Source organism: Nannobrachium achirus (assembly GCF_963921795.1).
Source record: "Nannobrachium achirus genome assembly, chromosome: 6".
Taxonomy (NCBI): domain Eukaryota; kingdom Metazoa; phylum Chordata; class Actinopteri; order Myctophiformes; family Myctophidae; genus Nannobrachium; species Nannobrachium achirus.
This window is the reverse complement of record NC_137815.1, coordinates 64848470-64992648: the sequence shown is the minus strand read 5'-3', so window position 1 is coordinate 64992648 and position 144179 is coordinate 64848470. Positions and strand designations below refer to the sequence as shown.

General features: G+C 42.1%; 2 protein-coding genes across 2 annotated transcripts; one reads left to right on the top strand and one right to left on the bottom strand.

Annotated features, from left to right (window-relative positions):
* Positions 1–37267: 37267 nt before the first annotated feature.
* On the top strand, positions 37268–66028 carry tgm2b (transglutaminase 2b). Its single transcript, XM_080729008.1, has 13 exons — positions 37268–37405; positions 41857–42036; positions 45896–46114; positions 47838–47956; positions 49504–49632; positions 50241–50418; positions 51183–51318; positions 53752–53861; positions 54300–54542; positions 56845–57120; positions 58499–58659; positions 61640–61776; positions 65781–66028. Exons 1-13 carry the CDS (start codon positions 37396–37398, stop codon positions 65929–65931), a joined length of 2049 nt encoding a protein of 682 aa, XP_080585134.1. The 5' UTR covers positions 37268–37395; the 3' UTR covers positions 65932–66028.
* Positions 66029–74884: 8856 nt separating this feature from the next.
* Positions 74885–132353, bottom strand: vstm2lb (V-set and transmembrane domain containing 2 like b; the record flags this gene model as incomplete). The annotated part of the gene is made up of 4 exons (XM_080728443.1): positions 74885–75211; positions 76877–76921; positions 80638–80807; positions 132236–132353. 4 exons carry the CDS (start codon positions 132351–132353, stop codon positions 74885–74887), a joined length of 660 nt encoding a protein of 219 aa, XP_080584569.1.
* Between the last annotated feature and the right edge of the window lie 11826 nt (positions 132354–144179).

Genomic DNA, 144179 nt, shown 5'->3' with positions numbered 1-144179 from the left:
ACACGTTTCTATGTCAGTGGTTCTCAAACTCTTTCATGTCAAGGACCCTTAGAATTATATGTATTTGGCCGTAGACCCCCATCTCAAAATATTTAGTTCCAGGGACCCCCCAGAAGCAAAAATTTGAGTTACAAATGTTTGCTTTTAAAAAAGATATATTCAAAAATAGCAGATCTACAAGCTCGCAGCACGGCACAGAGCTTGTATATCTGCTCAATAGTTAAATAATTCTAGGCCTAAATGGGTTAATTGTTCTAATCTAAACACAGGCCATATTTCATTTCTCAATCTTACTTTTGATTCCAGTCACAGCTCCACGTTTTGAATTGCAGTCATCAAATGTCATTATCAAGAATATTATTAGCCTAATAATTCTTCTCATCCCAAACACTGATATACTTTGTTTTTCATCGCACAATTGCAACGACAATTGTAATATTTGCACAATGTCCTTGATAAGATAGATAGATAGATTATTATCCCAAGGGGAAATCAGTCGCCCAGAGGCAGCACAGCAGTAGGATATTTACAGAGTTACAGAGAAGTATGAAAAGAATAAAAAATCGAACCTCTGTTCGAAGTGGAGCTGTGTGTGTGTGTGTGTGTGTGTGTGTGTGTGTGTGTGTGTGTGTGTGTGTGTGTGTGTGTGTGTGTGCAACAGCGCCCCTCCCTTAACATGTGTGGTCAGAAAAGGTTACTGCAGGCTACATACAGACAGACACGGACGGAGACAGACCCACACACACGGCCACGTATAGGGAGCTTGTGTTCCACACAGCTCCAAAAAGAACAGAGTACAGTAAAGAGCAAGGTACAACATTGAAAAGGAACAAAGAATATATACATAAAGTGTAAAAAAAAACTGTCAATGCTCAACATGAAACAGCCAACTTGAACAAAAGAAAACAATCCTTAAGCACAACTATCAATACAGTGCCCAAACAAAAGTGTTCATAATAGTCAATGCTAGTCCAGTGCTACAATCTCACCGCCATGTCAAACACAAGCAAAATACTCAATACTACTAAAGCCCCTATCATAGTAGGCAGCACCGCAGTGATAAGCTATATCCACCGCGGTGTAGTCTTTTTAAGTCATAAAACTACAACATTACGGCATTACTCGCGGTGAAGAGCTATCCACCGCGAACCCCGACACATCTCTCTGTTTTTACTTTCAGACAGATCAGCCCATCACCCCGTTCACTGATTGGTCGATCTAGACCAGTCAGTCACAGTGATAGGACTTCACCGTGACTGACTATGATGGCCTCCACTTTTTTTCCTCACTTTTAGATGGAGAGCTTTACACCTAAAATTTGCGGTGATAGGCTCTTCACCGCAGAGTCTGATAAGGGCTTAGATCAGACAACACAGGGATGCTGACAGAACCCTCGCTAAAAACTCCAGGGCAAAAATCCACTCGTCCGAGACAGTTTGCCCTCCTGGCCCCCAAGTTGTGGAATAAACTCCCTGTCGCACTTAGAACAACGGACTCACTCGCTAGCTTTCGCCGTGGACTGAAGACTCACCTTTTCAGACTCCACCTAAACCCTTAGCACTACAGAAAAAAATCAATGACCACACATGAAGCTAGTTAGCATTTTTTTTTTTTTTTTTACGTTTTTAGAACTTTGATTATATTGTGTTTTTTCTAGATAGATATCCATTTGCATTTGTTATATTGTTGATGATGTACTGACTATTATTATCTTGTTTATTATTGTGATGTTATCTGCTTATTGTAAGTCGCTTTGGATTAAAAGCGTCTGCTAAATGCCTAAACTGTAAACTGTAAACTGTAAAATTAACACAACCTAATAGTGCAGAGCCAAACAAAAGAAAAGTGTCCATAACATACAATGCTAGTCAGTGGTACTAAGTTTCTCACCGTCATGTCAAACACAAGCAAAATACTCAATACTACAGTACTAACACAACCTAATAGTGCTGAGCCAAGCAAAAAAAAATTGTCCAATGGTCAGTGCAAGAAAAACAAACAAAAAAAGAAAAACAAGAAAAGGTGACGCAGCAAGACACACTTGAGCACCCTCCCCTGGAAAGGTCCTTAGAGGTCAGAGTCAGTACAACTATAGTTCCAGTTAAATAAGGTGTAAACGACGTCATGAATCAAGCAGTAATGTGGTTCAGTTCTAAATGAAAACCGCGATAACGCAGAACAGCTGAGAAAGACGTGTTCCTGCAAGCTTTATTGCCTTCTCAGGAATGAGGAGTAATTTCCCTTCCCAACAGCCTTAACTATTCTTTAGAAATACCAAACATGGAAATTGGATGCAGCTGTATGGTCTACTGTGTAGGTCATATTTTTGTACATGGCATAATTTATACTGTAAACAAAAACAGTAGTACTGTACATGCTTCACTGCTGGATACACCAGCAACATGTCATAACTCACATTATGCCTATTATTAAGAAAAGAAAAAAAGAAAAGAACAAACACACTCTTCAGTTACAAAATAAATGTTTTATTTTACAAACAATGGGGAAAAAACTTCTTATTTTCCTGTGTAGCAATAATGGGCTTCCACAAAATATTTTTTATAATAAACTGCATCTGCACAGGATGACGCATTACTGTAATTAAAAAATGGCATCCACTGAGGTAATGTTAGGTCTGTTAACCTGTATTTCTTGGGCCACTGGTGGAAACAAACAATACATGTCGGCAAAGGAAACAGCTGTTCTGTAGTGTCTGTTCAAGCACACAACAACCAGCACAGTAACTGATGCACCAGTGGTTTTCAAACAGTGGTCCTTGAGGGGATTCCAGGTGGTCCCCAGCTAAATCATGGAGTTGGTACCCAAAAACAAATGGACCTTTATTAGATCTTTAACTCTTGAGAGCGTAAAATGAAACCAAATGGACTATTACGGGTCCATTTGGTTTCATTTCACGCTCTCATCTTGAGAGTCTCAAGAGTTAAATGATTGTTAAACACCTGCAATTACTTAATTTACAAGACGTCGACACAATTAGAGAATGTTGAAATATTTGTTATTTTGGTGTTTGCCTGTTATCTCTCCTGGGACCAAAATCAATACAGCATGGAATTGTGGAAAAAATCTTATCCGACGATAACAACAAAATATTCAATGTTTTGGGTCTGAGAGGCTAAATCTCATCGACTCGTGGCCCATGGCGTAAAGGGATATTTCACTTTCAAAAAAACTTTTGGTCATTTTATCATCTAATCAGGCTTTTATAAACACCTTGAACAGTTTTTAATAATGATAGATTAATTAAAAACATTTTTTTTTCTTTCATACTACCCTCCTAATATGTGATCAGGAATGAGCAACACGGCATGCTCACATATTAGGAGGGTAGTATGAGTCACCAGAAAAAATAATGGGTGTTTTTAATTAATCTATCATAAAATGAATGAATAAATAATAGACCTTGATGCGAAAAGGGTTGAAAACCACTGCAGTAACTGATACACCAATGGCATTATGAACATTGTCTAATCTTTTCTATGTATTTCCACTACTCCTAGAGGGAGAGCTTTGCCTTGTACTCTCTGTACAGCAAGAACAAACCCCAGTCTGACCGTCTGCTGATCAATCATGGACAGAGCTTCTTTAAGGTAAGCTGCAACCTTCAACCCTTCCGCTGGTACGTCCTTCCACTGTACCGCCTAATCCTTCATGAAACATGCATGTTGCTTTGCCATGAAATAGAACAGGGGTCTTCAAGGGGGTCCTCAGAGTTACTACAAATCTTCCAATCCTTTTTAAGATTAGTTTTTTGGGCTTTTTATGCCTTTATTTGACAGGATAGTAGACTGACAGGAAATGGGGAGAAAGATGGGGAATGACATGTGGCAAAGGTCGTCCGGACCGGGAATCGAACCGGCAACGCCAGCAGGCATCATAGACTAGTATGTGGTATGCGCCTTGACCACTAGGCCAGTGGGCGCCCCCTTCCAATCCTTTTTATATTAACAACTTGAAACCTAGTGTCCATATTCTGACAACTGTAGCCAAAAATAGCAGATCTACAAGCTCACAACGCCTCGCGCTGTAGATCGGCTATTTTCGGCAAAAAGAGGTTTGGTGTAGAGGGGGAAAAGAGCAGACTAAGACCTAAGTAAAAGGTCAAAGAGTAAAAGGTCAAATTTATGATGGCTCAAGTTGTTAAATATCTGAAAACCAATTGACATGAATCCAAAATACACTGATGATTGTGCTGTCAAACGATGAAACTATATGGAATCTATGAAAAGGTTGTGGGGGTCCCTGCTTCATCTCTCTCTCTCTCAACTAAGGGGTCCTTGGCCTGAAAACGTTGAAGACCCCTGAAATAGAAGAAAGAGACAAAAATGGAACAACGCAACAATAGAGCTGTCATGCCTAATTCACATTCTCTAGTGTGATGGCGTCCTTGCTGACAAATTGATTTTCAATCTTTGTTAGCCTGAAAATCAGTTCCTGTCAGCTGGAGTGATGGAGCATTCATTAAGCTCAAGAGCCTTAAATGATCTTCACTTTTTGTTTCATTTTCTGATCCTTTAGTTAAACCTCACTTGTTAAACCTGTCCAGAGATCTGTCAATTAATCTTTTTTACCTCCTTTTTGACCGTTTTGACCTGCAGCACATAGTTGAAATACTTGACCTCTATATTGTCGCTGTCGAGCAGAAACCTCGTATCTCCAAGTTTCAAATTTGTACATTTTTTGCAAAGCAAAGCCCTGCTTCATCATACAAGGCCGTAGCACAAAGTAGTGAAAACAAGCACACAACGCCTCGCACCGCGAGGCCTTGTGTGCTTGTAGATCTGCTGTTTTCATTAGTTTAATTCATTTTAAAAATGATAAATACAAAACAAACGGTTTTGGACATACAGGTACAAGGTTTCCACCCGACAACGACGATATGCAGTACTTAGTTGACTGGAGTCCCCCAGGGCTCTATACTAGGCCCCCTGATTGATTGATTGATTGATTGATTGATTGATTGATTGATTGATTGAATGATTGATTGATTGATTGAATACTTTATTAGCAGTAAGCACAAAAGTATAGTTCAATACAAGTTCTGCTAAAAGGATTTAAATCCAAGAAACCACTATGGCTTGTTTCCATTTTGTAAATAGTTTTGTATTCAATTCATTGAAACATTAAATGGCAGACAAATGAAACAATACTATGCAAAACATCATATACAGTAATAGTCAGAAATCAGAAATAGTGTCACCGAAGATGCTCTACTGTACCATCTCACAGCGTGTCATGTTGTGACGTGTTGTGAACTTGTAGATCTTTTCCCAGCCGGATGCTAGGGCTCATGTGGCTTAAACGTAATCTGTACTCATCCACACCATTTGGGTTTTCAACAACCGCACTAAAACCTAACTCTGCCTCCCGCAGCAGAAGCAGTCACAGCTGGGGGATAAAATGGACCTGTGGTCGTACTTGCTTAAACCAGTCCAGCGGATCGGTAAGTACAGCCTGCTGCTCCAGGACATGTTGAAGGAATGGGGTCCTGGGCAGACCCAGGAGATGGCTGAGGTCCAGGCAGCTCTGGAAGTCATCAACTTCCAACTCCGACACAGCAACAATCTACTGGCAATGGACGACATCCACAACTGTGATGTAAGGGCCTGGACACTAATTATGTATCAAATATTTTTTTAATGCCAAGCCAGATTTGTAGAAGAATGTGAAAGGCGGCAAGGGGGCAAAGATAATCATGTACTGTACTGTAGCAGAATTGAATTATGGACACTGGGGCAGCAATGGGAAAATAAACTGCAGCTTGGTTATGGACTGGAAGAATGTTAACTTTTAGATGATGATATATTACATTACTGTGTAGGTACGTAATGGCTGCCTGGTGTGTAGGTGGTATTAACCCATTTAGGCCTAACCTATTATAGTTAGGCCTAAATCAGAATTTAGCCTACAAAAACAAATATGTTGCAACATACTGTACATGTACTGTAAGCCCCTCCCATACACTAAAATGTGTACCCGGCCTGAATAAGCGATATTATCGTTTATTACCCGGCCTGTTTGGATTCTTGATTCTGATTGGTCGAGCGCTGAAATCAGAGGTCTGATATCCCACGATAACATCCCTTCGGTTTGATAACTCCCTCGGCTGGCGCCTCGGGAGTTATCAAGCCGTCGGTCTGTTATCTAGCGTCATTCACCGCGGAGCCATTCATTATCCCTTACTTATTGTGATAAAAAAACACTCACGATAATCGTATCATGGAGATTAAATGTATCGTGAAATCGTCCTCCGTCATGCACTGGGATCAATTCACCTTTTATTTGCTGAGCTGCATATCCGGTACCATTTAAACCCTCTATAGGTAAAACGTACTTATAATATACGTACTTGATACAGTATTTTTTTCACTCTCTACCAAATCTCTTTGCCAAAAAAATAGCCGATCTACAAGCTCATGCGTTGTGAGCTTGTAGATCGGCTATTTTTGGGCAAATGCTCCACCCCAGGATAATGGATGTTGGGGATAGTTTTGATTATCGCGATAATACCGTATATCGCGATTTCTTTGGTCACAATAATCCTGATATGACATGTTCATATTGTCCCATCCCTGGTTATAGGATGTGTTCTCTGTAGGAGTGTAACAATATAGTAACTGTATCGAAATATCGTTTTTAACTTAAAAAATCGAAGTATATCGAAATGAAAAGAGCTAAAATCGAATCGTATCGTTTTATTTTGTATCGTATCGAATCGGCAGTGCAAATAATCGATTGTATCGATACTACCTATTTGTGCATTGTATTTAGCATTTTTAAGAAGAAAAAAATGAAAAGGAGGGGTTTAATTACTTTTCCTTTCCATATTGCTACACTGGTCTATCGATAAATGTGTGTAATCTCTGGGTTCATGTCTTTTGTCAAGGTGCAGGTTTGTCAAAGTCCATGTATTTGGCAGATAATCACTGTGTTTACTTATTTATATCCATAATAATACTAGTTTCCCTTAAAAACCTGCACTATCCACACCTTTCACACAAATTTAATTTCTTTGCTAAATAGTTACTATATCGATTTTAAATAATTAAATCGAATCGTATCGTATCGCCATGAATGAACCAATATCGTCCATGTATCGTATCGTCAACCATGTATCGTGATATGTATCGAATCGCTATTAAAATGTATCGTTACACCCCTAGTTCTCTGTCCCATAGGTGGACCTGAAGGAGCAGGGACAGCTGATTCGCCAGGAGGAGTTCCAGGTGTCATTCAGGAAGAAGAACAGTTTCCGGCACATATTCCTCTTCCAGGAACTCATCCTCTTCAGCAAGACCAAAAAGACGGACGTAGGGAATGAAACGTACATCTACAAACAGTCCTTCAAGGTATGATTGATTGATTATTTTATTAGTCACAATGAGTAACAAGTACAGTAGTCACTTTTAGAATGCAGCACGCCGGCACAGGTATAGTTAGACCATCCTGCCCAACACGAACATCCCGATAAGGCCTTTTACAGTCTTGTTTACATTGGAAGTCCTTGTCACTCAATTTACATACATGGCAACAGTAACAAAGCAATATTTGTTGCATTTAATGCAAAATTAATAAAACACTGTACTCGTCGTTGTCGAGTGGAAACCTTGTATGTCCAAAACTATTTGATTTGTATTTATCATTTTAAAAATGATTTATACTAGTGAAAACAGTCGATCTACAAGCACATAACACCTCGCACTGCGAGGCGTTGTGTGCTTGTAGATCTGCTGTTTTCACTACTTTTGTGCGACAGCCTTGTGTGATGAAGCAGGGCTTTGCTTTATAAAAAATCACACCCGTGTGAAGTGGAGCTGTGTGTGTGTGTGTGTGTGTGTGTGTGTGTGTGTGTGTGTGTGTGTGTGTGTGTGTGTGTGTGTGTGTGGATCATGTGTACCGATTTTTGTGACATTTGAAGAAAATATGTAGGAAAAGGAGCAAAAAGTGTGTTTTGGAGAAAATTCAAGATGGCGGAAAATCTATCATGGCGCAAATGGGCGTGGCCTATATGGGGAGATGCGTCATGACCCAAGGAATCCAGGGAAAAAACATTTTTAATTTTCCGACCTACGGTTCAAGAGTTACAGGCCAAAACGTAAAGTGGGGTGTTATGGCGCCACCATGCGGCCAAATGACACAATTATTTTTTATTTAATCCTTGAAATCATTATGAACCTCCTCTCCAAGTCTTGAAACTCTAGCCCCTATGGTTTGCGAGAGACAAATAATTGAATGTGAGTTTTTGCGATTCCCATTATAAGTCAATGGGGAAAATTAATTCACTAATAAATTAATATCAATTAAACTATAGAACCTTTCTCTTAGAAAAGTAATAGCCCACGATTCCCGAGTAAGCCGGTCGATTTGACATATGGCGCGAGTGTGTGGTGGCAAAACTGTGGGACTAGTGGCGTGCCGAAGTTTAGGAAGTTCAGGCTACATACACACACACAGACAGACAGACAGACAGACCCACACGGCCACGTATAGGGAGCCTGTGCTTCACACAGCTCCAAAAAACATACACATTTGAAACTTGGAGATATGAGGTTTCTGCCCGACAGTGATGATAATTATGTTCAGCGCAGGGGAAAAGAGGGGGGGGGGTGTTAGGTAAGGGGGGAGGGGGAGTCTCACTTCTCGCCTGTCTTATGGGAGAAAGTGATGACTACCTTCGCCTCTGGCCTCCTGAAAGGTGAATTTTCAGGGCAGCCTTGAAGGGGCCCAGCGAGCTACATGTCTTATGGGAAACAGTCAAGGAATTCCATTCACATGTATGCACATGTATCTACCTGTTTAGTTGTTTCTGTAATTTGAATGATGGAAATGTAGGATTAGCCATTGGACTCCCCATGTGACATCAAATGTCATTCGTAGCATTCTTAAGTAGGCACCATCCAGGGCCTTTTTCCCACTCTACTGTGAGTTTCCTTTGATATCCGTTTGAGTTCTACTGTACTGTTCCATCTCCCACCTCATCCGTAAAATGCGTAATTAATGCAGCTCACTTCAAGGGAAAGGCGTGCTCACCTACTTGAGGTAGTCTTGAATAAACTGGGTTTCGATTCTTGACAATATACTTAAAAGGAAGAAACAGCCCCACTCTCTGAAGAAGTTTAGGAGTCTGTTTAATATAATGATGAAGATCTGCAGCAACCACTGACACATATGTGCTCCATAGAGTTTCTTATTTTTATTTGACTGCCCACCAAGCCTGGAATTTCATCATTTTAGGGGCAAGGCCACTTGGCCTTTGGTGTTGTCTATTTTTTGAGGGCACAAAGGCTAAATGCCAGGTCAGGAGTCAATTGAAACAATTTGTTGAATTTAAGGGTTAGGGATGATAACCTAATCTGCAGTGAAATAGATAAATGATGGTATTTACAAAATGATCCATGCACAGCCCTGCACCAATCAAAGTCACTGGATTGGTTTAAAAATGGGGTCTCGGGGAGTTAAGATTTCAGAATCTCAACAAAAGACACTGGTGTCTACATGACAAGAAGAAAGAGACAGAGGAGAAAGTGGTAGTCAGCTGGGGCATTGAGGCCACTGTGGCCTCAGGTCATGCCATTGGTTTGAGGGGCACAAGGCCTAACTGAGGGGCAACGACGGCCATGGCCTTCATGGCCTCCATGAAATTCCTGCCCTGCTACCCACCATGATTGAAGATGATTCATTCTATAAACTCTCCATGAATTGTCTTTTAGACATCAGACGTAGGGATGACCCACAACAGTGGCGACAGCGGCCTGTGTTTCGAGATCTGGTTCCGTAGGAGGACGAGCCAAGACACGTACGTTCTCCAAGCTGCCAGTCGCCAGGCGAAGGAGGCCTGGACCAAAGACCTGGAACGGATCCTCATGGAACAGGCTGTGCGTAAAAGAGGTATGTACAAGAGTGCACTCTCTCGCTTTCTCTCTTTTTCTCTGTCTGTCTTTCTCTCTCTCTCTCTCTCTCTCTCTCTCTCTCTCTTACACAGTTTACACATATCGTCACTGTCGGGCAGAAACCTCGTATCTCCAAGTTTCAAATTTGCATGTTTTTTCGTAAGGTAAGGCCCTGGTTCATCATACAAGACTGTCGCACAAGACTAGTGAAAATAGCAGATCCACAAGCACACAACGCCTTGCGGTGCGAGGCGTTGTGTGCACTAGTTTTAAATCATTTTTAGAATGATAAACACAACATGAACGGTTTTGGACATAGAAGGTTTCTACCCGACAACAACGACATGACTGTTTAATTCTTGTATTTCACATTGTATTTCAGGTACATTTGACATTGCTTGCATGAGACTGTCTTAAAGTTTATTTGATAAATGCAGTACAAATTCAGTATATTTGTGAGGCAAAAAACTGTCAGAAGGAAGGGCTGCTTTAATGAATTGAAACGTGATCTACTAAAGTTTTCCGTTTTCATGATTACAGTAATATTAACGTCAAGGTCATATGTATTGTCCCAAACTGGGACAATTGTGCTACAGTGGATCTCTAAAAGACACAGTAAACATAGTTTTTGTAGACATAAAACAGATGATAGTGTCCACAGCAGCAAGCAACAACAACCACCCTCCCTCCCACCCCAATCGTAGACAGTAGACCACAGCAATATTCCACCATAAGAAAAGAGTGCTCACTCTGTACTTGTACAGTAACTGTTATTTGTTGCAACCGTCAGGTCACAGTTACTATCAAAACCTCCACCGTCTGTCTGTCTGTCTGTCTGTCTGTCTGTCTGTCTGTCTGTCTGTCTGTCTGTCTGTCACATGTCACACGTTTGCCCTTCTCATATCTCTGCCACCGTTGCCCCTATTCATGCCAAACTTTGCACACACACTCCTTGGCTGCCAAACCACAACCTCCACCCCTCATTTCTCACATGGCCCTCTTCTAGTGCCACCATGTGGCAGATTCTTGCAAAACACATTTTTGGACACTGCTCCTACAGATTCTGCCCTAAAATCACGCTAAGCGGTACACAGTATCTCTAAAGTCATGTCATCAACCTGGCGATTCATTTTAGAATATCTTATGCTAGTGCACTAGTGCAGCACCTTGGAACACATGCCTCTATTGGATCACATGCCTCTAAGGAGCAGTGTGAGATCTATTGGATGAGCGGTTCTCAAGATTTTCCAAGAACAGATGTTTAGACATGCTATTCTGCCATATTTTCTATGCACACGTGCATGCAACTTATAAGCAACTTTGAGTATTTAAAAGCGGTATACTGTATAAATTGCTTGTATTATTATTATTATTATTATAACTCATACATAACCAATTTTCATCCAGAGGTGCGCATGCAGGAGAGAGTATTCCTGGGTATTGGAAATAACCCCTTCATGGACATCCAGCCAAGCGATGCAGCTATTGTACTCAGGGGAAGAGGTAAGGTGTCATTTAAATGTTTTATTTTATTTAGCCCCATCAAAACTTGTTTTACAAGAGAGACCTGGCCAATATGGGAAGCAGTAAACATAATTACAGTTACAAGTGAAATGGAAAAATACCCATTCACTGTTCATTAAATCAATTATCAATTGAGTCTCTCAATTGAGTACACTTTACAGTAATTTTAAATGAATCAAAACAAGACTTTGGGAGACTGCCAGAGTCAGACGCATACCCCATACTGTATAGGCTCTAAAGTGTGTCGCGGATTCCAACCACCTTCGCTGTGTGTCACTCCCCGTCTCTCTCTCCCTGTATCCTGTCAATCGCCACTGGTACTATCAATAAAGTGTTGTGATGTTCTTAAAGGCACAGCGCACTCACATACTGTAGTATGACACTTCCCACATAATTTTGGCGTTGTAATAGATTTTCCGCACAAAAAATATTTTTTTCGTCGGGAGAAATACCAAGGTCATGACCTCGGTGTCCTCAAGGGTAGTTACGGCCATGGCGTCAGCGGGGGGACCTGGCGGATATGTAGCTCCACCTGGAGTACTGGAGGAGGATGACCTGGACCATGACAGTGGGAGTCAGAATTTACTGAGTAAGTGGGCTGGCAATAAGATTCACACATGCCCTGGGATGATTAGTTGGACATGAACCACACCTGGAACGGTTCAAGTGGTTAAATATCTGAAAACACAAATTGACATGATTCCAATATACACTGATGATTGTGCTGTCAAATGATGAAACTATATGGAAACAGTTTGTGGGGGTCCCTGCTTCTCTCTCAACTAAGAGGTCCCTGGCCTGAAAACATTGAAGACCCCAGTTGTAGTGTTCATATTTATTTTTAATGTTTTAATCCTTTTTAATGAATGAAGTCCTTTTTTTTCATTCATTCATTCATTCATTCTTTCATTCATTTATTAATCTCCTTTATGCCAGTGGACAGCTCAGAGTCTTCTGGAGAGAGCGTCAGTGGTGTGAGCAGTTCAGGCCACAGTTACCACTGTGTCATCCCAGGAGACACCGAGGACACCTCCTCCGTCTGCTCCTCCCCCAGCACCATAAAGGAGGCAGTGCTGCCACTCCAAACCGAGGCCACACCACCACCAGACACCCACAAACCGCCAAACACCCCCACCCAGAAGACCCCGGAGAAAACACCATCTCCAGTCGCACCCAAGCCCAAATCCAAATCCCCATACAAGGCTGAGGGTGTGGGCAAGGTGTGGGACGATAATTATGAATCATTCAAATTATCAATATCGTCGTTGTCGGGTGAAAACATTATGTCCAAAACCATTTGTTTTGCATTTTCCACTTAATGATTTAAACTAGTGAAAACAGCCGATCTACAAGCAACGACGCCTCACACGTGTGTGTGTTGTGTGCTTGTAGATCTGCTGTTATCGCTACTTTTGTGCGCCGGCCTTGAACGATGAAGCAGGGCTTTACTTTGCGAAAGAACATACACATTTGAAACTTGGAGATACGAGGTTTCCACCCGACAACAACAATATTTTCCTTATCTTACCACACTCATGATTCATTGCTTATGTTTTTTTTTTTTTGCATGTTACCAGTTACCAGTGGCCATTCTCAGACGATTCGGAGAAGATGTGTGACGCACATGTGTGAGTCCGGCCTTAGACATTATGTAAAATACTGCGTTTGTCACAGAGGTTGTCATAATGTGTGCAGTTTGTGCTCTCATGAAGAAATTACAGCATGGCTAAAATATAGTAAAGCTATCCTTTAAATATCAATACTGATATACATTTTTAAATGGTCCACTCTTCTACAGGCATGGAGACAACAACCCACGAAGAGTGAAGAGAAAGTCTCGTTTGTTACTGTGTGTGCAAGGGATTATTCAAACCTACTGTACTGTCATTGGTGTAATCTGTAACGTATACTGACTGCCACTGTAAGTAATAGTTACTTTCTAATATTTTTTAAACCAGTGGTGCCCAAATCTTTTCATATCAAGGACCCCAGATCACATATTTGTCCATAGTCGCAGACCCCCATCTGAACATAATGTGGTGCCAGGGACCTCCACACAGATTTATGTTGTTAAAAAAAATATAAAAAAAAATGTTTTCCCTCAATATTCTTTAAATAGCAAATATACAAGCTCACAATGTGTCGCAATGTGACACATTTTGAGCTTGCTGATCTGCTATTGTCAAATGTAAATGTAAAGTGGTATAGCCTACTGTAGTTGCTTCTGTTCTTTGGCAAAATCTGGCAACAGACAATTCCATGTCACTTCCTTACTTGGGACAATAAGTATCCAAAGAAGGAGAAGTCGCTGGAAGTCACGCCCACACCACGGTCCATGCGCCATGACACTTTGGGTGGCGGAAGTTGCAACGGAAGCTCGATGAATAACATTGCGTCTAAGAGCTTCGGCTGGGACAGCTCATGAACAAAAAATAATTCTGAACGATAGAGACCTTTGTTGTATAGTCGCTCCAGGAATATAAAAGAAGACATATCACAGGTATTTTTACAATCACTTGCTTTTCGATGTGCACGGTACATAATGTTATTGAGGCAGCTAAACAGCGGCGGCGGCCGTTTCTGTCTCGGAGCTATCGCGAGATTTGGATTCCAGACAGGGAATGGTGGAGAGTCTCGCGATACTATCTCGTTCAGAAACGTAAATTGTGCTCTTTAAATGCCTCTATAATGTTATACAGTGTACTCACCGAAAAGCAACAGAGCACAAAACAATGTGTGACATGTTTTCTTTTATATTCCTGAGCTGAGTGTTTTATAAAGGTCTCTATCGTTCAGAATTATTTTTTGTTCATGAGCTGTCCCAGCCGAAGCTCATAGACGCAATGTTATTCACCGAACCTCCGGTGCCACTTCCGCCACCCAAAGTGTCATGGTGGATGGCCATGGAGCCTAAAATGACTTCAGTGTCCCTTCCTTCTGTGATCTTCCTTGACTTGGGAGGAAGTGAAAAGATGTTTATGAAGCAGCACACAAAGAAAAATGCTCCAGCGCCCTCTGTAAAAGGAAAATGGCAGCCTCCATAGAATGGCCAGGAATTTGGTGAATAGCGCTGCTGCTACTCAAAGATTTGCCAATTCAGATCATGACAAGTGACAAGCCAGTGGGCCAATTACATGAGTTATATTTTGTCATTGTCAGGTGGAAACCTTGTATGTCCAAAACCGTTTGTTTTGTATTTATCATTTAAAAAAATATTTAAACTAGTGAAAACAGCCGATCTACAAGCACACAACGCCTCGCGGTGCGAGGCGTTGTGTGCGCGAGGCGTTGTGTGCTTGTAGATCTGCTGTTTTCACTACTTTTGTGCAACGGCCTTGTATGATGAAGAAGGGCTTTGCTTAGCGGAGAAAACATTTTTACAAATTTGAAACTCGGAGATACGAGGTTTCTGCCCGACAGTGACGATTTACTTTGTTGGCCGCCCAGCCCCCAAAATGGAACGAAGTCCGACATTTTATTAAACATTTTTTCCTAATGGCCGGCCTGGACCGGCCGGGAATGAACCGGCCGTTCGGGAGTTGTCCCGCTTTTCCCAATGCCCAGCACGTCCCTGCTGTAAGCCATTACCACTTTAATCTTACCACTAAAACAGTTAGGTCAGGAAAGATTTTGAAATGTACTGTATTTTGAATATGCACAAACAGCAATGTTGATGCTGTAGTATAAAGCAATCTAGTTTAACCACTTTAACCCGAGTGTCTCAATTCTGGGCACACCATTATAGACGCATGCATGCACGCACGCACGCACGCACGCACGCACGCACGCACGCACGCACACACACACACACACACACACACACACACACACACACACACACACACACACACACACACACACCATCCATCTTCAACCGCTTATCCGGACACACAATAATTTTGAAATGATTTGGAAAATGTTTTTTTGTTATTCCCAAACATCAAACAGCTTATGCAAAGCATCATAGGCACGGTTTAAAATAAGACATTGAAATAGTCTGTGAGCTCATAACCCAATGCTAAAGCCTTAAATTCTTACAGTAGTTGCGCATCGGTGTTTTGCACCGAAGATACTAGCCGTGCCGAGCTTGTAGATCAGCTATTTTCAGTGTGAGACACAATATGCATCTCTGTATAGACTGTGTACTGTATGTAAATGAAAAATCCTGGTCAAATCAAATCAATCTGTAGACTACGTAAGTCTCCGCGTCAGTGCCATATCAGTGAGTAGCTAACCTGCCGACGCTCATAGTTGAAAGAACGACTCGTCGAAAGAGCGAGATTTCCCCGGTCTGTTTATGTTATTGAGCGGAGCGGTCTGTTATCAAGAAATAACAGACCGCTGATTTCAGCGATTGACCAATCAGAATCAAGCATTCAACCAAGCCGTGTAATAAATGATTTTATTGACACCCTACTATAGATCCCGTCCCATATGTTGTTTTTGCTGAGATCTATAAATTATTTTTGGTTTCAATGAGGTTTTCATGACATATCCCATAGAATACCTGCACTGTGGTAAATGCTGTACAATAACCAATAGCTAACTACTACGTACATGGTTTTACTTTTCCTAGTAAAACATTTTACATTTGACTCTAATCATTAACATTATTAATGCATACATTATATGAAATATTATGTTTCTGTTGTAAAGATTTTCACCTTTCTGCAGTTGTGTGGTTTAATGTTTGGAATATGGAATACTTGCATTGATAACTGTGATTCTATTCCCCCCTCCATGACACTCTGTAGATATAGGCTACATACGGTATCTCTGAACACCATAGGAGCAGATATACTGTAGTAGCACACACCACCGATATTTATGATTCATTATTTATCCAGATTGGAATGTCAATTCATATGGAAATAATGAATTCACCTAAATTATGATGCCAGTTTGGTAAACAGACCAATTGATCTATTATTTTGTGGATTCTGGAAAAACAAAGTAGTTCTACTTGCCTTAATTGTTGTTAAACAACGAAATAATACTAAATCGAAAGGTTGTAAAATCCTCCCTCAGTTTTATCTTTACAACAGTCTAACAAAGCCTTTTAATGATGTTTGGGCATTTGTATGGTAGACATTTACAATGATGTAAATGTGAATTTTCAATTATGTAAATATTTTAAACATGTTCTTTTGCATGTTCCGTTTACAAACATGACCTTGTTCTACCTCAGTCATCGTGAAGTTTGTGTGAAAATGTAAACAAAATATTATTTCCATAAAATGACCATTTCCATAGTTGCCTTTGTAGAATCATTGTTGATATCTCCAATGATTTTGTTTTATAAAAAGTGCTTATAACTACGTTACAGTGTTATGTTTTTACTCTCTTCTCAAAACATATGATTTAACTTTGAGGACTTTATTGTCTGGAAGTGAACTAAGTCAGATTTGTACTTGATTGCATGACAGGGATAATATTAATATATACAGTAATAATATTTTCATGTTTTTCAGTTTTAAATCGGATATTTTAGTTAATTGCGACCATCAGGTCGCAGTTACTACCAAAACCTCCACCGGCTGTCTGTCAGTCTGTCCGTCAGTCTGTCAGTCTGTCCGTCACGTCACACTTTTCCCCAACTCATATCTGTCCCATATACTGTAGCGCCACCATCAGGCCCATTTTTTCAAACACATTTTTGGACACTGCTCCTACAGATCTTGCCCTAAAATCACGCAAATCGGTACACAGTATGTCTACACTCATGTCATCAACATGGATCTGTCCCATATAGCGCCACCATCAGGCTGATTTTTTCAAAAACATTTTTGGACACTGCTCCGACAGATTTTGCCCTAAAATCACGAAAATCGGTACACAGTATGTCTACACTCATGTCATCAACATGGATCTGTCCCATATAGCGCCACCATCTGGCCGACTTTTTCAAACACATTTTTGGACACTACTCCTACACATTTTGCGCTAAAATCACATCATCCTGATTAGGGAGTCTTACTGGTACATTTGAGGATAAATTAGGCTCAGAGTTGTAGACCTATATCTGAAATAGCCTTGCTTGGCTGAAGAAAAAAAAGTAAGAGAGGCTACATTTTCTGCTCTACGTGTTACGACAGACGTATGGCTTTGGTTACCATTCTTTTTGAACCACTAAATTCTCTTCCTACTCCGCCGGCTCTCGAGCCAAGCTTCTTGTTTGTGATTAACTGTCTGCCCAGATATATTATATATATATATATATATTGATATAATAGCCGCACACTGAGGTTTTACTGTCTTTTCATAGACATATAATTGGGTCTTGTAATATTAGTAGATGTGACTGTCTGGACAAAAACTTTAACGGTTGTAATTTTATTGATGTGTCAGTCATTATGTGAAACTAATCGTGCATTGAATGTGGGGAGATTAGCCTGAAGCAGGCTATAGGTCTACTATAAGCAATTTAGGAGAGCACATATTATATACCACTCATTTAATCCAGCAGTTGTTAACTACTTTTGTCAGTAGACATCTATGCCTTGCATAATTATTTGCATAAGACTGAAAAGTGGAAGCTAATACACAGGGGAATGGCATTGACATGTCCAAATTGTCATGTCATCCAATTCCATTTGTCTTGTCACAAATCACTCAAGTTCAAAATCCAAGACATGTTTCCCATGCAAAGGTTGTGGAATAGTTTATGGCTAGTAGCTACGAGAGGCTATACTCACCCTGCAACACACACTATTACCACACGTAATATGTGTATATGTTGTAACACAGCCACACTATTTAAACACACTCCTGTGTTGTTACATCTATAGGCAAATGGCTGAAAAACTGATCCAGGCCCAGGGAGGTGTGAGAAATACAGTATAGGCGGCTATTTATTTTGCCTTTCATTGGAGACAGGTGTATTTGCCTCTCCCGGCAATGCTTACCTGTATGCTGCCTATCCTAACATTAAAGAGTTGTCTAGGGTGAAACCCAGAATGGTCCCATTGGTCAGAAGGTCAACTTAGCTCAAAGATAATGTCGGACCTGAGTGGAGTCATCATCATCCTATATAGAACAGGTGTGCTCAAAACCTGGTAGATAACCTGGTAGATAGAAGAAAAAAAAAAACTTAAAATCTTCGTTTTGACAACATACGTATGTTGTCTTTTGTGAGTTTTCGAAGACATTCGGAAAAAGATATTGAGTTTCGACAACAGACCATTAGTATGTTGTCTTTTTGGGGTTTTCGAAGACGCTCGTAAAAATGAAATAAAAAAAAGAAGTTAGCCTAATGTGTGCTTCCCTTCCTCCACAAAGCTGATTCAAATCACTTAACAAAGTAATCACCATGCAGAGATTCAGGTGCCACAAGCTCACAACAGCAACCAGTCAGAATGAAACTAGCCTGGGATCGCTTCCAATTTCCAGTCGGTAGCGGATGACGTCCTAAGTGTACGTCATTTTGTATTTGTATTCAATTTGTATTCAAAACGGAACGGAACTACCAACCGGAATCAGTTTTAACACAGTTTTGTGCATGCGCTAAGTGGGTTAAAACTGATTCCGGTTAGTAGTTCTGGCCAAAGTGTAGTCCGTTTTGAATACAAAATTACGTAAGATGTCATCCGGTCTAGACCGGATCAACCAACCTGTTTAGTAAACGAATACCAGACTGGTGAGGCGAGGTTAGAATGAAACAGTTAAGAGAACAGGAAGTGAATAGCCTACATTTCACTTTGGCAAAAAGAAACGTCTGTAGCCAAAAATATCCATCTTCAAATATCTTTGTTATAAACACCACTTAAACCCTTATGGGGCCGCTATGGCTCAGGAGGTAGAGCAGGTCGTCCAATAATTTGTGGGTCAGCGGTTTGAATCCCAGCTTCTCCTGACCACGTGGAAGTGTCCTTGGGCAAGACACTGAACCCCACGTAGCCTCCAATGAGTCCATCGGTGTCACCTTTGCCACCATTGGTGTGAGAATGTGGTGAGTGAGAATGCTGGTGTCGACTGTTCACTGCTTCACTTCCCTAAAATGCAATTGATAATTATTGCGACGTAGGTCGCAGTTAACTATGAAAACCGTATCACCTCACATCAGATCACAAAGGCTGTGCAGGTAGACCACATGACATGCCCCTAAAAAATTATATATATAATTAAAATATAAACAACATATTTATGAACCAAAAAAATCACAAACCACAGAATCTTCCCCATGGCAATGATCACATAAACCTGCAGTGGTCCAAGGACCACTGGTGGTCCGCGGAGGTATTGCAAGTTGTTCCTGGTCATGCATTCAGCAATGTTCTGGATGAGATGTCAGGAAGAATTCACAGAGCTTACAGTAAAAGTAAAATGTATTTGACCTTTTGTAACTATGTATCACTGTGACAGTAGTACTTTCATGCTGGCATACCTGAAGGATATGTACAGGACAAGGTTCGAGCCAAAGAATTACATGAAAAATTAGACTCCACTATAGTCAAGAAGAGACAGACATGGACCTCCCGATATCATGCCATGAGAAACGGTTCACTCAATGCAGTGTTGTTTTTGACAACACATTTTGATTTAGTTTTAGTCATAGTCTTTTTAATGAAATGTAATTTAGTTTTAGTCATAATTTAGTCACCTGAAAAGTTTTAGTTTTAGTCTAATTTTAGTTGACTATATGTCATAAGATTTTATGCGACTAAATCTACAGTTGATTTAGTCAACTGAAATGTATTTTGGCAGGCCTTGATGGCATCATAATGATTTTCAGCACGCAACACCAGAGAGCAACCAAACATAAAAAGTCCCTCCCTAACGTTTTAGTCTAGTTTTTATTTTGTTGACGAAATTGTCAATATATTTAGTCTTAGTTTTAGTCATCACAGCTTATTTTTTATTTCGTTTCTATTTAGTTTTCGCCAGTGAAAAAAACTCAGTCGACAAACATTTTTCGTCATAGTTTTAGTCAACAAAATCAACACTGACTCAATGGCACCCACTAAGCAATTTGGGGGTTAAAACACGTTCAAATGACGTCTTCGCCGTAACCGGGCGTCTAGCTAGATCCGGTCTGTGACGAGTTTAAATTTTAAAGTTTTTTCACCGGCTAGTATAGACTAGACATTGTATCACCGTCATTTAAACGCCTTTAGCGGCCCCTAGCGGCCGCCGAAAGTAGTGAAAATGTAGTGAAAATGATGGCAGCCAGCAGGGTTTAAAATCACTATTCCTTGGTTCTGAGAGCCGTATGCTACCTGAACCACCGCAGCTGATTGTATTTGTAATGGATTCTTGCACTGTTATTATTTGACACAGGGAGTCGACGGGGTTCGAACTCGGGACCTTCTGACAATGAGACCTGCGCGTTACCGCTGGACCACGGCAACACGTTGTACAGTAACTTACATGTGTCCAGCAGCTATTAGTAGTTGACATATCGCCTCCCGCTGTTCGTTTAACGTCGGTGCATTTTGTTTGACAACACAAACTAACTTTATATTGATGGATAGCTATAAAACGATTTTATTTAATCATTATGCTGGGGGTGGGGATGTGGCTGCAGTCTTGTGTGTTTGTCTGTTGGTGTCCGAATTAATTATGTAACTCAGAGAAGTAATAGTATGCTGTCATGAGCATGCAGTACCACGGCATTATGCCATTATTTATTACACTTTTAGAATTTTTCAAAGGTATTGCCAGCACGCGTCTTTTAGATGCCTAAAAGATGTGCAATGCTCAGTGGATGCAATTAAACTACAACTATTAAGGTAGAACCGGGATGAGATACTGTTAGCATCTGATAATGAACAACTTGATAAAAATGTATTTAAAAAAAAGATGGTCTAACACACAACGGTGATGTATCGTTAAATGGAAGCGTTCAGATGACGGCTACAACTAAACTAGACTATATAGTGAAATTGGCTCTTAAAATTACTTTAGTCCAATATTTGAAAACCAGGTGTGGATATTAAAGCTGTTTTTTTAATCAACAAGTATGGAATAATGGATTAAATGTAATCAGCTACAATCGGTCTATAGGGACTGTCGGTTATGACATCACCGCAAGATTCGGGGCTTAACTCCGCCCACTTTGGCGGCCATTGCCATTGCTAGGTCTTGGATGCATCAAGATCAGTCTGTACTAGTTCTACTTGTTGAGCAAGCAACCATACTTTTACTTCAATTGCTCTAGGCTTTGATTGCATTTCAATAAAACCATATTTGATCAACATAACGATCACACACATTTTACTGTTTATAGGGAATGTTATATTATTATAAACCGATCTTTATTTCCAAAGCAACGGATGAATATGGCTGTTCTGATCTGCTTGTGCTCTTTCTGCACTCTTTTCGTGCACTCATGCATGGACAGCCGAAGTCGTGATTTTAGCGTGATATCTTTTTATTGGGAGACAATAATGAGCACCAGCAAATGAAAGCAGACATTGCAGTGAATATGGACACGTTTACATTTATTTTTTTTGATGAAAATTGACCGAGTAATGGCCGGGTCAAATTGCAAGTGGTCTTGGCAGTGGCCCAATAACTGGCTGTATGCACGCTATGTGGTGTAAAGTAATTAAGTATATTTACTTAAGTACTGTACTTAAGTACACTTTTGAGTTATATGTACTTTGCCAATATTTTTACTTCTTCTCCACTACATCTCTGATCCAAATATTGTAACATTTTAGGCCTACTGTTTATAGGGAATGTTATAAACCGATCTTTATTTCCAAAGCAATGGATGAATGTGAAGGCTGTTCTGATCTGCTTGTGCTTTTTCTTCACTCATGCATGGACAGCCGAAGTCGCGATTTTAGCGTGATATATTTTTATTGGGAGACAATAATGAGCACCAGCAAATGAAAGCAGACATTCCAGTGAATATGGAGACGTTTAAATAAATAAAAAATTATGAAAATTGACCGAGTAATGGCCGAGTCAAATTGCAAGTGGTCTTGGCAGTGGCCCAATAACTGGCTGTAGGCACGTTATGTGGTGTAAAGTAATTAAGTATATTTACTTAAGTACTGTACTTAAGTAGGCCTACATTTTTGAGTTATATGTACTTTGCCAATATTTTTACTTGTTCTCCACTACATCTCTGATCCAAATATTGTAGGCCTGCTTTTACTCCACTGCATTTATTTCAAAACTTTAGTTAGTAATGCTAGGCCTACTATACTTTTGATTATTATTACAAAACATCATTAACCCCTTCAGCATATAGGTCTACATATATTTTGACCATTTGAAAATAGCGGATCTACAAGCTTACAATGTTAGATCCATGCTATTTTCAAAAGATGTTTTGATAACTTGAAAGGGACATTCTGCACAATGAGTAGGCCTACTTTTACTGTTGGTACTTTAAGTACATTTTGATACCATTACCAATACTTTTATACTTTTACTCATGTACATTTTGAATAGGCCTACTGGACTTCGACTTGTAATAGAGTACACTTGCATTGACCAATCCATCTTATCTACAACCAGCGAACTGTCAATGCTGTTCTCCGGTCATCGCTTCCTTTTATCCAAGAGTCTCACAAGAAAGATAGCAACGAACATGGCGGGCGGAAGTGGCCAATTTTTGCAAGGCCACGCCCAGTCCTCACCCCCTATAGACAGACTGACGATAGACGGTTCAAATGAGGGCTAACCATAACCATTGGGCTAAATGACGGCTAGTGTTTACTGGGCATGCTGACCTCAGATGACGCGTCAATGTACAGTAGTTGACAGCAGTATTGAAAGTAGAAGGTCAAGAACTTCCACACAAAAGAGAGGAGAAAAGGAAGTGTACCGGATTGCCTTAGGAAATGATTATGTGCCAATGAAATAGGGTGTTTCTGCACACTCATACCTGAAAGAAACATTATATCAGTTACTTACTCCAATCACTCAAAAAGAAAGAAAAAAAAAAAAGCTTTCCTCACTAGCTTTTCAGTCATTATAAGAACAAGTGTCCATGAAACAACCTGTGTTTATTGTCATACCTCCAGACAAGGTCCCCCATTGGGATAACCAGCGCCATCTGGCGCTGCAACAGAGTAAAACTCATAAGCTCCCGTACGAGAAATATCATTTGTCGGTAGGGCTGTCAATCACAAACGAGGGCACCGCCCCCGAGTGTATATAAGCCCTGCGGGCTATCATAACTTCCTCTTCCGCACCTCTGCTTACCTGCAACTAGTGTCGCGAACTCAGCCATATAAGTATAATTTTCTTTAAAGTTTAGCCTAAGCGTTGACTAGGAAAGTCGGCCACTGGCCTTTAGAGATTATTCTCCTGTACGTTTCTAATTCTATTCTTCCTAACAGTTCGGTCTTTTTCTTCACTTTCGCTTTGAGTCTTTACTTCTTCTCTGTACGTTCTGCCACGTGTCTCCCTGCCTTAGCTTAGTTTCGCTTAGCTTCGGTTAGTTCACGATGGCAGCTCGTCGACCTACAGTTAGCAGCCTGCTAGCTAGGGTACCGAAGAAGTGCGGCCTTCCCAGCTGCAAAGGCCTCATCGCCAATGAAGATACACATCCGTTCTGCATTGTCTGCATGGGGGTAGGACACGCCTTGGCCTCTCTGTCCCCTCCGGCCCCGGCCACGGGGGTGAACTGTGCTGAATGCCTCCAGTACGATGTTCCAGCCCTCGAGGCACGATGCGAGATCGCTGCTAGTCGTCGGTGACATTCCTCTCTCCTTCTCCGTCCCCCAGCTACGGGCTATGCGGCCACCTAGCCCCGTCTCCTGGCATGCTAGCGACGGAGACGAACCGGAGCTAGAGGACTACGACATGGAGGAGTTGGACACGGAGGGTGAGTACTCGGAGGAGGACGAGTCCTCTTTCCCCTCCGGACAGGGCGGAGGCGCGGCCAGGGTGGTTCCTCATGCCGAGGCTTCCATCTCCGCCGCGTCCTCCCAAGCCCCTTCTGCCTCTCTCCCCCCTTCCATGCCGGCTGGGGCGAGAGGGGCAGCGGCGCAAGACCCAGACTCCATCCCCATGGACGAGCTCTCGGTGCTGGAACGCGCCGCCATCCGTTGTGGCCTGGAGCTGCCACTCGGAGATGCGCCACTCGGACCACGGGCTAGGATTCCTCTCCTGGGCCAGGATTTGGAGTCCTCTCCCCCGCGTCGGATGGAAAAGCTACCACTAGTCCCAGGCTTTGCAGAGGCCCTGCATTCAACCTGGACTACACACAAGGACCCCCCCAAGCTCCCCTTCCTGGTCGATTACCGCGACTCAGAGAAGGCGGGAATCCCCTTGTGCCCTCCCATGGACAAGCTGATGGCCCAGTCCCTGGTAGGGAGCCTCAAGCCCAACCATGAGCGGACCGGTCCTGGAGGCCGGCCTCCCCTCAATCTGGCCGTGGGTAAGAAGCCTCCTGGGTTTGCCATAGCCTTTGATGACAAGCAGTCTTCAAGGGTGAGGAACTCTTACAGATCGTCCGCGCTGGCAGCCAGGACGATGAACGCCACCCAGCTGCTGCTTTCCTCCACCAGGCGCCTCCTCAGCGAGATGCGGGAGGTGCCTGACGTGTTGGTGGAGGAAATGGACAAGTCGCTGCGCATGCTGATGGACTTGAATGTCCACGCGATCGAGTGGCTTGGACATGGCATGGATTATTGCATCCAGGCGGAACGTGCCAGGTGGCTAGACAAGGTACAGTGTCCTGGCAGTTCCGGAGAGGAGACCGGGAAGGTCCTGCAAGACCTCCCCGGCCACCCTACCTCCCTCATGGGCGGTGGACTGGAGCTTCTCCGCCAGGAGGTGGCGGATAAGAAGATCACTCTGGAGCTCCTGGGAGCCACGACGGACCCCCAGGTACCCAGAAAGGAAAAGAGACAGGGACGGAGCAAGGCCCCTGGTCAGGCTGACAGGGGGCGCTCTTCCTCCAAGCAGGGGAAACAGAACAATCCCCCTAGGACCCCCTCTTCTTCCTCCGCGGGACCCCCTCGCACTGCAGCGGGGGCTCAGGCCCGCTCTCAATCCCGCCACCCTCCCAGGCACGGGATACCGGCCAGCTCCCACAAAGCCCGTGGGAAGCCGCCGCGAAAGTGACACTGGACTCTGGCGGGGTCCCCCTGAAATTTCAGGGGACCCCCCCTTGCAAGCGCAGACGTTTGGACAATACAAACTATGTTTCTCATGCCAAGAAATCAATGTTTATTCCTCCTCTGTGCTCTCCTCCAGTGCCTGTAATAAAAAGTGTGTTGATGAAACAATGCCTGTTTATTTCAAACCCACCTGCTTTACTACAGACGACCCCATTTTGCATGAATTTAACCAGTGTAGAGAAGTCCAGGCTGGAATTTCTTTCCACTCAGAAAATATCGCTTCCTCCAGTCATGCAGACAGGTTACAAGCAGAATATTTCTCTTTGCAAAATGTTCCCAGACAGCTAATTCCTATTCACAGTGGTATAGTCTCTCTAGTGTGCAATACCCCTCTGTCTCCACCGAGCGGCACTGTTATGCCGACTCTAGTTCAGGACAGGAGTTTGGTCTTAGCGTCAGGGAAGAAGCCAACACATATCACCCAGGGTCGGCCTCGTCTTCCCGCAAGGAAGCATATAAAGGCCTTAGCACAGGTTATAAACGTAAATACAATTCCCCGAGCCGGGGATTATGTTACTTATGCGATGAACCCTGTCCCCCGGGCTCCACGTTGTGTGTCGCATGTATTATTAACAAGCGAGGCTTCTTGGAGGTCACGTGTTCGTCCCCCACCGGATACGGAAATAAGCGTACCGGAAACGGAAACGCTCTTTCCGCCGGTGACTCCGCGCCTTCCGGCCCGGCGTCTAGCGGATACGGATACGTGCCCGGATATGGAACCTTTCCCTCCCGGCCCAGTAGTTCCGCTCAGGCGGTACAACCCCAAGGCTTCTCCGTTGCTCAGCAACACGTTAGCACAGTGTGCAGAGCAATGGAAACGTTGCAATCCGAATCACTGGGTGTTTCGGACGGTGACGCGGGGTTACAGACTACAGTTCGCGAAAAAACCCTCCCTATCCAGCAAGGTTATTTATACTCGAGCCCGCGGCTTGAAGGCCGATGCCTTGAGGGAGGAGATAAGCTCACTATTGCGCAAGGGCGCTATAGTGGAGTTATCACGCGACCAGAGCCGTTTAGGCTTCTGGAGCCGTTATTTTCTGGTTCAGAAAAAAGGAGGGGGGCTGCGTCCGATTATGGACTTACGTGCTCTGAACAAGCACTTGAAAAAGTTCAAATTCAGGATGTTGACGTCAGAGTCACTGATGAAATCAGTGAGACAGGGGGATTTCCACTGTTCAGTGGACCTGAAGGACGCTTATCAGCACATCCTCATTTATCCCCCACACAGGAAGTTCCTGCGGTTCGCCTTCGAGGGGCGCCTGTACGAGTACACGGTCCTCCCTTTCGGTCTTTCTCTGAGCCCTCGGGTTTTCGTGAAAGTGACCGAGGCAGCCATTGCTCCACTGAGGCATGAGGGAGTCAGGCTGGCGAACTACATAGACGATTGGATGATTTCCGCCGCCTCCTGCTCAGAAGCGGCGCGCCATACCAATCTGGTGTTGTCACACCTGAAGGCCTTGGGTTTCAACGTCAACTTTGGCAAAAGTATGTTGTTACCCTCCCAGCAGATTTCCTTTATAGGAATATCTCTGGACTCGGCCACCATGTCCGCTCGCCTCTCCCCGGAGAGGGTGGACAGGTTTCTGGCTTGTCTGGGCTCCTTCCGACTGAACCAGGTGGTCAGGTACAAGGAGTGCATGAAGTTGACTGGGCTGATGGCTTCAGCAGTGCAACTTCTGCGTCTGGGCAGGTTTCATATGAGACCTTTCCAGCGGTGGTCACTGGCGCTCAGGATTCCTTCCCTGCAAGGTACAGGAAGGTGACAGTCAGCCAGGTCTGCATGGACGCTCTGGTCCCATGGAGGGACCAGGCGTTGTTGACAAGTGGGGTCTCCATGGGCGAAGTGGTGTCACGCAAGGTGATCACCACAGACGCCAGCCGCTCGGGGTGGGGCGCCACCCACGAGGGGCGCTCAGCCAGGGGTCTTTGGACCCAGACCATGTTGGAGTACCACATCAACTATCTGGAATTAATGGCGATCTACTTGGCGCTCAAGCATTTCGAACCATTTCTCCGGGGTTGCCATGTCCTGGTCAGGACGGACAACACGGCGGCCCTGTATTATCTCAACAAACAGGGCGGCCTCTCCTCGCGGACGCTGGATCAGCTGGCGCGCGAGATGACCCTCTGGTGCTTGCCTCGGTTGAGGTCCATCAGAGCCTCCCATGTCCCGGGCCTTCAGAACGGCGGCGCCGATCTGTTGTCCAGGGGGGAGCCTCGTTACGAGGATTGGTCTCTCCACCCTGCGGTGGTGAGGCAGATTTTCTCCAGGTTCGGTCGACCGCGAGTCGATCTCTTTGCCTCCCAGGAGAACGCGAAGTGCCCCCCTTTACTTTTCAGTGAGGGGACCTTCTCCTCTGGGGATGGACGCGTTTGCTTACGAATGGCCACAAGGTCTTCTCTACGCGTTTCCACCCCTGGAACTGATTCTTCCCACTCTGGAGAGGATCAGATGTTCCAACCAGGAGGTTCTTCTGGTGACACCATCCAGGGGAGTGTGGAGGTCTCTGATCACCCCACTGCTCTCTCAACCCCCTTGGCGGCTTCCCTTGCTCAGGGATCTGCTGCGCCAGGCAGGGGACGAGATCTTCCATCCAGACCCACGGGGCCTAGACCTGTGGGTTTGGCCCGTGAGAGGGAGAACCTGCTTGCAGCAGGCTTCTCACCGATGGTTGTAGCCACTATTCAGAGTGCTAGAGCCCCCTCTACTAGGGCTGTGTATGATGGAAGATGGAATGCCTTTTTGGACTGGTGTGAGCTACAGGAGCCACCTGTGGTGGCTCATATAGCTTCGGCCCAGAAGGTGTTAGATTTCCTGCAGGACCGCCTGGACCTTGGTCTGGCGTTCTCTACACTGAGGGGTTATTTAGCGGCTATTGATGCCTGCCACCTGGGGGTGGCAGGCAAAGGCCTTTCTAAAATCCCTGAGGTGGTCCAGTTCATGCATGGTGTGGACCATTTGAGACCTGTGACCAGAGCCTTGTTTCCTGTTTGGGATCTACAAGTGGTTCTTGAGGGCCTTTGCAAGGCACCCTTTGAACCGATTGGGAGGACCTCTTTGAAACATTTAAGTTTCAAAACAGCTCTTTTGCTTGCCTTGTCTACGGCTAAGCGTGTGAGCGACCTTCATGCGCTCTCTGTGAGCCCTGATTGTATGAGGTTTCTCAATAATGACTCCAAGGTTCTTCTTAAACCTCATTTGAGTTTTATTCCTAAGAACCGAGTGGTCCCGAAGGAACCTGTTGTTTTGACGGCTTTCCATCCTCCTCCGTTTGCATCAGAGGAGGATAGGCGTCTTCATTGTCTTTGTCCAGTTAGGGCCCTGAAGGCCTACTGTGATAGGACGGTGGACAGCAGGTCTACTTCTCAGCTTTTCGTGGTCATGAATGCCCGTCAACGAAAAGCGGTGTCCAAACCCACTCTGTCGAGATGGCTTGTGGATGCTATTAGGTTGGTTTACACCCGGTCTGGGTCTGAAGTGCCGGAAGCACTTAAGGCCCACAGTACTAGGGGTGTGTCTACCTCTTGGGCTTTGTCCAAAGGTGTCTCCATTGAGGAGATTTGTGCAGCGGCGAATTGGTCTTCGCCGTCTACCTTTGCGACCTACTATCACCTGGACGTTGCGCCTTCTGCTATGGCGCATACGGTTCTGGGTGCTGCTGCCCTTCCTACTATGTAGTGGGGCGGCTCTCTCCCCTTCCTGAGATAGCATGTTGCTGTCTCTAGGATACGTGGGGGGACCCTGAGTTTTTCCCTTATATTATTGCAATTTTATAAGGTGGACCTGTGTCTGCCCTTAGTGCATAAGGCAGGCCTCGGTCTGTCAGGGTCTTTTTCTGTCTGAACACGCCCAGGCCCTGTGGGTCTGGGTCGGATCAGTCCTGAAAGGGGTCACGTCGGTTGACAGGACCTCCTTTCCGGGTGTGGTCGGTGTGCACGACAGTCTTGTCGGTTCATGACTTCTCGGGGAGTATATGAGTCCCAATGGGGGACCTTGTCTGGAGGTATGACAATAAACGTATAGGTTCCGAACGGAACCATGTTTATTTAATACCGGAGGACAAGGTCCCCCAGAATAAAGCCCCTCGGTTCGCTAGTTGCGGGCGCAGAGGTGCGGCTTTAGAGGACGTTATGATAGCCCGCAGGGCTTATATACACTCGGGGGCGGTGCCCTCGTTTGTGATTGACAGCCCTACCGACAAATGATATTTCTCGTACGGGAGCTTATGAGTTTTACTCTGTTGCAGCGCCAGATGGCGCTGGTTATCCCAATGGGGGACCTTGTCCTCCGGTATTAAATAAACATGGTTCCGTTCGGAACCTATACGTTTTTGTTCTTATAACTATAATCATCAAGCTCAGCGCAGAGTCTGAAATCAGGCTAAGAGGGTTTTCAGTAGGCTACTCGCAACACTTTTAAAAACGCAGCATAAGAAGGAAATGTTAACGTTTCTCAGACATATTTGGGTGTGAAGTGTGGTTTACATAGGATATTATGCAAGTAACCTACAACAGCTGTAGGTTCTTTTGACAGTCTCTTTAACAGATTAAACTATCAAAAATGATTAGGGCTTATCTGTGGATCACTATTCATTTTCATATTTCATGATTTTTATTCAGCCACGGCCAAGAGGTGTCCCTGATTTTCATCTCCAGGAGTTCCGGCATGAACTTCAAGCCACTTTCACCCCTGGTTTTGGGGGAAGTATTTTTCATTGTGCATTTTCTTTTGCTCTAAGTCTAAATTGATCCCATGCCAAAGCGAAAGTTGATCCCATGCCAAATCCTCTCTCCCTTTTATGCCCATATATGGAGATCCCTGATGTCATCATGAGCTTTTGGTGATAAGAAATGACGTAATGTTGTAGTTTTCTGACTTTAAAAGACTACACCGCGCTGATAGCTTATATCACCACAGAGCGTACTATGATGATTGCGACCGTAGGTCGCTACTTACTGTAGAAACCACCACAAAGTGTAACTCCGTCAGTCCGTCTGTCTGTCACACCTCACACGTCACACTCTTGCCCTGCTCATATCTCCGCAACCGTTGCCCCGATCCATGCCAAATTTTGCACACACACTCCTTACCTGCCAAACTTACCTGTCCCTGGGGGACCCCCAGATGTAAAAAATGACCAAATGTGCTAAACTGACCAAATGACCACCCCAACGGGGCTGCTCACGGGGAATTCCCGGGGACCACCCACTCCTGGTGCTCCAGAATGGATGCAAAAGTGGTGGCGCCCCCAGTGGAGGACCCCCTACACTGCAGCTCACATAAAATGCCGTAACTCCGGCTAGGAGCGACCGGGACAGCCGGGGCCGGTACCTATTCGTCCGTCAAGGCAACGCGGAGACCCCACCCCTCATTTCTCACATGCCCCTCTTCTAGCGCCACCATGAGGCCGATTCTTGCAAAACACATTTTTGGACACTGCTCCTACAATTTTTGCCCTAAAATCACGCAAATCGGTACACAGTATGTCTACACTCATCCCATCAACATGAATCTCTCCCATATAGCGCCACCTCCAGGCCGATTTTTAAAAACACATTTTTGGACACTGCTCCTACAGATTTTGCCCTAAAAACACGACAATCACTACACAGTATGTCTACACTCATGTCATCAACATGGATCAGGAAGATTTTGGCAAAACACATTTTTGCCCTATTTGTGGAGATAAGTGACCTACGGTCGCTTATCTCCCGATTAGGGAGTCTTACTGGTACCCTCTTTATTGGTGTAGTACTGACGTTTGCGGCACAAATGTAGCCTCGGCCGGGAGGCGAACCCGGAACCTATGTGGCCGATGGCACAAACGTTACCACTCGACCAAGGAGCCAGGCTCGGCGCACACAAGCATTATGCAGAGCTCAGGCAATCGCTTGACCAACAGGTCGGGTTGGCCAATCAGGGACTTATACCGGCTAAGTGGCACAAACGTGACGTGACACACCGCCAGTCTATGAAGCCCAAGGTTTAGGTTGGCCATGGGAAGGCAGAGGAATACAATCCCCCCCTGAACCCACAGAGAAACGGTGTGTCATCTGCAGAATCGGTGTGTCCTCCTCAGAACCATGGCAGATGCAGATATTTGTGGGTTTTCGGTTCTCAGAAAACCGTAGCTCCGATCGAATTGTCAGTTGTCAGGGCACACATGGGTCATATGGGACACCGACACCAAGTTTGAGGCTGTTCTATCGGATGCCACCCGCGTTGCGCCCGGGACAGAGTCAGACAGACACACAGAGGTTCTGTGAATTAATTGCGACCGTCAGGTCGCTGTTACTGTCAAAACCTCCACCGGCTGTCAGTCACTCAGTCTGTCCGTCACACGTACGTCACACGTTTGCCCTACTCATATCTCATATCTCATATGCACACTCCTTGGCTGCCAAACCACAACCTCCACCCCTCATTTCTCACATGGCCCTCTTCTAGCGCCACCATGAGGCCCATTCTTGCAAAACACATTTTTGGACACTGCTCCTACAGATTTTGCCCTAAAATATCGCAAAGCAGTACACAGCAGGGCAGGAATTTCATGGAGGCCATGAAGGCCATGGCCGTCATTGCCCTTCAATTCGGCCTTGTGCCCCTCAAACCAATGGCATAACCTGAGGTCACAGTGGCCTTAATGCCCCAGCTGACTGTATCACTTTCACCTCTTTCTCTTTCTTGTCGACAGTAGACACCTGTGTCTCTTTCTTGTCATGTAGACATAAGTGTCTACAAGAGTCAAGCTCACAACACGTCACTTGGAGATCGTCTATTCTCACTACTTCTTCAACATGTTTTCTAATTTATGGAATTTCTTAAAATCTTCCTTGATTCTAAATTAAATTACAGAAATAATAATTAAAAACAAAAAGTAGGAAACCAAAAAATTAAAGGACCCATAAAAATGTGTCCACGATACACAAATGGGTCCCGACCTATTGTTTGGGAAACAGGGGGCAGTCAGAAGTCAAGAAATTCCACAGAAAAGGGAGTGTGGCTTGGGTGAAGACATCTGGAAATGTGCCCATTTTAATTGGTTAGTCAGTGTATTCCACAGAAGAGGGAGTGTAGTGTAGGTAGTAGAGTCACACAGTGTTTCCCAACCTTTTTTTCTGTCAAGGCACACTTTTCATAGCCAAAGGCACAGTGGTTGAGAAACCGTGGTATGTTCCACAGAAAAGGGAGTGTAGTGTAGGTAGTATAGTGTATATTCCACAGAAAAGGGAGTGTGGCCCGGTTAGTCCAACTCCAAAACCATCCGAACCGTCCAAAAACATCTCTCTCTCTATTTCTTTTTAAAGAAGAAAGAAAAGAAGAACTTGCCTACAGCAAAACACAGCCCTGAGTGTGTGGGGCCCTATAGGCAGCCTCCTAACCTGTAGGCCCGGCCCTACACCACCTACAGGCCAATATTTGGGGAAAAATATTGAGAAATAGAGACACATCTGAAGGTTGAAAAATAGATGGTCAGCAAGGCAGAAGCATTACTGATTTTTTGGTTTTTGTTCAGCAAGGCAAAAGCATTACGGATTTTTGTAGTATGTTTTTTTAGACAATTGAACAATTGCTGGACACAGAGATAGCAGAAATACGAACAGACAGACAGACACACGTGTCTGGAACGCATTCTGACTAAGGTATGAGATGAGATTCTGAAATCAATCAATCTTTGATTGGTGCAGGGCTGAGCATGGATCAGATGACCATCATTTATCTATTTCACTGCAGATTAGGTTATCATCCATAACCCTTAAATTCAACAAATTCTTTCAATGGACTAAAATCTTGTTTTATTTGATGGCCGTCCAGTCCTGGCATTTGGCCTTTTTGCCCTCAAAAAATGGACAACACCAAAGGCCAAGTGGCCTTGCCCCTAAAATGACGAAATTTCAGGCCTGGTACACAGTATCTCTAAAGTCAATGTCATCAACATGGATCTGTCCCATTTCCCATATTCCCTCCTGATTGGCTACCATTGCCTTCTAAAGTTTGTGTATGCGACCTGACAGTCGCTTATCTCCCGATTAGGGAGTCTTACTGGTAGAAAGAAGCTGTGTAAGCTACGTAACCGGTAGCTTTGTTAGAATAATGAGGGCACATATTGCATTAAATAATCCCTCATTAATTTGTCATGCCTCTTTGTCACTCTTCTGACATCACAATGACATCTCCATATATGGGGCTATATCCTATATCCTTCTGCTGAGCTGGCAGGCATGCTATTGATGACATCAGGGTTCTCCATATATGGGTCTATATCCTATATCCTTCTATTGCTGAATGATATTGATGACATCAGTGATCTCCATATATCAGGCTATATCTCCACCTATGGGGCTATATCCTATAGTCTGCACGTGCCCTTAGGGCGTCTTACTGGTATAGAAGCAACACATTAAGTGCATGTATCAGTTTCTTTGGATTTAAGTGATATTACATTTGCTCATAGCTATTTCTCAATTTATTACAAAACGGTGACACGTACCGGTATCACTCGGTCAGTGATATCGTCAGAAATGAATTCAGCACATAAAGATCATATAGAAACAACATATTAAGTGCTTTTCCTCAAAAATGCCTACTATGCCATTTTCTTTTTTGCTTAATTGGGACCAGTCAGTCTACGTCACAAGTTAGTTCTTGAGAAGAATTACACAATAAGCCCTTTTGCAAATCCCGCCCCATTCTGCCCTGTTACTATGATAGGACATTTGACCCTGGGCAGATTGTTTTTATAGTGGCAGTGAATGGGATTTTTTTTCCCTTCATAGCCTCATTACAGCTATATAAAGTACCAAAGGAAAAACATCTAGGTGATATTAATAAAAAGGGAAGACAAAGGTACAGTAGTTACATTGCAAAACAGGGGGTTTACCCGAAAATATATGTTTTAATTTGTTTAATCCCAGTGGGACAGAATCCTCTTTGCAGATTCTTTTATAGTGGTAGTGGATGGGATTTTTTTTCCCTTCATAGCCTCATTACAGCTATATAAAGTACCACAAAAAACACATCTACGTGATATTAATAAAAAGGGAAGAAAAAGGTACAGTAATTACATAGCAAAACAGTAGTTTTCCCCCCGAAAATAAATGTTTTAATTAGTTTAATCCTCTGGATCAGAAAGAGAATAGACCGCGCATTGCATCCTGGGTAGGAAGAGGACAGAACTATAATCCTAACCTCACATAATAGGCTGGCTTTTCGTAATTCTGCCCATTTAAAATACTAGAAGTCGGGCGGCCCAGCGTCTAGTCGGCGACCTGGCCAACTCGGAACAATGTAAATAGGGAATGAATGCCCCGCCCTTTAATGCAAACCCCATTATACCTGTTTTCATAGGACCCGTTTTGACCATTTGTCTGCCTGTGTCCATTTATGCCCATATATGGAGATATCTGTATCTGTCTGTCTGTCGGTGTCCATTTTATGTCCATATATGGAGATCACTGCAGTTATAGTTCTGGGTCCATTTTATGCTTCGGGCGGCCCAGCGTCTAGTCGGCGACCTGGCCAACTCGGAACAATGTAAATAGGGAATGAATGCCCCGCCCTTTAATGCAAACCCCATTATACCTGTTTTCATAGAACCCGTTTTGACCATTTGTCTGCCTGTGTCCATTTATGCCCATATATGGAGATATCTGTATCTGTCTGTCTGTCGGTGTCCTTTTTATGTCCATATATGGAGATCACTGCAGTTATAGTTCTGGGTCCATTTTATGCCCATATATGCCCATATATGGAGATATCTGTCTATCTGCGTCCATTTTATGCCCATATATGGAGATCTCTGTATCTGTCTGTCTGTGTCCCTTTTATGCCCGTATATGGAGATCTTTGTGATTCTGCATCCATTGTATGCCCATATATGCCATATATGGAGATATCTGTTTATCTGCGTCCATTTTATGCCCATATATGAGATTTCTGTCGCTTTTTCAAACAGATGGTCAAAACGGGTCCTATGACAACAGGTATAATGGGGTTTGCATTAAAGGGGGAACCGGCACTGTGTCTGCAACACAGTCGGTGGCACAGACAGATACAGAGATCTCCATAATGGGAATAAAGGGACACAGACAAACAGATGGAGGAGGAGACAAACTTAATGCAAACCCCATTATACCTGTTGTCATAGGACCCGTTTTGACCATCTGTTTGCCTGTGTCCATTTATGCCCATATATGGAGATATCTGTATCTGTCTGTCTGCGTCCACTTTATGCCCATATATGGAGATCTTTGACCATCTGTTTGCCTGTGTCCATTTATGCCCATATATGGAGATATCTGTATTTGTCTGTCTGCATCCATTTTATGCCCATATATGGAGATCTATGCAGACACAGTGCCAGTTCCGGAAAATCCTGATGTCAGACATCAGAATCCGAACCTTTCGTGCTGGTTCCAGAAAATCGTGTATCGGGTCGGGTCGAGGCCGAGCACTGCACTACCTGCTGCGGTGGGGAACGCACGTGCCGAATTTGAAATAGGGAATGAATGCCCCACCCTTTAATGCAAACCCCATGAATGCCCCACCCTTTAATGCAAACCCCACTATACCTGTCATAGGACCCGTTTTGACCATCTGTTTGTCTTTGTCCACTTATGCCCATATATGAAGATCTCTGCACACACAGTACCGGTTGCAGAAAACTCTGATGTCAGACTTTATGCCCATATCTGGAGAACGCGCGTGCCGGTGGGAAGAAGGGTTCTCGAGATACGCGGATTACATACATACATACACATTCACAGAGATTTTGTGTTGACTCATGTGGCGTACGTGATGTCAGAGCCTTTTATGAAGTGATGTCACAATGACTCAGCGCTTGCGCCGATTTCCTCCGGAACAGCCTGATGTCAACAATCAGCTCCGCATAAGGAGATTCCGAACGTTTCGCGCCGGTTTCGGAAAACCGCGAGTCGGGTCGAGTCGAGGCCCGGCACTGCACTCCGCGCGGCGGCGGGGAACGCGCGTGCCGAATCTGAAGCCGGTGGGACGAACGGTTCTCGAGATACGCGGATTACAAACAAACAAACAGACAGAGATTTGTCGCATTTATAGATAGATATGTACCCAATCGTGACTCTTAGACCATTGATATGGTCCATGTGAACTAGTTTGTTGAAGCTTATTCATTATGATGAGCGAGATCACGGCCGAGATCGCGGCCGTACCGGGCGATCGCCGTGTCGCGCACTGCGGACAGTTTTGAAAGCCACATTTAACTCCACTGCACAAACTCCACCCCCGATAGCAAAAAGTGAATGTTTTTTTCTGGTTGGCCAGTCAGGGAGTCTCAGGGACCAATCAGAAGGCTGACAAACGGTCTATTGGGAGTCTGTCACTTTCGTTCTGACATGCCCTCTGTTAATTATTGCAAAATTACTCAATTAACTCAACAGAGGTGTGTGTGTGTGTGTGTGTGTGTGTGTGTGTGTGTGTGTGTGTGTGTGTGTGCGTGTGCGCGCGCGCGCGTGCATGCGTGCGTGCGTGTGTTCTTGGGTCAGTGCTGGAGGGGGAGGAGACTTCTTCCTGGCATCAACTTCCAGAGTCATGCCACCCTTAATCTAGTTCCTAGAATTTTTTCGCCACCAAGCGGTATGATGACCCCTCTCGGATATCTGGAAGTTAGAAGCCCCCGCGTGCGTGTCTGTGCGTGTAGCCTACTTGTGTGTGAGGATGTTAGTCAGATAGTCGACACGCCCACCACCACTCATGTAGCCGCGCACTGTCGACTATAATATGACCCAAACGGACGTAATAACGGCACAGCGAAGTCCACTGCCTTCTGAGTTACTGACAAGAACTCCAATTCAACACCAATTTATTCTCCTACTACTAATCAACGAACGCACGTCAGATCATGACTCAAGGTAAGATATGCATAGGCTATTTTATTCCTTGAAATATACAGGATATAGTTGTTTTTATTTTTAGGCTAGACACAGACTAAAAAAGTCATAGGTCTGTTGTAAATGCTTGATTGTCCCAATTGTGTCAATTAAGTAGGATATCTGCACTTGAACTGTGTAGGCTAAAAGACAAGAAAAGAACAAAATAATGTAGATGAAAATGAGGCTTATTGATATAAAACTTTTATTTATTTATGTATTTATTATTCTTATTATGTTCCCTGCATTTAAAGGAATTGTTGAGTTGTTGAGTTGGAAATAGCCTATAAACACTTAGGTAAAGTGTTGAGCTACATCTGCATTTAGCCTAATTTTAAGCATATAAACAGTTCACAGTAGGCTGTTAGGTCACATATTTGCAGCAAAGTGTGAAAGGACAGGGCGGAATAAACAAATAGGTCTACTGCAAATACACAAAAATAAATGTAACATTTGGTGTTAATCGTTAGAAAGTAGCCTAGGTAATTATGACTGGCTACCTGCGTTGTTCACTATATGGCTACTTTTAAAATTCTGCAGAACTCCTCCAAAACCCCACTATATTGTAGATCTGCACACCAGTGTTGAATTCCAAAAATGTTTCCCCTTTATGTTTTATGAAGAGTTGATTGTTGCACGAGACCTTGGTCTTTTTATAGCATTTGACAGCTGGAGGTGCCTGCATGCATTATAGTGGCCTTGACATATTTAAACTTTAACCCAAATTAACCTGAAGACTGTCCCTCCCTGCCCATGTAGGAAATTGCTAATCAGAAGCACTTCAGTTGAGGTTTATTCAAGACAAGACAATATCTTTAGTAATGAAGCTGTCCAGAAAATGTCTAATTTTAAATGTTTCTATTATGTTTAACCTATAGTATAGTAGCCAAGCCTATAGCCATATGTTGTGGGATGACATGCAAACATGCTTTCCTTGGAAGACTGCTGCATCTGACTTCTTTACAGTCAACAGGACGTGAATCAGTGTCATCTGTTTACCACATGCTTTATGCTTAAAGATCTGTGAATGCACCAGTATGTAGTTCTGAACTCAGCATGGAAGGAAAAACAAAATACCTCATTTTAAACTGAGAGTTGGTGTTTATGACTAGTACAGCATCATTCATTCACAGCTAGCATAGAAACAGTAGAGTTGTTGTGTTAGGCTACTTTCTCGTGGGTAGGGTTATTACTTATTTTTAGAGGATTTAATTTGTGTTTGCTGTACCTGTGACTGTCCACTGCACTCCTGCTAAACTTTATTTAGTCTCATGCAAGGCTTAGCGGTTCTTACCCTGAGGCAGTCCATCTATGGTGTTGGGCAAGCTTGGTAGACTGGAAGAAAAGCATGAGTGGAGATGCCAGGGGGTTGTGAAAAGGGCACATTTAAGGATGGACGGGTAGACTCACTGAAGAAGCTATGTCATGTTGTAGAATTTACGCACACGTGTTATTCATATACTGGAAGCAGGGGCGTCACAAGGGGGGGAAAGTAGCACATCTACAAGCTCACAGCATGGCGCAGAGTGCCACTCTGCGAGCTTGTAGATCTGCTATTTTTGAAAAGTCGTGAAAATGTGTGCAAATCTTTGAATATGTATTTTTTAAGTGGACATTTGTAACTAAAATGTTGCTTCTGGGGGGTGCCTGGAACTACAGATTTTTAGATGGGGGTAGCAGATAGCAGATCTACAAGCTCGCAGCGAGGCACTCGGTTCCACGCTGTGAGCTTGTATACAGTAGGCCTATCTGCTATTTTTCAATAGTTAAAGCACAAAATAATGCGTTCCCATTCTAAATGGGTTAAACCCCCTCCCCCTATGAAGAACATTCATGGAGGGCCCGCAGTGAATCCTTGTACCCAGGGCCCAGGATTTGGTGCGACACCCCTGACTGGAAGCAATGGATTTATACCACACACCTTTTCAATAAAAGTGGCTTTTAGACCATACTAAGCTGCTAGGTGGTTCAGTACGATATTATTTTGTTGCTGGATGACAGCACACAGATTACTTGGCAACAACATATAGCATGCATTGTTTGGCTTTGGTTATTTAAAAGTGTTGTTTCATCCACTTGTCACATCTGTTATCAACAGACCTCTGCATTTTTTAAGCCGTTGATCACTTGACTTTACTGAGCCCCGCATGCTGCTTTTAAATGTTAGGTTAAAACCCCTCATCAGCTCTACAGTATATTGAAACAGATTGGAATGCTGCCTCCCCGCGTACCCTAGAGAGATGAGCCAATGGTTCACTCGCCCAGAAGTACAGTTAAAAAACACTGTCTCTTGCTGGCAATGGACAAAACAAATGCTGTATTCCCTAGATCCAACGATGAGGTAGGAGCTTTGTCCAGATGGTGCCTCATCAGGCATAGTGTACAGTACATGTGCTTTTGGGTTGCTATAGTGCTCATATCTCATTATTCTTTTAAAGAACCTAAAGCAAAAAAATATATAAACACTCTTGAAATTAGAAATGGAAAAGCAACAGTTAGCTTGACTAGGCTTTTAGTTGCCCTTAAAAAACAGACTGTTGCACGTGCAGAGAATGTTAGAGAGGCAGGGGCTGAAATTTCTAAAAGGGCCTTTTGGTGGAAATATAGAAAGCTTGGAGCTCGGCTATTTTCGGTGCTTGATACCACACTGAACTAAGCAGAGCCACAGAGAGGGCAATTCTTTCAACATAAGATGCTGCATTCAAGTTCAGGAGAGTTTGGACAAGGCAATTCTCTTGAATGCCGCCTTCGGGTATGGCATGGAAAGAGAGCATTTGCACGTCTTTCACCATAGTGAAAACTGCATTCATGGTCTGGAAAGGGCACTTTTTTACAGACGGGTAAAAGGGCAGGGGCTCAAGCCACCTTTGATGTCTATGTGTGCACGTGCCTGTACTGTAGCATGTTCACCTCAAGCGTTACATTGCCCGCATGTTTGCAATTAAAACCAAGGCCAAGGCCAGTAAAAGATCTGAGCCATTCAGTTATCTAGGAATGTCCAGGAAATGTCTCTGTTGGTGTTTTTGACTTGTTTATTCACACTTAAACCTGACATAACCACCTCACTCTCTTTTTCATGGCTTTATGAACACTCTTATTAATGCTGAGGCTTAATTCACACAGAGTGGTTGTCTAGAAACCTGTTTCAAGAAAGCAGGGTGATGAAATTACCACTCCTACAGTAAACAGGAAGGAATAGGGTGGGCTTCTCTTACTCACACACAGGGGCGTCACAGGGGGAGGGGGGAGTGGGACTGAGTTACTAGGGCCCGATGTGGAGGGGCCTGGAATTATTTTATACTTTAGCTATTGAAAAATAGCAGATTTACAAGCTCACAGCACTCAGTGCCGCGCTGTGAGCTTGTAGATCAGCTATTTTTTAAAAGTCATGAAAATGTGTGCTAATCTTTGAATAGCCTATACAGTATGTATTTTTAAGCGAACATTTGTTACTCAAATTTTACTTCTGGAGATTAAACATGTCATTTTGGGGGTCCTTCACATGAAAAAGTTTGAGCACCACTGACATATATACATAGGTTTTTCAAAAAACCTTACAAAGATTTGAAATATTCAAAGATTTTCAAGATTTTTCAAAAATAGCAGATCTACAAGCTCGCAGCGCGGCACTCGGTGCCGTGCTGTGAGCTTGTATATCTGATCTGCTATTTTTCAATAGTTAAAGCACAGGGGCCCCAGTGAATCCTTCTACCCAGCGCCCAGAATTTTGTGCAACACCCATGCTCACACAAATGAGACCATGGAGACTAAAAGGGATCTGAATTCTCAACTCATGTAGGGTGTGACTATATGGTCAAGTCATTCACACTGTTTGGATGTGTCTCTTCATGTCAAATAGCTTCTGTAACCATGTTTCCCCATCAGTGTGAGTTAAATTGACACAAGCGAGCCCAGGTTTGGCGGATTTGTAATGGCTTTGAAGTTCACAAAACATGAACATTTTATGCAGGATTGGATGGCTTCTGCTCCACCCAGGGACTGGCAAAGTCATTTTTAGAAATGAATGTCAATGAAATCCCTGTCTTTAACTTTCTGTCAGAGAGTACACAGTATTGGGGCCAAATGTAGACACTGGCGACCACAATGTTGAGGCTCATTCATGTCATACATTGAGCAACAGGAAAAGTTTAGCTCTGTTGAAATTGTGTTACACTGAAATGCAATGTACTGACCTCTGACACAGCTATAGAACATACGGATCACCATGCATTACGGTACAAACGTACCATTCCAATATTTGACACCACTTTCACGAAGAGATTCTTAACAGCAACCGAAAATTTAAATATAATATGTACGGTAGGATGATCAGAATTAAATAATAATAATATTAGACTTTGTGTAATATAACGTTTTGAATATGTATTCTTAGTTATTATTCCTCATCTTCCTGCTTCTGTTCCTCTCCTCAGCATTGGATGTTTCTCACTGGGACCTGCAGTGTGAGTTCAACAACACAGACCATCGCACCGATCTCAACGGAGTGGATCGTCTGATCGTGAGGAGAGGCCAGCCGTTCTCAGTCAGCCTGTTCCTCCGCTCAGGAGCCTTTCAACCAGGAGACAGTTCTCTTCACTGCACTGTGGAAACAGGTATTAGCAGTGCAACCCTAAATGCCGTTGAGTTCGGGCAGAAACCTCCTATCTCCATATTCTGTAACTTTTTGTGTTTATTCGTAATTTAAAGGAGTCGTTCAGACCAAAACACATATAGGGTTAAATCTGTCTTTTATCATACCCCTTTATACCTGCTTTAGTCGATTTTTTTCATTGCTGCCCCTGTTGCTAGATTTCGGCTGCCCCTGTTGCTAGATTTTGCGGGCCCTCTCATAACTAGACTTTATTCTAGTGCGGTTATTTCTTTAACTTCAAAGTTAGTATTTTTTTATTGGATTGTGTTTACACAATGTCCTGAGACCAACCAAACCGCTGTTTTGACCTCACAGGCACCCTTGTCAACTTGTCAAATGGCTTCTGCTCTGCACCAGAGCAGGGAGAGGAGAGCCTAGAAAGGGAGGGGATCTTCTCGTCTGTTTGACAAGTAAGGGTGCCTGTGAGGTCAAAACAGCGGCTTGGTTGGTCTCAGGACGTTGTGTAAACACAATCCAATAAAAAAATACTAACTTTGAAGCTAAAGAAATAACCGCACTAGAATAAAGTCTATCTACTCTGTTAGTTATGAGAGGGCCCGCAAAATCTAGCAACAGGGGCAGCCGAAATCTAGCAACAGGTGCAGCTATGAAAAAAATCGACTAAAGCAGGTATGAAGGGTTATGATAAAAGGCAGATTTAACCCTATATGTGTTTTGGTCTGAACGACTCCTTTAATGCCCTACTTGATCATACTACTACATTGTCACACAAAAATACAGATCTGCAAGCCCCAAACGATTCATGAAGCAACACGTTTTGAGCTTGTCGAGCTGCTACATGTCTGTTTTTAAATCTGAAACTTGGACATAATGGTTTCCACCGGACAAACACACCAGACACACACATGCACACACAATAATAATATAGAATATCGTCGTTGTCGGGTGAAAACCTTGTATGTCCTTGTATGTATTGCTTTGCATATCATTTTAAAAATGATTTAAACTAGTGAAAACAGCCGATCTAAAAGCACACGTTGTGTGCTTGTAGATCTGCTGTTTTTACTACTTTTGTGCGACGGCCTTGTATGATGAAGCAGGGCTTTGCTTTGCGAAAAAACGTACACATTTGAAACTTGGAGATACAAGGTTTACACCCGACAAGGACGATATATAGGTGTTACCATAATGAAATAAGCAACAATCCTCCGGCATACAGAAATGTATGCCAGTGTGGTCCAGAAATGTGAGGAAATCATTGCATAAATGTTCCTTGTCATTAAGGAAACCAGTGACGCTATGGAAAGGCCTTATTTTGTCTTGTAGTACACATGGTGGGTCATGTTTATTTTTCCTCTGGACTCATTGTGATTTTAAAGCTGATAGGGGACATTTCTGTCAGGTTCTAGCTTTGTTTATAGCAGTAGTTCACCCCCAAAATGACTTTTTTCTATTGATTAGTCACGCCATGGAGACTTGAGTACAATGATATTTTTTTGTATTCGTCGCTAAGACAAAAAAAGAATGATTATAGTAATTTTACCCCCATTGATTCTGGATGGGGACCCAAATGCATGGGCCTGGATGGGGACCCAAATAAGCCCCTGGATGGGGATCCAAATGCATTTAGGTTAGAATCAATGTGGGTAAATTTAGGGGCAAGTGTAAAGTAAATGTACCCCCATTGATTCTCACATTTATCAATGGGGGTAAATTTACTATAATACGTTTTTTGTCTTAGGAATGCGGCAAATACAAAAGAAAAAATATTATTGAACTCTAGTCTCCATGGCGTGACTAATGAATAGGGGTAATGAATAGAAAAAAAGTGGGGGTAATGAATAGAAAAAAAGTCATTTTGGGGGTGAAAAAAGTCATTTTGGGGGTGAAAAAAGTCATTTTGGGGGTGAACTCCTTTAAAACAGCACTATGTAACTTTCTTCTTTTGCGCAAATGCAGAATTATTTAACATTAAGCGAACAGAGCCGGCCTGCTTAATGCTTGAGGGATAAATTGAATCTTGCCCATCAGGTCAATATTTGTGTCAGATCCTGTGTCGGCAGAAGGACAGAATGCATTCTCCAGCAGTGGCAGCTGCCGTGTCGGAGAATGCACTCGCTGTCCCTGTGCCTAGGTGAGACATGACCTTTGACACCATCTAAAATGTCTCAATAGAAGAGCAGGGAGCAAAAATACAACCACCACAGTTGTTGCGACCAAAGGTTTGATTTACACCCTACCTTCAACGAAAACGTTAATATTAAGTCCATATATGTATATGGATATATATTAATAAAGGATAAAATAAATAAAATGTCTATATACAGTATGGGCATGGGAATGCCCATATTTGGTAATGCCCATATACCTGTATGGGCATGTTTTGACATAACATTGTTGACTATCATGCAGGGGTCTCCATATATACTGTAGGTAACTGGTCCGATATACATCCCTGGCCAGAAGGCCAAGAATTGGCGTGACCTCGCCCTTTAGGGCAAGGTCACATGTTGCCCTGAGGCGTCTTGAATTATGAATTATTTTGTATTAACATACTCTACCATACAGATTGGACAAAGTTTAAATGTATTCATAAAAAGAAACATAGTGAGTTCTTTTGAGGTTATGTCTAGGTTTGTTATCTATTAATGTTCCTGTTTTTCTCTCCTGTATTCCATTACCATTATCACCCTACACAAAACCACAAAGTGTTAATTGACTTCTCTGTTATTGTTGGAAGCGCTTGGTATTTCCTTTCAGGCCATTAGTCCTTGCACATACTGGAACAATCCTGAAATATTTCCTCTCGGGCCATTGGACCGTGGGTTCGAAAACAGGCTGGAACAACGTTGGAAATGATCTCTTTCTTCCCCACAGCTAATGTTTCATCTCATGTCAGGTTAAGACCACTATAGTGCTCACCAAAAAATGCAACTGTTCAAACAGGAAGCATAGCAGACTGCAGGAAAGCATGTGTGCATACTGTGCAAAGAAAGATAACCTTATCAACGTGAAAGTTCAAGTTATAGACAGTTAAAACTCTCCCAATGTGGACAGTTCACAGGGAAACAGCCCACCCTTGATTTCATTGTATAGAATGGAAGACTCAAAGGGAGTTCCTTGGACCAATGCCAAGTAGAGGCACAAAGCAACTCATGTTCGTGTCATACTAGTTCCCACATTTGAACTGAGATCACTAAAGACGCAAGACTAAAGAGCTGCAGTCATCTTTGTATCCTGGGAAATGTGTGCCGGCTGCGTGCATGAAGGGAGATTCCAGAGATCTTTGACTAAAATTAGTGGGCAATTTGGACTGATGTGGGAATGTGCAATTTCCAGTAACTTTCCATTTGCAATTCATCTTCACTGAGGATGATGTAATATCCTTCACTAATGCCATGTCCAGATAGGGCTGTCACGATTATGGCATTTGACATGACGATTCAAATAATTGCGATTAACTATTTAATTGTGTTTTTGTCGTTGACAATTACATTTCTGTTTGGCGTTTAGGCTTTGAAGTTGCACATGGTAGATATGACACATAACCTACAAAGAAATTACTGACATATTTGACAACTTTATACTTAAAAAAGAACATTGATAGTGGAAATAGCCGATCTACAGACGCGTTGTGAGCTTGAGCTTGTAGATCTGCAATGTCCACTATTTTTCAACATGGAAACGATTATGACTGAAAAAAATATTGTGATTATGTCAAATAATTGCGATTAGGCGATTATGTAAGAATTGTGACAGCCCTAATATGGAATCTATGAAAAGGTTGTGGGGGTCCCTCACAAAATGCCATGTCCAGAGTCCAGGCTGCTAGCGCTAACACTATTAAACTCTCCACGCAGGTCCTCACCCCTCTGACCAGTATGGGACCAGAGCCTCCTTTGAGCTGTCTGCAGACATCAACACTTCTCGTTGGAGTGCCGCCGTCACCAGCCCCCCAGGGGACACGGTGGCCCTGTCCATCTGCTCTCCCCCCAACGCCCCCATCGGACGCTACACCATGACCCTCGGGGGAGCGGAGCACTTTGAATTCATCCTGCTCTTTAACCCTTGGTGCCAAGGTGGGTAAACGGACCATATGTCATGCTGTCATGTCTACATAGTTCTGTGTAGCGATCTTACACCAAAGAAGGCTTTACAGGATTATGTTTCATACGGGGGCTCCGGAGGGATGAGAGAAAGGTTGCAAATGTCACAGACACAGAAGCAAACAGACTGGTAGAATTACAGCAAAAGGGTTATTGATGGGTGGATGAGTGAATCAGTGGGTGGATATAAGCACTGCTATAGTATAGTATAGTATAGTATAGTATAGTATAGTATAGTATAGTATAGTATTAGTATAGTATAGTATAGTATAGTATAGTATAGTATAGTATACTGTATCATCGATGTCGGGTGGAAACCTTATATGTCCAAAACCATTCATTTTGTATTTATCATTTTAAAATGATTTAAAATAGTGAAAATAGCCGATGCACACAACGCCTCGCACCGTGAGGCGTTGTGTGCTTGTACATCTGCTATTTTCACTAGTCTTGTGCGACAGTCTTGTATGATGAAGCAGGGATTTACTTTACGAAAAAACATACACATTTGAAACTGGAGATATGAGGTTTCTGCCCGACAACGACGATATACTAGTAAACAGACTTTCTGACATTAGTGTCTTGAATGTCATGAATAGCCTTGCTGTGCTCAAAGGAACTTTTCACTTTCAAACATGTTTGGGGTCATTTTTTAACATCTACCCAGTCTTTAGCTTTTTTTCAGTATTTAGATATTTGATATTAATTTTATCAGACACGCCCCCTTCCTATATATTTTAACCATGTTAGACTAAAACACATGACATGCCCCTGGTTCTGGTGACTGATATTGTCCTTCTAATGCTTGAGGGGACGTGTTTTTTCAGTTATTGTTTTTATTTATTAATTTGGGAGGAAATTAAGAAACATTTAATAAATAAATAAATCAAATAAAATAAATGAAAAACGTAATTGAAAGAATATGGCCCCCCTTTGTGCATTAGAAGGACAATAGCAGTCAGTCACCAGTACCAAGGATGAGTGTTTTCAATTAATCTAACACGGTTAAAATCGAGTTTGAAGTTACAATGGTTTGTTTAACACCTCACGAGCCGGCGTTAAAGAACCGGGGTTACCTACGTAACCTGTAGTTTTATATAGGAAGGGGGCGTCTAATAAATTAATATCAAATATCTAAATACTGAAAAAAACAAAAGCCTAAGTAGAGGCCAATAACGGAATAACCCTTCCTGTCAGGCCATCAGTCCTTGCACATGCTGGAGGAACAATTTTCTCTCAGGCCATTGACCGTTTGAAAACATGCTGGAGCTGTTACGGGAATGTTGAAAATGATCTCTCTCTTCCCTACAGCTAATGTTTCAGTATATACTGAATCAATCAACACAGAAACTGTCAGGGGAGCAGAGTAGGTGTTAAAATGACCCAAACATGTTTGATATCGTTGTTGTCGGGTGGAAACCTTGTATCTCCAAAACCGTTCGTTTTGTATTTATCGTTTAAAAAAGGATTTAAACTAGTGAAAACAGCAGATCTACAAGCACACAACGCCTCGCAGCTACTTTTGTGCGACGGCCTTGTATGATGAAGCAGGGCTTTACATTTGCGAAAAACGTACAAATATGAAACTTGGAGATACAAGGTTTCTGCCCGACAGTGACGATATATTATGGTGAAACATCCCTTCAAGAAAACGTGTTTGTTGATACAGTGATCATTGCACTACTGTCTCATGCAGGGGACCGTGTATATATGGAAAACGAAGACAACCTGAACGAGTACGTCCTGTCTCAGGATGGGATCATCTTTCGAGGCAGTCACAATCACCCCATACAGACGGCATGGAACTTTGGCCAGGTACCAGTACCAACAGGCTCTTGTTGACCTCACCGAATAAACATTCCGACAAGGGAGCCACACGTCTTCAGAGATAAATGATGATGAGACAGGGTGGGGATTGTTCTGATATGGAGCCATTTATCGCTGTGCTCCCTGGCTTACATAAACTCAAACATAGTAACACTTTAGTCAAGGACTCAACAATGTTCCCTGAGAAACAATGATCAAAGCTACTCATTCAGAGCGGTTAGTGACAGTCGGCTATGAGATTGCGATAAAATGGCAGTATGTACCGGTACCTAATCTAGGGTGACCAGACGTCCCGGTTTGGCCGGGACTGTCCCGGTTTGGCCGGGACTGTCCCGTTTTCAAGCTGCGTGTCCTGACAAATATCTCGAAAACATCCCGGTTTTCAACATTCACTACAAAATTCTCCCTGTTTTCAGCAGAATTAAAATAATAGTAGCTGTTTTCAGTGGTTGCATATACATGTATCATGTTCTTTTCATGAAAACATGCTCACCTAACCAATCAGAAAACATGAACAAATACATTGCTTGTCTGAATTCAACGCTGAGGCTGTTTGTCAATCACTCACTGCCTGTATGCAACCCTACGGTGCTTAAGTGCGTGTGCACAAACGTTAAGAGAATGGGTTGTGCGCATTGCTTTGAAGGTCCCGGTTTTAGGCAACAGTGGTTCGCGTCCCGGTTTGAGCGGCTGAAAGTATGGTCACCCTAACCTAATCACATGAATGAAGTGATCGTAAAGAGACAGCAAGGACCAGAATGCATTCTTTGATATCTGATCCAGTCCAGTTGGCCTTTCATTACTGGTGCATTAGAAATGACTGATTATAACATACCAGAAGGCCTAATTTGTTATTTGCTTTGCACCTGTTGTCCACAGAGAAGAATCATAACCTTTTATTGACCCTCTCTATTTTTAGTTATCACTTGAGAACAGAAGCTATTATATGGGGTGTAACGATACATTTTAACAGCGGTGCGATACGCATCACGATACATGATTAACGATACGATACATGGACGATATTGGTTCATTCATGGCGATACGATACGATTCGATTCAATGATTTAAAATCTATATAGTTACTATTTAGCAAAGAAATTAAATCGTGTAAAAATCTATTATTATAGAAGTAAACACTGTGATTCTCTAGCAAATACATGGACATTATGTTTCAACACATGGACAAACCCACCTTGACATGAACACAGAGATTACACACATTTATTGATAGACCAAGAGTAGCTGTATGGAATGGAAAGGTAATGGGACCCCTCTTTTTAATTTTCCCTCTTAAAATTGCCAAATACAAGGCACAAATACTTGGTTTTCATACCAATTACCGCATTTTAAAACGATACGATACGATACAAAGCCAAAGCGTTACGATATTTTTCTTTTGCAAATGATATAGTAGATCATTGCAAATTAAAATTGTTTTTTCGATTCAGTTACTATATCGTTACACCCCTACTATTATACATTGAGCTCAGTTCTGCAGATGCTTATTAACAATGTTATTTCTGTCTGTGCAGTTTGAAACGGGGATCCTGGATGCCTGCCTCAGAATCCTAGATATGAACCCCAAATACCTGCGTAATCCCGGTAAAGACTGCTCCGGGAGGAGGAATCCAATCTACGTGTGCAGAGTGCTAAGTGCTATGGTGTGTGCTGATAGAGAGTTCTTTCATTTTCAACATTGCCTGCGTGCACATACCTAAGCGTGAAAGTGTACGTTTGTTTATTTTAATGCAAGGGTCTTCAACAGGGGGTCCGGGACCCCTAGGGGGTCCTCAGAGTTACTACAGGGGGTCCTCCAAATCTTTTTATTTTATAGAAACATTTATTCTCTTTTTTAATGAACTGCTTGAACCCTAGTGTCCAAATTCTGAGAACAAAAATAGCAGATATACAAGCTCACAACGCCTCACGCTGCGAGGCGTTGTGAGCTTGTAGATCTGCTATTTTCGGCAAAGAGGTTTGGTGTAGAGGGGAAAAAGAGCAGACTAAGAACAGAGTGAAAGGTCAAGTTAATTAAGTATTGACGGTTCAAGTGGTTAAATATCTGAAAACACAAATAAAACATGAATCCAAAATACACAGATGATCATGCTGTCAAACGCCAAAACTATATGGAATCTATGATAAGGAAGTGGGGGTCCCTGCTTCATCTCTCTCTCTCAACTAAGGGGTCCTTGACCTGAAAACGTTGAAGACCCCTGTTTTAATGTTTATTTCCACCTGATAATCTTCTTTGCCTTTTATGCTGTAGGTGAACTGTAACGACGACAAAGGTGTCTTGCTGGGTAACTGGACAGACGACTACGATGGAGGCGTGAGCCCTCTGTCATGGAAGGGAAGCGTTGAGATCCTCCAGAACTGGGACAGGAACGCCTGTCAGCCCGTCCGTTTTGGACAATGCTGGGTGTTTGCTGCAGTGGCCTGCTCAGGTATGTGGCGTACAAGAGAACCGAATGGAACCTACACTGAGATGGGACGATGTGAAGATTTCACATCACGATTATTGTGACCAAAGAAATCGCGATTTACGATATTATCGCGTAAATCGCGATAATATCTAAATATCCCCAAATATAATCTACCCCCAAATATAATTAGATAATCTCTAAATATCCCCAACATCCATTATCCAGGTGCGGAACATTTGCCAAAAAATAGCTGATCTACAAGCTCACAACGCGTCGCCTTGCGACGCGTTGTGAGCTTGTAGATCGGCTATTTTTTGGCAAAGCGATTTGGTAGAGTGAAAAAAAAAAGACTGTATCAAGTACATTATTTACTGGTTAGTTTTACCAATTATAACGCCTTGCGACGCGTTGTGAGCTTGTAGATCGGCTATTTTTTGGCAAAGAGATTTGGTAGAGTGAAGGGAAAAAAAGACGGTATCAAGTACGTTATTTACTGGTTCGTTTTACCAATTATAGAGGGTTTAAATGGTACTGGATAGGCAGCTCGGCAAATGAAAGTGAATTGATCCCAGTGCATGACGGAGGACGATTTTACGATAAATCCACGACACGATTATCGTGAGTGTGTTTTATATCACGATAAACGATAATATCGCTTATCGTCCTATCTCTAGAACCTACACAGACATATTGTCAAAATGACATTTAGAGCTATGTTTTGCTGATGCAGCCGATGCAGCAAGGTTATGAGGGGACATTTGTATTGTTTTGTTGAATCCCATTAGTTTCCAGGGCTCTTGGCATCCCCTGCAGAGTTACGACCAACTATATGTCAGCCCACGACTCCAATAACAACCTGGTGATTGAGCGATACATCGACGAGGACGGTCAGTCATTACGGGGATCCAGAGACATGGTCTGGTGAGAATTCTAAGGTCTACTTTGTTTCACAGCTGTGTTGCTATACGTCTTTTATTTACGGGGATTATAAAGTGAGTATAAAGAAATACTGTCCTAATAGATAGGTTGTTGCTAGGAGATGGTTTCTTTCAACTTAAAGGAGCTATAGTCAACTTGTTCTTGAAAAACGAATGCTAAAATAGAAATAATGTTTCGAAAATATTTTATTTTATCATTATTTTACTATAATGATAAAATAATCATTTTGGCCATTGTAAACAAAGTGTCGGTCTGACAATTGCCAAAATGATTATTTTATCATTATTTTACGCTTTTTGTGGTAATTTTTTAAGTGAAACACATATATGAAGCTTATTTTTGTATAAAATAATTTCGAAACATTATTTTTATTTTAGTATCCGTTTTTCAAGAAAAGGTTGACTATAGCTCCTTTAACATCCTGTTAGCTGTTTACGCCACTTTGCTAAAGGGCCTCCCAGACGATAGTGATATTAGTTAGGAATGTCAGGAATTCACCCTTTGTTAGCCTCCTGGTTGGTCCCTGACTGACCAACCAGCAGGCTCTATCTGCCTTGTCCCGCCCTGGTTCCGCCTTTTTTATGTTGAATTAGCTAAAACATATTTTTTGGAGAAATAAAAACATTTAAAAACATGCTGATTCACTATGCTGCCACTGAGCAGCTCAATTGACTGAAACAAAGTTTGAAATTAGAATTGAGCACACAGAATAACAATATGAAGCAACTGAATTAACATGGCAGTGGATGGAATGTCCCACTGAATGTCCCACCAAGACACAGCAACCAATGTGTGTGGAGAGGGGCAGGACAATGGGCGGGACTTGACAAAGGGTGAATTAACAGAAGGCTGCCGAAAGAGGAAGGGGCAAAGGTCAAGGTCACTGTCGGTCAACGTGAAAATGACGTAGTAACTTTGCCCTGTGTTTATCTAACAAAGCAATTTAAGTGGGCTCAGTAGGTTTATTCATAAATAGATGCAGGATAGGTAGGTTCAATGCTATGTTTAGTCAATAAAGTATAGGTTTTAAGTGGATAAGTGGGCAATGGAGCTGGGGAAGAGAACTTTGAACCTCCTCCATATCGTCATTGTCGGGTGGAAACCTTGTATCTCCAAAACCATTCGTTTTGTATTTATCATTTTAAAAACGATTTAAACTAGTGAAAAAAGACGATCTACAAGCACACAACGCCTCGCACCACAATGCAGTGTGTGCTTGTAGATCAACTGTTTTCACTAGTCTTGTGCGACCGTCTTGTGTGATGAAGCAGGGCTTTACTTCATGAAAAAACATACAAATTTGAAACTTGGAGATACAAGGTTTCTGCCCGACAGTGATGATATGGGTTACGCCTCCTCGCTGAAGTAGCTGGTGTCTCCATGTGTGTCAGAGGAGGCATGTGGTTGTCTGCACCCTCCCCAGGCCAACAGTGGGTGTTGGCAGTGACGGGACACATGGGTGGAATAGGAAATGATTAAATTGGGGAGAAAATGCGGAATGATATGATATATATATATATATATGATATAGTACTTTATTGTCAGTTAGTTCACACTGAAATTTGTCTTGCGACACAGCAGCCATGTATGTGAAACATATATACAAACATTTGACACAAAGGAACAAAAAACAGGATTACATACATAAGGATAATAGTATTTCTTGCCAACATTAGAATGCTGTTATCATATGTAGATGTATATAGCCTCTGAAGTGGTTGTCCAACTATCTTTGAACAAATGTCCAGTTGTTGCAGCAGTCGTGACTTTAGGGCTGCAGACAGGCATTTTGCTATATACTGTACATGTACTGTAAGCCCCTCCCATACACTAAAATGTGTTCCCGGCCTGAATGGTTAAACAGTGAAGGAAGTAGATTCTTTGCTTCATTTTCTTACACACAGATTCAATCTGATCTTTCCATGACAAAGGATGGTCTATTACTACTCCGAGGTATGTATACGAACATACCTGGTTGATCAGTTCACCATGAATAGTAATGGGAGATCTGTGTGTATCTAGTGGTGCACCAAAAACAATCTCTTCTTTCTTTTTTGTGTTAATGATGAGAGCGTTGTTATCACTCCATTCGAACACCTTATTCACTCTGAGTTGGTGCAGTCCAGGATCACTGGAGCTATCTTAAGAGGGACATTAAAACGGTATCATCAGAGTACTTTAGATAGAATGTGTTGGTCTGGTGTGTCAGTACGACATTCAGACAGACATTCCTCAGTACGACAGCTGTCAGTATAAAGGGTAAAAAGTATAGCCGAGCTTACACAACCTTGGGGGGGCCCAACATTAGTAGTTACTGCTGAGGAGAGGGAAGCAAAATAGGAAATGGTTTTATTATGAAATCATGTGTGCGTAAGTCTGGGTTTAGCTGATGATGTTCTGTATTGTGTTTTCTAGGAACTATCACTGCTGGGTAGAGAGCTGGATGACAAGGCCTGACCTCAAAGCAGGGAAAGAGTATGATGGCTGGCAGGCCTTTGACCCAACACCACAGGAGAAAAGTCAAGGTATCTTCACACTGTATGCAAATTATTTTTTTTAGCGCTGATAAGTTCCACCAGTGGTGTCAAGTAACTAAATACATTTACTTAAGTACTTATGTTCAATTTTGAGGTATTTGTACTTTACCTGAGTATTTCCAGTTTCCAATATTTTTAGTACTTTTAATTTACTTCTTTCTATTGTTTTAGCGAATTTAGTATTTTGATTTCAGTGGGTGGGGGCATGCGTACAAGTGGCTAAGTATGTATTTTTAGACACAATAAGCAGGACATTTCTTTGTTACTATTTACACCAGCCCCCTTAAGTCTACATCTGCCCATGAAAGACCCATGTTGTAAAAAAACAAAGTTGTAATTTAAGTATTTTGAATTGATTTGGGTACTTTTTCCACCACTGAGTTCCACCTCCATCTTTGATTTTGCATCCTGCTGTGCGTACCTCAGGCGTGTACTGCTGTGGGCCCGTACCTCTCAAGGCCATCAAGGAGGGCGAGCTCCTGTTCAAATACGACGCGCCGTTCGTCTTCGCCGAAGTCAACGCCGACATTCTCACCTTCATGAAGAAGAAGGATGGCAGCACCGAAAAGGTCCACACCAGGTCCTTCCTGGTGGGCCAAAAGATCAGCACGAAGAGCGTTGGCAGCGATGCCAGGGAAGACATAACTCACCTGTACAAGTACCCTGAAGGTACAGTGGCAGCGATGCCAGGGAAGACATTACTCACCTGTACAAGTACCCTGAAGGTACAGTAGACAGCAGCGCTGCCCGCAGTCTAGTACAGTAAACAGGGGCGTCACAAGGGGTAGGAAAGTGGGACTGAGTTACTAGGGCCCAAGGTGGTGGAGGGGCCTTAATTATTTTATACTTTAGCTATTGAAAAATAGCAGATATACAAGCTCACAGCGCGGCACCGAGTGCCGCGCTACGAGCTTGTAGATCTGCTATTTTTGAAAAGTCGTGAAAATGTGTGCAAATCTTTGAATATATGTATTTTTTAAGCGAACATTTGTAACTCAAATTTTGCTTCTGGGGGGGTCCCTGGAACTCAATATTTTGAGATGGGGTTCCATGGCCACATACATACCATTTTGGGGGTACTTCACATGAAAAGGTTTGAGCTCCACTGACATCGAAACATAGGTTTTTCAAAAAAACCTATAGAAGGATTTGAAATATTCAAATATTTTCATGATTTTTAAAAAATAGCAGATCTACAAGCTCACAGCGCGGCACTAGGTGCCGCGCTGTGAGCTTGTATATCTGCTATTTTTCAATAGTTAAAGCACAGGGGCCCCACAGTGAATCCTTGTACCCGGGGCCCAGAATTTGGTGCGACACCCCTGACAGTAAATAACAACACATAACCCCCGGGTTGAGCGTCACTTTGACAAACAGCGTGCTTACCCGTGTTTATGTCAGAGCAGCGGGAAGGGTCAGATAAGTACATGCTTTCTGAGGAGGCAGTCCTGTAAAACGCTGTTCACGCAACACACCATCTTCAAACAAATCTTTCAGAGATAGTTACCGGTATGCAAATGTAGCACCCCACAGTTAGTACCAGCCATGAACCAGCGACAACAGCCCTGCTAATCGGGCTCAGCTAATCGGGTTCAATCCCCGCTTCCGCGTATCACTACATCTGGCGTTGTCGGCAGGATGAGGAGCGTGATGCCCTCGTGAGGAGGAACAGTGCCACGTCGTGTGCGGCGGTCCGCGGCGTGATGTGTGAAGCGCGAGGGCGCGCTCCAAAAGACCTGGGGGGTGAATGTAGCACCCCACAGTTAGTACCAGCCATGAACCAGCGACAACAGCCCTGCTAATCGGGCTCAGCCCTATTAGCACGACTGATTGTGCGTTGGACTGGCGAGTGGGAGTCCCGGGTTCAATCCCTGCTTCCGCGTATCACTACACATGCATATAGCTGCACACTCTGTGTGTGTGTGTGTGTGTGTGTGCGCGTGCGTGCGTGTGCGCGCGCGTGCGTGCGTGTGTGTGTGTGTATTAGTATATCATTGTTGTCGGGTGGAAACCTTGTATGTCCAAAACCGTTTTTTTAAATTTATCATTAAAAGAAAGATTTAAAACTAGTGAAAATAGACGATCTACAAGCACACAACGCCTCACGCTGCGAGGTGTTGTGTGCTTGTAGATTGGCTATTTTCACTAGTTTCGCACGATGGTCTTGTATGATGAAGCAGGGGTTTACTTTACGAAAAAGCGTACAAATTTGAAACTTGGAGATACGAGGTTTCTGAACGACAGTGACGATATAGAATATACAGTATATTACAATAGTGCGATTTCAGTTCACCCCCAGACCATCTGCTACACTCACTTAGACATCTTGTTTGGCTTGCAGAAATCTTTTGGATAAAGCCATTACAAATATATCTGTGTTTAGTCCTGTGCTACTGATAAAATATTTTCTCCATATCGTTCCAGTACTCACTATAAATGTTTACTTTCCCTATATCTCAGAGGAGGAGGGTTGTGGCCGGTTTCCGAAATGTACCAATGGCATTATTTTGCAAATATTTCAAGCTAATGGAATGCAGGCTTTCACTTTGTGGAACATTATCTCACTAGTAGCCACGGTTGTTTAAAATTAATCTAGTTCTGGGCTACATTCCTTTAAGTTTAAAATTCCCGAATACAGTGTCCCCATTCTAATGTGATGGTAGGATATCATATTGTCGGGCAGAAACCTCGTATCTCGAAGTTTCAAATGTGTACGCTTTTTCGTAAAGTAAAGGCCTGCTTCATAATACAAGACTGTCGCACAAAACTAGTGAAAATAGCAGATCTACAAGCACACAACACATCGCACCGCTTGTAGATCAGCTATTTTCACTATTTTAAATCATTTTTAAAATGATAAATTCAAAACGAACGGTTTTGAACATGGTTTCCAGTGGAAACCGTGTTGGGTCGAAACTTTCGACCCAACAACGACGATATATATATTGGTTTCTTCTGGTCCTCCTGCCAGGCTCTGCTGAAGAGAGGGAGACATTCAAGAAGGCCGACCACCTAAACAAGCTGCTCCAGCAGCAGGACGACCAAGGCCTAGACCTCACCATCAAGGTCTCTGCTGAGATGAGGAAAGGCTGTGACTTCGACGTGTTTGCTGTGGTCACCAACAACACTTCGAGTGACAAAACGTGCCGCTTGAAGTTTGGGTCCCGAGCATGTTCCTACAGTGGAGTTCTGGGAAAGAACTGTGGCTTCAAGGACCTGCTAAATGTTGAGCTGTCACCGGGAGGAGGTTGGTCTGCTGCTGTGTGTGTGTGTGTGTGTGTGTGTGTGTGTGTGTGTGTGTGTGTGTGTGTGTGTGTGTGTGTGTGTGTGTGTGTGTGTGTGTGTGTGTGTGTGTGTGTGTGTGTGTGTGAGCACGCGCGAGTGTGTGCGTGCATGCCTGCATGTAACCCTGACCCATGTACACTACCTCATTGTTTGCATTACAGCACATGGCTTGTTTCAGAAACCACATTCTTGCATGGCTACTATGCCTATAAAGGGCATGCATGCCATGACAGAATAGTTCAAACATTTCGCTGAGAATGTACTAACATTCCTGTGTCAAAGCTTCCATGTTTCACCAAACTGTGTCAATGAAGGCTCCAAAACGGTTTATATCCTTAAACTGGCCTGCACTTCCAACTTAGATGAAGCAATAAATAAGCCTCAAGAGGCATGTGGTTACCTGGTATTTTATAACAGCTGAGAGGCGTGGTGAGACACGAGGCGAAGCCAAGTGTCTCCAACCCTCTCAGCCGTTAGAATAAATCTTTTTTGTTATCAGCTCAATGGACACGTTTGGAATTCAGTTTTATTCAGCACACGTCTTAACATAATTCCTGGCCTTTGGCAACCAGAAGTGCGAAAGTATAGCACTTTGACTCTCTAGTCTACACTGACTCTCTACACTATTTGAGTTTGTTTTTGGCAGACTAGGACATATCCATAGGTTGGCAGTAAGAGGCTTCCAAAAACTTGCAGAAAAAAAGCAACCAAAATTGCTTGAAAATTTCTGTGCAATCTCTTCTATCATTGGTAGCCACCAAGGCACCGTTACTTGGACCCCTGAGGGGTGTTTTGGGTTTTGTCCAAGATTTCCTGACTTTACCTTTTTACAGCACTGTGTAAATATTTGTGTCTGTGTATTGTATCTCTTATGTGGACATAAATAATAATAATATACTAATCTGTGTGTAACTAATCATTGTGTTCCTGTATGCAAGTACTGTACAGTATATCTCTCACAGTATTGTATTTACATAGTAATAAAGTACAGTATTTTCCGGACTATAAGGCGCACCGGACTATAAGGCGCACTGTCAATGAATGGTCTATTTTTGAACTGTTTTCATATATAAGGCGCACCGGACTATAAGGCGCACATACTGTAATAGACACTACTGTTGCGTTATGCATCCAACAGATGGAGCTGTGCTAAAGGGAATGTCAATGTCAATGAATGATCCATATATAAGGCGCACTGGACTATAAGGCGCACTGTAGTTTTTTGAGAAAATTTAAGGCTTTTAAGTGCGCCTTATAGTCCGGAAAATACGGTATGTGCTTTATATCTTCACACCTCACAGTGTGAGTGTTATATACTTAACCTTGTTACCTTGTTGCAGAGAGGCGTGTGCCACTACGGCTGAACTATGAGAAGTATGGTGATACCCTCACCGAGGACAACCTGATCCGCCTGGCAGCGCTGCTTATTGACTCTACCACGGGAGAGGCCACGCTGGCTCTGAGAAATATCGTACTGGACGACCCCGAGATTAAAGTCAGGGTGAGTAGACTGGCTGCGTGCAAGGCATGGAAACATGCTGAAAGGGAGAGGCAAAAGCTAGGGTATGGCAAAGATGGGAGTCTGTGTGCGCGAAAGATCTTGTCAGATCTTTTCCCCGGGTTTCTACGGTTTCTTGGGCTGGATATGGCAGCCTGGAAGTGCAGCTAAACTTGGCATGTTAGTAAACGAGCCACAATTAACAATAATGCATTGCACCTGTGCAGCTTGTAAATGAGTTCGTTTGGATGAGGGCAGGTGTACAGAACAAGAACAACTGAAGTTTCAGAATTGAAGATGTATTTTCTTCTTGCAAAATGGTTTTCAAAATAGGTTCAAAAATGTAGAATTGAAAACGTCGCTGCGCGGCTGAAAAAGCCACCCGCCTCCCATTGAAAATGAATTGCTAGGAGGCGGTGACCGCGGCTAGTGTGGAACCCCCTAAAGGCAGGCATAAGGTAAAGTACTACTGACTTCATACCAATGTTGAGGACAGAGCGCTATCTCAGGGCATTGTGCCCTCAACTTCCCTCTCTCACCTCAGAGACCGGAATAACTGAAAATACTTGAACCAGACTGAGACCTAGCCGCGTCTCAAGTCCTTAAATTATTCCTATTTCCTTCACTTGTTTCCCATTTCCTTGTATGTTAGTCCTGCCCACAGGGAGTTGGCCTATCACCTGTGATGTTGTCATCAGAAATGGCCAATGGGATGTCTCCTCTTCTCTATTTCCTCAATGGGAGGGACTAACATACAAGTTAGGAAATAGGAAATAGGATTGATTTAAGGACTTGAGACGCAGAGATACCCTGGTGTGGGCGTTCCCCCCATGTTGGTGGAAACCAACTTCCCTTGACCAGGGACACCAACTACACCTTAAATTCGAGTGTAAATCCAGAAAACATTTCAAAGCAAATCACACAGAAATCATTGACATGTTTAAGGTAAGCATAAACCATGTTTTGTAGCATTCACAATTCTTTTCATACAAACACATTTTAAACTGCAAAAGGCACACACCCCTGGCCAGTGGTATGACCCAATTACCTCCCCCACCCAGTATATAAAGAGCAGAGCAGAGGGGTGTGACTCTTCTAGAAGACCAGAGCTGTAACAGGTGGTGGTAAGGAAGGTGTGTTTGTTTGGAGCTAAAGGAGATTAAAGGAGTATTTTAATGCCAACAATTGTACTGTGTCTCATTTGTGACTTGACTGAATATTTAAGTTATGCATAATGACATAAAAATAATGACCAATACCAAAGTCTACAAACATTTAAATGACTAGGTAGTGCACTTACTAGCATTCAAAAGGTTTGTTGTAGACCATGAGGTTATGACAGAATCAGAAAAATAAGGAACAAGGCAAGTTTAAAGTGGGAAAGTTAGTCACTTTACCACACAGCTGACCTGCGGAACCTGGGAATATACCATTTTGTCAAGATGGGGAGAATACAAGTGTGGAGAATATATTTTGTAAAATGTTGTATTTGTAGTTTTTTTTCTCCTGTAATTTAACAACATGATAACCAGCGCAGATAGACAAAGAGACATTCATGGATTTATATTTAAAAGTAACTTTTATTTTTCCCCCTGGACCCAGGGTATGGCAGCTGCATACCCCTGCCATACCCAACAGACGCCCCTGGGCTGATGTAAAACAAACCCAGACTGTTCATCTTGCAATTTTGGGAGTGTGGAACCGGAACGAGCTGGTCGTTCTAAAAGAAAAAATAGGATGAATAAGCTCCACTGTTTTTATTGCGCTCAACGTTTCAATCAATGTTTCATCAGAACTATTTCAACATTCCTGATAAAGATCTGTTGATTGAAATGTTGAGCGCAATAAAAACAGGGGAGCTTATTCAACCAGTCATCAGACTTTTTTCTTTATGATGAACTGCACCCGCAGGACACTCAAGTGGATGTGCGTGCACCTTTTCTTGAGTTATGACCGTTAAAGTTAACCACTTAAAGGAGTAGTTCACCCCCAAAATGACTTTTTTTTCTATTGATTAGTCACGCCATGGAGACTAGAGTTCAATAATATTTTTAGTTTTTTGTCACATTCCTAAGACAAAAATGTGATAACAATAAATGTACCCCCATTTGTTCCACCGGAATCATTGGGGGTAAATTTACTCTAATCAAATTTTTGTCTTAGGAATGTAACAAAAACCAAAAAATATTATTGAACTCTAGTCTCCATGGCGTCATTTTGGGGGTGAACTACTCCTTTAAGCTGTACTGTACTTGACTGGACTAGCAAAAATAACCAATCTACAAGCTCAGAATGTGTCACATCGTGATAGCTAACATCTAGAGTGGGTTTCTGGTTTTGCACAGGCACGTGCACACATAGACATTTTATCCGTCTGTAAAAAGTGCCCTCTCCAGACCATGCATGCAGTTTTTACTATGGTGAAAGAAATACAAATGCCCCTCTTTCCATGCCATACCTGAAGGCAGCATTCAAGAGAATTACCTTGTCCAAACTCTCCTGATCTTGAATGCAGCATCTTATGTTGAAGGAAATGCCCTCTTTAGTCTCATTTCCACTGTAGGGCCAACCCAGAACTAGAACCAGAACTTTCCAGAACCAAGAACTTTCAAGAACCCGTGGACCCAGGACCAAGTTCTGCTTACGTTTCCATATAACCAGAACTAACTGGGAAGGTTATTCTTCTACCTCAGGAGCAGGACCTAAAAAAAGGTTCCAGGAACCTTGTCTGAAACCGTGCCGTGTGCAATGGAAACAAAACCAGAACCAAAAAAATAGGTTCAGGTTCCTGAAAGTTCTACTTGCAGTGGAAAAGGGGCTTATGTGTAGGATTCCATGCCGTATGCCACATCAACAGTATTGACTTGATTATGCTTGTGATGTCAAGCACCGAAAATATGAGCTTTCATTTTCATCAAAAGGCCCTTTTAGAAATGTCAGCCCCTGCCTCTCTAACTTTCTCTGCACGTCCCTGGTTTTGTAGATTCTGGGGGAACCAAAGCAGAACCGAAAGCTGGCTGCTGAGCTCACTCTGCAGAACCCCCTGCCCAAACCCCTGGAGAACTGTTGCTTCAGCATCGAAGGGGCCAACCTCACAGGAGGACATGTGATCACTGAAAGGTACTGTATGCTGCTTTGTTATCCAACTACTATAAGACACCACACCACACAATCCTTGAAGTCGCCTACATAAGTGGTCCTCAACCTTTTCAGGCTGCGACCCCCCAAATAATCATATTTTAACTGGGGACCCCCACCCTGACGAGCACTAAGAGTTGAGGCATTGCATTTGGTATAACACGGTTCTATTGTGAAAATAGCAGATCTACATGCTCGTGTTCGAGGCGTTGTGAGGCACTGCATCGTGAGGCGTTGCGAGGCGTTGTGAGCATGTAGATCAGCTATTTTCACAATTTCTACCTCTAATATTTGACAATTTGGCCAATTTTTTATTTGTCATTTTAGAGGTATTAAAAAGTCCTTAAATTGTCACGTTAGAAATGTGCAGATACCCTCTGTACACTTAAACTTTATTTCGGTTTGTTTACTGTTGAGAAAACAATGTTGCACATTAAGTTAATCATCTGGGGACCCCCCAAAATAATTTGGGGGACCCACAGGTTGAGAACCACTGGCCTACATTTGCATCATTTTGATCAGATAATAATGATTTAATTGGTCAAAAGGTGCTGTTGTTAGAATCCAACGTGGTGCATTCGGCTTTGTCGAGCCTTTATACGAACACCATTGGCCCGTGTTTGGGGGAGGGAAGCGGGTCAGGGAGGGTGATATTAATCACGGTACGTATGCTTACGGACTGGGCGGTACCTGTCAGCAGGGACTGTTGGGCGGGAGGCTCCACCTCGTTCCTGTGGGGGCCAGTAGGATACAACAGCATTGACTACACACAGAAATGTGTCTAGGGAGGAATCATTTGGCATATATGTGACGGAGAGAGTCGCAGCCCCAGCCTTGAAGCCTCAAAAGTCTAGTATCTCCCCCAGACCAAAAAGATGTCTCTTTGGTCTAGTGGTTAAGACATTGGACTTTCGCGTGGGAGACCCGGGTACGAAGCCGGGTGGGGAGGTTCGGATCACCTCCGTTACATTGGTGCCGTGACCCGGATTCGGGCTTCCCCGTAGGAGGAGGTCAAAGGGGGGTGAGTGTGACGGAGAGAGTCGCAGCCCCAGCCTTGAAGCCTCAAAAGTCTAGTATCTCCCCCAGACCAAAGAGATGGCTCTTTGGTCTAGTGGTTAAGATATTGGACTTTCACACGGGAGACCCGGGTTCGATACCGGGTGGGGAGGTTCGGATCACCTCCGTTACATATGTACCATAAATTGGTGAGAAAAAGGGCAAAATGAATAATTAACTATCTCATTAGTCATCCTTAACAGGCATCTGTCAAGTTTCTATAGTGTACAGTACTCCATATTAGATCATGTGCAATGTGCCAGAGCCAGTAACCCCAAAGAGCAGACAGTTCCAGAGTCAAAACAAAGAAAAGCAGGACTTGGTAATACCAAAGAACAGAACAGAAAGTGTAGGTCCTATTGGTTGTTGATCCTACATGGCTACTGGCACAATGTACTGACCAAGTCGCTTGGTGGTGTGCCGACACCGAGGAGTAGTCTGTGGCCAGGGATGTGCTGGGCCCCTGATTCAGCCCAGGAAAAAGAGTTGGAGAGGCCCTCATTGCAGGCTATAGAGAGAGGGATCTCTCTATAGCGCTGCTGCTACTCAAAGATTTGCCATTTCAGATCATGACAAGTGACAAGCCAGTGGGCCAATTACATGAGTTATATTTCGTCGTTGTCGGGTGGAAACCTTATGTCCAAAACCGTTTGTTTTGTATTTATCATTTTAAAAATGATTGAAACTAGTGAAAACAGCCGATCTACAAGCAAACAACGCCTCGCGGTGCGAGGCGTTGTGTGCTTGTAGATCTGCTGTTTTCACTACTTTTGTGCAAACAGTTTAATTTTTACTTTTGTGCAAACAGTTTAATTGTTTCCTAATGGCCGGCTGGGAATGAACCGGCCGTTCGGGAGTTGTCCCGCTTTTCCCAATGGCCAGCACGTCCTTGTCTGTGGCTGAATGTACTCCTTATCCCAGCTCACTCCTCCCTCATAGAGGGGATGGGAGGGGTTCTGCAGGATAGCGGCCAACTTCCTCCTCATCCTCCCCTCTGCAACAGTGTTGTTTTTGACAGCAAATTTTGATTTAGTTTTAGTCATAGTCTTTTGAATAAAATGTCTTTTAGTTTTAGTCTTAATTTTTAGTCGCCTGAAAAGTTTTAGTTTTAGTCTAATTTTAGTCGAATAAATATCATAAGATTTTGGGCGACTAAATCTACAGTTGATTTAGTCAACTAAAATGTATTTCTGCAGGCCTTGATGTCATCGTAATGGCTGATTTTACATGCGGAAAATAGCCGATCTACAAGCTCACAACGCGTTTTGTTTTAGTCTTAGTTTTAGTCATCACAGCTTAGTTTTTATTTCATTTTTATTTAGTTTTCGTCAGTGAAAAAACGCAGTCGACAAACATTTTTCATCATAGTTTTAGTCAACGAAATCAATATTGCTCTGCAACCACCTCCTGGTTGTCCAGTTTAAAGGAGTAGTTCACCCCAAAAATGCTTATTTTCTTCTTCTTTTGTCGCATTCCTGTGCCAATAATTTGCCAGTAGCAGTGTACTTCATTATCTTCATTATTAGTACTTCATTATTGTTTACTCGTATATGAATTCCTTCCATCCCTTATTGAAAGTATTGCGTTTTGGATAAAGCCTGAACAAACTGTCAACACTTGTTATAAAAATAAATAGCACTTGACCCGGCAAGCCAGCACACTACAGTAAATCTGTCAAGGTTATATCAAAGTTAACTGGTCTTCCAAAACGGTCATCACCATTAGATTTGTGAAGTAACAATTGACCTTAGTCAATAGTAACTGAAGGTTTTGCCCAGGTCAAAGACATTATTTAATGTTAAGAGGAAAGCAAGCACTCTGCAAAAAAGGAAATGTCTAAAATGTTCTGCTTGGTAATTTGTTGGCCTGGGCTGCATGACGCAATCAGATGCTTGACTGGACATTATGTAATGCTGCTGAGACAGAAGCCCAAGGGCATGGAAATAAAAAAATGTCTTTAAAGAAGCTGAGGTTTGGACTGAAAGAATAACTAATGGTGGCTTGTTATTTAAGAATGCAGATTGCATCATCCACCAAGATAGAAATAAAAAAAGAAAAACGTCCCTTCAATTTCATGGCAGTAGCAAGTGAGGAAAATACTTTGATCTGCTGGAATGACCAATCCAGGGATTGCCATGAAAGCGGCTTTACTTTATATACTGAAGGCTTAAAAATGTGCAGGAAAACCCATCCTCTCCCTTCTACTCTGCACTGGATTCTTACTCTTATGCAGAATGTTTATACAACTAGAGCCTGATGTCCATAAATAGTCATAACTGCCAACTACACATGATTAAAACCCATTTAGAACGGGTACACATTATTGTGTATCATTATTTTATGCTTTAACTTTTGAAAAATAGCAGATATACAAGCGCACAGCGCGTGCTGCAAGCTTTTAGATCTGCTATTTTTTTTAAATCGTGAAAATTTGATTTTTTTTTCTAAGATTTTTTGAAAAACCGATGTTTCTATGTCAGCAATCTGGCCAGCCATCGTCAAAGAAAAGGTCCTTTTCACTTAACTGGAGCTCAGTTAGTCTGTTCTTGAGAGACTACTATGTCAGTGGTTCTCAAACCTTTTCATGTCAAGGACCCCCAAACTGATATTTATTTGGCCACGGACCCCCATCTCAAAATATCTAGTTCCAGGGACCACCCGGAAGCAAAATTTGAGTTACAAACGTTCGCTTTGAAAATACATATATCCAAAGATTTGCACACATTTTCACGACTTTTTGCAAAAATAGCAGATTTACAAGCTCGCAGCGCGGCACTCGGTGCCGCGCTGTGAGCTTGTATATCTGCTATTTTTCACTGGTTAAAGCATTCAATAAATCTAGGCCTGAGTGGGTTAAACATTGGAGAGAACGATAAAGATCTTTAAGTGCGTGTGAGAATCACTAAACCTTAAAATGTTTATACCTTCAGGCTGGCGTCCACGGTGGGACCGGGAGAAGACGCCAAGGTCAAGATCTACTTCACACCCACCCAGTCAGGCCTCCGAAAGCTGGTGGTGGATTTTGATAGCAACAACCTGTGCCATGTCAAGGGCTACAGAAATGTCATTATTGGCAAGTAGTATATATCACCAACATTACACTTGCATTCACGTTATGCATAAAAGCAGTTGCAATGACGATGAATCGTCATTATTATAGTTGGTGCTGACCGATATGTTTATATTTTAAGTGAATGAAACACGGCATCTTTTTTGCACAGTCAATTTCATATTATGCAAGAAAAATACCTAAAGAAGTATTCTAATGTGACCTGAGCAAGACAGTGCTTCAAAGTCTGTTAACCAATATGCATGCAATGCTTTAAGACACATTTGATAAAGGCTATACTGTTGCTCTTTGAAATAATGAATAGTAAAGTACTGTGTACTAAATGTACTATTTTTATACTTTGTAAAAGCCAAAATAAATAAATAAAACATTGAACAGTTAACTACTGTTTGTATTTGCAATGTTGTAAAGTAACTAATGCATTTACTCAAGTACTGTACTGTACAATGTTGAGGTATTTTTACTTTTTCTGTACTTTTACTTCTACTTCACTACATCTCAGAGGCAAATATTATACTTTTACTCCACTACAATTATTTGAAAGCTTTAGTCACTTGTTACTTCTTAGATTTGTATTATTATTATAAAACACTGTAGCTTCTGCCCTCCATATTGCTATAGCCATTTTTTTAAACCACGAGTGAATGAGGTCATATGGGAGTGAGATTACAGATTCTCTATTTATTGTAGGAATTTGAATGAGACAAACAGTTAGAGCCGATGCAGACTTTTTGGACACAGGTGGGAATATTTTAATTTTGTTCTTCTCAGTATAAGACAATCTACTTGTATTGCAGAAACAGAACAAACTGTATTGTTCTGTTTGGGTATTTTAAAAATTGCTCTCCTGGGGGGGGGGGAAGTAATTTTCTATTCCACGTCTTAAGTTTTGTACTCCTTGAAGTTACATGGACTAATGACTTTGACTAGAAAAATACCGTATAGTCTTCAGAGACTCACCGATTCTGGTCAAACATTGAATAGTTTGACCCAACATTTTAATCCATGCACAAGTACTGTTTATATTATTCACGTTTGAGAGTGAACCAAGACAAATTCCTATCAACTATGTTGACATGGCAATAAAGTTATTGAATCTTGAATCGTGATAATGTACTTGTTTCTTGAGGTTGATGATTTCCCCTGATTCCACCCCTCTGCCAAAGTACAAGTTAGAATGTCGTCACTGTCGGGCAGAAACCTTGTATCTCCAAGTTTCAGATGTGTACGTTTTTTCACCAAGCAAAGCCCTGCTTCATCATACAAGGCTGTTGCACAAAAGTAGTGAAAACGGACGATCTACAAGCACACAACGTCTCGCGGTGCGAGGCGTTGTGTGCTTGTAGATCTGCTATTTTCCCTAGTTTAGTTCATTTTTAAAATGATAACTACAAAACAAACTGTCTTGGACATACAAGGTTTCCACCCGACAACGATGATATGGAATACCTCCATTTAAGATGATTGTGTGGAGGGAAAGTATGCTAATGAAAGATGACATTTAGAGAATAACACCCTATCACTATAGAAAACACATGCCTGCAATGCATCCACAGCCCCAGTCTTAGTGCAGTTGCATGTGACGCCTCTTCAGTTCTTCCTTATCGCCCTCTGCTGGCCTAAAGTAGCATGTGCACCACAGTGTGTGTTAGATCGGTGGTTCTCAAACGTTTTCATGTCAAGGACCCCCAAATTGACACTTATTAGCACACGGAACCGCTATTTGAAAAGCTATGACAGGGACCCCCAAAATAAATGATTTTTACTGCTCTATAGCAGCTATTCTTAACCATTTTTAATTTCAAGGACCCCCAGTTTGACATGCACTTAATAGGCTACAGAACCCCATACTGTAATGGCATTTCTATCTTTGAGAGTCTAAGACCATAATTTATATTGCAAAAATCAATGTTCATTTAACTCTGAGAGTGTAAATGGAACCAAATGGACCTGTTAAGCCTCTATATCAGAGTCCAGGGTGAAGAGCTATTCACTTCACCGCAGTGTAGTTTTCTAGCTATCACCTAAAAATACATAACAAAGCCTAGGTGATAGCTAGGAAACTACAACGCGGTGAAGTGAATAGCTCTTCACCCTGGACTCTGATAGAGTTCATTTGTACACTCTCTGAGTTACATACCCATACGGGTCCATTTGGTTCCTAACTATCATTTAGCTGAGGACCCCCTGGAACTCCCTCAAGGACCACTGGGGACCCCTTGGAACTCCCTCAAGGACCACTGGGGATCCCTGGAACCCACTTTGAGGAACCAATATGTTAGATGAAGATAACATGTACATTACATGTGCTGAACAGCAGCTGGCAGCAGTACATCACTACACAATGTCCTCCACTGAAGAGCTGTGCTAGAGTCCTGAGACCATCATGTACACAATGTCCTCCACTGAAGAGCTGTGCTAGAGTCCTGAGACCTTTATGTTACACTGATACTGTTTAGCAATGCTATAGCCTTTGACCATTTAGGAGAGCCAATTAGGGCTGTCACAATAATGACATTTTACATGAATTGCGATTAACGATGTAATTGTGTTTTTGTCGTTGACAATTACATTTCTGTTTGGCTTTTAGGCTTTGAAGTTGCACATGGCAGATATGACACATAACCTAAATATACAAAGACATTACTGACATATTTGACAACTTTGTACTTAAAAAAGAACATTGATAGTTATACGACGCATTGTGAGCTTGTAGATCTGCTATTTCCACTATTTTTTACTTTTACTGAACATTTTCAACATGGAAGCGATTATGACGATTATGAAAAATAATCGCGATTATGTCAAATAATTGTGATTAGACGATTATGTAATAATTGTGACAGCCCTAGTGCCAATACTGCAATTGTAAATATAATGACAGTTACTCCAGCCCTTCTTGCTTTATCATTCAAAATATGTTAAAACATTGTATTTATGTATGTATTATACTTTGTCATGACATGTAGGCATGACAAAGTCTTAATTTCCACTGGCTCCGTTGAATAACCAACCATCTGGATAGCTATCATGATACACGGTGGTGTAAAGTAACTGAGTAAATTTACTCAGGTAGCCTACTGTACAATTTTGAGCTATCTTTAGCGGAGAATTTCAAACTTTCTGTACTTTTACGTCTACTCCACTATGCATCCCAGAGGCTACTAGTTACTTTTTAGATTTAGATTATTATTACAAAACCTATTACCTATATACCTTCATCCATTTGAAAATAGCCGATCTACAAGCTCACAAGATCTGCTATTTTCCAATGTTTTGTCTTGTACAATAACAGAGTATTTCTGTATTGCAGTATTGACACTTTTACTTGAGTCTTTATCTTAAACCATGAATATGTAGGACAGGCATTCTTTGATTTCTGATGTATTTGGGCTTGTAATCACATTTTCTTTTAATTTACATTCTCTTTATATGGTGAATTTGAACGCTTTTATACCATATTACTGTATCTTAAACCATGAATATGTAGGACAGGCATTCTTTGATTTCTGATGTATTTGGCCTTGTAATCACATTTTCTTTTAATTTACATTCTCTTTATATGGTGGGTTTGAACAGTTTTATAACATATTACTGTATCTTAAACCACGAATATGTAGGATAGGCATTCATAAGCTTTATAGCTTCAGCCTATTCCTTTTGATCACCTCAAACAGTGCTACTGTTCTCTTAGGCTTCTTGTATAAAATGTTTGCTACTGTGAGTTGATCTAACTAACTAACTAAAAGTATTTTTCCACCACTGATGATCCATGGACCAACGTTAATTCAGGCCTAGAATTATTGAATGCTTTAACTATTGAAAAATAGCAGATATACAAGCACACAGCGCGGCACCGAGTGCCGCGCTGTGAGCTTGTAGATCTGCTATTTTTGAAAAAGTTGTGAAAATGTGTGCAAATCTTTGAATATACAGTATGTATTTTTAAAGCGAACGTTTGTAACTCAAATTTTGCTTCTGGGGGGTCCCTGGAACTAGATATTTTGAGATGGGGGTCCGTGGCCAAATAAATATCATTTTGGGGGTCCTTCACATGAAAAGGTTTGAGAACCACTGACATACAGTAGTCTCTCAAGAACAGAACTGAGCTCCAGTTAAGTGAAAAGGAAGTTTTCTTTGACCATGGCCGGCCAGATTGCTGACATATAAACATAGGTTTAAAAAAAAAACACCTTAGAAGGATTCAAAAGACACTTATAGAATCGGGTCAAAATTCAAATTTTCAATATTTTTCAAAAATAGCAGATCTACAAGCTCGCAGCGCGGCACTCGGTGCCGCGCTGTGAGCTTGTATATCTGCTATTTTTCACTAGTTAAAGCATTCAATAATTCTAGGCTTAAATGGGTTAAGGAAGGAAATAAAGGAGTCTCCAAGCAGACTCCCTTTGTACCCAACTAAATGTCTGTTCTGCCAGGGAACGACATTCTCTTGCTACTCCCTCTGACCTTTATTCTGCGTTCCACCTATAATGAGGAGAAAGTGGTAGCAATTGTACCCTAGTGTCAGAAAAGTATAGGCTACGCTAGTTCAAAAAGCAAGCCTTTCACGCTGTTCACACCAGAAAACTTTTACCTGGCTAAGGTCATAAATCATGATTCCGATTCAGACACAACAAGTGTGCTGGTGGAATTTATCCATTCTCTCACTGCGTAGCTGGCTGGCACTGTATGCAGCCTCACATTGTATTACCCATATGCCCACATACTACAGTAGCCTACTGGATAGCTTGCCTTGTACAATTAGTCTGCCTACATTTATCTTTAAAGGACAACTTTGTTTTTTTTTACAACAAGGGTTCATATTTTAGATAGTCATCAGAGAAAAGAAAAGATGAGTGTTCAAATGTTTTCATTTACTTCTTTCTATCGTTTTAGTGATTTTAACTATTTTTTCCATGATGCACCGCAATCTTCCATGGGCAGAAGTGACTTATGGGGGCTGGTGTAAATAGTAACAAAGACATTGCCGGCTTATTGTGTCTAAAAATACATGTATTTAGCCACTTGTACACATGCCCCCACCCACTGAAATCAAAATACTAAAATTGGTACAATTTTAGAAAGCAGTAAATGAAAACATTTTAACACTCATCTATTATTTTCTCTAATTACAATCTAAAATATGAACCCATGTTGTAAACATCCAAAGTTGTCCTTTAAATACTATTTTTTTTGTGTTATTGCGACCGTAGGTCGCAGATTAGTATGTGAACGGTCACAGCTTGTCCGTATGTATCTCTGTCTGTCTGTCACGCCTGATATTGTGGTTCTATGGGTTTGTCGCTCTGACATCATGCTCTGATATCACTGTGATTTCAGGAGAACCACTCTTAACAGAATGGGTTCGCCGCTCTGACATCATCACACTCTGGCTTCACTGTGATGTCACACTAACAGAATCCCTTTTATGCCCATGTATGGAGTTCCCTGATGTCATCCAATATTAAGCCCATATCTAACAGGACTTCAAATGGGAATGCCCATATATGGAGACCACATCGGCCACATACCACACTAACAGAATCCATATATACCGTATGGCCAAGAGAGATGGCCAAGACAGCCCATATCTGTGTGGCTGGTTCTACAGATAGGGATCTCCATGTATGGGCATAAAAGGGTATGATGTCAGATGTCATAGACGTCATAGGACTTTCACATAACGAATAAATGAGTATAAGCATGTTTGGGCTCTCGCAGCATATCTCCATATACAGTACATGGATCTCCATATATGGGTACCAGGTAGCCTCACGTAGCCAGGCTTACTCCTCTGCGAAGAGAAAAGCCTTGTTAAGACCATAGGCTGAAACGGCATCATGACACGGTGCTACTTCCGCCGGGAGAATTTCACCGGAAGACTGCAACGCATGACGTAACTTCCGTTAACCGCAGCACTTCCGCCACTTCCGGTGTCTGCAGGTTCATGCCATTTACATGGCCTATTGTGGCCAGGGTGGGTACCTGCCAGGTAACTGGTCCCATATACCGGTACATCACTGGCCAGATGGCCAAGAAGACTGTATGTTGCCCAGAGGCGTCTTACTAGTTTGGTATGTTGCTTCTACCTTACACTTTCTTACTATCTATCTGTCTGTTAGGGCATTCACCAAATATTCGAATATAAAAGTCACTATTCGAAATTTTTCACCGAAGTTGAATATTCGCTTATTTATTTTTTTAATTGTTTTCTCTTTAAAACATATATAGTTTATAAAGCTTGGCTAGATAGGAAGTCATAAGAATGAGTTGTCAATGCCCCTGGTTGATGAATTTGTTAATGCTCTATACCAGGGGTTCTCAAACCTTTTTAGGCTGTGACCCCCAAAATAAACATATTTGAACTGGGGACCCCCACCCTGACAAGCACTTGGAATTGTAGGTATTACATTTAATGTGACTCGGTTCCACAGATAAATATATAATGTTCGCCTCTTGCTTACTTAATATTTGACAGTTTGGCAAGTCCTGTCGAATATTCGACTATTCGAATACTTTGAGGTCGAATAATTCGAATACTAAAAATAATCACTATTCGTGAATGCCCTACTGTCTGTCTGTCTGTCTGTCTGTCTGTCTGTCTGTCTGTCTGTCTGTCTGGAATTTCAAAGCAATCATAGTGGTCATTGTGTTTCCCCAAAATTGTGTTGCAATATTGATGTGTTTCCATCACAGACAGATCAGATATGACTGAGCCGCGTTGCAAACGTCTCACAATGTATGCATCTTGTATGCATGAGGAATCACAGGAATTAAATGTATGAGACTGAGACGTGGACTCTTTCCTCTTCACCCTTTTATTCACATTCTCTTTTCGCTTTTTTTTAAACAACAATCAGCTTGCAGTGCTATAAATGCCTGCGTCTTTGTTTTGTACCCAACTGTCTCATTATAAATGCATTACAGATCATTGTGGAATAGCAAAATCATAGCAAAGAAGAAAAAAGGCAGTATTTCATTCTCCGTGTCAAAATGGATGTATTTAACAGAGTAAATATCAAACAGCAGCACTTAGATTGTAGAACAAATACGATCGTGAAGATAAACTTGATACAGAGATGAAAACATGAGAGTTCATGTAAACGTGTAGGCAAAAAGCTATACAGGAGTTGAGTGGATACAGACAAAAGCCTTGAAGGAATAACCTACTTGTGTTTCTTTAATTAGTTAAGTAGCACATCATTCATTTATTTTAGATGATGATAAAAGTGTACAGTATCAAGGGTGAATAAAACACCAATTTACAAGTCATCATGACATGATGAAGGCATTTGCTTAATTTTACACTCCATTGTACAACAGTGTCGCATGCCAAAAATAGCAAATCTTCAAGCCGAGCGTGAAAGATCTGCTATTTTGTAAATCTGCAACGCAAAACAAAATACTGTATAAACATGTTTTACATTTGTATTCTGTGGACATTCTACGGGTGATTTAGAAAGACACACCTTTCAAATGCAGATATTAAATATAATTAAAAAAAACTAAACATTACAACTGTGCACAAAAATGGTGGGAAAGATTTTAAAGCATTTACAAGATATTACTTTAGCCGTTTGGTATAATGTTTTAGTGACAGGCCTTCGATAACCATTTGAAAACACATTTGTTTCAAAAAATAATGTTATCAATGTTATCAATGGGCCTTCAAGTCCTTCCTAACTTCCATGACTATGTCAGTATTCTGCTACTATGAGTACACAGCCAAATCCTGAGTGCTCCTTTAACTTCTAAAGTGTAAAAGTTTCTGAATTTATACTCCTGTGCATGGTGTTGCTTGCAGAATAATTTCTTTTTTTCAAGAGTATTTTCTTGTTCTTTTGTGTTCTTGTTTTTGTTCTTTTTTGCAATTAACGCCATCGTACAATGGAGTATAAAAGAGGCGCATGTCCATTTTCACACTTTCAGAGTTAAAGTGTACAGTACATGGATAAAAAACAAAACATACATACACAGAATAAACATATCGCTTTAACCAGAAATGTATTATGATTAGGACATCATAATCTTACCTCTGTAAGCTGACGTCTGCTGTTATTGACATGCTTCAGTTTTCATTTGGAAAGGTACTTTTCCCCCTTAAAGAAAACCTTGGAGGCAGCCACCATGTTACACTGATGCAAACTGCATATTTACTGCCTTACAGACACGAGTGAGGAATATAAGGAACCTTATGCAACACAGGTGTTGAGAGTGCAACATCTAGTGGCTGAATGTTGTCTATTGCGCCTTTAACACTCAGGGTTTTGCTGTGTCCTGTACAACCGTATGTGATTAGGCTCCCAGTTTTCTCTAGACTACTGGAAAAAAACATTCTTCTCACTCATCCAAATCATACAGGCGTAAACCCTAAGCAATAAGAGAAAAGCACAGAAACAATAACCATAACATAACAACAAAGAGAACATTGAGTCATTTTCAATGACAATAATAAACATGCCCTTTTGATGGCATCGACAATATACATTAGATCCAAACAAACATAAACGTCACTGTTGGGCAGAAACCTCGTATCTCCAAGATTCTAATTTGTACGTTTAAGTCAAGCCCTGCTTCATCAGACAAAGCCGTCGCGCAAAAGTAGTGAAAACAGCAGATCCACAAGCACACAACGCCTCACGGTGCGAGGCGTTGTGCGCTTGTAGATCGGCCGTTTTCACTAGTTCCTTTTTGATGATGAAAACGAACGGTTTTGGACATGCAAGGTTTCCACCTGACAACGACGATAATGAAGGTACACAAACGGCCAGCGACTGAGGTTATAAATAAACATGTACTGTAAGTTGGCACACAAAAGGTCCAATCACGGCCCAGGTCTCTGCTGCGATGACGTGTGTGTAAATAAATGACCTTTCCTCTTAAAAGATAAAACCGGGAATAACATGCACTCGGTCTTCCCCCATCTGTGCACACATGAAGCGACGCTACGAGCCCCCCTCCACTTTAGAGCACGCAGCTCTCGGTGCAGTCAGTGCCGCTGCTCGCCGATCTCCTCTTCAGCTCCCTGCCGTCTGTCTGGTGGCGGCGGTGGGCTGGTGGTGCCCGGTGCCCGGGCTGCTCCTGTGGCTGGGGGGCTTCGCCCTCCGTCCCGGCCGGCCCCGCCCGCTGGCTCTTCTCGGGTTCCACCTGGAGGAAGGCGCGCACGCGGTGGTGCTGCGCCACGCTGCCGCTGAAGTCGATGACGCGGCACTCGTACGTGCCCTCGTCGGAGGGCTTGACGTTGGACAAGCGGAGCTTGTGGGAGATGTTGCTGCCGGCCACTTTCACCACCTGAGGAGGGGGGGAAGAGAACCCAGCAGGTGTAACATGGTTAATAATGCTTCCACTTGCCCATGCATTAGATGTATATAGTGTTCCACCTTAAGAGTGTCTTGCCACCTTAAGACAATTGGCACAACTGCCTTTAGACAATGATGTTCACTTCCTATTCTCTCCCTGATATGAGAGCGGTAGGTTGTGTTTCTTGTGCTCTGGAGATAATTGTATTTTATTTTATTATTTTCGTATGAATATATGAATACATATGTACACAGAGATATTATGACATATAATGATGCTTTAGATAGTATTCTAATTTCACTGTATCTGCTCTATTTCCAGCCTGTGTTCAGCCATACTATATGTCCAGAGCAGACCAGTGATTGATTTGTTTCTCTGTTCATCAGAATAAATTCACTGAGCTGAGAATCCTGGTCTGTGGTCCATTCTACAAAAGTTACACAACGCACAATCACGACTGTTACACAAGCACGGTCAGGACCTGGACCAATCAATCAGTGATGTCTCGATTGGGGCCAGATCACAGCCCATATGGGGATGATCTTGACGTCATTACCAGGACGTCATATGGACTTTTTTAGTTTGACAGGATTTATGTTGGTTGAAATCAGGTGATATTCTAGGCCAGATAAGTATCATAACTTGTTAGATATGTTCCAGAATACAACCTTATACGCAACTAACATTACAAACAATAACAATAATCCTGTCAAACTAAAAAGTCCATATGACGTCCTGGTAATGATGTCAAGATCATCCCCATATGGGCTGTGATCTGGCCCCAATCGAGACGTCACTGATTGGTCCAGGTCCTGACGTGCTTGCTGGGGAAGGAATTTCAAACCAATGCCTCCATATGAATTATTATTATTCTCAGAGTTTGAAAAACATATGAAGAATTCAATATTCGGTGCGTAAGACCAAGAACGTATATGGGAGGTTTGGGGAGAAATTAAGTATTCGGTCCACGATTGGAAATTGATCTCACAAAAGCTGGTCGTTGCACTGTTGCAGTATCACAACATTTGTATTTTATCCCAAAAAAAAGCATCACCACTTTTTGTACTTTATACTAACCAATTGCACACTGTGTTACACAGATTTGTGTACGGCTGTATATGCTGCTGCTGCGCTGTTGACCAGACCATGACCAGTGTCATGTATGAATGTTTTCAAACCAGGGGCTCCAAACAGTAAAGTCAACCTGAGTGAGAGCAAGTCCTGTGTGGCCGTGTCATCACTTCTGCACCATAGACACCTTCACCAAATACGCAGACAGACACTACCCGTTACACATAGTCTGGACGAACAACATCTCACTTTTTCACTGAAGCTATTCCTCACAAAAACATACTGTAAGTAAAATGCCTGTAATATATTTTTTGGTGATCATTAGAATGTCTAGAACATGCACATATGTTATTATTGTGAAAGATATCCCCCAAATGTAAATTAGAGCATGATTTATGATTTATGGCTATAAAACCTTAAAAAATAAATAAAATAAAAAACATTAAATTTTCCTCTCCAAATACCTCCTACAACACCATCTGACAGGTCAAAACATGTTTTGTTCAAGTATTTCTATTTTGGGCTCTTACAGGGTTAGTTTAGTTTTTTTGTACAAGTTGACAGCTGATACAAGTTCAAACTTACACTTATTTTCGTGGCATCCTTGGACATCTGTTCCTGGGGCGCCACCTACACAGAGACAAGGATGACACATTCATAACGGTCTGCAGGGGCGTCAATTGGGTATGGCAGGGGTATGCAGCTGCCATACCCTGGGTCCAGGGGGGAAAATAAAAGTTACTTTTAAATATTAACTATTAATATCTCTTTGTCTATCTGTGCTAATTACAGTAAAATAACTACAAATGCAAAATTCCTCCACACTTGTATTCTCCCCATCTTGACAAAATGGTATATTCCAGGTTCCGCAGGTCAGCTGCACAGGTGGAATTCATTATTGTTAATTGTGGCTCGTTTACTAACATGGCAAGTTTAGCTGCACTTGAACAACCGTTCCAGGCTGCCATATATATCCAGCCCAAGAAACCATAGAAACAGGGGAAAAAAATAAAATGTACTTCTTAAAATAAATGTATCATGCCTGTTGCTAAGGTATGGAAACATGACTGGTGTCTTGCCATACCTTAGCTTTTTCTGAACTGACGCCACTGACGGTCTGCAGCCGAATTATACTTAGCTGCACACCGGTGTTGCACACTGAAAATAGCCCTACATCTATGTCGCAACGCAACGCATTTTGAGCTTGTAGCTGCTTTTTCAAATAACATTAAGCCAGAACATTTTATTGACTTCGGTAGATTGCCATTACTGATATCTTTAAACACGGCTTAGCTGTACAACCTGCGCTCCCATATCAAAGTACACCACTGGTACTGTAACATCTTGGCTGCTGAGCTATTTTTGAGCAAGCACAGTGTGCGTTGGTTTGTGTGTGTGTGTGTGTGTGTGTGTGTGTGCGCGTGTGTGCGTGTGTGTGTGTGCGTGTGTGTGTGTATATTTCAACTCTAGAAATGTAGGTGACTGTGCGTACATAGTATATCGTTACTGTCGGGCAGAAACCTCGTATCTCCAAGTTTCAAGTTTGTACGTTTTTTCACCAAGTAAAGCCCTGCTTCATCAGACAAGGCTGTCGCACAAAAGTAGTGAAAACAGCCGATCTACAAGCACACAACGCCTCGCGGTGCGAGGCGTTGTGTGCTTGTAGATCTGCTATTTTCACTAGTTTAGTTCATTTTGAAAATGAGAAATACAAAACGAACGGTCTTGGACATACAAGGTTTCCACCCGACAATACCGACGATATCCTAGTTATGTAAGTGTGTGTACAGTATATGTGCACACAAGTGTGTGTGTGTGTGTGCGTGCGTGCGTGCGTGCGTGCGTGCGTGCGTGCGTGCGTGCGTGCGTGCGTGCGTGCGCGCGCGCGTGCGTACTACAGTACATACATACACTCTACACAGTGCATGGCAGCCTCTGAAAAAGAAACCGCGTGTATGTGTGTGTGTGTGTGTGTGGAAGCAGCGAGGTATTCTTTTGGGCATATAGGTATTGAATTATTCATGGGGCAGACAGTTTTTGAAAATCTATTTCTTCCTCAGTGCCAATTATAGTGTCTAGAGGCGCAACAGGGGGGCGCGAGTTCCCCCGTGTTGGGGAGAGAGTCAACCTGCTCTCCTAACGCCGGAGAATGCTAATAAGCAATTATCCACTCCTTTCCGTGCCAGAGGGTTTTCTGTGCTGGCCGTCTCCTTTTGCCTGATGTACAGTAAACTAGCCCATTTAGGCCTAGAATTATTGAATGCTTTAACCAGTGAAAAATAGCAGATATACAAGCTCACAGCGCGGCACCGAGTGCCGCGCTGCGAGCTTGTAGATCTGCTATTTTTGAAAAAGCCGTGAAAATGTGTGAAAATCTTTGAATATATGTATTTTCAAAGCGTATGTTTGTAAATCAAATTTTGCTTCTGGGTGGTCCCTGGAACTAGATATTTTGAAATGGGGGTCCGTGGCCAAATACATATCATTTTGGGGGTCCTTCACATGAAAAGGTTTGAGAACCTCTGACATAGTAGTCTCTCAAGAACAGACTAAGTGAGCTCCAGTTAAGTGAAAAGGGCCTTTTCTTTGACGATGGCTGGCCAGATTGCTGACATAGAAACATGGGTTTTTTCCAGAAAATCTTAGAAGGATTCAAAAGACACTTATATAATCGGGTCAAAAGTCTAATTTTCACGATTTTTCAAAAATAGCAGATCTACAAGCTCGCAGTGCGGCACTCGGTGCCGCGCTGTGAGCTTGTATATCTGCTATTTTTTCAGGCCTAAATGGGCTCTAGAGCAGGTTCGGTCAAGGCACACCTGCCCACACAAATGAACCCCGTGAACATCATTTATTCCAAAATGGACTTTGTGTGATTCTAAAAGAAAGAAAGAAAGAAAGAAAGAGGGACAACCTTGTGAGAAATGGAAAGTTTTGAATGATAAAAGGCATGTTTAACCCTGCATTTTTTTTTTTTTAATGTTATAATTAGTTTTCCTGTTCTTTTTTCACAATTCACATTAACATCAGCATTAAATCCTATTGTTTAGTATTACAATGCCATTGGCCACGATATTTGCATATAAATACCCCCCCACAGAGGCTGACATTCACACCTCCCAGAGAAGTTGACATTCCAGCGTCTGCATGGACGAACAACATCTCACTTTTTCACTGAAGCTATTCCTCACAAAAACATAAGTAAAATGCCTGTAATATTTTTTTCAGTGATCATTAGAATGTCTAGAACATGTACATATGTTATTATTGTGAAAATTGCTCACAACGCGTCGCGACGCGTTGTGAGCTTGTAGATCTGCAATTTTTTGGCAAAAGTTCCGCCCAAGGATATAATGGATTTTGATTGTCGCAATAATATCGTAACTCACGATTTATTTTGTAACAATAATCGTGATATGAAATTTTCAAATCGTCCCATCCCTAGTTTAATGTACAAAGCAAAAACTTTGGCCTATAATATCTGACAAAATAATCTATCATATGCCTGACCTTTAAAATAGTGTTTAGCTCACTTTCACCTCAGATAGTATTAATTAGCCAGCTAACTAACGACAAACAACCCCTCCCCCACCCCTGCATTATTAATGAATGCGTCAAAAATAGCTTGTTTGGAAGCAAAAGAGTTGTGGACATCTGTTCTTTATTCAGACAGAGCTAAGCTTCCTGAACGAGCTGATGTAAACAGTTTATCCCACAAAGTCAGTCCCCCACTGCCCCCCGCCCCCCCCCCCCCCCCCCCCCCCCCCACCCCCCACCCCATCCCAGCCTCAAGCCCACCACCCATGATGTTCCATCCAGGGGCGTCACAAGGGGGGGAAAGTGGGACTGAGTTACTAGGGCCCAAGGTGGAGGGGCCTTAATTATTTTATATTTCAGCTATTGAAAAATATTTTTTTTTTTTGAAAAGCTGTGAAAATGTGTGCAAATCTTTGAATATGTATTTTTAAGCGAACATTTGTAACTCAAATTTTGCTTCTGGGGGGTCCCTGGAACGAAATATTATGAGATGGGGGTCTGTGGCCAAATACATATCATTGTGTGGGTCCTTCACATGAAAAGGTTTGAGCACCACTGACATAGAAACATATGTTTTAAAAAAAAAACCTTAGAAGGATTTGAAATATTCAAAGACTTGCACAAATGTTCACGATTTTCAAAAATAGCAGATCTACAAGCTCACAGCGCGGCACCAAGTGCCGCGCTGTGAGCTTGTAGATCTGCTATTTTTCAACAGTTATAAGTACCCAGGGCCCAGACTTTGGTGCGACACCCCTGCATCCGGCATCAACCCCACCACCCATGCTGTTCCACCCAGCGGGGCTCACCTCGTTGGTGGTCCAGGCAGGCTTGTCGGGCCAGGTTCTGTGGTTCCTCATGTACCACCACTGGATCTCCAGGGAGTAGGAGGGAGAGCCCGCCCCGCGGAAGGAACAGGCCATTTCCACGTCCGCACCGCTCTGCGTTGTGATGTCGTGGGGCACCTCTGTAAAGAGAGCTGGAGAAAGACAGACAAATTAAGGAAAACTGAAGACTCTCACAGACTGAAGAGTTATGAAATCATTCAAGTGCCATTCCTTCCTCGGCCTAGTGGGAATGTGTGTGCAGACTGTGCACAATTTCACGAAAATCGTGGTCTGCGTTCATGATTTGAGACATTTTGTTCAAAACAGAGCAATCCTGCAAACTTTGGATGCCAGTCTTAGCCAATCAGGATGGAATATGGAAAATCGGACAGATCCATGTTGCTCACTCACATGACTATAGAGATACTGTCTACCGATTAGTGTGATTTTTGGACAAAATATGTAGGAGTACTGTCAAAAAATGTGTTTTGCTAAAATCGGCCTCATGGTGTCGCTAGAACAGTGAAAAATATATAGGGCAGAGGTTCTAAATTGGCATCCAGGGAGTGTGTGTGCTCAGTTTGGCAGCGACCAGGCCAACAGTGCCGGAGATTAGCTGGTAACAAACAGACAGACAGACAGACAAACGGACACGCACACGCGCGGACACACGGACAGACAGACAGGGTGCAAAACATAGTTTCGGCCATGCCTTTCGGCCTGGCGGAGACAAAAAGTACAAAAAAGTAACATTTTAGTGTTGAAATATTAAAAATGTAATAAAATGCTGATAGCCTGAGTATAAAATCCAGGAAAGTGACACATTGCTGGTCTTTATTTTTCTTTCAGTTGACTATTCTGCTAACTTAATATTTAAGCTACAGTAGTTTACCTCTCACATTCTCAGTGTCAGGACTCGTCCAAACCCACAGGTAGCAAACAATGGCAACTTTCACAAAGTGAAAGGACATTATGCAATCTCAAAGTCACACAGTCATAACAGCCCGTGTTGGAAACTCCAGGAGGAGGCTGTTTGGAAACTGTCATTTCACTTCAATCCTGCACCCAAGGACAACCACCTCTACAGTACATTGAACAGAACTTCTGCCTGGTCTAGCTTGCTGTAATGGACATAACCGTGACATAACTCACCCACCGACTGACAGCTAAAACTTACCTACATTCCCATTCTCTGTCTTACTCCGGGGAAAAGGTGCATGTTCACTACTGACTCAGCATTCCGTCTCTGTGTGTGCGTGCGTGTGTGAGCAGCGGTGTAAAGTGACTAAGTACATTTAGTTAAGTACTGTTACAGTTTTGAGGTATTTGTACTTTACTTGAGTATACTTGAGCTTGTAGATCGGCTATTGTCAAACATTTTGTACTTTTACTTTTGCTACTTCAAGTACATTTTGATGCCAATACTTTTGTACTTTTACTCAAGTACATTTTGAATTCTGGACTTTTACTTGTAAGGGTGCCCTCACACCAAATACCTAGAGTGGAATCCGCCAATGCATTTCAATGAGAATGGAGCGTTTTTTGCCAGTAGAGGATTTCTGCAAAAAACGCTCCATTTTCATTGAAATGCATTGGCGGATTCCACTCTAGGTATTTTGGTGTGTAGGTATTTCTACATTGCAGTATTGATACTTTTACTTTAGTAAAAAATGTGAGTACTTTTTCCCACCACTGTGTGTGTGTGTGTGTGTGTGTGTGTGTGTGTGTGTGTGTGTGTGTGTGTGTGTGTGTGTGTGTGTGTGTGTGTGTGTGTGTGTGTGTGTGTGTGCGTGCGTGTGCGTGTGCGTGTGTGCGCGTGGTGAGGTGTGTGTGTGTGCATACTCATTCTGATCTCTGTAGCCAATCGTAGCCCAGCTAAAAGGAAGACATCATCTCCTCCAGTTGCTGTCCTATCTGCACCCACACATCCGTCCCTTATACAGTAAAACCCCTGGCTCAATCCTCTTAACTGGCCTCTTTTAAAAACACAGGGAAAGTCACTGTTAATCCTCTTCTACTCAACCAACCACATGAGACCGGAGCTCGGGTCTGCGAGCCAGTCTAAGAGAGATAGCATTTTGGGGCATTTTGTTTAGACAAAGCGTTCTCTAAGACGCGCCATCTGCTGAGTGGTTTGAGGAGGAATCGGGGGGAAATAAATCTCAAAGACAATGGATGGCGTTGTTGTCGAATATGGATGATACCATATTTTGCTGAAGGACACTGGCAGCTGGGAGCTGAAGCTTTCTGCTCCGAGAAACACAAATGCTGCAGAAGTCATTGTGTTTAGGTTTTTACTATTAGAAAATCTATGCATGGAAGGCCTTACTTAACAGTGATTATGATGAACAGACTAGATGAGTACCGTATTAGCCCGAATTTAGTACGACTCTGATTATAAGACAACCCCTATTTTTCAATTATCATTTTGGGAAAAAAATATGTTGAAGACAAAATATTATATATCCTACTAATAAAGGAGCAAACTCACGCTCTAACGCTCTAACGCTCACGCTTATCTACGTTTATCTATTCACTCGCTTCAGCAACTGATCCCAAAGTTCACATGGTATTGGCCATTAGCATTATACCAACGGTGACGGAGCCCGAATTTCATTTCTCCCAAATTAAAGCTGTTTATTAGCGTTTTCTTAACCACTTCTGTTGAACTCTGCTGTCTGTTGCCAGGGTTATGGTCCGTTCCTCCAGGCCATGGGATCTGTAGCCCCCCACACACACACACCCCTTTCTCTCACAGTTAGGAATGTTTCTCTCTCTCTCTGTCTCTCTCTCTCTCTCTCTCTCTCTCTCTCTCTCTCTCACACACACTTTCACCGGGTGCGTTTGACATATTTTGGAGCACATATCTTCGAACGGGTAAGGTCTAGTTATATATATTCAGGGGTGAGATGCCATGGGCTCGCACTTATTTTGCTGCACGCACGCGAGCCTCATATGCACACACTAATTAACAATAAAAACAGCGTGCGCGCATGACATCATGAATTTAGAGGACCCACACTTCTAAAATCCATATCATACCACTGTATATACTATAAGTTATTTATGAAGAAAAACGTTTTTTGTTGTAAAATGATTATAGAAAAGCTCATACAGAGATAACATTCTGCTGTATTGTATTGCATTAACCATCAAAGCCAAGTTCTATTCAAGAACAACATTCACAATTCAGACTGTGAAAAGCACAATGAAAAAACACTACATTTCCCATCAAACTTTGCGGCCCGTTTCATCATTCAGATGCGACGGTCCATTGTAAACAGGGATTAAATGTCCACGCTAAAGATCACATGTGTGCCCGTCATCCACGCCGATGTTCGCGAGAACAACCCACAAGCCTATCTACGGTAATATATACATACAGTAGGTAGGACCCATGAATACAGCACCTAACCAGAAGCACCTTACATTGTGCAATTGTACTGTATTATAGTTTGTTACTGCAGTTTCTATTGTTGTATTGCTATTTCTGTCCATTGTATCTCATGGGTGCAATGTCAAAGAGCTGGAAAACAAGAATGTACGGAATCTAAAATCGTCAATGATATGCACACATTTGTAATGTCGGGAAAGGTTTATAATTTGTCCACAAAGTAATTGTGAAACTACTGTAATCAGGCTGTCTGTCATGGTCAAGAAGGTCAATTCATTGCTTAACACATTGTCCTGCCATAACTTGATGTGAATGTGATAATGTGATTCTGCAGAATGAATAGATAGATAGATAGATAGATTGAAGCAATAAGCCACGCGAGGCATGTGGTTACCTGGTATTTTATAACGGCTGAGAGGCGTGGTGAGACACAAGGCGCAGCCGAGAGTCTCCAACCCTCTCAGCCGTTATAAAATACAGGTAACCACATGCCTCGCGTGGCTTATTGCTTTTCTAAAACAGTTACAATATGGCAACATGAAAAATCATAGACATGTACCGATTAAAACTGTTCTATTTAACTAATAATTCACTACAAGGTCTGCAAGAAAGTAGTTCCCAGCTACAAGAAAGTAGTTCCCAGCTTTTTTGCCAACAACACAGGTGCAGATAATTGGTGCACTGTGGAACACTGTGGAAAGAAATAACACACCTGGGTTATAAACTGATTCAAGGTGTGGATTATAGTCTCATATACCACAGCAATTAAAGGGAAACCAGCCAATCAGAATCAAGGAATGGAACTAGCCGTTTTAGATGGATGGATGGATGGATGGATGGATGGATGGATGGATAGGTAGGTAGGTAGGTAGGTAGGTAGGTAGGTAGGTAGGTAGGTGGATGGATGGATGGATTGATAGGTAGGTAGGTAGGTAGGTAGGTAGGTAGATAGATAGATAGATAGATAAACTACTTCTTAATAATAATGATTAGTAAAATTCGACACTATAAAGGTAGCGCAGTTGAACCCCTAAAAAATGCACACATCCAGGTAGGTAGGTAGGTAGGTAGGTAGGTAGGTAGGTAGGTAGGTAGGTAGATAGATAGATAGATAGATAAACTACTTCTTAATAATAATGATAAAGTAAAATTCGACACTATAAAGGTAGTGCAGTTGAACCCCTAAAAATGCACATATCCAATCCCATTAGGAGAGAGGGGAGAAAAAATAAATGCATTCACTCTTCTTGGAAATGAACGCCTGACAGCGGCCATCCCACCGCCCTGTCCCCCCCCCCCCCCCTGTCTGATTGGTATGATTTATTACCGTACAGCGAGTCAATGAAAAGCCCGGGAAAATGCATGTTCACATAGCATGAAATGCAATCTCATTATGGTTTGTTCAATGTCACGCAGGCACAATTTCACTGCTTATTTCATACGGCATTGACCACCTCCATTCAGCGTGGCATACTAATTAAAGTGGTTAATCTTTGGTGAAACAACATGCACATTCAGGCGGCCTGAGCTGGTGTGCACAGCCAGCAGGAAGCTATGAGTGCATCACACTCCATTGAGCCTTGCTTTTATACCATGTCCTTTCCTCTCTCTCTCTCTCTCTCTCTCTCTCTCTCTCTCTCTCTCTCTCTCTCTCTCTCTCTCTCTCTCTTTATCCCACTCACCACATTCTGCCTCATTCAACTGACTATCGATTTTACATGACTATGTACAATGATATGTTCTTGGGAAAATGCTGCCATGGGAACGTCGTTTTAAACAACGGCAGCGGCAATAAGTGGAGCACTTAGAATATAATCAGAGAGAGAGACAGAGAGAGAGAGGGGATAGATAGATAGATAGATAGATAGATAGATAGATAGATAGATAGATAGATAATGCCAACACCAAATTAAAATGCATGATTGGATTAACTGGATAAAAAAAGAAACGTTTAACAGTGGATCTTTGGTACAGCAAAAAACTAAAAACCAAAACATTGTGAGTCTCCTATCAGATGTATTCAACCTCCCATTCACAGAGTAATCCCCTTTCAAGGACAGGGGAGCGGAGGAGCAATGCTGTTACTGTTACTACAGTATACGAATGATGGAGGTGTTGTAGTCGGTAGTTTGTAAACAAATGCTTGCAATGGATTCAGAATCATGACAAACCCCTAGTTAGACCCCTCACATGCTACTTAAAGCAGATTTCTTTTTCCCTCCTGTAGTATAGTGTATAGAAAGCCGATGGGAGCGCAACTTGATTTGGCCGCTGTGGCGACCCCAAAGGTCGCCGACTCGGGCGCCCTAGCCCAATCATTAGAGCATGCTTTGGGCTACATCTGTGCAAAATGAGGCGCTTTTAGACTGATTAGCACAAAATTACCATTTCATCTCCCTAAGGCCCCCGACTATTAAAGAAATGGTCCCAATGAGCTTGGAGGCTTGGAGGCTTGGACTTCAGTACAATCTTCTGTGTAAATTGAACTCCAAACTGAACTCCATTCATACAGAATGGAACCAAAATGGACCCGCAGATGGACCCTCACAGCCAGGTCCATTTGTTCCATTCATATACTCTTCGGAGTTCAATAATTGGCTCTATGGTTTTGACTGTGCTGCACTGCCCCTGGTCACACAGCAGATTCATTTGTGAGAGAGAAGCAGATCAAGAGAGTGAAAGGTGGGTGAGAAAGAGAGAGAGAAATAAGAGAAAACTGAAAAGCAGACACTCTGCAAAAAAATAAAAACAAAAACAAAACACACACATTTGGACTTGGGCAGGCACGTGCACACATAGACATCAAAGGGGGCTTGAGCCCCTGCCCTTTTACACATCTGTAAAAAGTGCCTTCTCCAGACCATGCCGTTTTTACAATGGTGAAAGAAATGCAAATGCCCTCTTTCCATGCAATAACTGAAGGCAGCATTCAAGAGAATTGCCTTGTCCAAACTCTCCTGAACCTGAAAGCAGCATTTTATGTTGAAAGAATTGCCCCCTCTGTGTAGAAATCCATGCCGTTATGCCACATCGCCAGTATTGACTTGAGTATGCTTAGTTCAGTGTGATATCAAGTACAGAAAATAGCCGAGTGCCGTGCTGCGAGCTTGTAGATCTGCTATTTTTGAAAAATCGTGAAAATTAGAATTTTGACACGATTCTATAAGTGTCTTTTGAATCCTTCTGAGGTTTTTTGAAAAACCTATGTTTCTATGTCAGCAATCTGGCCAGCCATCGTCAAAGAAAAGGTCCTTTTCACTTAAATGGAGCTCAGTTAGTCTGTTCTTGAGAGACTACCATGTCAGTGGTTCTCAAACCTTTTCATGAGGTCTTTTCATGAGGTCTGCTGTTTTCAATATTTTCATCAAAGGCCCTTTTAGAAATTTCAGCCCCTGCCTCTCCAGCATTCTCTGCACGTCCCTGGCCTTGTGTAAAAAAAATGATTTCAATAATCATATTAGAAATGTACGCAGACAAAGATGAAAGTACACATTCTGCGTGAGAAATGGATAAGTAGTGGGAACGAAGTATGACAAATAAAGAATGACGGAGTCAAATAATAGCATGCAATAATCTCTTTTTTTATCACATAAAGTAGGCTACGGTACATCTTTGTTCTCTAACATGAAATGCTTACACCCAAGCAGAGTCCTGAGACCATTTTCGCACTATGCCAGAGTCAAAAGAACACTCAGGATTTTGCTTGTGTAGTGGTAAACACCAAGCAACAAAACCCATGTTCTTCAGGGGGTTAGGTTCTTTGATGAATGCAGCTATATTCAGAGCCCAGAGAGAGAGAGAGAGAGAGAGAGAGAGAGAGAGAGAGAGAGAGAGAGAGAGAGAGAGAGAGGCTAAGAGCAACATAAAAAACACAGTTCCTTTCACACGAGCGCACACACAGCCCGCACCCGCCCCCACCAGCCACACGCACGCACACACTCGTTCAGTTCACATGCACGCAGGCAGGCACGCGCACACATAGACATAAAAGGGGGCTTGAGCCCCTGCCCTTTTCATCCGTCTGTAAAAAGTGCCCTCTCCAGACCACGAATGCAGTTTTTACTATGGTGAAAGAAATGTAAACGCCCTCTTTCCATGCCATACCTGAAGACTATGCTTAGTCAAGTGCGGTATCAAGCACTGAAAATCGCTATTTTCGATATTTTCACCAAAAGGCCCTTGTAGAAATTTCAGCCCCTGCCTCTCTAACATTCTCTGCACGTCCCTGCATGCACACACGCGCGCACACACACACACACACACGCACACACACACACACACACACACACACAAACATGGTTGTGTGTCAAATATTGAAAGCGCCACACTGACAACCTTCCTAAGCTGTGAGCGGCGTACGTCGCGTATAAACAGAATCAGCGACTAGAATTTTCTAACTCATCTGCTGAATGCTAACGTCTCCCACTCAAACACTGTCTCTGTGATGTTATTTAGTATTCATACACCGCGGATATCTGCCCTGAATACAGATAGGGGAAATATTTCCCTGCGTGCCGTGCGAAGACACAAGGCCACATTACCAGTGAGCATACTTAATAGTGACAGACAGCCAGGCAGGTTAAAAATACACAGCAGGCTGCTACCGTCTCCATCTCACTGTCCCTCCACCCTCCGTTATGTAAATGCTCCTCAGGTACTTTAATGCTTAAAACCCATTTAGAACGGGTACACGTTATTGCGTATCATTATTGAATGCTTTAACTATTGAAAAATAGCAGATATACAAGCTCACTGCGAGCTTGTAGATCTGCTATTTTTGAAAAATCGTGAAAATTTGAATTTTGACCCGAAGTTTATTTTGAATCCTTCTGAGGTTTTTTGAAAAACCTATGTTTCTATAATGTCAGCAAACTGGCTAGCCATCGTCAAAGAAAAGGTCCTTTTCACTTAACTGGAGCTCAGTTAGTCTGTTCTTGAGAGACTACTATGTCAGTGGTTCTCAAACCTTTTCATGTGAAGGACCCCCAAAATGATATTTATTTGGCCACGGACCCGCATCTCAAAATATCTAGTTCCAGGGACCCCCCAGAAGCAAAATTTGAGTTACAAACGTTCGCTTTGAAAATACATATATTCAAAGATTTGCACACATTTTCACGACTTTTTCAAAAATAGCAGATCTACAAGCTCGCAGCGCGGCACTCGGTGCCACGCTGTGAGCTTGTATATCTGCTATTTTTCAATAGTTAAAGCATTCAATAATTCTAGGCCTAAATGGGTTTTAATCTATACGTTGTTGACTGATGGTGTTGCGCAACACGTGAATAGCAGATCGACAAGCTCACAAGTGAGCTTGCAGATCTGCTGTTTTTGGTGTGCAACCCTGTTGGAAGACGGCATTGATGGATATGAATTTATGATACATAAATGTATGATCCATGTATGAGGCTCATATGACCATGAAGTTATATTCTGTGAACTACTGTTTGACTTACAGGTCATTGCACTGTGGTTACCCTGACTACGAGATCTCATGTTTTGGTTATACTATAATGTATGTCACTGCAGGTGGAAAGTTACTAGAAGAACCTATTGTCTCTCTGTCTTGTTGTTATGATCTGTGAACCAAACAAAGTGTTCCACGGATATACTGTATAATTTTATATACAATGTCTGACCACCATTTTGTTAGAGAGAGCTCCAACTGTGAAACGGATTGGATGTGTTTTCTGTACTGTTAACTTGCCTGTCTCCCTCAAAATAATAATCCAATTATATACTTTGATTTCTCTCCTGTCTTATTTCTTTGAATTAAGGGAATAAGAGTCCTTGAATTCTTCTATTAGGCATATATTACGCAAATCAGGCTTTTAAAGGGGGGATAAGTTCAGATGAGGAAAGCTCAATGTACCTCTCCCGTCCTGCCCGCCCACTCACTCACTCTATATGAGCTCTTATTAAGAGACATATTGTACTGCATGGCGAGGTACAATGCGTTGTTCCCATGCGTTGCTGCTGCAGCCCAGCCAACAGATACTGTAGTTCTCTGGTGTGTGGAATAACAATGTCAACATGCCATGTTGTCACACCTTATTCTCACACACACATGCAGACTTGTCACGCGTCCGAACAGGCAGTGACAGATGTGTTATGCAATACACGCAGATTGAAGTCAGGCATCGTGACGTTCATCCTCCGCGCGCCTTACGGAACGGGTTGTGATGGAGGTTAACGTTGCGTGTGTGTGTGCGTGCGTGTGTGCGTGCGTGTGTGTTTGTGCGTGCGTGCGTATGTTAGAACATAGGGGAACAGGAATGTGCGCGGCTTCCCTTATAGATTTGTGAACTGTAAACTGGGTACGGTAAGCGTATAATGGAAAAAAAAATCAGTGGGTGGTGAATTAGATTCCCGAAAAGACAATGCACAGCAGATACAATTGTTGTTCTAATTTAGAACACCCATTCCACTTCACATAATGTGTAACAAGACGCAACGCGGTGGCACAAACAGAATACAATTATGGATGCACTTAGTCGAGTAGTGAGTCTGTCGCTTTCCTGCTTTCCTGGAATTGTTACTTTCATGGGCTGTTATCACAAGAGGCGCAGACAGGGGCGTAACAAGGGGGGTTAAAGTGGGACTGAGTTACTAGGGCCCAAGGTGGAGGGGCCCTAATTATTTTATACTTTAGCCATTGAAAAATAGCAGATATACAAGCTCACAGCGCGATGCCGCGCTGCGAGCTTGTAGATCTGCTATTTTTTTAAAGGCGTGACAATGTGTGCAAATCTATGAATATATATGTATTTTTAACAGCGAACATTTGTAACTCAAATTTTTATTCTGGGGGGGTGGGGGGGAGGGGGGGGGGGGGGTCCCTGGAACTAAATACATGGGGGGACAGGGGGTCTGTGGCCAAATACATATCATTTTCGGGATCCTTCATGTGAAAAAGTTTGAGCACCACTGACATAGAAACAGGTTTTTCAAAAAACCTTAGAACGATTTGAAATATTCAAAGACACACATTTTCACAATTTTTCAAAAATAGCAGATCTACAAGCTCAGGCAGAATATCTGCTATCTTTCAATAGTTAAAGCACAAAATGTGAGTGAATCCTTGTACCCAGGGCCCAGAATTTGGTGCGACACCCCTGCTCGCCGATAATGTTCACCGTACGTTGCAAACGCCGGCTCTGCTTTGTAAAAAAAAAGGAGAGGGCAAGCGCACAGTGTTCAAGTTCAAAGGAGTTTCAATTCACCTGAGGATATTTAATAGAGGGTACAGCACCTGTCTGCAGGGTGTCAGTGGCGTGGCGCTCCCTGTGTGTAGATGAGGAGATGAAGAGTAAATCACTTTGCAAACAGGCCTGCTGCTGGAGCGAGATAGCAGATCCAAAGCAACAGAGAGACCGAGAGAGAGAGAGAGTCACGGACAGACACAAAGAGAGAGACAGAGACCAGTGTTGCCATTTCTGCTTATTGAAAGCGACTTGTTTATTTCTGTAAAGTCACTTTTAAATATTGGTAGTTGCCGGTTGCATTTTATTTTTTGGGGTACCGTGTCATAACTCAACTTAGCAGCTACAACTACAACAAAGTATTTCATAACAAAAGCATATACTGATGCCCGAGGTGTAAATGGGTCACATTGATGACTTAAAAACAAACCTGCGCTTCCCTAAAGTCTTTTTTGACACCACATCCAATCACAACAGTCCAACATAATACTACAAAAACTTCACCCTCAAGTTCCACAAACTCATTAATGTTACCATACAGTTCCAGCTGAAGGCTATTAATATTCAGACAATCATCAACAATGAGATCCCTGACCCCTGACAATGAGATCCCTGACTGTTATACATTCTACATTACGATAGTCCTGGACAACAAGGCTCACAGTGGTAAAGTTAAGATCACGCCTAGTTGCTTATTTGCCCAGCAAGCTCGGTCAGGACCTGGACCAATCAGTGATGTCTCGATTGGGGCCAGATCACAGCCCATATGGGGATGATCTTGACGTCATTACCAGGACGTCATATGGACTTTTTTTGTTTGACAGGATTTATGTTGGTTGAAATCAGGTGATATTCTAGGCTAGATAAATATCATAACTAGTTAGATATGTCCCAGAATATAACCTTATATGCTCATATTTCAACTAACATTACAAAAAATAACAATAATCCTGTCAAACTAAAAAGTCCATATGACGTCCTGGTAATGACATCAAGATCATCCCCATATGGGCTGTGATCTAGCTGGCCCCAATCGAGACGCTACTGATTGGTCCAGGTCCTGACCGTGCTTGCTGGGTGGGCTTACTCCCAGCTAAAATGATTGTTTAAATCCAACATTATTATGTCAAGGACACCCAAATGAATATGTATTCTTATGGCAGATCTACAAGCTCACAACAGGTTTGCTTATTTCTCTCACAAAGTCTGGCAACACTGACAGAGAATAGAGTGAGCTGAGCGAGGAGGGAAAATGTGGTCAAAGAAACAATAGAAAGCTGAAAGGCAGAGAGTCTGTGTTGGCTGAAAAAACTGATACACAGACAGAGGCAGAGACAGAGAGAATGAGAAAATGAGTGGGAGAGATCTGAGAGAGACACGGAGAGAGAGAGAGAGAGAGAGAGAGAGAGAGAGAGAGAGAGAGAGAGAGAGAGAGAGAGAGAGAGAGAGAGAGAGAGAGAGCAACCTTCTTATACCATTAATGAGCCTACACTATTTGTCCTATCGTCGTTGTCAGGTGGAAACCTTGCATGTCCAAAACCATTCATTTTGTATTTATCATTTTAAAAATCAAACCTCGGTTTGAAGTGGAGCGGTGAATCTGAGCAGCTATACCCTGTCTGTGTGTGTGTGTGTGTGTGTGTGTGTGTGTGTGTGTGTGTGTGTGTGTGTGTGTGTGTGTGTGTGTGTGTGTGTGTGTGTGTGTGTGCCTGCACAACAGCGCCCCTCCTTTAACTTGTGTGGCCACTCAAGGTATTGCCAGGCTACAGACATAGCCAGCCAGCCAGCCAGCCAGCCAGCCACATAGCCACCCACGGACATACCTGTCTATTGGGAGCGCTTTCACCGCTCCAAAAATGATTTAAACTAGTGAAAACAGCCGATCTACAAGCACAGAAAGCCTTGCACCGTGAGGCGTTGTGTGCTTGTAGATCTGCTATTTTCACTAGTCTTGTGTGTCAGTCTTGTATGATGAAGCAGGGCTTGGAGCAACTTGGAGATACGAGGTTTCTGCCCGACAGTGACGCTATGCTTCATGTGGTGTCTGATTTACAGTCCACATGCGTTTCCCGCCAAGAAATGGAAACCATGGGAACACCTTATTATGTAGGATGATCAATTGCAACACAAATTGGCCGAATTGTTCGTCGGAATTTGTTCCTAGTTTAGAGTATATAAATGACTCAGATGATGGAATGATTAATACATCTACTGTCCTCTCCGTCACGTGGGACTCAGTAAGTGCCCCTCTAAGTACTGAGAGGAGACGAGCAGTGAGTCAGCGACACATATGGCAGATAATCAATGGCCTCCATCTTTCTTTCAATTTGCCCCACCGTAAAGCATCTGAAAGTGAGTGGGTCGGTTGGCCCAGGTGTGACGTATCCCAAAACTCAGAGAAAAGTAAAATCCAACATTCGAAAGCACCATTAGGGCACGACTAGGGCTGTCACGATTATGACGATGACGATGATTTTACATGTCGATTAATTGTCACTCAAATAACTGCCATTAACGATTTAATTGTGTTTTTGTCGTTGACAATTACATTTCTGTTTGGCTTTTAGGCTTTGAAGTTGCACATGGCAATTATGACACATAACTTAAATATACAAAGAAATTAGTGACATGTTCGACAACTTCATGCTTAAAAAAGAACATTGATTACTTTTTTTAAATGTTTGAAACTATATTAACATTTCTCAGCATGGGAACGATTATGACGATTATGCAAAATAATCGCGATTACCTCAAATAATTGCGATTAGACGATTATGTCATAATTGTGACAGCCCTAATTAGGACACGGCCAAGAATACAGGAATGACCATCGCCTGCCGAGGCAAGAATGAATCAAATATACTTAAAGTATCAAAAGTAAAAGCGTTCATTATGTAATATGCCCATTTTAGAATCACTACTGGGTAGGTACCTCAACCTATCCACCTCTTTCCACTGGAATTTACTGGAGAATTTTTTGCACCACACTTCCGGTTAACAGCAGACATACAAGCTCACGTTGCGTCGCAGATGCAACCGTTGTGAGCTTGTAGATCACACTCGGCTGCGGCGCCGGAAGCTCCGTGCAACTTCTGCGCAATGCACGATGGGATGTTGGAAAGTTGTGGATAAAAGAAATCCCACCCAGTGGGAGTGAGCGCGGTGCCTTAGGCTATTGGTTCTCAACCTGTGGGTCGGGACCCGCAGAGGGGTCCCCAAATTATTTTGGGGGGTCCCCAGATGTTTAGCTTAATGTTAACATTCTTTTCTCACTCAACAGTAAGCAGACCAACATACAGTATAAGTTTATAGAGGGTATCTGCACATTTCTAAAGTGACAATTTAAGGACTTTTTAATACCTGACAAATTGAACATTGGCCAAATATTAGAGGAATAAATTGTGAAAATAGACGATCTACATGCTCACAACGCCTCGCAACGCGAGGCGTTGTGAGCATGTAAATCTGCTATTTTCACAATAGAACCGTGTTATACAAAATGTAATTCCTCAACTCTTAGTGCTCGTCAGGCTGGGGGGTTTCCAGTTCAAATATGATTATTTTGGGGGTCGCGGCCTGAAAAGGTTGAGAACCACTGCCTTAGGCTGCTCAACAGCACCACTTAAAGGTAGGTCACCCAGTGGTATAGCAGCTGTTGAGGCCATACTCATATATGCCTGTTGTTTCCTGTTGAGATTGGCAGATTTCACCCAGGTTTTTTTTCCTCTCACTCACATCACTTTGTCTGCTGACCTCACTCAGCAACAAAATAAAAATAAAATAAACAAAAGATAAAAATAAAACAATTCACAGGAGGCAAGCAGTGATCACCCCATGATGTGCACTGCAATGTAGTTTCAAATGCACCGTTTTTTTTAGAGTAAAAAATAAAAAAAACCTGTGTGACATGTGTGATCTTGGCCCCAGGAAATGTGCCAATCTCAACAGCAAACAACGGTATAGACAGACATATGGACAGACATACACACTTGGTCAAATGTTGGAGCGGTAGGCCTCCGCTAAAAAAGAAATATATATATATATATATATATATATATATATATATATATATATATGAATGTATTTGTTTATTTGCCTTGATGATCTAAATCTGTCAAACTACTAGTAACTAAAAGCTGTCAGATAACTGCGTACCCTCTAAAGTGGAGTAGAATTATTAACTAGCATGAAATACGCAAGCAAAGAACAAGTACCAGATTGTACTTACAGCAGCAAATACTCTAGCGTTGCTTAAGATTAGGTTTCCGACTGTGCCTCCTCTGAATGTCTGAGTACCCCTACTGACACCATTAAAACATGAATGTCTGAGTACCCCTACTGACACCATTAAAACATGAATGTCTGAGTACCCCTACTGACACCATTAAAACAATTTGTTTTGTTTGGTTTTCACAGTAATGTGCCAGACTCAAATGATATTCAAACACGAGTGACACAGTACTGTGGGTGAGGTAGTTAACAAGCACAGTACTGTGGGTGAGGTAGTTAACAAGCACAGTACTGTGGGTGAGGTAGTTAACAAGCACAGTACTGTGGGTGAGGTAGTTAACAAGTGACACAGTACTGTGGGTGAGGTAGTTAACAAGTGACACAGTACTGTGGGTGAGGTAGTTAACAAGTGACACAGTACTGTGGGTGAGGTAGTTAACAAGTGACACAGTACTGTGGGTGAGGTAGTTAACAAGTGACACAGTACTGTGGGTGAGGTAGTTAACAAGTGACACAGTACTGTGGGTGAGGTAGTTAACAAGTGACACAGTACTGTGGGTGAGGTAGTTAACAAGTGACACAGTACTGTGGGTGAGGTAGTTAACAAGTGACACAGTACTGTGGGTGAGGTAGTTAACAAGTGACACAGTACTGTGGGTGAGGTAGTTAACAAGTGACACAGTACTGTGGGTGAGGTAGTTAACAAGTGACACAGTACTGTGGGTGAGGTAGTTAACAAGTGACACAGTACTGTGGGTGAGGTAGTTAACAAGTGACACAGTACTGTGGGTGAGGTAGTTAACAAGTGACACAGTACTGTGGGTGAGGTAGTTAACAAGTGACACAGTACTGTGGGTGAGGTAGTTAACAAGTGACACAGTACTGTGGGTGAGGTAGTTAACAAGTGACACAGTACTGTGGGTGAGGTAGTTAACAAGTGACACAGTACTGTGGGTGAGGTAGTTAACAAGTGACACAGTACTGTGGGTGAGGTAGTTAACAAGTGACACAGTACTGTGGGTGAGGTAGTTAACAAGTGACACAGTACTGTGGGTGAGGTAGTTAACAAGTGACACAGTACTGTGGGTGAGGTAGTTAACAAGTGACACAGTACTGTGGGTGAGGTAGTTAACAAGTGACACAGTACTGTGGGTGAGGTAGTTAACAAGTGACACAGTACTGTGGGTGAGGTAGTTAACAAGTGACACAGTACTGTGGGTGAGGTAGTTAACAAGTGACACAGTACTGTGGGTGAGGTAGTTAACAAGTGACACAGTACTGTGGGTGAGGTAGTTAACAAGTGACACAGTACTGTGGGTGAGGTAGTTAACAAGTGACACAGTACTGTGGGTGAGGTAGTTAACAAGTGACACAGTACTGTGGGTGAGGTAGTTAACAAGTGACACAGTACTGTGGGTGAGGTAGTTAACAAGTGACACAGTACTGTGGGTGAGGTAGTTAACAAGTGACACAGTACTGTGGGTGAGGTAGTTAACAAGTGACACAGTACTGTGGGTGAGGTAGTTAACAAGTGACACAGTACTGTGGGTGAGGTAGTTAACAAGTGACACAGTACTGTGGGTGAGGTAGTTAACAAGTGACACAGTACTGTGGGTGAGGTAGTTAACAAGTGACACAGTACTGTGGGTGAGGTAGTTAACAAGTGACACAGTACTGTGGGTGAGGTAGTTAACAAGTGACACAGTACTGTGGGTGAGGTAGTTAACAAGTGACACAGTACTGTGGGTGAGGTAGTTAACAAGTGACACAGTACTGTGGGTGAGGTAGTTAACAAGTGACACAGTACTGTGGGTGAGGTAGTTAACAAGCAAATGTTGTGATTAAGCTGCATGCAGAACATAATGAGGATTTTGGTTAGACCAGCCCGCATCCCATGTTCAGATTTCTTACAAGTCCTACTCTCGGGGAAAGCTAAAAAAAATACATATTATTTTGTTTATCTCCAGCAAGACGTTGTTGTCGGGTGGAAACCTCGTATCTCCAAGTTTCATATTCGTACGTTCTTTCGCAAAGTAAAGCCCTGCTTCATCATACTGTACAAGGCCGTCGCACAAAGGTATAGTGAAAACAGCAGATCTACAAGCACACAACACCTCGCGGTGTGAGGCGTTGTGTGCTTGTAGATCTGCTATTTTCACTAGTTGTACTACATTTTTTAGATGATGAATACAAAACGAACGGTTTTGGACATACAAGGTTTTCACCCGACAACGACGATGATAAGTGCAGCCAGTCTAAATTGGGGACAGCCTTATATATAGGCCAGTATTTGATATGTCAACAACATTCAAGCATCCTATTTTGTCCCTATTTTAGGCATGTCCTTAACTATAAGTAAAAGTTTTCAAACTATTTAAATAATAGCTTCTTTTATTTACTTTTGAATTGGGCTTTTATCCATTGAAAAATGATTTGCATTTCTTTGTATTATGTATTAGAGTCTTTCAAATTGCTTAGAAAATGCTGCACTTTTGGACAAAAAAATATTGGTTGAAACCAATCAGTAATGCGTGGGCAAAGACTCCGACCCAAAAACATGGCATTGTTCAGGCTCTAGTCTCGATCCTATCATGCTATCTAACAGGGACGTGCAGAGAATGTTAGAGAGGCAGGGGCTGACATTTCTATGATGGAAATATTGGCAATAGCAGACCTCCAGGCTCACAACGCAACGCACTGCGACGCGTTGTGAGCTTGGAGGTCGGCTATTTTCAGTGCGTGATACCACACTGAACTAAGCATAATCAAGTCAGTACTGGAGATGTGGCGTAACGGTATGGATTTCTACACAGCGAGGGCAATTCTTTCAACATAAGATGCTGCATTCAAGTTCAGGAGTTTGGACAAGGCAATTCTATTGAATGCTGCCTTCCGGTATGGCTTGGAAAGAAGGCATTTGCATTTCTTTCACCATAGTAAAAACAGCATTCACATGGACGGATTAACCCCCGCGAGGGCCCCTGGCCAATAATTCTTTTAGGGCCCCACGGGGAGATCGATGCTCGGCCAAAACCACCACTCTATCCCAACGGAGATTGAGAAAATCACGGTGAGCTAATGACCTGGGGGAAAAAAAGAAAAGAAAAAACAACGGCGCTGTCCAAGAAGGAGGGGCGGCGGGCTCATGTTTATAAACATAATATTATCTCAGATCACAATACAATAATAGAAATTTCACGGCTAATCTACCAACCACCATTCTATTTCGGACGGCAAAGTGTTAAAAACATGCACTATTGACACGTTTCACACATATTTAATTTCTTTGCTAAACAGTTACTATATCGATTTTAAATCATTGAATCGATTCGTATCGTAGCACCATGAATGAACCAATATCGTCCATGTATCGTCTCGTCAACCATGTATCGTGATGCGTATCGTATCGTTGTTAAAACGTATCGTTACACCCCTAGTAAATACCTTATATGTGGGTGAGTTTACCCATTTAGGCCTAGAATTATTGAATGCTGTAACCAGTGAAAAATAACAGATATACAAGCTCACAGCGCGGCACCGAGTGCCGCGCTGCGAGCTTGTAGATCTGCTATTTTTGAAAAAGTCGTGAAAATGTGTGCAAATCTTAGTTTGAATATATGTATTTTCAAAGTGAACGTTTGTAACTCAAATTTTGCCTCTGGGTGGTCCCTGGAACTAAATATTTTGAGATGCGGGTCCGTGGCCAAATACATATCATTTTGGGGGTCCTTCAAATGAAAAAGTTTGAGAAACACTGACATAGTGTTCTCTCAAGACTAACTGAGCTCCATTTAAGCTGACAAAGAAACATACAGTAGGTTTTTCAAAAAATCTTAGAGGGATTCAAAAGACACTTAGAATCGGGTCAAAATTCTAATTTTCACGATTAAAAAAAATAGCAGATCTACAAGCTCGCAGCGCGGCACTCGGTGCCGCGCTGTGAGCTTGTATGCTGTTTTTCAATAGTTAAAGCATAAAATAATGATACACAATAATGTGTACCCGTTCTGAGTGTTTCTGTGTGCCGCCGTGCATGAAGTTAACCGTACCGGAGCTGTCCATGCGGGTGTACAGTAGGCTAACATCAAATGAAACATACCTGAATTTAATGTTATTGCCTACAGCTCTGTTTACCTACATATTGTACAAAATGTTAATGTAAATGTAATGTCTTCTCTCATATTGAGTAAAATAGACTATTACGTTATGCCATTTGGATAATGGATCTTTTCTACAAGCCACCTGGTGATTTTAATAATATGACAATACTGTCAGAGTTTATTGAGCATTAGTAGAAATGACATTCGGAAATGTTCACCACCATTATGAAGTTGGAGGGCCCTAGAAATTAAATCAAAATCTGCCTGACTGGTTTGGAATGCCTCTCCTGAAGAGCTCACAGTTGAGGCCATTTTTAGGTCTCTCATCCTACGATACGAGCCTTGGTTTTGCGTACTGCAACAGCTGCGGTACGCACTCTCCTGCTTGAATGTTCAAAAAGCAGAACAAAATAGTTATTCATTCATTCCCATCTAATGGTTCATAAGAGGGATATGATTTGAAACATAAAAAGTTCAACTGATATAGGTGGAGAAAAAGAGAAGCATGCATACATGAAATAAGGATCTAATTGTATAGGCCCCCGCTGGCCTAGGCGCATACATTGGCATCGCCACATAGGCATTGATGCCTGACGGCGTCGCCGGTTCGATTCCCGATCCGGACGACCTTTGCCGCATGTCACTCCCCATCTCTCCCTCCATTTCCTGTCAGTCTACTGTCCTATCGAATAACGGCATAAAAGCCCAAAAACAAATCTTTAAAAAAAATTAATTAAGGATCTAATCGGACCTAAAAGGATAACGAAATCTGTCATGTATCTGTCATGGCAGGATGGATACAAAATGAGAGAGAAAGAAAGGGGTGTTGAGCAGGAACCTCGGATCTCCAAGTTTTAAATATGCATTTAATTCTTCGTAAAGTAAAGCCCTGCTTCACCATACAATACTGTCGGACAAAACTAGTGAAAATAGCCGATCTACAAGCACACAATGCCTCGCACTAAATCATTTTTAAAATGAAAAATACAAAACAAACGGTTTTGGACATACAAGGTTTCCACCCGACAACAACGATATGTTCTGTAATATACTGTACAGCTCTGACATAGGTGAGGATTATTCATTTGCCCTTTACAGAGTCAAATGAATGTGAAATGCTATTTTGAAAACGATTTCATCTATGACTGTACAAGGCTTCTATCACTCTGAAATGCTGGAAGAGGAATAGCAGTTAAGTAGATATTATTAGGGCTGTCACGATTATGAAATTTTACATAGCGATTAATTGTCACTCGATTAAAGATTTAATTGTTTTTGTCGTTGACAATTACATTTCTGTTTGGCTTTTAGGCTTTGAACTTGCACATGGTAGATGACACATAACCTAAATATACAAAGAAATGACTGACATATTTGACAACTTTATACTTAAAAATGAACATTGATAGTGGAAATAGCCGATCTACAAGCTCACAACGCGATGCGACGCGTTGTGAGCTTGTAGATCTGCTATTTCCACTATTTTTTACTTAAAAATAGATTATGACGATTATGAAAAACAATCGCGATTGTGTCAAATAATTGCGATTAGACGATTATGTAATAATTGTGACAGCCCTAGATATTATCACTATTTCCTGTACAATGTTTTTTCTGTTTTGAACATACTGTTAGTGCCGGGAAAATTGGCCCCATTCACAAGCTACAGTATACCATAGTGTACAACGATACTTCACCCATGTGCAAAAGAATGATGACCAAAACAACGGAGGGTGGCATTTCCTTCAGCGAAGGCTTTTCTCTTTCTGACGCAGGACAGCAACATATTTATTTTCAGACATTTTTCTTTATGCAATATTGGGTAATTTGTTGCCAAGATAAGATATCAAAAGCATTGTGGAAGGACTGTCAGGATACAGACAACATGTCTGTCTCAGCAGTAGACGGTGTCAAGCTGACAATAACAACAGTGAATACTTCAACCCATATGAACTTCTCTTCTCTTGGATACCAAATAAAGCCTTGATTTATTGGACAGATGTGAGCTATATAGTACAGTATATAATGTCCAGTCAGGGGTGTCACAAGGGGGGGGGGGGGGGGGGGGGGGGACTGAGTTACTAGGGCCCAAGGTGGAGGGGCCTGGAATTATGTTATACTTTAGCTATTGAACAATAGCAGATATACAAGCCTCACAGCGAGCTTGTAGATCTGCTATTTTTGAAAAGTCGTGAAAATGTAAGACATTTGTAACTAAAATTTTGCTTCTGGGTCCGTGGCCAAATACATATAATTTTGGGGGTCCTTCACATGAAAAGGTTTGAGCACCACTGACATAGAAACATTGTTTTTTCAAAAAACCTTAGAAGGATTTGAAATATTCAAATAGTCTGCTATTTTCAAAAATAGCAGACCTACAAGCTCGCAGTGCGGCACTCAGTGCTGCGCTGTGAGCTTGTATATCTGCTATTTTTCAATAGTTAAAGTACCCAGGGCCCAGAATTTGGTCCTGTGTCCAGTAGTTAGTTTGGTGGGGGGAAATGAAACAATACCATATGTGGGGTCTATGTGAATCTCAGACGTCATGTTGATAACGCAAAATTGACATTGTGACATCACATCGTTGTCACACTTACGAATACGGAAACATGAATAAAGTAATAAATAAATAAATGATATGTGAGTAAATGTATTAAAAAAAGGTTAATTTCAAAAAGTACTGTTTAAAGCTATACTGTGTAAGTTGCTCAACTAGTGGTCAGTAGCGTTATAGCAAACCGCGGTCGCGTCTGCTTTTTTCGGCCGTTTTTCGCCGCGGACCGGGCCTTCAGACCACCGCGTCCGCCTCGCCTCGCCAAGACCTATCCATAGAGGTCTTCCGTGTCCCTCTACGAGCCTCGGTTGGGGAGCTACATGCTAAACTCCTAGCCCAGTGTAAACACTGCAGTGTACTTCCTGAAAAGCTCGGCAGTGTATGATCTGGGCTTTGATTGGCCGGTAGGGAGACACGTGTACAGAATGATGCATATGACGTAATTTTGCCGGGAAAAACAGCCCCGGTCACGGCCACCAGGGCTCAGTAGAACACATATAAAGAAAAGGCTTTGGGAGCTGAAATGAACAGAGTGGGTGTTCTAAAACTTTAGCGATTTAATAATTAGGACAATTTTAAGATTTGTTTTATTAAAAAAGTTACATAGTATATAGGGGTGTGTATCCATCCCCTACAAGGCGATTCGATACGTATCCGATACATGGGCTAACGATTCGATTCGGAAACGATACGGCTTACATACAGAACGATTCGATACGATTCGATTTGGTGCAATTTCGATACGATTTCGATTTTGTGGAATTTGATTCGATTCGATCCGATTCGATTCGATACGATTCGATACGGTGTGATCTGATACTTACGTTTAATGAAACATACATTTTCCATTTTTAATTAAGAAACTTGATCTATAAAGTAGCATGGCTGACCTTCAAATAATGGATATCTCATAAAAGACCAAGGAATAACAGAAAATTGTAAAGAAAGATGGATGACAAATCATTTTAGTATCATGTCATTGTTGTGTTCATTCTAAATAGACACAGACATGTAGATACAAAAAATAATTAATGTAAACTACAAAGCCTACTGACATGGTTTGAAAATCTGTCTCACACACCCATTTCTAAGAGCTTCACTTTAGCAGTTACAGTTGGTCAGGTGGAGAAATATAAAACAAACACACAAAAGGCCTGGCCCTTCAGGCTTCAGTACAGTGCAATAATTGTACTTTGCAAAGCTGCTATAATAACACTGAAAAACTAAAATACATCCTCACCAATGCCACAGATCAGATCAATCCTCAGCAATGCCACAGATCAGATCACCAAATAAAACTAGTAAAAGAGCCTGCTGTTATTCAGTCAATAAGATCATTTCAAAGAGATCCACTTTACAACAGTAACAACAGCAGTATAAAGTAAGTGCAACATTTGAAGTCTGGCACACATCATGTCTACTTGTTATCTTATGGCTCTACTGCAGTAGTTCTAAAAAAAAATCAATGTCAAGGACCCCCAGTTTGACATGGAACCTGCTCTTGTCTTAAGTTTAAATGGAACCAAATGGACCCATTAGGGTCCATTTGGTTCCATTTGTACACTCCATTGAGTTACACATACCCAAGGGTCCATTTGGTTCCTATAATTTTGCCGAGGACCCCCTAGAACTGCCTCAAGGACCCTTGGGGGTCCCCGGACCCCACTTTGAAAACCAATAGTCGCCCTTTGCAATAAAAGCTGATGCTGTGATTATTACCTTTGCTGTCGACAAGCGCGGGGACTTCTGATGGTTCTACTGGGAAAAGTGTTATCCAATCCATTACTGTCGCATTCTTATAAAATCCAAACTTGCGTTTCTCCACTGGAATAACCCATAGTGAATAGTGATGGAACTAGTCTACCACGTTGTTGGTTTGTTTACAAGTCGCTGTGTGTCGCACATGCGAGCGTCATACACGCACCAGTGTGCTATGTCGGAAGTAGCAGATCTATAAGTTTACAACCCATCCACATGCAACACCCTGTGGGCTTGTAGATCTGCGACTTCCCGCAGGACAGTGACTGTAGTACGCAGAAACCCAGCTCTAGCGGAGGACAGAGCAGCAGGCAGCTTTTTCTTTTTTTTTCTTTCCATTGCACTGCAGCACTGACTGCTAGCAGCGCTCACTTTTGAAGTAATGATTTGTAACAGTAAACGATGAGTAAGTAAGTTCAGAATTTCACAGCAGGTTAATTATTTAATGCTAAAATCCGATTAATCCGATTAATAACTTTAGGACCGATACATCGACCGATACGGCCGCGATTTGGACCGATCCGGGTAAACGCGCATCGATGCGGCCGTATCGCTAGTGTTGAAACCGATAATCGATTCATATCGATTTTTTCCCGCACCCTTAATAGTATAGCTTTAAAACGTGTGAAATATATTCAGGGATTTAGCGTACTTCCCTGGACTGCTGGCAGAATGCCAAGAAATGTGCCGCTGAGCGGTCCAGTGGTTTGTGAGATTAGCCACGGACGCATACATGCACGCACGCTCGCACGCACACACACACACGCACACACACACACACACACACACACGCACATGCACGTGTGCACACGCACGCGCACACTAGGGCATTCACCAAATATTCGAATATCAAAGTCACTATTCGACGTTGTTCACCGAAGTCGAATATTCGCTTTTTTTTTGTTTTCTCTTTAAAAAATATATACTTTATAAAGATTGGCTAGATAGGAAGTCATAAGAATGAGTTGTGAATGCCCCTGGTGGATGAATTTGTTAATGCTCTATACCAGGGCTTCTCAAACCTTTTTAGGCCATGACCCCCAAAATAAACATATTTGAACTGGGGACCCCCACCCTGACAAGCACTTGGAATTGTAGGTATTACATTTAATGTGACTCGGTTCTGCAGATATATATTGTGAAAATAGCCGATCTACATGCTCACAACGCCTCGCGTTCGCCTCTTGCTTACTTAATATTTGACAGTTTTTGGCCAGTCCTGTCGAATATTCGACTATTCGAATACTTTGTCTTTGAGGTCGAATAATTCTCATACAAAAAATCCCTAGACCTGACCCGTAGAGAGAGAGAGTTGCGTCACTAGCATAGACTCTAATTGTAAGAATGGAATGCGGTTCTCTTTCTATCTCAATGCATAAGGTCCAATGTTTGGAACTACAGGAGGCAACATCCCGCTTTGCAATGAGATCAAAGTGTGACGCAACTCTCTCTCTCTCTCTCTAGTCTCTACAGGTCTGCCATAGACCAACCACGGATGTTCATTACAGCCCAGCCAATCATAAGCTTCACAGGATATTTTCTCTGGCAAATCATGGACATGCTGACTTGTGATTCATAAGACGATGAGTCTGATATGAGAGACAAACTCTCTCCCTAATCTCTTCCCATATACTTAAACCCTTTATAGTAAACTAATTCTTAGTTGACCGCCGACTGGAGTCGGCTCTGTGTTTGGTCTGCAATTCTTTCCCTCTACACCAAATATCTTTGCTGAAAATAGCTGATCTACAAGCTCACATAACATGTTGTGTTGCAGCAACGCATGTCTAGCTGGTAGAACACGGATGCTATAGGTCCAACAGCCAAACAGTTTCCAATGGTTTTGACTTGACTCCTAACAATGCGTTTCGATGAAACTGTGGGTGTGTACAGGACACATTTGTGGAAATGGACGCCACGAGAAAATGTGAAGAGGTAACAGATTTTTGTACAACAACAAGGAAAGGAAAAATAAACAGCGTTCTCTCTATGACACATCATATCCACTGCACACAGGTGCATGCATTATGTACAGTAAAGCCCACAAATAGGCAGGAGTAGCTGCAGGAATGATAAAAACAAACTTGCTCTGTCAGTCTTCTTAATGGTCATCATTTTAAAGTAACTATGTACATTTACTTAGTAAGTACTGTACTTAAGTACAATTTTGAGGTATTTGTACTAAATGTCCAATTTCCAATACTTTTACTTCTACTCCACTACATCTGGGATCCAAATAACGTACTTTTACTCCACTATATTTATTTGAGAACTTTAGTTACTACTTACTTTGCAGATATAAATTACAATATTATAAAACATACATAAACCACTTTAGCCCTATTTTATACCTTAGCTATTTGAAAATAGCCGATCTACAAGCTCACAACGCGTCGCATTGTGAGCTTGTAGATCTGCTATTTTCAAACATTTTGTACTTTTACTTTTAGTACTTTAATCTAAGTAGCCTACATTTTGTTACTTTTTTTTTTACTTTCACTCAAGTACATTTTGAATTCTGGGCTTCTACCTGTAAGGGTGCCCTCACACCAAAATACCTAGAGTGGAATCCGCCAATGCATTTCAATGAGAATGGAGCGTTTTTTGCAGAAATCCTCTACTGGCAAAAAAACGCTCCATTCTCATTGAAATGCATGGGCGGATTCCACTCTCATAGGTATTTTGGTGTGAGGGCACCCCAACAGAGTATTTCTACGATGCAGTATTGATACTTTTACTTAAGTAGAAAAAGTGCGTACTTTTCCCACCACTGATCATTTGAGGCCACAAAGCGTGAAGCCTCCTCAAAGTCGAGTCAAGGACACAGCTGCACAGAGAGACCTCACAGACACACCGGCGGCAGGACAGGCTTATAAGCTGCAAGGTACAATTCCTGTGTGCTTTTCCATTTCCCCACAGCCATCCAGTAAGACCAGCTTTCTGCAAAGTCAAGCTTTTTTCTCTCTCTCCTCAATTTTCCACCCCTCTGTGTCTCTAGAAATCTTATCCTGTGTCCCTTTCTTGTTCTGTCTCTCCTGTCTCTCTCTCTCTCTCTCCCCCCCCCCCCCCCCCCCCCTTCTCTCTCTCTGTACTGTATCCAGGGGCGTCACAAGGGGGGGGGGGGAGTGGGACTGAGTTAGTAGGGCCCAAGGTGGATTTTATACTTTAGCTATTGAAAAATAGCAGATATACAAGCTCACAGCGCGGCACCGAGTGCCGCGCTGCGAGCTTGTAGATCTGCTATTTTTGAAAAGTCGTGAAAATGTGTGCAAATCTTTGAATATATGTACTTTTTAAGCGAACATTTTGTAACTCAAATTTTGCTTCTGGGGGGTCCCTGGAACTAAATGTTTTGAGATGGGGGTCCGTGGCCAAATACATATCATTTTGGGGGTCCTTCACACGAAAAGGTTTGAGCACCACTGACATAGAAACATACGTTTTTCATGAAATGTTCACGATTTTTCAAAAATAGCAGATCTACAAGCTCGCAGCACGGCACTCGGTGCCGCGCTGTGAGCTTGTATATCTGCTATTTTTCAATAGTTAAAGCACAAAATGTGAGTGAATCCTTGTACCCAGGGCCCAGAATTTGGTGCGACACCCCTGCATGGCTGTATCTCCCTCCCTCCCTCCCTTCCTCCGTGCTGACCAGGTTTCTGAGTAACACTGGGAACCACCAGCTAGGTAGTTTTAAATGTACCGTTAACAGTTCTTCCCCGCGAATGCCGCGATGCTTTAAGCCTGATTTATGCTTAGTTGCGTGCTGGTGTTATGTGCCGGAAATAGCACATCAACAGCTTATAGATAGGATAGGACCTACCGTATTGGCTCGAATATATTTATTTCGACATATGTCACCATGCACAAGAAAGGCGAGAAATCAGTCTTACTGAAGTCCACTGGTAACGAGAAGAGCAGGACAACGACTTGTGAATGTTGTTCTTGAATAGAACTTGAATACAATACAGCAGAATGTTATCTCTGTACGAGCTTTTCTATAATAATTTTACAATAAAAACGTTTTTCTTTATAAATAACTTTATTTTGTCTTCAACATATTTTTTCCACAAAATGATATTTAAAAAATAGGGGTCGTCTTATAATCAGAGTCGTCCTATATCCAGGCCAATACGGTAGTTAGGACCCCAATGGAAAAAAGTCCTTTTAACTTTAACGTCTTACTGTACCACATGCTGTTTACATTTCTGATTGATCAAGTATTCAATCAATCAATCAATCAAAGATCTGCTATCCTTCACCTCTCTCCTAGTGTTCCCCATTCCCTCAATATCTCCAGCTTATTTTCTCCCTCTGTCTCGCTCTCTCTCTCTCCCCCCGTTGTTTTTTGGGGTTCTCACTACTTTCCTTCGGATCACTATAACTCTACCTATTAAAGCTTCCCAACACTTTTTCCCCCTACTGCTTTTTATTCTCAAAAAACCCTTTCCTGCTCTCTCTCTCTCTCTCTCACTCTCTCTCTCTCTCTCTCTCTCTCTCTCTCTCTCTCTCTCTCTCTCTCTCTTCTCGCTGAGTGGACAGTCTGTGTTTGTTGGGTCTCTGTTGTCTGGTATAAAGAGATGCTTCCAACAGTCTCCAAGTACCTCACTACATCTCCTGGACCCGCTCCCAGTGGCTCTGGCAGGTGTTCAATGTGCAATCCTGGGAGACATATCCAGTGTGAGTGCTGCATCGTATAGGTGTGTGTGTGTGTGTGTGTGTGTGTGTGTGTGTGTGTGTGTGTGTGTGTGTGTGCGTGCGTGCGTGCGTGCGTGCGTGCGTGCGTGCGTGCGTGCGTGCGTGCGTGCGTGCGTGCGCGCGTGCGTGTGCGCGTGCGAGCGTGTGAGTGTGTACAAGCTGCCCGATAACAATAAATAAAGTCTATCATGATAATAATAGAGCTTTTATTTTATTTTTACAGATGAATCATGATTGCTTTTAATGTACATGCAATCTTCATTAACAAGCTTGCTGCCAGGATTAAAATCGACTAATGTCTTCAATTGCCAGAATTTTACCTTTTAATGTGCACAATGTGCACGGATCATGCACCACACATGTGCACGCCATTCCCAGCTTTCAAACAAACAAACAAATCCGCTTGGAAATCCATTCAGGCATTCAAAAGATAGAGGCTATAGTGTTTTCTTCAAATGTAAACAAACATGGCTGCCATGTTTGAAAGATAGACCTGTTCTGGGAGTCAAACATGCATTTCGTGATTCTTTTTTAAACGGCCAACTCGGGAAACTGTGTTTGGCACAAGGGTACATGCGGTCAAAAATCGGGGAAAACTCATGTTTGGCACCAAGTGTGTTAAAATAATCTTGTTGACGAACCTCATAGTAATGGGAAGTGTGCTGCAGCATCAAAGGTAAGCTGTCATTTTCAATCGATATGTTGCCCAGCCCTAGCATATACTGTACTGTATATTATGCACAACACGCATGTTTTTATTTCCCTTTTTGTCACGATAAAAGATACAATGGCATCGTTCCCATTTTAGAGATTTCTTTCTTCTTCTTTTTACACAGTTATTATTTCCCCACCACCACTATCAAAGGTTATAATTAGCAAAACAGTTCATTATTAATTATTATAATTTGATGTAACCCAGGTCACGATGCAGAGGAAAAATACCAACTTTCTTTTAAAATATGTGATGTTAGGCTGTCGGCATGCAGCGTCTCATCTGCACTCTCATCTATTCTGCACTCTTCCTATCGTGTTTTAAAATAGAGCTTTCACCGTGTGGGCAGCTTCCTTTCAGTGGTATTATGTTCTCCACATTCATTTGCATTGTGGATATGGTGTTTGTATGTGAATGTATGCTCCTTAAGCCATTTAGGCCTAGAATTATTGAATGCTTTAACCATGTCAGTGGTTCTCAAACGTTTTCATGTGAAGGACCCCCAAAATGTTTTTTATTTGGCCACGGACCCCCCATCTCAAAATATTTATTTCCGAGTGCCGCGCTGCGAGCTTGTAGATCTGCTATTTTTGAAAAAGTCGTGAAAATGTGTGCAGATCTTTGAATATATGTATTTTTAAAGCGAACGTTTGTAACTCAAATTCTGCTTCTGGGTGGTCCCTGGAAATAAATATTTTGAGATGGGGGGTCCGTGGCCAAATAAAAAACATTTTGGGGGTCCTTCACATGAAAACGTTTGAGAACCACTGACATAGTAGTATCTCAAGAACAGACTAACTGAGCTCCAGTTAAGTGAAAAGGACCTTTTCTTTGACGATGGCTGGCCAGATTGCTGACATAGAAACATAGGTTTCTCAAAAAATCTTAGAAGGATTCAACAGACACTTATAGAATCGGGTAAAAATTCTAATTTTCACGATTCTTCAAAAATAGCAGATCTACAAGCTCGCAGCGCGGCACTCGGTGCCGCGCTGTGAGCTTGTATATCTGCTGTTTTTCAATAGTTAAAGCAGTCAATAATGATCCACAATAATGTGTACCCGTTCTTAAAGATGCAGTGCCATGATTTTTTCAGAAAGTGTTAAAATTAGTTTTTTATGTGGACACACCACCAGTCCATTAAGTATAATGTCCATGTATTTGCTAGAGAATCATAGTGTTTACTTATTTACATCCATAATAATAGTAAATTATTTTTGGCAAAGCATAAGCTGCTAATTGTGTTTATTGACACGCCGCCGTTTCGATCCATCACAGCAGCAACTGTGATTGTTTATTTCTCTCTATTCAAACAGCCTCATTAGCAGCAGTGGTGGAAAAAGTACTCACACTCAAGTAAAATATCAATAGTGCAATGAAGAAATACTCTGTGAGGGCATTAGCACACCTCACTTTTATTTATTTATTTTATTTTATTTGCAGATTTCTGCCAAAAAAAAAGAGAAGAAGAAAAAAAAGTCTCCATTCCCATTGACATGCATTGGCAGATTCCGACCTCATAAGTAGAATAAAAGTGTGCCCTGTTGGATGCTGGCTGATAAACTCCGATCCTTTTGCACGGCCGACTGTTTTTTTTTTTGCAGCCAGCGGATTCTGTCCCAATAACCTGTGATGCACCTGTCACTCACTTTCAGGACCCTCCCCGCGTCAGCACTGTTCTGGATGCAACATGTAAGCTATTTACCATGAGAGGGAGTGGGGTGATTTACCACTGTTTCAGAGTTGTGGCACAAGGCGAAGCCGAGTGCCACTAAAAATACCTCAAAAGTATGGTACTTGAGTAAATGTACTTAGTTACTTTACACCACTGGCTGCTAATTGTGTTTATTGACACACCGTGTCAATCCATCCCAGCATCAACTGTGATTGTTTATTCGTCTCTATGCAAACAGCCTCATTATCAGTAATGAGGCTCTCTTCAATGTGTTGCGAACGTTTCGGGGCAACGAGCTAAGAATCCCACATATGGGGAAACCCATAGTGTCGAGCTCAACGTTAGACATTTTGGCCTATACATGGAGATCTTGAGAACCCTATATATGGAGATAATCCCTCCTGTCACAGGGACTGTCGTCATAGACGGCATGTCACATGTAGTCCAGGCGTTTCGGGCAGGAATAGGGTGGAATCGTGCACTTGATGAAAGAAGCATGAAATTTGGCACACAGTTAGAACATGCCATATGGAACATTTTTGGCTATAGGGCCATCGCAGATTTGTCTTTGGAAACAAAGACAACAAAGACAAAAGTTGGGCTCTCATAGACTTAGTAAAGTAAAATATTTGTATTATTAATATAAAATAATACAAAACATAAATGTGCTTTAAGTAGCATGTGAGGGGTCAAACTAGGTGTTTTTCGGGATTCTGAATCCAATGCAAGCATTTGTTTTGCAGGAAAAACATTCCTTGGGCTAAAAACGGACCCATAAAACCATGGTTTAGTGATGAGTCATCACTTTTCACAGTTGTGTGGCGGCCGTTTCTCGGAAAGGAATGTTTTTCATGCTAAACCAATGCTTAAATTGGATTCAGAATCCCGAAAAACACCTACTTTGACCCCTCACATGCTACTTTAAGCATTTTCTTTGTATTATTGTACTGTATAGTAAATGTCTATGAGAGCCCAACTTTGATTGGCTCCCACAAGTTTCCCAAGACAAATCTGCGATGGCCCTATAGCCAAAAATGTTCCATATGGCATATTCTAACTGTGTGCCAAATTTCATGCTTCTTTCATAAAGTGCACGATTTTTGCCATGAAACGCTCTGACTAATGAGACTAGCATCATAGACAGCATGCGTTTCCGGGCCGATGTCATAACCCGTACAATGGCAATGACCGTGTAAGGAGATGTTGCTAGGAGAACGTGTCGTGTCGTGTCACGCCACGCGTAGAAACTATATACAGTATATACAGTATAGTATATATATATATATATATATATATTGAAATCATTAAAAACGAAACTGAAAATAAGGGGTATTTACCCGCAAACTATGAAAATTGGTCCACGACCCACATTATGGTGCTCCAGACCCACTGTTTGGGAACCAGTGTACTACTATACTATTCCCAAGAAGTGTCCACACTCAAGGCTGTGATATCAAAGGATATACCTTGGCTGTTCACTAAAGTGCATTGCCTGCCTCTGCACTTGCTTTTAGAGGACTTTTAAGGAGCTTTGCCACAGCGACAGTAAAGCTTTCTGTCAGTGTTTCTATCTGTCACAGTGTGGATCAAGGCCACTGCAGCCCTCCACTCTGCAACTTCAGAATAGAGCCTTTCACACACTGCCCCATGAAATGAAATAGGCCTTGAGATACACAGGAACAATGACAATAAGGACAACCAACTGATTTATCTCTCTCTCTCCTCTATCACCGGATTATGCTAGTGAAATGCACAGGTTTAGGCTGCTTGCTCTGTTTCCATTTTTGAACGCACAGATAAGAAAAAATATTAAAAAACTGAAATGTCAAACTATCTAAAGTCATGTTGATATAGGCCTCTCTATAATTGGATAGTATGTTCTTTATTTATTATTTACATACAGCACATTCTTTTTATGGTTTTACTATTTTAGAAAACACTAATCCTCTCAGTGGTTTGTGTTTTAACATGCTACCAGACAATATATCGTTGTCGGGTGGAAACCTTGTATCTCCATTCCAAGTTTCAAATTTGTACGCTCTTTCGCAAAGTAAAGCCCTGCTTCATCATACAAGGCCGTCGCACAAAAGTAGTGAAAAAAGTAGTGAAAACAGCCGATCTACAACAGCTTGTAGATCAGCTGTTTTCACTCGTTTAAATCGTTTTTAAAATGATAAATGCAAAACAAACACTTTTGGACATAAAAGGTCCAGCAGCAGGGTAGCAGCCATGCCACTAATTATTATTATTATTATTATCCCCAGCCTTTCCCATCTAGTCCTCAGAGAAAAGGGGTTCTCTAATTAGCACCACCACTCTGGGGGGCCACACCACACGACCACAGGAACGTACCCGTTGATATCAACCTTAAAAGTGGATATAATTTCAACAGGGTAAAGGTCTTTGCACACTGCTGCGTTTTTTCCGATTTTCACAGCTGTCGCACTGAGTCCCTTGCTCTCTCTCTCTTTCCTCTCTCTCTCCCTGGCCTCCGGCTTTCGGATTTCCAAAACGCAACGAAAACACGCAGTGCAGTGTGCCACCTTAATTCAAGTTATTTAAGTCTGGTCTACATTTTGAAGTGTCCGAAACACACTTTCTCGCTCGCTCGCACGCACGCACGCACGCACGCACGCACGCACGCACGCACACCCACCCACCCACCCCTAAACAGCAAGGGAGTCTTACAAACATTCGGGGACATTGGGCCTCCTTTATATTATAAAACTATAAAGACGCAAATACAAATTAGAAAGCGCTATTGTCTGTGTATGCAAAGGTTTTACATTGCAGACGTATGCAGTGCAACAATCGGACAGACGGACACTTTTTCATTTAATATTATGTAGCCTAACATCTCATTTCTAACAACCCTACGTATCCAAAAAGGTTAACATGTGCAACACAGCAGAGTCTCAAGAACGCGCTTCAGCAGGAACGCAGTTATAGCCTCAGCTACTGGGTTAAATTAAAATGTGAGATATGTAGCCTGAGATCTGTCCAAGACATGCTCTAAACATAATAGGCCTAAGAACAATTTTAAAATATACTGCAAAATTACAGTAATAGGCAGCAAGTGCAAGGATGCCATGCCAGGGCAGGGGGTGGTGTTATGCTCCTGGTTATTTGAACCATTAGCATTCTTGCAGCGGCGTTTTGGACAAGCTGAAGGTGTGAGATAATGCTACAGTCAGTACATTCTGTTCGCACTGTTTTTTGTGTCTTGATTCTATAAATGCACCCAGGGACATGCTGGGCCCCTGATTCAGCCCGGGAAAAAGAGTTGTAGAGGCCCTCATTGCGCGCTATAGAGAGACAGATCTCTCTCCATAGCGCTGCTGCTACTCAAAGATTTGCCATTTCAGATCATGACAAGTGACAAGCCAGTGGGCCAATTACATGAGTTATATTTCGTCGTTGTCGGGTGGAAACCTTGTATGTCCAAAACCATTTTAAAAATGATTTAAACTAGTGAAAACAGCCGATCTACAAGCACACACCGCCTCGCGCCGCGAGGCGTTGTGTGCTTGTAGATCTGCTGTTTTCACTACTTTTGTGCGACAGCCTGTTGTGTGCTTGTAGATCTGCTGTTTTCATTACTTTTGTGCGATAGCCTTGTACGATGAAGCAGGGCTTTGCTTTGCGAAAAAAATTACAAATTTGAAACTTGGAGATACAAGGTTTCTGCCCGACAGTGGCGGGAATGAACCGGCCGTTCGGGAGTTGTCCCGCTTTTCCCAATGGCCAGCACGTCCCTGAATGCACCACCACACCTGGCTACCAGGACATGGCTGGCTCTGATAGAGATAGCGTATGTCACTCGTTGTCATGGGATTTGTCATTCCTCCTCATTCATATTTTTGACATTTGAATTTCTGCTTCTTATGTTGTTTCAATATTGTGTGAAGCTGACACCCTCCATTTGGAAAAAAAAAATAGATACACCATAAAGGACAAACCTGAACAATTTGAAAAGGTCTGGTGAACACTCATTTCCTACCTGGAACAGGAGCGGGCCTCCTGATAGTTTAAAAAAATATATATATTAGCGCTCTGGGGTGGGGATTGGCTGAGGGGGGTGGGGAGGGTTCCTTGGGGGTTATTTTGTGTTTTTCTTGTCTTTGTTTTCTTAAAAAAATATATCATTGTCCTGACATTATGCCCTATATTTAAATTAAAAATTAATTGTATAAAATTACATTTGAAACACAATATTGTATGAAGCTACAGTACGTGCAAACTCTCTGAGAGTATTAGAATTGGCCCAATTCGACCCGTTCAATTTCATACTAAACCTTTGAATTGAAATGAGAACCGAATTAATGCATTTGGCCAATAAGCTTGTTGCTGTAGAAAGAAAAAAAAACTGGGTGCTCAGAATATTCAAATAAAGTGTGTTCAGCACTTCTTCTTTGGTAGGAAACTGAAGGATCAAAAGAAAAAAAAGGAAACCAAGGCACTCTTCTTAAAAGTTAAAAACCCTTAATGTAATGTCTGTATGTTTTGGTACTTGCTATTGTTTGTGTGCTTCGTAATGTTAAAGCAGCTATGCTGCCAAACATTTGGGGGTTCTAAATACACTGTACTTGTATATGTAAGCTAACAGAACCTTAATAAACACATATTGAACAAAAAACCTTTAATTCATTTTGGCTAAATCATATTTGAAAAATGTAAAAAATGGGATAACACACGCGTTTCGGCTTTGCAGCCTTCCTCAGGGTATGAAGCTTGTTGCTGTTTTGTACTTTTTTTTGGAGCGGTGAAAGCGCTCCCAATAGACAGGTATGTCTGTGGCTGGCTGGCTGGCTATGTGGCTGGCTGGCTGGCTGGCTGGCTGGCTGGCTGGGTATGTCTGTAGCCTGGCAATACCTTGAGTGGCCACACAAGTTAAAGGAGGGGCGCTGTTGTGCAGGCACAAACACACACACGCACACACAAACACACACACACACACACACACACACACACACACACACACACACACACACACACACACACACACACAGAGATTCACCGCTCCACTTCGAACCGAGGTTTGATTTTTTTATTTCAATTTTGTGCCAATTGCCTAATCCTGGGCTCTGCTCTCCCTCTGCCGTGCCTGGGGAGACAACGGACTGACCTCATGCTTCCTTCAATGCATGAGTAGTCCAAGTTGTTTCTTTTCACCTGACAGGGGGGATTTCCCCGGGGTGGACGTAGCGCGTGGAAGGAACACGTTATTCCAACCAGTTCCTTTCCCCTCCATCAAGCGCCCCGGCTGGTCAGGGGGAGGCATTATTGAGACCAGGATTACTGCATGTTTTTGTGAGGGTATCAACCCTAGGAGACACGGGGAGAACATGCAAACTCCACACAGAAAGGCCCTATCGCCGACCCCACCTAGGTAGTGGGCGCTGATGATGCGGAGGGAGAAACACGCCCCCAGCACTGTTTTGTACTTATTAAGGCACACACAAAACCATACTCAGATCTTATCTTCTAATTCATTATCCAGTTTCAATCACAAGGCACAATACACTATACACGACAAATGAGTGAACACACGCACGCACGCACGCACGCACTCACGCACACAGTGGACAAAGACATGTAGCCTACTGTATCCATAAACACATCCCAAATCATTACCACACAGGAAATCATGCTGGCTCTGTAGTCTGGACAAGCCCTCCTCCTCCGCCTTCCTGCCTCCTTGTCTTTCCCTTTGCTTTATCGATCTGACAACTGTCAAATTGCCTTTCGGCTGGGGCTACGCAGGCACCCTCCACTCCCCGCCAGTGAGACATGACTTGTTGACAAACAGCCCGTGTCGCAGCGTGTATTGTGCAGACGTCAGGCCCGGGACAAGACGGCTCGGCAAACTCTTACCCGACTTAAATCAAATTAGAGTCACCAGAAATCAATCCACTAACCTTGGCCGGGTGCTAAATCAACACTGTAGCGAGCTTGACTGGTAATTTTTTTTCCATCTGAAAACTGGTGCTGCGGTGGAAGAGAGCCAGGGGCGTCACAAGGGGTAGGAAAGTGGGACTGAGTTACTAGGGCCCAAGGTGGTGGAGGGGCTTAATTATTTTATACTTTAGCTATTGAAAAATAGCAGATATACAAGCTCACAGCTGCGAGCTTGTAGATCTGCTATTTTTGAAAAGTCGTGAAAACGCGTGCAAATCGTTGAATATATGTATTTTTTAAGCGAAGATTTGTAACTCAAATTTTGCTTCTGGGGGGTCCCTGGAACTAAATCTTTTGAGATGCGGGTCCGTGGCCAAATACATACCATTTTGGGGGTCCTTCACATGAAAAGGTTTGAGCTCCACTGACATCGAAACATAGGTTTTTCAAAAAACCTTAGAAGGATTTGAAATATTCAAAGATTTTCATGATTTTTCAAAAATAGCAGATCTACAAGCTCGCAGCGCGGCACTCGGTGCCGCGCTGTGAGCTTGTATATCTGCTATTTTTCAATAGTTAAAGCACAGGGGCCCCACAGTGAATCCTTGTACCCAGGGCCCAGCATTTGGTGCAACACCCCTGAAGAGAGCCAAGCCACGTCCTCCTAAAGTGAATATTCACTACACAGGCGAGGGACGGGACGATATGAAAATGTCATATCCCGATTATTGTGACCAAAGAAAATCGCGATTTACGATATTATCGCGATAATCAAACTATCCCCAACATCCATTATGATCGAGGCGGAACATTTGCCAAGAAATAGCCGATCTACAAGCTCCCAACGCGTCGCAAGGTGACGTGTTGTGAGCTTGTAGATCGGCTATTTTTTGGCAAAGAGAGTTGGTAGAGAGTGGAAAAAAAGACTGTATCAAGTACGTAAATTATAATAAGTACCTTTTACCAATAGAGGGTTTAAATGGTACTGGATATGCAGCTCGGCAAATAAAAGGTGAATTGATCCCAGTGCATGACGGAGGACGATTTCACGATAAACTAAATCTCCACGATACGATTATCGTGAGTGTTTTTTATCACGATAAACGATGATATCGCTTATCGTCCCATTCCTAACACAGACACATCTAAAGCCTGCCGTGTTGTCTCACATCTATTGATATTGGGCTGGTGGAGTCTGTTTGATTCTGCCCTTTCTACATACTGTATACTGTTTCCATAAAGGCAGAGTGGCATACTGTACTCATCTCCTAGCAATGGCAGGAGGATGCTCATTTGAAGATGCAAGCGCATGCATTTTTAAAATGGCTCTCCTTGGCATTTTTCACTGTATTGCTTGGAGAGCAGTCATACAAGTGTGACCATGACAACACTGGAATGGCTGCTTTGCTACCCCACTGAAGACTCATTAAAAATTTAAAAAGACTAGAAAAGAATAAAGAAAAACCAAAGCTACAGCGTACATGTAACTACATCATACCGTACATGAACCAATCTAATACTGGCCGATCTGAAATTATGCCATTCTTATTATACATTTTCTTCTTTATCCGAGTGAGTCCAAAATAAGATGGATTAATTCGGCCTGTAGGGTCGATGTGTCGATCGCGCGCTCTCTTCCTCTCTCCCCCAAGAGGGAACTTCGGCAGTGAGAGTATGGCTAAAGCACAGGGCTAATTAGTATGTGCTACAGGCAAGTTTATCATCCAGCCTGGTGTGATGTTTTGTTCATGTTTGGGGTCGTGGGTGGGGGGAGGATGTGTGCATGCCGGTGTTGACGTGCATGTGCAAGAAGACCTAGAGCCGAGGTTCTAAGGCAGGGGTCTCAAACTCAATTTACCTTGGGGCCTTCTGGGGAGTCTGGCTGAGGCTGGGCCGCAGCCTCAGCGCACATGCACGCGTGCACAGCGCGTGCATGTGCGCGTGCACACGCACTAATAAAACAAATTAGTGCATGTGCACTAATTTGTTTGATTATTATACTGTAGTTTCATACCAGTCTAACAACTACTGTATCTATCTCCCCATCAGTCTTCTCAAATGTCTTTTTTATTTTGTAACACAAAATAAGATGAACAAGGACCCTGGTGTAAACAAGTTGTGTTTAACGTATGGAACATGTACTGTTAACTGTACTGTATTATTAACTGTTTTGAGGTTCATATAAAACTCACGGGCCGCACTAACATTAAACTTTCATATTAAGGTGAGGGCCACAAAATATTGTCTCGCGGGCCGCAAATGGCCCCCGGGCCGCCAGTTTGAGACCCCTGTTCTAAGGCTTATTCATGCATGCGCAGGGGTGTCGCATGCATTTTGTGATTTAGCAATTGAAAAATAGCAGATCTACAAGCTCACGGCGCGACACCGAGTGCCGTGCTGCGAGCTTGTAGATCTGCTATTCTTTTTTTTTTAAATCGTTAACATTGTCTTTGAATATTTCAAATCCTTCTAAGGTTTTTTTTTTTAAAAACCTATGTTTCTATGTCAGTGGTGCTAGAATACTTTTATGTCAAAGCCCCCCACCTCAAAATATTTAGTTCCAGGGACCCCCCCCCCCCCCCCAGAAGCAAAATTTGAGTTACAATAAAAGAATACATTATATTCAAAGATTTGCGCACATTTTCACGACTTTTCAAAAATAGCAGATCTACAAGCTCGCAGCGCGGCACTCTGTGCCGCGCTGTGAGCTTGTATATCTGCTATTTTTCAATAGCTAAAGTATAAAATAATTAAGGACCCTCCACCTTGGGCCCTGGTAACTCAAGTCCCACTTTACCCCCCCTTGTGACGCCCCTGTTCATGCGAGCCTGACAAACCAGACTTAAAAGCACCTTCCCGTTCCTTTTCTCGTTCTAGTGGTGTCATTACGGCTCTTAACTTTTTCGCCGCCGTTGACAGTCCTCACCGTCATTGAAAGGGTTAATACCATGGCGCCGTTGACGGTGAGGACTGTGAATCTTACTGTATATACAGTAAAGATATTATTACTTACTTAATGTCGCTCCGGTCCCGCTCGCATCGGTAATGTCGGCGATTTGTTTACAACGCACGTTGGGCGTGCACGCGAAGTGAAGCTCCTCAATGTTAAGTCAATGGAGAGGCCCATAAAGAAACTTCATTTAAACAAAATAGCCATTTTGAGACATTTTGCAGCAGATCTAAATGTAAACAAGGCACAAGGCAGGGCGCAGCCATCTTCCCTCTTCTTGTCCCACACTGTCATGTGACTAGATGACGTAATCGTTGCCGTCAAGTGATAATCCAAAAAAACAAAAACAACCCCCTTCCAGCCCTTCAAAATAATAGCGGCGGCCTATGGAGGAAACCACGTGGCACCGAGGCACCAAGCAACCTTCAGATTAAGAGGCAGTAGATGTGTTAAGGTTCAAAGTATAATTTGTTCAGGTTTGATATACCGGTACCTGCTTTGAAGAATACAGATCAAAGGAATATGCAATAGGAATGGATGACGTTTGTAAGAAATTGACATTTGCCAGATATGCAGCTTTAAATCTTTTAAAATAAGGCGGTGGTTCAATATCATTTGCTGTGCATGCAGAGTGTGTGTGTGTGTGTGTGTGTGTGTGTGTGTGTGTGTGTGTGTGTGTGTGTGTGTGTGTGTGTGTGTGTGTGTGCGAACGCGTGTGTGTGCGCGCGTGCATGCGTACGTGTGTACGCGTGCGTGCATGCGCGTGCGAGACCAGGAGCTCATTACATCTGAGTACATTTTCTTATTTATCAGAACGGACAAGACAGTGTTTCTTCTCAATTAATTTGAAAATGCAAATGTTGCTCATTTTCTAGATGTCGTTTTCAATCAAGAAGCAACATTGTTTCAGCATAACTGGAATGGCGGGACTGTTTTGCTTTACACTGAATCCTTTTTGCAATGTGACTGCATGCATACAGTAGGCGTGCAGGACATCATAATGCCACTGCTCATCCCTAACATGCAGGTACATTTTGAGATTTACAGATTATTAACAGGTCATTAACAATTATTCAGGCCAAGGACCCCTTAGCTGAGAGGGAGATAAAGCAGGGACCCCCACTACATAATATAAAATTGTGTAGCAGATTTTCACAGATTTTATAGATGGATTCATAGACTTGTTTGACAGCACTGTCATCAGTCTATGTTGGGATGTGTTTTTCAGACATTTAACCACTTAACCTCTACACACTAAACCTATTTGCCAAAAATAGCCGATCTACAAGCTCTCAACGCCTCGCAGCTAAAGTTCTACTCAGAATAGGGATGCAATGGTTCAAGTTGTTCATTTTAAATAATTATCCTATCATACAAAGATGTTGGCGGCCCCACTGTAGTAACTCTGAGGACCCCCTAGGGGTCCCGGACCCCCTGTTGAAGACCCCTGATTTAAAGGACGACTTCACCCATTTTCAACCTGTCTTCATATAATTGGTCCTCACCAATGCCCATGATTATATGGCACCATTTTTGTCTACTCGGTGTATCAGGGGAGGGCTAGCAGTGGACAGTTCAGATACCTGCCTACCAGTGACATCATTGATGGGAATCCAAGCTAATAGAAACTGCAGGCGTATGGATGTGAAATTTGGCCAGAATTATTATTAAATTAACTCATTCCCTGCCAGGCCCGATAGTCCCGAGATTATTCCAATGTCTTTCCCCGCCAGGCCCGATAGTCCCGAGAATTTAAAAAAAAAAAAAAAAAAAAAAAATCAAAATTTTTTTTTTTTCAAACATTTTTTTTGACCCCCAAAAATGGAGTAGGCATGATAGCAATCGCGAAATTGCATGTTTAACCCCCATAGCAACCCCATCTTTCAAGCATGGCAGCCATTTTGGCAGCCATCTTTGTTAAACATAGTGGCTGTTATCTCATGAATGCCTGAACGGATTTCCATTCGGATTTTTTTGTTTGAAAGCTGTGAGCAATGTGGACACACGTGGTGCATTATCTAGGCATGGGTGTGCATGATCCGTGCACACCCAATTACATGGAAGTCTATGGAGACGAATGGCAGGTGGGAGTACGGAGGTATGTTAAAATGGCGGTCAATGTGTTAATTATACCTCATGTCTATTCTTGTTACAATTTCTATCAAAGCCAAACAGCACATTCTGGATATACTTCACATACGAACAATTAACACAAATATCTCTCTTGAACCTGCGAAGATAGTGACTTGTAGGATAGTACATTTTAGTCATTCTAAGCCATTATTTATGTTATTTGACATTGAAGCCAAGCAGTACATTCAAACAATTCGTGACACAAAAAATAAGAAGGCTGAAAAAACTATTCTTTTGTGTCTTCTTTTGTCTGTTTTGTATTGTCTTGTATGTCATGACGTTTGAATAAAGATTTATATATATATATATATATATATATATATATATATAAGAAACTGCAGGCTTTCTAGTCCAGGAAGCCATTGTTCTTGTGTAAAAATAAAAGAAACTAACTAATGATAATGTCATTGCTTGGCGGGTTACTGAACTGCCCACAGCCCTCTGGGACACAGACCGAGTGGAAAATAATTGTACCATTATCATGAATATGACCAATTATATGAAGATCGTCCTTTAAGAACATAGTTAGTGTTGGTTGAAGTGACCCATGGCTCTAAGGTAGCTAATGTAGCACTGAGCAGCATTACAGAATCTTTGGGCTCTTAAGTCTAAGTAGCCTACTGTACATACGTACAGTACATATTTCAACAAAAAAAGTAAAACCCCCGAGGAGACAGACAGTCAAATTAAAGGGTCACTGACACATTGCTTCCATTTTGTGTCACATCCAGAGGGGATAAAACAAAGAAGATGATTCATTGAGAACTGAAGAAGGCAGTTATATAGCCTAGCAAGTCATAAAATGGCAGTTAAATAACTTCCACCAAGGTGAATGCAAATAGCCTGCCGACTGAGGCCCCGTGGGAGGAGGTATTTCGCTAATTTGATGAATGGCTTTAATAATCAGTGAAGCCCCAAGGGAATCATGGGTAAAACAATAAGCAGCACGTGTAATGAAGAGACACAGTACTGCACACACACAGTATTCATCATGATCTTAAAAAGCTTTAAATGTGTATGTACAACGCATAACTAAATGGCGGTAGTTACGTTTATGCATGAAATATGGCAAACATGGCCACTGTACTGTATATGTAGTCAGGGGGTTATGGGTCCTATATAACAAAACAAAGCCTCCATCCATGCTCTGTAAAGCTATTATTATTTATCAAACAACGCCGGTGTTGCATGACCATGTCTGTTTTATTGCGTTATCTCCTCATTAACGGTAAGGTAGTAATGCAACGTTGTATAACACCAATTACAATTTCTACGCCGAGAAAGACCAATATGTTGTGCCTGAGCGCAGCTGAGAACCCTACTATCATCCCCTCTTTAATTTGATATGGGATTTTTGTACAGCACCGTTCCTGCTGTCGACAGCCTCTGAGCAAATATGAAAAAAAAAAAAAACAGAAACAAAACTAAACTAAAAAAAATCATAATAACATTGATGAACAAAAAAATATGCTATGTAGTCTGGGAATCCTCCAAAGAAGTCAATAGCAGTCTATTCGTCTCGGAATCAGCGGTTGGGCGAGCCGACAAGGAGTCTCCTTGGGGAAATAATCGCTTGCTGCGAGACCTTCAGCCCCCATTCAAGGTGGAAGGTAAAATAATGAAATAAGAAAGGCCCCGATAATCAAGCAAGCAGCTGTCTGCCTGTTGCAGGTGCTAGGCTATACTCCGGCGTCTCCAGAGTGAATTTTTCATAGCCCTCGGGACCGAGGGCTCAGAGGCTATTTCCGCCTTGCCTCCCTGTTCGTCGTACCCCAATGTAGTGAGTCTGGCTCGACACCAAACACTGGTGCTGCTGCTGGGGGCCGTTGGCGAGACTCGTCACTTTCCTCCAACGGAGCTCCCTCTGGGGATGAAACTAACATCAACTTGTTCCAGAGATTTCTGCTGATTTTTTTAGTTGTTGTTAGGGCTGTCACAATTATTACATAATCGTCTAATCGCAATTATTTGACATAATCGCAAATATTTTGTCATAATCGTCATTATCGTGAATGTTGAAAAATGTTCATACATTTACAAACATTTTCAGAAATAGTTGAAATAGCAGATCTACAAGCTCACAGCGCGTCGCATTGCGACGCCTTGTGAGCTTGTAGATCGGCTATTTCCACTATCAATGTTATTTTTTTAAGAAGAAAGTTGTCAAATATGTCAGTAATTTCTTTGTATATTTAGGTTATCTGTCAAATCTGTCATGTGCAACTTCAAAGCCTAAGAGCCGAACAGAAATGTATTTATCAATGACTAAAACACAATTAAATCGTTAATCGGGGGTAGATAGCCGATCTACTACGTCACAAACTCACAATGCATGTTGTGAGCTTGTAGATCTTCTATTTTCAAATGGCCGAATTTAATATATATCGGGCTGAAGTAGTTCGTGTGTTTTGTAATAAAAAATACTGGGACACATCTGCGATCTCAAAAGCCTAATGGTAACAAACTAACACAGTGAATTGATGATTATTCCACAACCTTTGGGTTACAAATCACAGTCAGTGTATTTCACCATGCTTACAAAATATCCACTTTTTTTTGTCTCTTTCTTCTTTTATCAGCGCTGACCCTCTCAGCTGCTGGAGGTGATCCTATTGAAGTGCTCTCCATCAGGGGTGTTGCACCAAATTCTGGGCCCTGGGTATTAGGATTCACTGCGGGCCCCCCACGAATGCATTATTACGCATTATTTTGTGCTTTAATTATTGAAAAAATAGCAGATATACAAGCTCACAGCGAGCTTGTGGATCTACTATTTTTGAAAAATCGTGAAAATGTGTGCAAGTCTTTTCAAAGACTTCAAAGGTTTTTGAAAAAACTATGTTTCTATGTCAGTAGTGCTCAAACTTTTTCACGTGAAGGACCACGGCACCCCACCTCAAAATATTTAGTTCCAGGGACCCCCCAGAAGCAAAATTTGAGTTACAAATGTTTGCTTAAAAAAATACATATATTCATATAATACATATAAGATTTGCACACATTTTCACGACTTTTATAAAAAATAGCAGACCTAAAAGCTTGCAGCGCGGTGAGCTTGCATATCTGCTATTTTTCAATAGCTAAAGTATAAAATAATAACGAAGGCCCCGCTCCACTTTGGGCCCTAGTGACTCAGTCCCACTCCCCCCCCCCCCCCCCCCCCCCCCTCCCTTGTGACACCCCTGGCTCTCCATCCACAGATAAGAGCCCACACAAAGACACCTCCCCCCGGCTCACCTCACCTCTATACTTGTCACTTTCAGTGGACCTGGGCCTCCACGCCTTCTCCTTCTGCCGGGGATTTCAATTCCCTGAGACCTTTCACCAACGAGCAAACCCACGATGCTGTCTTTTTGTTACCCCCTACTCTACTCTTTCTCTGGTATTTTAGCATCATTTAAAGGGGCCTCACCATGCTTTTCAAAAATATATATTTTATATAAATATTGGTCCATGATACGGTTTTATATACAGGTTTTAGCCTAAACAACCACTCGGATATTGAAATTTTCATGTTCTGTCTGTCTCTAATTCCAAGCCTTTTCAGATGCAATACCAAAATGGCCTTTGTTGGCAACGGGGCGCTGTCTTTGGGCTAACATTGGAACGATACAGAGAATATTAGAGAACCACGGTGCGAACCATGTAGAGTCAATTGTTTTTTTTTTTGTGCTGGAAGAGACACTGGGGGAAAAAATTTGAAATTCATGGTGGGACGACGGCAGTTCCCTATGGAGACACAAAGAGTCTCCTTTGTGTCTCCATAGGAACTGCATTCGGTCAGTAAAATATGTCTTATAGGAATGTGACGGGAAAAAGATATATATATATCCATGAATTCAAGTCTCCACAGGGCGAGTAATCGGTGGAAAATAAGTCATTTTAAAGTGCTTCTCATTTTGCTGTTCATTTGGCACTGGAACAATGGAACACATACTGTAGCTCATTTAAAGGTTTTGATTCTATTTATTGTCACATTTAGCTCAGATGTCAATAAACCCTTTTGTAAATCCCGCCCCATTCTGCCCTGTTACTATGATGGGACATTAACCCTGGGCAGATTGTTTTTATAGTGGAAGTGGATGGGATTTTTTTCCCCCTTCATAGCCTCATTACAGCTATATAAAGTACCAAAGGAAAAACACCTAGGTGATATTAATAAAAAGGGAAGACAAAGGTACAGTAGTTACATTGCAAAACAGGGGGTTTACCCGAAAATATATGTTTTAATGTGTTTAATCCCAGTGGGACAGAATCCTCTTTGCAGATTCTTTTATAGTGGAAGTGGATGGGATTTTTTTTCCCTTCATAGCCTCATTACAGCTATATAAAGTACCACAAAAAACACATCTACGTGATATTAATAAAAAGGGAAGAAAAAGGTACAGTAATTACATAGCAAAACAGTAGTTTTCCCCCGAAAAATAAATGTTTTAATTAGTTTAATCCTCTGGATCAGAGATAGAAAGAGAAGCGCATTGCATCTTGGGTACTAGGAAGAGGACAGAGAGAATGTTTCTCCTCACATAATAGGCTGGCTTTTCGTAATTCTGCCCATTTAAATTATATGTACCCAATCGTGACTCTTAGACCATTGATAAGGTACATGTGAACTAGTTTGTTGAAGCTTATTCGTTATGATGAGCGAGATCGCTTGACGCTTGCCGTCGCTATCACCGTACCGGCCGATCTCCGTGTCGCGCACTGCGGACAGTTTTTGAAAGCCTGAAGCAACATTCTCCACTGCACAAACTCCACCCCCGATAGCAAAAAGTGAATGTTTTTTTCTGGTTGGCCAGTCAGGGAGTCTCAGGGACCAATCAGAAGGCTGACAAACGGTCTATTGTGTCTAGAGATACACTGTAAACAGAAGCATCACACACATTTGGCCCATATCTGCCTATAAATTATCAATGTTATGCAAATGTCAGATTTAGGAGGACACATGCAATAGCTATGGGAAATATTTTACTATGTTTTACTCCAATGTTAACAAACATTACCCAATTTTGTAAACAGACGTATACAGTCCCAAAGTACAGCATGGCAGAAATAAGGATGATAATAAAGAAAATTGCGGAGGTTTGGTGCGGCTACCGATATGTTGCCTTTTTGCCTTTAAAGGACAACTTTGTTTTTTTACAACAAGGGTTCATATTTTAGATAGTCATTAGAAAAAAGAAAAGATGAGTGTTAAAATGTGTTTCTTTCTTTCTATCGTTTTAGTGATTTTAACGATTTTGATTTGCATGCATGCATGCAAGTGGCTAAGTATGTATTTTTAGACACAATTAGCCCATTCCCAAGATGCACCGGCATCTTTCATGGGCAGATGTGACTTATGGGGGCTGGTGTAAATAGTAACAAAGCAATTGCCTGCTCTAAAAAGACATATTTAGCCACTTGTACGCATGCCCCCAACCACTGAAATCAAAACACTAAAATCGCTAAAACAATAGAAAGCAGTAAATGAGAACATTTTAACACTCATCATTTCTTTTCTCTAATTACAATCTCAAATATGAACCCTTGCTGTAAAAAAACAAAGTTGTCCTTTAATATGTACACCATTACAGGCTGCACAACAGAGGAAACACGTTAGCAGTACCCATCAAGTTCCGACATGAACTCTTCCATCTCCTGACCTGTGTCCTCCTCACCAATCTCTGGAGCATTTCACCCATCCCATCGTTCTCCACCCATCCGTCTCGTACTGGGACCCCGACGGAGGCCTCCTCTGTGACACTGCGAGTGTCCAATCTGTTCGGCCACCCGCGCACAGCAAGAGCTCTATTTAAAACTGAAAGCCACTGCAAACTGCCTGGGCGGGCCGTCCTCATTAAGACGACACCAAGCAGAGGACTGGCAGAGCGTTCCGGTAGACGTTGGAGGAGGCCTAATAAATTGGTATATGCCTCTGTACGCAGATAACGACGACGAACAACAACGCCAAAGAACAGTATCTTGCTAGGCCGTGAGTGCAGGGATTGGGAGAATGGATTTGAAACGAAGCGTGGGATCATCATTTTGCCTCTAAGGATATCACACACACGTGCGTGTGTGTGTGTGTGTGTGTGTGTGTGTGTGTGTGTGTGTGTGTGTGTGTGTGTGTGTGTGTGACTGTGTGTGTGTGTGTGTGTGTGTGTGTGTGTGTGTGTGTGTGTGTGTGTGTGTGTGTGTGTGTGTGTCTGTGTGTGTGTCTGCGCGCGAACACACGCATGCACGAGCCACGCACACACATCAGTCATACTGTAACTTCCTTCCTATACCGTCTTCAATGTGTGTGTGAGCGTAACCGTGTGAGACCTGACCCATTGATACTGACAGATGAGAAACATACTCAGAGTAGACACATCAGGTATACATTACAGGTGCTCTCTACCTGATGCCATTGGCTTGTCCTCTTACGCAAAACATGTAATTTATTGGCAAATGGGTGTTTGACATACATCAGCTGAATAGGGAACTGGAGGGGGGCCAAATCTTACAATATGTATCTGCATCTGAAACAAATGAGCCAGGGCTGAATCTAACGAGAGCAGGGACGTGCAGAGAATGTTAGAGAGGCAGGGGCTGACATTTCTAAAAGGGCCTTTTGGTGAAAATATTGAAAATAGCAGACCTCCAAGCTCACAACTTGGAAGTCTGCTCCAAGTTGTGAGCTTGGAGGTCGGCTATTTTCAGTACTTGATACCACACTAAACTAAGCATAAAAAAGGCAATACTGGAGATGTGGCATACGGCATGGATTTCTACACAGAGAGGGCAGTTCTTTCAACATAAGATTCTGCATTCAAGTTCAGGAGTGTTTGGACAAGGCAATTCTCTTGAATGCTGCCTTCCAGGTATGGCATGGAAAGAGGGCATTTGCATTTCTTTCACCACAGTAAAAACTGCATTCATGCACTGGAGAGGGCACTTTTTTTTTACAGACGGATAAAAGGGCAGGGGCTCAAGCCCCCTTTGATGTCTATGTGTGCCCGTGCCTGGAGCCAGGGCTGAATCTAACGAGGGCTCACTGGAAGGTCGCATCTAGGAGGCTTCTACACTGTACGTGAAGCAGTGGCGTCAGTTCAGCGAAAGATAAGGTATGGCAACATGACTGGTGTCTTGCACGTGCGCCCTCGCGCGCGTGCAAGACACCAGTCATGTTGCGATACCTTAGCAACAGGCACGATGAAAAGTACATTTTATTATTTTACCCTGTAGCCAAGGTATGGCAGGTGCCGTAGCTTGCCATACCCAATTGACGCCTCTGACGTGAAGGCTCAGCTGTGAGGCTCTGCCTGGACAATTTATCAGAGCCAACCACTGTTTGGCTTGATAAAAACAAAAGTACCCTGGGGGTTATTTAACCTCAAAGGATAGCCTACTGCTCTCATTTCTGGTGAGAGGGAGAGAGAGAACCACTTTCTTCCAACCAAGCCTGAGAACAAAAGGCCTTTTTAGATGAAGATTGTCCAGTATCCTAATTAAAATAAAACAAAAAGGGGGGAAAAAAAGAAGAATCTATAGTAGACTGTAGCCGTTACGAAATGAGTTTTCATTCCTATTAGTCTCCATAACCCGAGGCATTGTTCTTTGTGGTCCAGTAGTATGGAATATGGACAACGAAACACAGCGATTACACCCTATTTTAATTAACTCCCCCTGGGAGTAGTGTGTGCTAATTGATTCTCTAACCTGTTCGACATAGTCAATCCATTTGGAACCAGAATACCCCACACTCATTCCTATTGATTGATCTAAAGCTAACTTGCTAAGCAGGAGAAAGGCTCGTGGGACAACCCGGTGAGAGACACAATGAAGTGTTTACCACAAACAATCGAATTAAATCACCGGAAAAGTCTGCAGTTGTTTCAAATGCAGAATAGAATTATTTCTGCTGGGTACACTGAATAATTATACATAATAAGTACACATAATAATAATAAAAAAGCTATACAAAGACTATAAATCAAGCTTAAATGTTTTAATACTGGCTAAATACATGTGTTGTTGTTGAACAACATGATTCCTGGCAAAATGTAAAACCCACCACCATGGAGGATCTTTGAAGACATGAAAACAGTAAACTATTTCAAACACTAAATAGCGTAAAGTGTGTTATGACAATATTTCTTGTATGTAACGAAACCATCTACAGATATTAGGCGTAAAGCATTATCTATCTTGACAGCAGCTGTATATCTTTAAGAAAGGTTCGAAATACAATTTACCCCACAATACTATCTGTGCCTATATTGAAGCAATTAACTTTACTAATTTAATAATCATGACTACATAATCAGAAAGCGTCAACCCCAAAGCCAATTTGCATTTCCAATTAGATCCAGCTGATATTTAATATGGGGCAACTGGGGCATGCAGTTAGCAGAGCACACCCCTTCACTTATCTTATCATCATCTGAACACCTGTCAATATCCCACTTGTTGGAGGCCACACACAGGGGCGTCACAAGGAAAGTGGGACTGAGTTACTGGGGCCCAAGGTGGAGGGGCCCTAATAACTTTATCTATTGAAAAATAGCAGATATACAAGCTCACAGCGCGGCACCGAGTGCCGCGCTGCGAGCTTGTAGATCTGCAATTTTTGAAAAGTTGTGAAATGTGTGAAAATCTTTGAATATATGTATTTTTTAAGCGAACATTTCTAACTCAAATTTTGCTTCTGGGGGGGTCCCTGGAACTAAATATTTTGAGATCGGGGTCCGTGGCCAAATACATATCATCTTGGGGGTCCTTGACATAGGTTTCTTGCACACATTTTCACGATTTTTCAAAAATAGCAGATATACAAGCTCGCAGCGCGGCACTCGGTGCCGCGCTGTGAGCTTGTATATCTGCTATTTTTCAATAGTTAACATTCGTGGGGGGCCCGCAGTGAATCCTTGTACCCAGCTAGGGCCCAGAATTTGGTGTGACGCCCCTGGCCACACATGCCAGGATGTGGCTCTATTCAGGAACACTCTGATAGTCATCTGACTGTTGGCTGTTTTAACGGCATGGCTTCACTGGATGTTACCCTGATATCAGGTCTTTTGTGGTAAAAAGTCAGATAGAAAGGCTTGATTGGTGATGTCTCTGTGAGGCTGTTGTTTTATTATTATTTTAAAGGAGTATTTCACCCCCAAAATGTTTTTTCCCCCTCAGTCCAGTCATGCCATACATGGAGACTGCAGTTCAATAATATTTTTTGTATTTGTTGCATTCCTAAGACAAAAATGTGATTATAGTAAATGTATACCCACATTGATTCCAGATTGGGACCGAGATGCATGGCCCTGGATGGGGACCCAAATGAATGGCAGTGGATGGGGAAACCGTCAGGGTACTTTTTTCTCTTTTTTAATTTTTTCTTTGTCTTCGGAATGCCACAAAAAACAAAAAATATTATTGAACTCAAGTCTCCATGGCATGAGTAATCAATAGAAAAATCATTGTGGGGGTGAACTACTCCTTTAAATAAAATGTGTTTATTTTTGTATTGTTATCTTAGCTTGATGACAGGCTACTGCTTCGTCAATAAACTAAACATATCATTTAAGATAACTCCTCAGCCCATTATAAAATTCTCAATAACGTACAGTGTATTATGCAGGTATAAGTAACCCACTGACAGCAGCAGGTAAACCTGCAAATGTCCAAATTGTTGAATCTCAGCTATTCCTTCAGAAACCATCTGTCTGTATAGCCTAATCTGGACTATTTCGAGTCATTGAACCGCTTGATTACTATGTGTGTGGACATGGCAGGGCTTAGTTTTACCTGGATGGTCCAGGGCTGCTGTGACACATTTTTATTGTATCCTAAATTTCTATTAATAAGTATGGCTATCAAAATATAAGGATATGTGACATAGCAAATGCTAATTTCCTCATTAGCAGTGTACATTCCACATAAACGGGACAACAAATATATAGGCTATATTTTGTAATGTTCAGAAGTTTTAACCTGTGAATAATCGAGAATGCTGTTGCCGAGTCCTCTATTGAAGTAGGCTATTGGTTTATACCGACCAAATCAGCCTGATACAGCGCGTTGCCGTTGGAACTGTTAGAAAAGACAATATGCACGCAACGTTCACAGATATAATTCACATTTAACATAATCAACACAAAGATTGCATCACCACAATCGGAATAAGGCACCATCCATGTCAACCCCACCCAAGTCACTCGATCATCACAGCAAATAAGATGCTATTATACATGGCATGGGTTACTTTTTTTGCACGCCGTGACGCCAGCAAATATAGACGCATTGAGAAACTTACCATTTCCAGAGACATGATTGTCTATCTCGCCGTGTCCGACCGTCTTGAAAGCGGCATTAAGTTGAATATAAAGTCCCATGTAATGTAAAATCCCTATGATCACTCCAAACGCTCCCATTGCTTCGGCTCGTGTTTCGAGTGCTCTGTGAAAATGTCACATTAGGCGGAGAAGAACATTGATCAATATCCTCCTCGCCGTGTTGTCTATCTGTCTCGGAGCAGACAAAAAGTGCGCTTTGACGCGCAAGGTGTTGTAAAAGAAGGGCTTGCTGTAATAGTGCTTCTATAGTTCTCCTCCTCTGATCGGCACAGAAGATGCGCCAGTAGAGGCGGATGGAGAGAGAGAGTGTGGAGACGGCACCTCGGCTTGCGGACTGGAGAAAGTAAATTAGGCGGAGGGATCTCATAATGATATATGTCACCTGTACTCACACTATGAGTAGCCTATTCTTCTAGACTAGTATAGCCTACAGTTAGCCTACTGTATGTCTAATATAGGTCCCTTATTTGTTCGTAACATAGGCTAATTTATTTATTATCAACCTAATTTAGTGTAGCCTATTCCGCATTTTATTATTTGTCATATTTATTATCACAATCATCAAGAACATCTCCTACATTAGCCTATAGGCTACATAAATAGGCTACTGTATGTGTGTGTGTTTGTCCTAGACATTTTGTCTACCTAAGTTTTTGAGCGGTGGCACACCGTCTCCTATGCGTGACTGCATGTGTGTGTTTGTATGTAACTTTGTCTGTAGCATGAGCTGCAATACCGCTGGGTGACCAAGTGACACTGTTGAGCAGCCCGGCTGCACACACACACACGCACGCACGCACGCACGCACGCACGCACACACACACACACACACACTGAACATATTTAGTTCCTACTCTACAGTAAAGGGTACATTGTGGGGTTGTCATCAGCCACTGAGGTTTGTCTTGTGATGTTAATTTACATAAATCTATGCACAATACTCAGAGACAAGCAGAGAACAGTGTTGTGACTATAATACAGCAATACTCTTTTCTTCTCTTGAATGCAAGTAAGTTCCACACAGACACAGACAGGTCTCCTTCAGTATTTCTGCCAACAGAGAAAAGGCAGGGGCCAAGGTGTGCATGCGTGCGTGCGTGCGTGTGTGTCATTATCAGTTAATTTCATGTTGGCAAACATGAAACTAAAAATGTAGGCTACTTCAGTTGGGCTTATGTCAAATGTGTGCGCTGTCTTTACAGACTGTAAGCCTATTCCCGCATGTCCGCAGTGACTTTGAATGTGCCAACCTTGAATTTGGGAACAAATACAGCAAATACAAGGCAAACATAGATTATCCTTTTTTTCTTTTTTTTTTTACTTTTTCTTTTTTTCAGTTTAGGCAACATGTAACAATATAACAAACATATTTCACAACTGTTTTTCTTACACATTTTTCAGCTGTTTACCACTTGTAGAACAAATTAAATAGAGATTATTTGGCAGAAAAGCAAAACAAACAAACAAAAAGCATAGTCGAAAAACACGCATCACTATATACAGTATTGTATACAATAAGGAAGATTAGGAATAGACAATACAGTAGAACCGTACATGTATTCTACGTGAATTCTATGTGAATATGGCAGAAGAAAGAGAGTCAAGTGGGAAGGCATCGAAAGACCTGGGGCAGAATGAGAAATCAAAACATAGATTATCCTTTTAACGCTATAGATTGTGGTATACCGTTCTGACATCTTCATGTGAAAAGATTCAGATTTTCACATTAAAGACGGAGGGCCGCTCTCTGATTCACATGTGTGGTATTAAAAACAGGCAGGCCTCGTGGGAATGATGAATGACTCCCGTGTGGTATTAAGGCCCTGCATGGGCATTCAACCATGCTGCAAATAGGTAGCCAGACTTTGCATTGATCACCATTAAAATTCAAGGGCACGGTTTCTGTCTTGGTGCCCATTAGGATCTTACAAGCTCTGCATGCCAATGGGACACTCCATAAGGAGGCAATGCTCATGTGACTAAACATCTGTAGCCGTGACACATGGGAAAGATGTTGTCATGGCCTCGCTTAATTATAACACTAGACAACAGCTTGTCCATTTTTTTTTTAAATGTAAGAACAACTGTCTGTAACACTGACATAGATCTATCTAACTAACTGGATGTGTTGCAGTTGCATATAAGCTCACGTTGAAGGCTCCATTTTGTAAAGAAAGAAAAAATCAAACCCAGTTTGAAGTGAGCGGTGGATTTGAGCAGTTCATTTCATAAAGTTATACCATGTGTGTGTGTGTGTGTGTGTGTGTGTGTGTGTGTGTGCGTGTGTGTGCGTGTGTGTGTGTGCGTGTGTGTGCGTGTGTGTGTGTGTGTGTGAGTGCGTGTGTTTGTGTGTGTGTGTGTGTGTTATAATCACAATCGTCATGCACATTTTCTACATTAGCTTATAGGCTATGTAAATATACAGTAGGGGAGAGTCGCCTCTATTGTAATGCGTCATAATTGTAACACACGTCTCTTGATTGGTAAATGCCTAAATGATGTCATCGCATCAGTATGTGACCAATGCCGTAATGAACGTTCCCATAGCAAGTAAGAAGTATCTCCATCCAGGCTAGACTGAATTGCAGCAGAAAACCTGCTTTTTCTGAAAATACATAACGATTTTCACCTTGAGTATCTTTGGTCTACAAATATTTTCTTTAATGTTGCTGAGCTAAAATCTACATGGTTGTCTGCATATATCTGTTCTTCATTAGTTTACATAATTTTAACATGCTACAGTAAGCAGTATGCACGTTTAATTCTGTTCTGTAAACATCACCAAAGCAGGAGTTTGCAAAGCGGTCCAATTTTACATATCATGACATGGTCATTTAACATTGACATATTTTACATATTGGCCAACATTGTGTTGGGTCAGCTGTCATTCAATCACAGTGTATTCTAAATCAGATTAGGGTTGTAGAACATGTTGTAATGTACAACTCCATAAATCAAACTTGGGTGTAATCAATGTATTTTCCCATGGAATTCACTCAAACTTTCAAACGGCTACACCCGTTAATATTTAATAAAATCCTTATGTTTGATGCAGTGTATTATCACACCCTTGGTATGAAAACAATGTAAAACAGTACACAGGTGACAGATTAAAGGAATAACCTGCGTAAGTGAGTTGGGGGAATAAACGCATATGCTGCTATGCAGGTGCACTGAGCTGGCCCAGGCTTCTCCTGCAGGCTTGTGGATCAAGCTGGCAAGAATAAGGTATACTGTGAAAGACTGTTTGTTCTTGAAGCAAGGATTACAGGAGCTCACAGAAAGAGAATGTTCAACTGATGTTTGAATACAGGGAGAGTGTTCAACTGATGTTTGAATACAGGGAGAGTGACTGAAGTGTCTGTTTGCTGAGCTATGGGAAAGACATCGGTAAATATGGACGTAGATTATGGACGAATGAATTAATTTGATGACAGTTGTTGTTCGTGCATTAGTGTAAAACACAAAGGAGAAAAGAAGAAGGGCAATTCTTCCTCAGGTGACTGAGAATGCAGGATCAGGATGTTGTCACTGTTTGTCTCTCCACTTGTCTGTTTCTCTCTTTCTGTGTCTCTCCCTCTGCCCATTTCTGTCTGTAGTACATTAGTTTGTTGTTCCTGTGCATTTGAGTTTCTAGTGTGTTGTTTTGTTCTCCTGAAGAGTTTTGTATTCACGAAGCCTACTTCCCTGGCTGCTGCTTGCTACAGCTACATCATTGATTGTAACCTCAACTTTATTCTGCATTAATAAATCTGTTAATTATTAAATGATATAAAACTATTCTGCTTGTGGCTCTGCATTTGGATTCATCCATTCTGCAACCCTGACAGATGTGATCAGACTGTCAGGAAGACCAGATACTAATCTATTAAGGTACATTGAAGCTGTATCTGGTGGCTTATGGTAATCTCTGGTCCATATAGAAGAGTTAACGCTATATGGAGTTAATGGTGGTCTAACACCTTACCAAGCCACTTGAGCCTAAATTGAGCCAATTATCCTAATATTAATCACTATTCATATTTTGTTTTTATTATGTCTTAGCTACTCAAATTATGCTGAATGGCCTTTATTTTGGATCAATATACTCACTTAAGTGAAGTTTGCAAGTCAGACATCCTGGCTGAAATAGATGTTTAGAATTGACTGCTATCTCATTTTGCTTTCCTTCCAGCTTTTTTATGGGTTTTATAGGTAGTTTCATTTCTGTTTTTCTCCTTGCCCTCCCTCTCTCTACACACCATCCCCCTTTTTTTCCCCCTAACTGAAAATGATGGAGGCTGTGTCTGCGTGTGTGCGTGTGTGTGTGTGTGTGTGTGTGTGTGTGTGTGTGTGTGTGTGTGTGTGTGTGTGTCAGTTGTGTGTGTGTGTGTGTGTGTGTGTGTGTGTGTGTGTGTGTGTGTGTGTGTGTGTGTGTGTGTGTGTGTGTGTGTGTGTGTGTGTGTGTGCGCGTGCATGCATGTATACATGCATGTAGTTGTACATTTCAAGAGAACCTCTCTGGTCACCCAGCGGTATTGCAGGCCAGGCTCCAGGCTACAGACACGCATAGACACATAGGAGACGGTGTGACCACCGTTCAAAAACAGGACTGTGTGTGTGTGTGTGTGTGTGTGTGTGTGTGTGTGTGTGTGTGTGTGTGTGTGTGGTGTGTGTGTGTGTGTGTGTGTGTGTGTGTGTGTGTGTGTGTGTGTGTGTGTGTGTGTGTGTGTGTGTGTGTTTCTACAGGCGCTGTCCAAGGTGCCCAGAGAAGAGATGGGCAGTTTGTTCATCCTTGCTTGCATTTTACGGCTACAATAGTATGGGGCCTAATAATTATATGAGATATTAGTATTTATTTATTTATTGTGATGCCTCACTGTTAGTCTACTCTACTCTATTATGGAATCAGGATCCTGTGTGTGGTTGGTCTGGGGTTTGCTTGTTGCCTGTAACTCTGCTTTTCCCTCAACTGCTCATGGAGGGCACCTGGACCCGAAGCCTCTATCTCTAGAGAGATGCAGGCCTGCTGCCATCAGCTCTCCGTGCTCCTTTTGTATGCCATTATATTTTGCCCGCGTTTTGGAATCATGCTTTCCATCCACACATCCTGCACTACATTGTTCCACTCATCCACACATTTGCACAGTGATTATTGACTTCACACCTCATGGGATCGTTAACAGGTAGGCCTACTGTATGTTCTGTTATTTGATAAATTTTGCTTATGTTAGGTTAATTCGTTATAAACATTTATTGTTGTTATTTCTTTTTAAATCTTTTCCCTCCCCTTTGTCATGACCAGACCAGTTCAGAGATCTCCATATGGGCGTCAGTCGGTCAACACACGGTGCAAGGTGTGATGGCCGAATCTCGAGTGAATATAAAAATAGCGAAGAATTTTCACGTAATATTTAATTTTCCTTTTATTAAAGGCATTATAGTTTGTCCAATCAGATAATATCCGGCTGTTAAGCTGTTTGCGGTGGGCATTTTCAAACAATTTGTCACTGGAGTGGCAAGTGAGCGCAGAATATATCAGGCCTACAAGCCTGTTGCTCTTAATTGCTGCTGTGAGTGTTTACAGGTCTATGTGAAAACAAGCCCAAAAGATACCACTTTACATCTACAGCTATTTGAAAATAGCAGAAGCTCACAATGCTTGCACCACGATTCACAACCTCTTATTTTCCAATAATATGAGAAAATATTTTAACAACCCAATGGTGGGTCCTTGAAACAAAATACTGTATTTTCATAGGTCTGTGTGTGTACAATACATGAAAAAGAATGGGAACCACTGGTTTAAACAAACATGCCCAACTAAGCGAACACTTTAGAAACAATAACCCAAAAAAAAACAAGCTAAAAAACAAGCTCATGTCGCTTATAATAAGCAGACATGGCAACGTCACTGATTATTATTGTTAAGTGAACTCAGCTGTGTGCAGGAGGGAGATCTTGTCGGGGAAGTCGCTGACCATTTGCCAATAAATGACCCTTTTTGATTTCTGTCAGGTTGTGTTCCCACATTAGTGCTGACTGATTTGAGCCTTCAAATGAATTGAATGACTGACAACGCAACGGGAAGTGATTCCTATAATTGAACTCACCATTAAGGTGCTAGGGAAACTTTTGATGGGCTTCATGGTGAAACAGCTGATGAAGAATTGGACATAAAGCTACAAGGCTGAAGGAAGACGACGACAAAGGTAAGAGAAATGGAACTTTGACTTTTCCATGCTGGGTTTGCTTATTATATTTATTGGATTATAGACCTTTTTCAAGGCAGCAACATTGACATAAAATTAAGTGTGCCTGCAGCTCGCTAAGTCCCCTGAAAAACACGTTTTGGCATGAAACGGTTACGTTTTGCGCGTTTGTGGTGCCCCCTATGGGTCGAAGTGGAAATGCTTTTGGTTATATGTTATAGCGCCCCCCACTTGTGGTTAAAATTTGGTGTTGACTGGATGTTTCGTTTGTGATTTATGGCTACTTCTTACAAAACGGGCTCCTCCCGCTAACTTTGGAACCCTGTTACGGAAGAACGGTATGGACTATCAAAATATCGTTTAAATATGTTTATCGCATGAGTCCATAGATCGTGTGTATCGATTTTTGTGACATTTGGAGAAAATATGTAGGAAAAGGAGCAAAAAGTGTGTTTTGAAGAAAATTCAAAATGGCGGAAAATCTATCCTGACGCAAATGGGCGTGGCCTATATGAGGAGATGCGTCATGACCCAAGGAATCCAGGGAAAAAGGAATTTTAATTTTCCGACCCACGGTTCAAGAGTTACAGGCCGAAAGGTAAAGTGGACTGTTATAGCGCCACCATGAGGCCAACTGACGAAATTATTTTTTATTTAATCCTTGATATCATTATAAATCTCCTCTCCAAGTTTTGAAACTGTAGCCCCTATGGTTTGCGAGAAAAAAAATATTGAATGTGAGTTTTTGCGATTCCCATTATAAGTCAATGGGTAAAATTAATTCACTAATAAATTAATATCAATTAAACGATACAACTTTTCTCTTAGAAAAGTAATAGCACCCCATTCCCGGCCGAGCCGCACGTTTTGATGTATATATTGCGGCGGTGGTGTAAATCGTGCGGCAGTCATTACGTGCCGAAATTTGCAAGGAACTTAATTACTTAAGTATGGCGGATTACAATAAGTGTTTTGCCATTGCATGGCAGGCACACTTAATAACAAGGCGAACAACCAGGTGTTAGCAATGCTAGCCTAGACTACCAAATCAACAAATTTGACGTGAATGAAATGCATAGGCTGCTGTTCGCCTTGGGAGAGTACTTTTATTTTGAAGACGTTTTCTGAGATGGATATGGCTGCTGTATCATCATTATCATTAACACACGTGTGCTGCTAGCTACTGTAGCTCCTTACATCTATACTATAATTTTGCGAATGTCTGACTGAGTGAGTGAGTGAGTGAGTGTCTGTCTGTCCCAGCGTTTCTCCTCGGTGGCTGGAGCAATTGATCTGAAATCGCATCACTATCAGCATATGAACACACCTGACATAACTGTGAAGGCCGTTTGTCACTTTCACAAATCGTATGCTGTATATTCGCATTTTTATGGTGTATCTATATCTATTTAGCCTACAGTACCTTTTGTGACCACACATGTTAAGGGAGGGGCGCTGTTGTTCAAGCCATTAGCACAATCACACACAAACCCCCACACACACACACACACGGGGGGGGGGGGGGGGGAGGGGAGAGTGTGTGGTTCTGGCCCTGTTACAGATGTTGTCCAAAAATCATGCAGATCGGTACACAGTATCTCTGTAGCCGTTAAATGGAACGGGTATTTCTTACATTGATGCTCCTACATATTAGCATGCAAGCACCAGTTAAAGTTACTTTCCATCCCTCATATACTGTGTGCACAGTGCACATCCCATAACCCACACACTGCACATCATTTCGGAGCTCATATCTTTGAACGGGTAAGGGCTAGTTGTTCTCAAACGTTTTTAATTCCATATAGGTACAGTTTAATGACAGTAGCCTACAGTTCACTGGTACAAGGTCAACTAATATAAAAGGATATGCTCAGGAAAGCACATGGCAATGTTTACATTGAGATCTTTTTTTAAACTCATATTGAATTACAGACATTTAAATGTAATTGTGGACATTCTTGATGTTTTGGAAGTATTTTAATTGTCAGGTAGGTTCCTGGGCATCTTAGTGGTGTGTTCACCAGGCCCATTGCAAAGTGTAAATGGAACACCGAAGGCATAAAGCGAATGGCAAATCGAGTGGCAAAGAGAGTTTAACATTGACATTGTTTAATTGTTTAGATGTATGGGCTGTCAAGGCCAGAAAGTCATGTTTTGCCACTCAGTAGGCGTTCCCGCACAACTTCCGGGTATGATGATGATGTCACATGCATACCCTCTAATTAAGTGGTTCTCAAAGTGGATTCCAGTGGATACCCATACAAGTCTGTAACTCTGACACAGGGTACAGCGTTCAGGGGAGACCTCAGAATTTGAAAGTTTGAGAAACTACTCTATTTGATAAAACTGCTGAAATGTAAAAGGTTTATTACCTGAGGTCCGACACATCTATTTGAGTGCATTATGCTCTATGCTGTGGTCTGACTCAGAGCTACAATAGATTGTGCGTTTGTTTTGGCACAGGCTGTCTGTGCTTTTTGGTTATGGTTGGTTTGTGTATAATGTGATGTACTGTATTGTTTTCCAATGTATTCCAAAACAGGCCTAGAATATCCTGTTTGTTGTACATGAGTAAATACATGAATAAATCATGTGACAAATTCAGTACTAGGCTATAAAAGCAAGACTCAGAACATTAATATGAAAAAAGGGTCTAGTCGTTCATGTGAACAATATTGTTTTCTGTTGTTATCTTTATTTGCCCACCTTGTGTATGATGTTGCCTGCATCTTGATACTGACCTTGATACTGAGGTTTTCTTTTAGAAGAATGATCATGAGAAATGATGGTGTCAAAAAAGTACATTTGATTTGGTTTAATAGCCTATAAGACAAGTGATGCAGATTGATTCATATGGCACTTTGAACAATTTGCACTCTGAATTTATTTAGAGCATGGGATACAAAATAGAGAATATACAGGACATGATGCAATTCTTTTTTGGCTCATGTGATAATAGTACTAATAATATTTAAATGTTTCTTTCTCCATGTAAGGTTATTGAGAAAAAATCTCATGTTTTAAATGTGTTTTTTGCTGTGGAGTGGTAAGTGAAATAACACCTATTCCACGCCTACTTCAGTTCAGACCTAAGCACTCTTCTGGTTGGCTGATGCTTGGGGTTTAGGAGGCCTGTGTCCACTCCAGTAGGTTTGGTTTCAATATCTCTGGCCCATAGCTCTGGGTCCATTAGGCCTTGCTTGCCGACCATCTGAGAGCACCACAGTCCATTGACACTTTTAAAGGGGGACTAAAGACTTTTCTTTTGAACAAGGCGTTTGCCTAGGCCCTAGACAGTCTTATGGATGTTTTCTGTGTTTTCTTAGCTGTGTATAGGTGATCAACGTTCTGATTTTATTCACTTTGTTTCTCGTTTTAATTCTTAGTTGTTTTCTTAATGTTTTTCGATTTTAATGTAGCACTTTGAGATTTGCTTGCTGCGTTATAAATACAATTTATTATTATTGCTTCAGTAGGCCTGGTTTCAGTAGGCCTGGTTTCAGTAGACTTGGGTTCGGTAGGACCTTTCAGGGCCTGGTTAGCAGCAATGTTCACATTTTCTCAACTTTGACGCTCTGCTTTTTGCTTGCTCTGCCTCCTGCTGCGATGGGGAAAGCGGCGGTCAAAGCTTTGCTGACCAGCACTGTGCTGTGAATTCAACCCAGCACTGGCTCGTTGTTTCTCAACAATTATCTGTGTGTGTGTGTGTGTGTGTGTGTGTGTGTGTGTGTGTGTGTGTGTGTGTGTGTGTGTGTTGTGTGTGAGATCAATTTTTGTGTATTTTTATTATCAAAAGTCCATAAAAGGCAAAATCTTAATTATTTCCTGTGAACAACAACGTCCTGCGTGATGACATACTGTAGATATACTTTTTGAATATAAATGAACCTTTGTTTACATCCACGTGTTTGATTCCCATTGCTGTGCATTCCTCCAAACACAGCTGGTTTTAATTAAAGAGCTACTCCATTTGAATGTCATTCAGGATGACATCCAGACTGTGTATTAGTCATTGTAAACTTAATCAGCACACTAAAATATGTATCTTAAAACATAATAGGTTAGAATAATAAGCAAGTTCTGACAAGTTCTGAGAGTTCCGGGCATAAAAGGGATTTGGATAGTGTGACATCACAGTGAAGCCAGAGTGTGATGTCAGAGCAGGAAACCCAATCTGTTAGAGTGGTTCCCCTGACATCACAGTGATATCAGAGCATGATGTCGTAAAAAAAAGTGTACCAGAGACGTCAGCATGTGCCGTTTCACATACTAAAATAATCGGTCCTCTTTATGCTCGTTTTAAGATGGCAACATTTCTGTCTACTCACTCTGCATGTCATTGGTAGACAGTTCAGATCTGCCTACCAGTGACATCATCAACGAGGATTCCAAGTAGGTTGAAAATGGGTGAAGTGGACCTTTTAAGCAAGATGAAATGTGTGGTAAATTATGCGTGATTAAATAATGAGGCAAACAGGTCACTGTGGGTGTAATCCACCCGCTTTCACTTTTCTGTCCTCGTGATCATTAGTTTGTATAAATATGGATGTTTGAGTATAATTACGGACCATGAGGGGTCTAGCTATTTCTTCTGTTGACAAATTTCCATCGGGGTCTTCTTCTTTGGGGTATCATCATCCTGCTAGTGGATTAAATTCCCTGCATCTTAGATTATCTGACTAAACATCGCCATTTGCCAATTAGTAAATGTATCGGAATAGAGAGACTGTCATTATTCATGTTGTCTTGGATAATAGGAGAAATATGCCATAGGGTAGTATGAGGAAAGATCGCTGCAATATCGCGAGTCAATTTAACTCAGAGTTTAAAATTGGACCCTCATCGGTCTATCTCAGAGTTAAATTGCCACTCTTGTTTTTAAGTGTAACAAGGTGTCATAAAATCAATTTGTTTGCTGGAGCTCAACCGATGTATTGAAGCTCACTTTGAGTTTGAGTCAGCAAGACTGGAATGTGATCAGTTTGAGCTTTTTAACGTTTGGAATATCAAACAGCACGAGGCGGTGCTGGTCACTCATCCGCTTCGAGTTAGAATCCCAAACGCATACTAGAAATTGAAGGGTGTTCAAAAAGATTCCATTCGCGGCTCGAAAACCGGTTAACCTTAAGGTCCCTGAGAAACTCCACCATTTTGACTGAGCGTCAGTCAGGTCCAAAGCGGTTCATGAAGCCATTTATTTTCCCCCTGGGCTGGTGTTTCTCTCCGTTGTCTTCCTGTGGGTGTCAGCCCCGGGCTCAAGCTGGGGGAACTGAGGGTGAAATTGAAGCTGACGTATGCACTGCAGACACAAGGCCCCGAGAAGGACACAATATAAACCTACTGTACCTGGTATAGGTTGCAGCTCAGCACCTCCCTTGTGCCAAGCCAACTACTTCAGACAACCATCCAACACAGAGAGACAATTTCTAAATCAGTGGTTCTCAACCTGTGGGTCGGGACCCCCAGGGGGGGTCCCCAAATTATTTTGGGAGGTCCCCATATGATTAACTTAATGTGCAATATTTTTTTCTCTCAACAGTAAACAAACCAACATAATGTTGAAGTGTATATAGCGGGTATCTGCACATTTCTTAAGTGACAATTTAAGAACTTTTTAATACCTCTAAGATGACAAATTAAACATTGGACAAGTGTAGAATGTAGAAATTGTGAAAATAGCAGATCTACATGCTCACAACGCCTCGCAACGTGA

Bases quoted from the DNA above. Each gene is read 5' to 3' on its own strand.
- tgm2b (XM_080729008.1), top strand. The intron at 54,543-56,844 runs GTACAGTGGCAG...TCCTCCTGCCAG, and splicing joins CCTGTACAAGTACCCTGAAG to GCTCTGCTGAAGAGAGGGAG. The intron at 57,121-58,498 runs GTTGGTCTGCTG...ACCTTGTTGCAG, and splicing joins TGAGCTGTCACCGGGAGGAG to AGAGGCGTGTGCCACTACGG.